This window comes from Ursus maritimus, unplaced genomic scaffold (genome assembly GCF_017311325.1).
Source record: "Ursus maritimus isolate PB19 unplaced genomic scaffold, ASM1731132v1 scaffold_22, whole genome shotgun sequence".
In the NCBI taxonomy this organism is placed as follows: domain Eukaryota; kingdom Metazoa; phylum Chordata; class Mammalia; order Carnivora; family Ursidae; genus Ursus; species Ursus maritimus.
This window is the reverse complement of record NW_024424675.1, coordinates 34,089,923-34,232,009: the sequence shown is the minus strand read 5'-3', so window position 1 is coordinate 34,232,009 and position 142,087 is coordinate 34,089,923. Positions and strand designations below refer to the sequence as shown.

General features: G+C 48.5%; 4 protein-coding genes, 1 long non-coding RNA gene and 1 pseudogene across 7 annotated transcripts in view; all 6 read left to right on the top strand.

The window, feature by feature from the left end:
- Window positions 1-24,265: 24,265 nt before the first annotated feature.
- SLC13A3 (solute carrier family 13 member 3) lies at window positions 24,266-68,781 on the top strand. Of its 3 annotated transcripts, XM_040638420.1 has the most exons (12): window positions 24,266-24,711; window positions 27,246-27,409; window positions 34,685-34,751; window positions 37,581-37,763; window positions 39,958-40,083; window positions 43,981-44,076; window positions 45,059-45,163; window positions 49,886-49,983; window positions 54,568-54,680; window positions 62,637-62,798; window positions 65,260-65,397; window positions 68,582-68,781. In XM_040638420.1, the coding sequence occupies exons 1-12, from the start codon at window positions 24,269-24,271 to the stop codon at window positions 68,756-68,758; spliced, it is 1,872 nt and encodes a 623-aa protein (XP_040494354.1). In that variant the 5' UTR covers window positions 24,266-24,268; the 3' UTR covers window positions 68,759-68,781. The 3 variants fall into 3 exon arrangements, with proteins under 3 accessions (XP_040494354.1, XP_040494356.1, XP_040494355.1); XM_040638422.1 differs by lacking the exon at window positions 34,685-34,751 and having other exon boundaries at window positions 37,581-37,761; window positions 40,039-40,083; XM_040638421.1 differs by lacking the exon at window positions 45,059-45,163.
- Window positions 68,782-75,330: 6,549 nt separating this feature from the next.
- Window positions 75,331-81,325, top strand: LOC103669699 (osteoclast stimulatory transmembrane protein). Its single transcript, XM_008698037.2, has 3 exons — window positions 75,331-75,541; window positions 78,134-79,136; window positions 80,455-81,325. The coding sequence occupies exons 1-3, from the start codon at window positions 75,498-75,500 to the stop codon at window positions 80,851-80,853; spliced, it is 1,446 nt and encodes a 481-aa protein (XP_008696259.2). The 5' UTR covers window positions 75,331-75,497; the 3' UTR covers window positions 80,854-81,325.
- Window positions 81,326-93,564: 12,239 nt separating this feature from the next.
- LOC103669850 (thyrotropin-releasing hormone receptor-like) lies at window positions 93,565-97,840 on the top strand. The gene is made up of 2 exons (XM_040638684.1): window positions 93,565-94,296; window positions 97,535-97,840. Exons 1-2 carry the CDS (start codon window positions 93,565-93,567, stop codon window positions 97,838-97,840), a joined length of 1,038 nt encoding a protein of 345 aa, XP_040494618.1.
- A 6,204-nt stretch (window positions 97,841-104,044) lies between these two features.
- Window positions 104,045-112,999, top strand: LOC121104616 (zinc finger protein 334-like). The gene is made up of 4 exons (XM_040638419.1): window positions 104,045-104,451; window positions 105,379-105,437; window positions 112,020-112,146; window positions 112,422-112,999. Exons 2-4 carry the CDS (start codon window positions 105,423-105,425, stop codon window positions 112,520-112,522), a joined length of 243 nt encoding a protein of 80 aa, XP_040494353.1. The 5' UTR covers window positions 104,045-104,451; window positions 105,379-105,422; the 3' UTR covers window positions 112,523-112,999.
- A 1,646-nt stretch (window positions 113,000-114,645) lies between these two features.
- LOC121104615 lies at window positions 114,646-115,413 on the top strand (annotated as a pseudogene).
- A 687-nt stretch (window positions 115,414-116,100) lies between these two features.
- Window positions 116,101-142,087, top strand: part of LOC121104614 — a 30,515-nt gene continuing 4,528 nt past the window's right edge. Inside the window, exon 1 of the long non-coding RNA XR_005836967.1 lies at window positions 116,101-116,154. This is a non-coding gene — a long non-coding RNA (uncharacterized LOC121104614). The remainder of the gene's footprint in view (window positions 116,155-142,087) is intronic.

Genomic DNA, 142,087 nt, shown 5'->3' with positions numbered 1-142,087 from the left:
GAAACAACAAATGCCAGAATAAGGATGAGGTCAGTTTTCAAAACCGTCCCATTCCCGGCCTGGTGCTTTGGACCAACCTCCTTTCTTCTTTGGGTCTCGCTTTCCTTGTCTGTAAAGTGGGGCCGTCATGGTGCTGGTGTCTGCGAATTGCGGTGAAGGGTTGAGCAAGGAAGTTGCCTCGCTTTGTGAAGCATCACCGATGGAAGGATGGATGGGTCTGTGAGCTCCCAGGTGGAGCCCCAGGGAAGAAAAGCCAGAACACACAGCATCTCTGTCCTCAGCAGGGGCTTCTGTAAGCTTCTCTCTGCTCAGCCCTCTTGCAAGATCTGTGAACCCAGGGGCAGATGCAAGTGTTATGGGGCCTGAAGCATATAGTATCTGAGGGGTACTTTTTAAGAAAAAGTACACAGATTTACAAATAGAAAATTCAGTTCAGGGCTTGGGAGGGGCTCTGAAGCTTAAGTTTCATTAGCTTCGCTGTGAAAGTACTTCCATGCGGACCCCAGCGTGCCCCAGTAACGTGCCTCTAGCCATCCGCTGTGGTGGTAAGCCTGATGAGTAAGGGGTTTTATTGAATGCTTAACCCTTACTCTGTGCCAAGCACCATGTGAAAAGCCTCTCCGGCATCATCCTGTGTAATGTGCACAGAACCAGGGAGACGGCGGCTACGAACATGCCTACTGACCAGGTGAGGAAATGGACGTCAGTGAGGTTAGGTGACTTGCCCAGGGTCACATAGCCAGTACAGAGCCAGAATGCAGGGACTGTACTTCGAATCATCATACTCGATACTCTTTCCTCAGTTATAATTGAGTAAGAACCTCCTGTGGTTTCCTACAGATCCCGGTGGGGACCCTTTGTGCAGCCCTGGATGTCACTGTCTCTTTAAGTGGCTGATAAGTGTGGGCCTCCTCCCAGGAGACAGATCTGGCTTCTTGGGTGATCTTAGCCTCCCTCAAAAATCTCTATCAGCATACTCGAAGCCTCACCCCATATAATATATATATTATATACAGAGACATATATTATATATAATTATTTTATTCTTGGATATTAATAATGGACATGTTTCTCAATCTGATTTACAGTGTGAATCACAGCATCTTTTATTGATCTGGGACGTACATTTAAAGCAAAGAGTGGGTGTGCTATGCAAACAAAGCTTCTAGACAATTTCTGTGGTAATCTTAACCAGTATCAACCCTATGATAACCTCCCCAAACAAAGGCCAGTGGGCTAACAAAAACTTTATGTTTGCTGTGCAAACATAGCTTCAAGGCAAGTATCCTTAGTGTCCACTCCCACCCCCAATATCAGATTCTAAGCCCCTCTCATACAGAAATTCTGGAACCACCAACGCAAGGTACATGGTACGTATGGCTTCCCCAAAACTTTGCAGGTATCAGATCAGGAAAAACAATGGAGCTGCCTGGGCATTTGCCATTTGCCCCTCATTGGGTCCTGGCTTTTCAGTTTTATGATGTCTCTAGGCCACTATTGCTCTGATGTTCTAGGGTCTGTGTGGTCGACAAGGTTGGCCCTCGTGCACCTGTCCCCTGATGACTGGTGAGCCGGTTTGCGGGGAGGTCGGGGTTAATCCAAAGAGCAGATAGAAGCAGGGGGGAGCAATTCTTACATTATGTCCTCCTGGCTTGAAACAGAACACTATCAGCAGAGATGAAAAGGAGTGGGATGTGCTTCTGGAATGCAGTGATTGCGATTTCCAGTGCCACTGGAGATTCCAGCTCTTGCTACAGAGTGCTGGAGACATAGGAAATCAGGATGCTGCTGGAGGGATCACCTCAAAGTTTTCCAAGAATGGCCATCCTGGGAGATGGAAGTTGGGGAACTGGCCTTGGGCAGCTGGTACGGATAGAGGAGACTGTTAAAGCAGCTTGCAAGTGAGCACTAGCTCTGTGTGTTTGCAGGAAAGGCTTGCCCCCTCTCCCACCTTGGACCCCCACCCACTGAAAGCAAATGTAACCAGATTGACCATGTGGCCAAGATGAGTTCTTGCAATGGGTACTCATGGGTGACTGAGTTGAAGAAGAGGAATTAGGGGGATGTTTTAGGCAGGACTGCTACAGATTGCACAGGCTGTGCACTGCACAAGGCGCCTTGAGTTGGCAACGGGAGATTGAATCAATCTGCACTCCACCTGCCCAACTGTGTATCCTGGTGCAGTGCTGGACCCACCTGAGGAAGAGTCCCCTTTCCTAATTTGCTGCTAGCTGCAGACTTGTTCTGGGGTGGTAGATCTTTTAAGGGGACCGTAGTACACCTAGAAGGTCAGAGGCCCACTTTTTTGCATTTGCCTAATTCTTGGGTGGGTGGGATTTAGGTGAGTGATAAGGAAAATGGTCATTTCATTCCCAGTTTTGAGTCTTTGGAATCAGAACTGGATTCTCATTTCACATACTCGCTCTGTGACCTTGGGCAAGGCATTTCACTTCTCTGGGCTCGTTTCTTCACCGATAACATAGCCACAAGATCACCTTCCTCCCCGGTTATTGTTGGGGCCCTGTGTAATCATATGTCGTGCCTGTGCCGTAACTTCCTACTTTTAAATTTAGTGCTAAAGATATGCTTCACCTCTCTTGTGCTGTAGCTGAGAGACGGAGACCCAGAGAAGTCAAAGGATGGGTAGAGCATGGGCCATAGCACTGAGAAGGCCTGCATTTGGGTCTTGGCTCTGAAACTCTGAGACAGGTGGCTTTGCATTTCTGAGTCTCTGTTCACTCATTCGTTTTCGGGTTTTTTTCTTTTCTTTTTTTTTTTAAGGTTTTATTTATTTATTTGAGAGAGAGGAGAAAGAGAGAGAGAAGGAGGGAGGGAGAGTTAGAGGGAGAAGCAGACTCCCCACTGAGCAGAGAGCCTGACATCGAACCCCAGGGTTCGAAGGCAGACACTTAACCAACTGAGCCCCCCAGGCACCCCTCCCTCCTGCGTGAAGTGAGGACTCACACCTCCTACAAAGAGCCTTATGAGACTTAATTAAGAGAACGTATGGACATTGTCCTGTGCAGTGCCAAATGTAGTGTGAGTTTATAACAATAACTAATAACTGTTAAATACTGTTTTCCCACTTATCCTATGCTGTCTTACATGCCTTTCAAATTTTAGTTTATTTACTCTTCACATCAGCCTTAAGAAAAGGGAATAATGATTATCCCCATTATTACAGACCAGGAGAACAAAGCACGGAGAAGTTAGGTCATGTTCCTAAAGACGCACAGCCACTAAACATTTTGTCCGTCACTTCTCTTGGTCCTGGGTTTGGGAAGACAGGGTGACCAGGGTTCTTAGAGACCCTGAATATTCCCTTAACACGGGCTTCCCAGAAAACCCCACAGATCCAGCCCTGTGGATCGAGTACCTTCCTAGTGCTTTAAGCATGTATCATCTCGTTGAACCCAAAGAGCTCGGACAGGGAACCCCCAAAATGGACTAGGGTCTGATTTAGTTTCCATCATCCGAATACCACCCACAACATTTCGCTAGATCCCCTTACCCTGCTCAGTTTTACTTACTTAATTATATTCCTCTCGTGCCCCCCCTTTTTTCTACATCATTACTGCCTGACTAGACTTCCCTCCTTTTCAAAACACTTAAATACAATGACTTCAAAAGACAATTTAATACCAAGACCACGTATGGAAACCAGGATCACGAGTGACTAACAGAAGAAAAATAGAAATAAACAGGTTTCCAGTGTTGGTTGATTCTGGCTACACACTGCCGCCCACTCGAAGCCAAGGCCTGAGACCTGCCCTTTCTGTGTCACACAGGGAGGCAAATGCTCAAGAGAGGTGTAAAGACAACTTAGTACCAAACCGAGACTTTGCTTTGGGAGGAATGAGAAGGAGGAAAGAATCCGCAAAATGTCTTCTCGCAGCTCTCTGCAATGGTCCCCTGTCTGATAAAACGGATTTATTCATAGCCCTTTCCTTGTGGGAATTTGTGAGCAAGGATAGGTTTATTTGCAAAAACAGCATCTCAGATGCACATAAATTTTGTTTCTTTTGCAGTCTATCCTTTACACATTATTTTTTTCCTGTAGGGATCGTTGAAGCTAACTGGGGGGAAAGGGGAGATGCTTGTGGTGTTTGGTGGAATGAGCTATGTGGAAATGGTCAGTCCTAAGCCTCAGCTGACTCATCGGGAGATTGGGTCTAATCCTACTGAAGTGCGTTCATATGCTTGAGGCACTTTGCCAAGTGCTGGCCTGTAGTAAGCACTCAGTAAATGTCAGCTGCTCCTATTACAGCCCCTGTTTCAGAACTTGGGGCTCATTCTAGTTCAACTTCCCCAAAGAGGGAACCAAGGCCCAGAGAAGGGAGTGAATTGACTGAGGCCTCACAGTGAGGGAGTGGCAGGGTGGGAGGTGAGCATCTTCACCCCCTGTCTTTGTCTACTGATCCCCCATTTCAGGTTCCGGCCATCATGTTTTATCTAGCAATATTTAATCTCTGAATCTAATGTCTAGAGATGGGGTGAGGGAAATCAGAGGTCATGCTCCCTTACTTCTGTTCAGATCACAGTTGGCCCTCGACAAAGAGTAAGAACAGCTAATATTTATTGATCACTTACTGGGAGCTCTGGCCCCTTTGCTCCCTCTGCTCCCATACTGACCTTGCCTCTTTCTTAAATATCTCAAAATTACTCTCACCCCAGGGCCTTTGCACTTGCCGTTCCCTCTGTCTGAACTGCTGTTTCCCCAGATATCTGCAAGGCTTGCTTTCTCACGTCATTCACCTCCGCTCAAAGATGACCCTCCTCAAAGGCCTTCCCTGACCACCCGATCTAACAGAGAAATCAAAAAATCCTTTACACTCCATTCTCTTCCCTGCCTTACATTTCGTCATGGTTTTTATCAGTTTCTGGCAGTATATTAAGTATTTAAGGAATGGGCAGGTCAGGGTAAAGCAGGCTTAGGATTGGCTGGTGCAAATAATTTCCATGGGCTCTGGGACATAGGCTGTCCCTAGCTGTCTGGTACCTGGCCCTCAGTGATTGAGGCAGGTGGATGGGTTGTGGCGTGGAGTGAGAGGGCCCAATAAAAGATAGGTGGTTGGGGTGTGGGCTCTGGATTGGTTGGTTTACATTGGAAAAACACCTGAGTTGTTTACTATCTCTAGGAATTAGCCAGCCCTGGTAGGGGCTGACCTTCCAGAGTTATCAAGGTCCCAAGGTGTCAGAGCATCAAATTCAGAAACACACGCTTGATTCAGTCTTCCATACTCTTCTTTTCTCTCATGATGATCCAGCCTCATAGGTCTTCTTTTTGGTCCTTCAAACCTACCAAGCTTCTTCCTGCCTCGGGGCCTTTGCACTTGCTGTGTTCTCTGCCTGGGATGCTCTTGCCATTGATCTTCCACAGCTGGATCCTTCTGGTCTTTCAAGTCTTAGCCCCAGTAGCATCTCTTCGGAGGAGTCCTCCCTGATTACCCCTTCTCAAGAATACTTGTCCTCCTTACCCCACCAAACACTTTCTAAACCAGCCTCCTGTTTTATTTCCTTCATGGAATTCATCCCAATCTGAAATGGTCATTATTTGTTCACTGTCTGCCTTCCCAGCTAGGCAGTGGGCAATGTAAGGGAATGGCTCATTCCCCACAGCACCCCCTTGCCAGGACAGTGACTGACATGTAGTAGGTACTCAGTAAACAAGTGAATGAATGAATTTGGATTTGAACCCAGGTAGCCCTGATTTCAGAAGACATGCGCTTTCAAAAACCCCAGCCTGCTGCCCCTTTGTGGAAGATTTGAGCTGGGGTCAGTACTTCCAGCTTTCCCTTTATCAGTTGGGAAGACTGAGGCCCAGAGAGGGCCTGAAGGGACTTTCCCAGCCTCTCCCAGTCAGACGGTCCCAGAACCCTCATCCGTGCCCCTACATGCTCTCTGGCCAGGTCTGACCCATTGCCTACACAGACCCCTTGGCCTCGGCACCGCTCCTCTGAGGCCCAGCCAACTTTCCACTTTCCTGGAGCTCCTGCCAGGTGTGTAAACAGGCCGATGTGATTCCTGGTGATGCAGCAGGGAGCGAGATCGTTTCCTGACCAGACTCAACAGGACAGTGCCCTCTGGCCCTCTGGACTGATGAGCAGGATTTTCTGACATCCCCGCCCCCCCCCCAGACCTTGAAGACACAAAGTCAGCACCTTAGCAAAGCCAGACCTGGCTGGGGCCTAGAATAAGTCACATATGTGCTCCTGAGCCACTCTCTCCAGCCGAGATACATCGGGGAAGAGACACACAAGGCCGCAGTTCAAAGCACCCCCTGGCAAGTCACTTCCCTCCCCTGAGCCTTGATTTTCTCATCTGCAAGGTGGGCATCCTGAAACCTACCTGCTGGGAAGACCGGAAAGGGTCTGACACATAGGAGGCCTCAATAGGGGAGCCTGGCTGTTGCTATTTTCTGCATAATGGGGGTACCAGGCTCTTGGCTCTGCTACTTGCCCCTGAAATTTACAGGGCGAGGGGCAACCAATGGGGATATGAGCCTGTGTTGTTGGGTGGAGGGAAGCACGGACACACAGGACAGAACAGGGATCCCCAGCTGATAAAGAGGTAGGAACAGGACTGAGGGGGCCATAGGCTCCTGCCGGCCAGCCTGGCGGCTCTCTTGCCCCCTCTTTCTCTTTTGCTCCACTCTCCTGCATGGGTCCTTACCAGCAGTCGGGGCCAAGACGGGGATTTGATTTCAACCATATTAAGCTCTCTTGCAGGAATGTGCTGGAGTCCCTGGGAGGCTGCAGGAAGTGAATTCAAGATTGTTGATGTCCTGGGCCACATGCCTTATTCATGCCCCCTTCTCTGCTCCCCAAGAGGCTCCTAATAGTCATAGCCGGCACCTCTCCCATGCTTATTAAGTGCCAGACACAGTTCAAAGCACTCAGGATAGGCTTGCTAGCTCATTGTGCTCGCCACAGCTCTGTGGGGCAGGTGCTGTTATTGTCTGCATTCACAGATAGGAACACTGCGGCACAGAATGGGTTAGTCACTCGCCCAAATGCCCAAGGCTTGGAAACAGCAGAGCTGGGATTCAGACCCTGGCACTCTAGCTCTGGGGTCTGTGCTCTTGGCCACAATGCGGGGCACAGGGTGATGGACCCATTTTATGGATGGAAAGGTCAAGGCTGAGAAGGGAAGCCACTTGCCCAGCACGTCACGGTCATTGAATGAGTAGTGGGGCTGGCATTTGACCCTTGGTCTACCTTGTCAAAGGCCCACGCTCCTTCATGGTTCAGTGGAGGCGGAGAGGGAAGGAAGTGATTGTGCAGTGTATTGTCAGGCACATCAGCAAAAGCTTCCCAGAAGAGAGATAATGTCATCGTGACCCGAGGAGGAGTTTGGAAGTCTCGGGGAGCTCTCTGAAGACAGGAACTAACATGGGTGGTCAAGCATGATGGATGGGAGCTGGAGTTTGGCTGTTTGGGCTCAAATCCTGGCTTTTTAATATGCTGTGTCATCTTAGGCCAGTTACTTAACCTCTCTGTGCCTCCGTTTTCTCATCTATAAACACACGACAATAAGTGGTGATGTTGGTTAAAGTCTTGACAGATGTTGCCTGCCTTCGTGGACCAATCACCGCCTATGTTCTGGGCTCTGGGAAAGGCTTTAAATCAGTGATTCTCAAGCATGTTGCTCCCCCAGAGACAGCTGGCAAAGTCTGGACGTTATTGGTTGATGGATGTGCGACTGGCATCTGGTGGTAGAGACCAAGGGTGCTGCTAAGTGTCCCTACCATGCCCAGGACGCCCCCACGACAGAGACCTCAGGCCCCAAACGTCGGTGGTGCGGAGCTTGACAAGCCTGCCTACCATGTGTTTGATGTTTTGATCCCCCAACCAGCATGCGAGGCAGGGACGGTCAAATCCCATTTTCTGTCAAGCAAACAGGCTGTGAGGGAAGTGTTTGCCTGTGAGCACACGGCCTGGCTGCAGGGGCCCTCATGGCGGGGAGAGCGTTTGGAAATGGAGGGCCGGCCAGACAAGACAGAATGCCCTGGCCGCCCAGCCCGGCTCTGAGAGCAGCTCCTGGCTGCGCTGGGTGGAGCTGACCCTTTGTCCCCTTGGCCCTGGGGCTGCAGCAGGCGACACCTTTCCCTTGGTTGGGAGAAACAAGAGAAGCCCTTGTTGGCTGCCACCCACAGCCCCATGCATTCATAAGCTGCTTGCACCTTTCTGTTCTGACTCTGGAGGCCTGGGGGACAGGGGAGAGGGAAAGAACTTTCCTCCTGCCCCTCTCTGCGGCCCCTTCTCTGTGAAGGGCTGGAACTTAGCAAAACCTGGTGGTGCCTGAGCAGGGCATTTGCCAGTGGAGCCCAAACCTAGAAGTGCAGGCGGTTTGCTGGGAAGTGCATCTGAGGGGCCTGGCGTCTGGGACGAGAGCATGGGGTGGCCAGGCCCGGGGAGCCTAGCAGAGGCCTGGTGCGGCACCCGGCTCACGGGCCATGTCCCACCTCTTGTTGGGGGGCTGGGGGATTGAGACCTGTTCTGAGAGCACCTTCTCACCCCTGCTAAACTGACATTAACCTGTGAGGCCTGGCTCCGTGCCCTGCTCCCGGCCTTTCTCCTCTGGGGGACCGGGACCTCCTCCAGACCTGGCTTTCAGCGTCTGGAAAAGGGGTCTCCCCGGAATCCCTGGGCTGGTGTGCCCCCGAATCACTTTCTGAAGGGGAGGGGGCAGCATTGTGAGAGTAGGAACGCAGAGACTTCCTGGACTCATCTTGCTCTCCCTCTTCCTGGCTGCATGATCTCGGGCAAGTGACTTAGCCGCTCTGTGCCTCAGTTCCTCCTCTGTAAAACGAGGACAGTGATAGGACCTCCCTCATAAGGGTGGAGTGAAGATTGGCTCATGTACCTCAAATATTTGGGGCTGTGCCTGGAACATCAGAGGTGCTAGGTAAATGGTTGCTATTAATGTTATTTTATTAGTAGTAGTAGTAATATTTGCATTACAGATGAGCCCGTGGATCCAGGGATCTGGAAGCGCTTTATGGAGGATGAGGCTTGCTCCTGAGTCCTGTTGGCCTCCTCTCCTCTCTCACTGTGTGGGCTCTTGGGACTTCTGAGCCTCTGTTTCCTCCCTTATAAAGAGGAATAAACTCTTTTCCTAGGAGCTCCTGAGAAGATTAAATGAGATAGTGCTTATCAGAGAAAGACCTCTTTTTCTTATTCTTGGCCTGTAGCCTGGAACCCCAGTGGCCTGAAAAGGAAGGGATTGTGGGCAGTGGAGGGTCATTGTCAAAAGGGGCTTGGAAACTCCCCAGGTCAGGCCTCAGCAGCAGGGGCCGGCTTCCCCCAACGTGTGCCGCAGGGGCTCCCGGGATGCCCGGAGCAGGGCCAGCCGGACCCGAGTGCGGGTGGGATGATGGGAAATCGTAGAGAATTGAACGTATTAGTGGCAGGGCAGACCCCCCAGTGCCTGAGGGAGGTTAGGCAGAGTAGTGGGCACACAGGATATGGCCTCAGCTGACCCAGGATGGAGGCCGGCACGGCCAAGAACTTGCTCCGTGAGTGGGAGCAAAGCACGTGCCAGACTCAGTGTCCTCATCTGTCTGATGGGCCTGCCTACCTCAGGGGGCCATGGTGAGGCTTAGGGAAGCCTGTTTACTTTGTTATCAGTAAAGTACCCTGCAAATAGCCAAGTACAAGTAGGGATCCTGACCACCTTGTTCATTCACCCATGTATCTTCCAACACCTAGCACACAGTAGGTGCTCAATAAATATGTCCAGAATGAATGGGAATAAAAATGGCTATTTCCCGTGTGCCAGGCACTGTCCACAAGTGATTAATACATTCAGTCAAAAAGTATTAATTGAGCACCTATCCATGCCAGCTACTATTCCAAAGGAATATGGTAGTAAAGCAAATAGTCACAGGTCTTTATACTTACAGAACTGACATTCTAGAGAGGGCGACGTTGAAAAAACAAACCTAAATAAGTAAGGTCTATGGTATGGCAGATGATGATGAGAATAAAAGTAGGGAAGGGGAGTGGGGAGTTGACAACAGAGGTAATGCAATTGTAGAGTCAGGAAGGTTTCATTGAGGAGGGAACATTTGAACAAATACCTGAAGGAGACAATATTTGAGCAAAGCTGAGCACATATAAAGGAAGAGCATGGGAATAGCAGGTGCGAAGGCACTGAGGTCAGAGCACAACACGTGTTCATCAAATGATCTTCCCGGGAGCTTAATATAACTGTTCCCGGGAGACAGACCCCTGCCCCCCCGATCATGGAGAAACTAAGTTCAAGGGCCCAGCTGGGCTTTAGAGTCCCATCCTCCCCCAGTGCTTTCAGGCCTGATTTCACTTTCAGCCAGAGAAAGGGCTCCTGTTAGTGCAGGCCCCCAAAGACATGGGAGGGACTCTAAGGAGCAGGAGGAGGTAGAGAAGTCCTGAGGGGGGCTTTAGGTGTACCCCTGCCCCATGCTGGGAACTGAAGGGCCCTCTGGACAGATGGGGAGATTGAGGCCCAGGTAGGGAAAGAAGCTGCCCAAGGTCACACAGTGGGTGGCTCGCTTTTTTCAGAACAATGTGTTCTATCCTCCTTAGGCTGAGTCAGGCCACTGGGGCCCCATGGGTCCAGCGGGGCTTCCAGCCACCCCACCTGCCTGTCTGGCTCATGAATGATTAGTGAAGCTTGAACAGCCGTGATGTGCGAGCTGCCCCAGGAACACTTTTAATGAATGGCTCCAAGAACTTGAACTTGTTAGAACATCTGCTAATGAGTCCAGGGGTCTTACCAATCCAGTCCAGAGGAAGGGTAAGAGGATGAGATGGCTGGCCTCAGAGGTCTCCAGAGGCGAGTCACCCCCTCTACTTTTTCCTCTACTCCCCCTTGAGTCGTGGGCCCAGATGGACACAGGTGGCTCTTAACTGCTTCCTCGGGTATTTTCAGGCACCGGAGAGGGTAGGGGGGAGCCCTGGTGGGAAATCAGAGACCAGACTTCTGGACTGTCTCCATTGTTTCCCTCTGGGTCACCCTAGACTAGTGCTCAGCTTAACCTTCTATGCCTCCGTCTCCTCCTCTGGAAAATGGGCACACGCAACTCACCTCTGCTTATCCTCAAGACTGACCAGACCCAGAGAGGATATGAGAGAGCTTGCAAAGTACTTTTCCGTTGAGTGTCCTTTCATTTTCTGTAATAGAACCTACCAGAGTGTATGGGGAACAAAATCACAATCCATGTAGGGAGCTCAGCCCAGCGCCCAGCACCCACCCACACGGAGTGAGTGCTCAGTATGGGCCGGCTGTTCCCATCACTGTTACCCTCATCGCTGAGACTAGTCCAGGGCCCTGGGCTCAGACCACCTGGTGGGCATCACACTTCATCCCTGTCTAGAAGTGCACACGTGGACAAAAGAGTCGTGGTACCTCTCTGGTCTGTTCTCTCATTTCTAGACGGGGGCGTGTGCCCAGCAGGTGAGTTCCTGCGTGTCCGAGGCGTGCCTGGTGGCTGGCCAGGGGACGCCCTCAGGAAATGGTCACTTTATCCTTCCCATCTACTGCTCAAACTGAGGCAGTGTGACCTGGAGCAAGTCACTCGAGCTCTCTGAGCCATGGCAGACGGGGGACAGCCGCTGTAGCAGCCTCCTGGAGCTGTGGGAAGGGTTGAAGCAGGGAATCCATGGGAAGCTACCTGGCCCGTAACTGGGCTCGATGCGTGCAGGCCTGTCGAATAGCCGTGGTATGGCTCTGAGGCAATGAGGGAGAGTTGCTGGAGAGACTGGGGGCGGGAGGGGAGGGGGGGACCTGCCCCGAGCCTACAGGGCTTTCACAGAAGGGCCGTGGCCATGTTCCCTTTGATCTCCCTCCCAGTTCTCTCAGGATGGCGTAACATGCCTCTTGATGTGCTGAGGAGGACCCCCCCGGCCCCGAAGGGACGCCTGTCAGGCCAGCGCTCACAGCTTGTCCCAGGCCTGTGGGAGTCCCAGCAGCCTCGTGTCCCCGAGCCTCGGCCGGCTTTATGGAACTCCCCCTTTTCAGGTGCAGGCCTCATGCCCAGGTGCTTCTCGGCGCCTTGGGTTCTCCCTTTCCTGGGGCCTGTGGTGTGTGTGCGCCCCACTTCCTTTGCTTTGGGGTCCATGTCTGTGTGCCCCCTGGAATCTCTGCCTTCCTCCTTACACGGCAGGCCTGAAGGACCTCACAGATCCTTGGGCTGAAACGTCTCATTTTTTCAAAGGGCAAGAAAGTAAAAGAAAGACCAAGAGGGCAGGAAAACGTCTCAAAGAAACCGAGCTTGTCAGTAGCGGTAACGTTCTGTGGCTCGCTGACTGCGCCGTGCATTGCTCCCGGCACTTCACCTTCATTAACTTACTTCATCTTTGTCACAGTAACTCCAGGGGTTGAAATTCTCATCAACGTCATCAGCCCCATTTTACAGATGAGGAGACCGAGGCATAGAGTTAAGTCACTTCCTCCAGGAAGCAGTGGAGGCAGGATTTGAACCCAGGCACTCCGGCTTGGGATGCCAACAGCGTAACTCATAGGGTCCTCTGCTTTTTGGGATCAGGCCCAGATTTCAGCCCGCGTGTCCTAGCTCCCTTCCGCAGCTGGTTCTCCTGATCCTAACCGCTCCTGCCTCTGGGGGACTGGCTGTCCTCCACATGTAGTCCCACCCTGGTGACTATGACGTCATCGCTGTCATGTCATCTGGGAGCAAACTGAGGCTCTGAGCGGGGAGGCGGTCTGCTTGAGGTCACTCATGCCAGGAGTGAGCGCCTGAGCTACGAAGCTTCCGACCCTCAGTGGCTCCAGGGGTTTTGCACGGCATGGACGCTGAGCTGGGGGTTGTGAGAGAATCCCGAGAGGTTTAAGGCATGGCTGCTGCCTTGCTGGAGTTCGGGGCTTCCCACCGTCAGCCCTGCACACCCCCGGGGAATGGGCCTTTCGTGGGCCGCTGCAGAGCACCACTGTGGGCAGCTGGCCCCGGTCCTGCTCCCTACAGGGCTGGCCAACCCGCTTTCTGCCTGGCACGGAGCCATCACCGGTGCCTGCTGAGAGCCTGGCCATGCCTCAGTGTCCTGGCAAAAATGCCTGCTGGAAATGGGGCACAGGAGGGATGGTGGTGGGGGGTATGGTTTCTGCACAGCTCCTGCCCCTGGCCTCAGAGAACGTTTGCTGAGTGACGGGGGCAAGCTTGGGGGCAATGGAAAAAAGTGGCCTTGTGTCTGCCTGGAAATCATTCCCCAGCTCAAAAATTAACCACCTGACATGGCATTTTCTTCTTTCTCCCCTCTCATCTCTGCGTATTTTGTCTGCAGACTTTAATCCCTGTAGTAACGGCCTGGCTCACCCGAGAAGCTGGGATTTCTTTGGTGGGCGGGATTATAAGGCTTCCTGTAAGAAATGCCTAGGTTGGATTGGCATGACTAGGTCAGGGTCAGGGACTGTGGTCACCAAACCCCTGGCCCCCATTCTTGCTCCCACCTGGGGCCAGGACTAGCGGAAGCCTGGAGAGGCACCCAGGGAAGCAGACTTTAAGCGGGGCTCCCTGTCAGAGTGGGACACTTGCCTCATCCCTGTCCAGCCCTGCTCCCACCTCCTCCTCCTGGTAAAGCTCAAGGCACAACAGTTTTTCAATGAAAGAAGGTAAGACGAGTCCTTCCCTCTTACTCGCTGTGTGACCTCGGGCAAGCCACTTTCCTTCTCTGGACAACCGTTGTACTAGGGCTTAGTGTAGCCCGGGCTTTCTCAACCATGACACTGTCAATGTTGACACTACTGAGAACAAATAATCCTTTGTTGTGGGGTTGTCCTGTGTATTGTAAGATGTTTAGCAGCGTCCCCGCCTCTACCCACTGGACACCAGGAGTCGCCTCCCATCATGACAACCCCAGATGTCCCCAGACAAATGTCCTCCAGGGGACAAAATCCTCCCCTGTTGAGAACCACTGGATTAAATGATCTCAGGTTCATTCTGGCTCTCATATTTTAAGATTTTTTTTTTTTTTAAGAATTAAGAACAGTGTTTTTGAGGCCTAACTTCAAGAAATTGAACTTGTATAAAACATAACAGCTCGTATTTCGTGGAGTATTCTCACGTAATTATCACTGGGACAGTGGTTATGTCACACGAGATCACTCTGCGAGGTAGGTGCTGTCATTACGTGCCTCCAGCAGATAAGGAAACTGAGGCTGAGGCCAGCTGAATACCCGGATCACACAGCCCAAGTGTGGGAGGATTGCACTTCTAATTCAGGCTTGCCTGATTCCAGCACCCACGCTACTTATGTGCGTGCGAAGACAAACAAAAGGCAAGATAGTCCTTTCTCGTGGCAAAATCCCTAGGTGGAAGGCACCTGTGGTTTAAGTTGGTGGGATCCAGACTTTTCTAGTCCATCCACCTTTCTGAAGCAGTCTGAGAACATCAACAGAGAGCAGCAAAGGGAGAGGAACATGCCATCCGAGGAAAGACGCCAGGCCACAACACCACCCCTGGGGTGTGAAGAGGGGGCTGACGCTACTGGTGGGGTTTGGACCACAGGGCAGGAGACCAGGAGTGATGCGAGCCCCTGTAGTGCCTGGGCAGGCCACAGGCTCTCCCAGAGGACTTTTCAACTCTCTGAGCCCTTCCGAATGCTGGCCGAGCTGGAGGCATGCACAGCGGGGAAGGCCGAGTCCCCGGGACACAGGCGACCATACGGAGTTCAGGCGAAGTGGGTGAGCAGGCTCGAAACTCCTTGGCACGAAGCAGGATGTTCGGGGGCAGACGGAAGAGAAAGGATGCGTAGTGACCGCTGTATGGCTGTAATGGTTCTCGGTCTCTCAGTTAGAGACGAGAAGCTCAAAGAGACGCCAAAGCTCCATGACATTCTTGGGTCTTCACACTTAGTCTCCACACTGAGCCCACTGCTGAGAGTGGAGACATATTTCAGGGCAGTGCCGGTGACACAGGGTTCTGGGAAGATCAGCGGTGCTGATGCCCAGACCCCTGCTGCCTCAGCTTCCCCTACCGTCCCTCTCCCCACGCTCTCCTTTCACAAAGAACTCACCTGAGAATGGCCCCCCTTCTGTGACGAGGTGCCCGCTTGGGACCTGCGAAAAGGCAGGATGAGAAGTAAGAAGACAGAGAACATCAAATACAAAGTAAACGAAGAATAAATACTGGAAGAGCTGTGTTATCAAGTAGGAGAAACTATTGAACAGACATTTCTCTGTGAGATATGAAGAAAAAATGTCAAGAAATCATGGCCTTCCTAAAATAAATCTCAAGATGTGAAATAAAAGGGTCAGGGAAGAGATAGTGAAAGGCAGAAGGATGTGAAAAAAAACAGTGTTCTGGAAGCAGGTGGAAGAGACAAAGCTGCTCTATTATAAAAACCGTATGAGAAACGGCAAGAGGGAGAAAGATCAAAAACATCATCGGGGGGCGGGGGGCGCCTGGGTGGCTCAGTCGTTAAGCGTGTGCCTTCGGCTCAGGGCGTGATCCCGGCGTTCTGGGATCGAGCCCCGCATCGAGCTCCTCCGCTGGGAGCCTGCTTCTTCCTCTCCCACTCCCCCTGCTGTGTTCCCTCTCTCTGGCTGTCTCTCTCTGTCAAATAAATAAATAAAATCTTTAAAAAAAAAACATAATCAGGAAAAAAATCTGTAAAATATAAAGTAAAAACATAACCAGGGGCGTACTCTACAGGAGAAGGAGATAGAGCAAGATGAGATAGGAAAGAAAGTAAGAAAGGATGAGGGGGAAATGATCGATATGGACTACAGAGGAAATGCGACTTCGGCATAATTGGTGCTGCTCAAGACGAAACAAAACAAGTAGAACAGAAAACAGTACAGCTCTTCTTGCACTTATGGCAGGATTACAGCCCGATAAATCCATTGTCGGTTGGAAATATCGTAAGCGCCAACGCGTTTACTACACCTAACCGACCGAGCGTCACGGCTCCGCCTGGCCCGCCTTAAACGGTGCTCAGAACACTTACATTATGGTGACTAACATAACATAATAAAAGGGAAAAAAGGGGGGAAAAAGAACGCTTACATTAGCCTACAGTTGGGCGGTCATCTAATGCACAGTGTCGCGGTGGAAAGCAGAGTGGTTGCATGGGGACACGATGGTTGCAGGTGGCTGGGCAGTAGCCCCTTGGGATCGCGGGGCTGCCCAGCATCCGGAGAGAGCACGAGAGGGCATCACACCGGATATCGCCGGCCCGGGAAAAAGACCAAAATTCAAACTTCAAAGCATGGTTTCTGCCGAATGGGTGTTGCTTTTGTGCATTAAGTTGAACCAACGGAAGTTGGGGACCCTCTGTATTCGAATCTTTAATAGCAGAAAACTTCTCTGAAACTAAAGTAAGACATAGGCAGATTTTCTGTCTCCCAGAAAAAAAAAACAACTTATAGAGACTCGTCAACACTGAGATATATGTATCCCATGGTGACGTTAATGGACTGGAGGGTTAAACAAAAAATCTTATGGACGTGGAAGCAAAAACTTCAGGTGAGCCAGAAGGAGGGAGAAAGCAGGCTGGCCTCAAATCTCTGCTCTGTGACCGTTCACTATCTAGTAATCCTCAGAGAAAGAAAGCGCAACCCTGGCGTTCAACAGGTAGCTGGCTTGTGTATTCGGAGGATGTCTTCTTTAAGAAAAAAACCATATTTGTGGCTGAAATTTGCAAAGGAGGGCATCTAACGAAGAGCTAGAAATGTATTCATAACCTCACTCCTGAAACAGCCCATCTGCCAAGTGCGTATTCCAGGTGCCTTGTGCGCGCTCATTCTAAGGGGTCCTCGGTGAGGTGACAGCCCAGGGTCATTCTTCTTCATCTCAGTTTGCAAGCGAAGGGACTCACGCTCGGAGGGTTCAGGGATTGGCCTTGAGACACTGTAGCAGAGCCACCATACCCAGACTTCCTGGCCCTCGAGCCACATGAGCCCCTCCTCTGTGATGACGGAAATGTTCTATCTGCTCTATCCGGAGGGGTAGATGCTGGTCTCAAGCAGCTACTGAGCACTTGAAATGTGGCTCCTGTGACCGAGAAAGTGGAATTCCAAATTTTGTTCCATTTTAAGGAATTCAAACATATGTAGGCACACGTGGCTGGAAGCTCTCTATGCGGACAGCTCAGCTCTGGAGATTTCCTTGGCATTTGTTCCTTTCCATTTCAGCATCCACTCCCCAACCCCCTCCATATCACGTTCCTCCAAAATCTGGCCTCTGTGTCAACCTTGATCATCAGGACCAGCAAGAGCTCCTGGCAGCTGTCTCCTTGGGCAGCAGCCTCCTGCAGGCTCCTGCAGCCCTGGGGATTTCAGCCGAGTGGTACCAGCTTTTAATGGCAGAGGGGAGGGCCGCGTAGCTGAGAGAGATTTCACCAGAAGCCTTGATTCTATCAACCCTGGGCCACCTCAGCAAGATTCTGTCTCCTGAGCGGAGCCTCGATACAGAACAAAGTGGCAAAGAGGCAAATTGCTGACTCTGAGATGATCTAGAAAATGATCAGACACCTGCCCCACCCTCTAAACTCAAAGGAACGGGCCCTGGGATCATGCGACTCTATGCTTCTACCCCAATCTGCCCTTGAGGGATCAAGGGAAGTCTCCATTTGCAGACATGCAGACCGCCACGCACCCAGGTGGCTGGACTGAGTTCACGAAAGGGGCGGGGGGTGGCCCAGAGGCAGACGTGGGACAGATGTGCTGTGGGCTGGGGTAAAATCGTGGCTCTGCCTGGACCCCACTCCCTGGTGCACCATTTAAATGGTCACCAGGCCTGAGTGCCGTGAGCTCTGCTCTTGTGCTCTGCATGGGCCTCAAGAGATAACTGCTCTTCCACAGACTTCAGTTTCTATACCTGTAAAATAGGAATTTTAAAATGGAGCAGAGATTTTAAATATAGCATCCCGTGATCCCTAGTAACTTGACTTAGATTCGGAATTGTGTATGTGTGAGCACTTTCCTGGAATCTTACACCAGTTAAAACCATTTAGACTACAGATCGTAACCCGGTGACCAAGAGTTTGATAGTGCTTGCGGGTGTGGGTTTTTTTTGCCTACACTTTCTTCTTAATAAGCAAATCTTTTGAAACTGTGAGATGTCACACAAAAGCAGTTTCAAGCTTTCAAAAAATCAGGAGATCTGGCGTTGTAGGGCTCATGTTCTCATGGCAACATCCAGAAACTGAGCGGTAGTTGCTGTTCTTAGAGGGGCCAATATTCCCCATTTGCCACAGTCCCCACTCCTCCCTATTGCACTCCTGACTCCGAGGCCCAGCGCCAGCTCTGATTTATCATCAAGCGTGGGCATCTCCCCCACTGCTAAAATAACGGTGCTGTCAGCAGTGCAAATCAGACTCGAGAAAACGATGTGATTTTTTTCTTCCACTGGCCCGCTTCACTCATTAAATGGTGCCCTGTGCTTGAGTTTGTGCCGCCTGATGTAGATTGTGTGTTTATTCATTCTGTAAATATCCACTGAGGCCCTGGAGACAGAGGTGAACAGATAAAGACAAGGGTCGTGTTTGTATGGAGCTTATGGTCTAGTGGGGGAAAGGAAATAACAAGGCAACAAACAAGAAATACTTCAGCAATTGAGAAGTGCTTGACAAAAACAAGGCCAGACAATGGAAATCGGACCACATCGATCCATGGTCAGATTGCGTGGTCAGGTCACTCCCTGAAGAGGCGACCTTTGAGATGAGGGCCAAACAACAAGCAGGAGCCAGCTGGACCGAGATCAGGGTCGAGAAGGCCAGGCGGAGGGGACAGCAGGTGCAAAGGCCTGGAGGGGGGAACTGGCTCGGCTGGCTTGATGTCTGAGAGCCCACCACTTAGTGTGCATGGGCGCCAGCTCACAAGGCCTTGCCTCCAAGCCTCCTGGGAGATTTTTGCTCTCTGGGAGTCAGTTCTGTCCTCAAGGCCTGGCAGGGGTGGGGCGTGAGGGGCAGTAGTACTTATTAATTCCCCACCAGATGTCTGGCATCCAGCTGGCAATTCTGGATCCATTTGCCCACAGGAAGCCCAGCTGGGGCAGGGAAGCTATTTGGGGTCACCTTGGCCCTGCTCCAATCCCTAACTAACCAGCAAGGTAATGAAACACACTCTTGACCCACTTACTGGCAAAGCCCCCAAGCCGGCCAAGGATTAACTTCCCAATTCCTGCCATTTGCCTCCGATCATCTTCCCAGCTGACATGGGCTATATCTGGAGTTGTTGCTCCGCAAAGGACTGATGTTGACATCTTGGCAAGACCACCAAGGAAGGGAGGAGAGAGAGAGTGGGAGTGAGTAGAGGGAGGAGAGAGAGTGAAACAGAGAGAGAACAGGGGAGGGGAGGAGAAGGAGAGGGAGAAAACAAGCCTGGGACTCAGAACCTTTGAAAGGCAGCCCCTTACAGCCAGAATTTATCAGTAACCCCCCTCCATCCCCCATTATATAATGTGCCATATACGACACAAAAGGACTTACAGGATGTCACCCCCAGAGCAGATGCATTTGAATGCTTTACTCGTCATTGCTCCAAACTGGGAACAATCCGAATGCCCAGGAGCAGGAGGAGGCGCGGACAAACGGTGGTGTATTCACAGGACGGAGTACTACTCAGCACTAGCAAAGAGCGAACCGCGGGCACACACAGCCACGTGCGTGAACCTCGCAGCCCTCGTACCGAACAAAAAGTACAAAAGTACATCCTGTATGATTCCATTGAAGTCCAAGGACGGGCAAAACCAATCTCTAGTGATGGAAATCACAGCAGTGTTTTAGAAGGGGCCTGAGGATTGATCTGGAAGGGGCAAAAGGGAACTTTCTGGGGTGACGGAAGTATTCTCTTTCTTGATGGGGATGTGATGTGGGTATGTACATTTGTTAAACCTCAAACTGTATACTTAACAATTGATTAACATATACTGTAACATATAACGCATACTTAACAATGCAATTGATTGTATGTAAATTATAGCTCCTACAGGTAATTTTTGAAAGGTCATGTTTATTTTTCTCTCCTGCTGTTGCTCTAAAACGTATTTGGTGGGGGGCGCTCTTCCCTCTCACTTGGAAGAAGTAGAGGATAGTGATAGTTCCTTTCATTGGATGAGTTAATACATGAAAATCTTTGGGTTGTCATTGTTCCTGTAATTCCTTTGCATAGGGATGCGAGGCAGGAGAGACAAGGAAACTGGTTTTACAGACGACTTTGCATGTCCCAGCAATGCTCAACCGTTATTATTCCTTTGAATGCCCTCATCGGGATACGCCAGTCACAGGGTTACCCTGGCCTCATGAATGAATTGGGAAATATTCCCTCTTTCTCTGTTCTCTGGAAGAGCTTGTGTAAGATATGTATTATTTATACCTTACATGTTTGGTAGAATTACCATTGAAGTTAGCAGGCCTTAGACGTTTTTTTTGTAGGAAGGTTTTTGATGATTGACTCTGTTTCTTTAATAGATCCTGAAATATTCAGCTTTTCTCTTTCTTTTCCTGATAGTTGAATGTTATGTTTTTCGAGGAGTTTTTGTGTTTCCTCTAGTTCATCAAATTTACTGGTATAAAGTTGTTCCTACAAACCCCTTATTGTCCTTTTGAAACTGTTAAGATTAGATCAGTGTATGAGGGTGGGACCCCATGATGGGATTAGAGCCTTTGGAGAAAGTGAGCTTTTCATATGTACCAAGCGAGGACCAGGTGAGGAGGATGTAATGAGAAGATGGGATCTGTAAGCCGGGAAGCCAGCTGTCACCAGAACCCAAGTCTGCTGGTACCTTGATCTTATTAGATTTTCCAGCTTCCGGGATTGGGGGAAGTAAATGTCTGCTGTTTCAACCACTAAGCCCGTGGTATTTGGTGATAGCAGCCTGAGCTAAGACCTGTATCTTCTAAACCAGGATACCTGTTGGTCTGGCAGGTGGTATATAAAAAACAAGATAGATGTGGTGTGTCTTCCTGAGCCAGCGGCAAGATTCAGCAGAAAATAATTGTATATTTTAAAAAGATAGTTGCATTATGGAGCATGATACCAAGCATGAGTTGAAAAATGTCAAGTTTGCAACAGAATAGGACCCAGATCCTTTGGGGAGGGGGCGGTTTGCGTGGATGTTCTGTCTGGAAGCTTGCAACAGTGTATTGGAGCGTGTATACTAGCTCGTAGATCTGATTGTCGAGTTTTCATAAATTTTGCTAGCCGGTTGTAAGCATAGATATTTAAAATGAAACTATATAAACTTGTGATTCAATATATTAAAACAAAGGTAATAGATACTCAAAGCTCACCACTTGCTGATTATTTTACGGTTATCTAAGATCTTGAGATTATCTGTATCTGCTTTATTTACATCAGTATGTGTGGAGGAAATGCTGTGCGGGGGTGTGCTACTGTCCATCTCCTGCCAACTCTGTTCAGTGATGTCACTTGATAGCTTGAAATCAACCACGTGGGGGTACGTACACCTGGGAGTTGGGAAACACTGCAAATCAGAGCTTAGCTTATTGTTTTGTTGCTCTTCTCGATTTTTTTTTTTTTTTTTTTTTTTTTTTTTTTGAGAGAGAGAGAAAGGGGCGAGGGCAGGACAGAGAGAGAGAGAAAATCTTAAGCAGGCTCCACGCCCAGTGCAAGCTCGACATGGGGCTCCATCTCTTGACCCTGAGATCATGACCTGAGCCAAAATCAAGAGTTGAACACTTAACCGACTGAGCCCCCCAAGAGCCCCTTGCTTGTCTAAATTTAAGAAAGTGCTGGAAAATGTTAACAGTGCAGATGAAACGTAAAATGTGTTGTGTCTATAGTGGTTACATTGTGAATAGCCCCCCCAAATGAGGATGGATTCTTCCAGTATTTGAAAACTATCATTTGATTCAGTAAAGAAGTCGCTCACATCATCGGTGAACAAGTGAATTTCTGACATACGTCCTTGTTTCCCTCTTGTCTTAATCACTAATGTAAATAAAAATATAAACTGACATTTGTAGTAAAACTAAATTCATTGGTCAATGACATGAGTGACTTCTTAGCTAAACCAAACAGTAATCAAGAATTTCTACACACGGGGCGCCTGGGTGGCACAGCGGTTGAGCGTCTGCCTTCGGCTCAGGGTGTGATCCTGGCGTTATGGGATCGAGCCCCACATCAGGCTCCTCTGCTATGAGCCTGCTTCTTCCTCTCCCGCTCCCCCTGCTTGTGTTCCCTCTCTCGCTGGCTGTCTATCTCTGTCGAATAAATAAATAAAATCTTTAAAAAAAAATTTTTTTTCTACACACAGGGGCACCTGGGTGGGTCAGTCTGTTAAGTGTCTGCCTTCGGCTCAGGTCATGATCCTGGATCCTGGGATTGAGTTCCACACCGGGCTCCCTGCTTAGAGGGGAGTCTGCTTCTCCCTCTGCTCCTCCCCCTGCTTGTGCTCTCTCTCTGACAAATAAATAAATAAAATCTTTAAAAAAAAAAAAAAGGAATTTCTACACACACACACACACACAACAGAGCTTTCCAGTTGTTAAATATTTACCAACATACCCCCGCTTGAGGGAGACTTGGTAGGCAGAGTCTGCGAGGGTCATTCAAGTTTGAGAACTAGCCACAGAGGACTCTTCTATTATTGGCACGGTCTGATTTGCTGCCTAAAGGGCAGTGACTGTGTCTCACTCATTTTCCTGGTCTCAACTCCCAGCCAGGTTGTTGAGAAAACAGGATGCGTTTTCGAGGTGTGCAAATGAGTGTGGGTATATCCCACAGTCCTCCCTGGCTCTGTAAGGCTCAGTAAATGGCGACCTCATTCTTCCCCGGGCTGAGGCCAACAACTGGAACTCCTCCCGGTTGCTCTCTTTGCTTTACACATCCTAACAGATCCTCGGCAAAGCTGTCAGGCTCTCCCTTGGAAATAGACCCCGAATTTGACCACTTCTCACTACCTCCGCCACTCCCCCAGACCCTAGTCACTGGTCACCTTTGCTTAGATTGTTGCCAAAGCCATTGGTCCCTCGGATCCTGTCCTTACCCCTCAGTTAGATGGATTAACTCGTCCTGGTGTCTGCATGTGGCTGATGCCTGACTGTGTAGCTGAGGGTATGTTCTATAAGGAGGCTGCTTGTTAGGATGGAATTCAGTTCAGTGTCCTGTGGACACTGACTAAAGTCAACCAAACCTGTGAGTAAGAAGTAAGAAGCATAAAATGGTGTCCGACAGCATCGAATTCAAGAAAGACTCTGTGTTTTCTGGAACATGCAAGGTCATTGCCTTGAGAGAACATAAGAAAGCAAGGTCAGGACAGTAAGCAATTTTATTCAGACAGTGGCCATGTGAATAATAATAATAAGACACTATTGATGATGGATCCAGTGAGACACTGATGGATCAGAAGTGAAGGCGTTGTCATTTCTGCACTCTTGTTTCTAGAACATTTCCATCACCCCCAAACATTCCCTTGCACTCCTTTGCAGCTCCCCTTCCCCAACACACACACCTCCTGCCCGAGCCCTGGCGACCGCTGGGCTGTTTGGTTCTGAATCTTCAGCATTGCGTTGTCCACTTGTCAGAGGTTCTCGTGCTCCGCTGGGAGCAGCTGGCGGGTATTCCATTAAGAGCAATGGCTCTGGAGGCAGATTGACTTGTTCTGCAATCATTGTCTTGCTAGTGTCCTCCTTGCATCTCAGCTTCCTACTCCAGAAAGTGGGGATACTCACTCCTCTGGGATTTTGTGAGGGTTACACAGTTCCCGGTACTTAGTAACCCCATACATACCGCTTATTGTGATTGCCATTTACAGAGCATGCGCTCTGGGTTGGGCATTGTGTTGAGTGTATGGGTGTGGCGGCCGCTGCTGGTGCTCTCTCCACATCTCCATGGGCACTCACCATCCTGCACGTGCCCGTAGCCTCCTGCTGAACCTGAGACGCTCTGTACCGGTGTGTTCTCTCACTGTATGCGGGGCAGGCCGGAAGTGCGGGGAGTTAATGCTCCCAGGAGCAGCCTTCAACCAGTGATGGCCAGGAGTTGGCAGGTAAAAAGCCAGCTTTCTTGTTTCCCAGGAGATCAACTCTGAAGCATGATCTACACCCTCTCCCAGGGTCCCCCATCAGGATTGAGCCTCAACTGCCCATAGGGGTAATCTTCCCATGAATACACTGTCTGTATTGGCTTCCTTCTGTTTCGCTTCCCTATTGCCCTTCCAGAACATTCTGGGATCCTCTACCAAGTAAACTAGTTTCACTCTCATGCTCATCTCAGGGTCTACTCCTAAACCAATGGAGCATTTCGTGTAATCCTCAAACAGTCTTATAAAATGGACAGATGTTGCTTCCCCGTTGTATAGTTGAGCAAAATGAGGCTCAGACAGGTGATGTTATCTGCTCAAGGTCAAAGCTTTGGGCGCTCACCCTCTCCACAGCTTCCCTGCGGAACGTGCCTCGATGGGTGCTGCCCCAGGATCTCTTCTCCCCCTCCCACCCAGGGCTCCGCTGACCCTTCTGAGCTGCATCTCCCCCCCTCCCCCCTGCAGGAAGGCCGCTGCCTGTTTGTCATCCTGCTCATGGCGGTGTACTGGTGCACAGAGGCCCTGCCCCTCTCGGTGACGGCCCTGCTGCCCATCATCCTCTTCCCCTTCTTGGGCATCCTGCCCTCCAGCAAGGTCTGCCCCCAGTACTTCCTGGACACCAACTTCCTCTTCCTCAGCGGGCTGATCATGGCCAGCGCCATCGAGGAGTGGAACCTGCACCGAAGGATCGCCCTCAAGATCCTCATGCTCGTTGGGGTCCAGCCAGCCAGGTAAGGCCAGGTAATGGGTGCAGCCCAAAGGTGGGAAGGCAGAGGGACCGCATCTCTTGGAGCCCAAACTCACTCTTCCTGATCTGACCCCCCAGGCCCACAAGCTCATCATGTCCCACCTTCCATTTACTCATTCATTCCCTGAATATGTTATGAGCCCCTTCTGTATGCCAGACACAGTGCCAGGCTCTTGGGCAGTTCTCGAAAGTGTGTAAGAATCACCTGGGGAGGGGCGCCTGGGTGGCACAGCGGTTAAGCGTCTGCCTTCGGCTCAGGGCGTGATCCCAGCGTTACGGGATCGAGCCCCACGTCAGGCTCCTCCACCATGAGCCTGCTTCTTCCTCTCCCACTCCCCCTGCTTGTGTTCCCTCTCTCGCTGGCTGTCTCTATCTCTGTCGAATAAATAAATAAAATCTTAAAAAAAAAAAAAAAAAAAAAGAATCACCTGGGGAGTCAGTTGAAATGCTTATCCCAGGCCTGGCCCCCAGTGATTCGTGTCCAGTAGTTTTAGAGAGGGCCATCTTAGCAAGGTGACTCAGACTGCTGGGGCTGAACCCCACTTTTCCCGCTCTGTGAAATGACTTAACTTCTCTCTCTTTGGCTGTAAAATTAAGATATAATAGCTTAGACCTGTAAAGTGCAATAAATCCTGGTCGTTATCTTCCTAGTTTGCTATTTAATAGCCCAGGTAGGTGAGGAGCGGGTGGCAAGATGGCCCCGGAGAGATGGAGAGGCAGGGGCCATTCCTGCAGGGCCTTGGGCTCCCTGGCTAGGATTGAACTTTCATCCTAAGAGAATTAAATGGACTTTATAATAGGGTTGCACTGTTCTTTTAATCTTTTTTTTTCCTTTGCAATCTGTTGCATCTTAAGGATCCCTTGCTAGAATAATATTTTTAAATGTATAAAGCACGTACGATTTAAAACAACAGCAAACACAAGCAAATGCAGTGACCCAAATAAATGTTTAAAAACAAATTTGTGACGTGGTACCGTATGTACTCCTTTACGGTAAATGGTAAGATCCCTCTACTGGCCTAATAACAACTGCATTTTGAGGCTGTTTTGAGTGTCAGTGGAATTCCAAGATGTTTGCATCTATTATAACAAGATCTGAAAATATCTGTGATCTTAATTGGTGACGGAGTCCCAGGCACTTCTAATACTATTGAGCTTTGTTGTGTTTGTTTATCACCAAAGGACATACTTAATTTCCATTAGAGGTTAGACAAATAAAAATGCGTTTTCCCTTCTCGTTTCCATCCTGAATTATATCCATGGCCCTGCTGGTTATGAATCTCCACTTCGAAGTGTTCAAAGTTGGGGAATGACATGACCAGATTTGCATTAAAAAAAAATTCCTCTAGGCTGCCAGGTGGAGAGCAGATTAGGGGTGACTCTGGGGACAGCCTAGTTAGGAGACTGTTCTGGGTGTCCGGACGAGCAATGGTGACAGCTTGGACTGGGGTGGTAGCAGTGGAGATGAACAGAATGGGCAGCTTTGAGAGCTCTTTGGTTGATAAAATCGATGGGGGTAGTGGTTAAGGAGAAGAAGGTTCTAGATAACTCCTAGGTTTCTAGTATCGGCTCTGTGTCAGGCACTCCGCAGGCTCTGGAGGGACTGTCAGTCCTGTGGGAGAGATTGTATCTATAGGACTGATTCCAGTGCAAAGCGGAATTCTAACCCGAGGGGCATCTGTGGTGTGGGAGCCCACAGGAGAGGTAAGGGGTAGACTTCTTCATGGAGCACGTTACATTTGACCTTGAAGACTGGGTGGGGCTGCTATTCAAACATATGATAAAGTTAGAACAATGAAAACAGCATGACACTAGTCCAGAAACAGATTTTTTTCAATGCTGGATACATATTCTAGAAGAAATCTAAATCAGTGGGAAAGGAATGGATTATTCAGTAAATGGTGAGCGTTGGAATAACTGGCTTATTCTTTTAAAAAAAATCTACTTAGATCTTCATACTAGACATCTAAATAAATTCCAGGTGGGTTAAGAATTCAATGTAAAGAAAAAAGATCATGGAATTTGGATTCCTGCTGGTGGGAGGGGGCCAAGCAATGGTAGGCAGGCAGGAGATCGGGGCCTGTTGGATGTGTTGGTGAGTCCAGGGGAGTCTGAGCAGGTGCCTGGTAGAAATGGGAGGGGAAGTGGGAGAAGAGGCTGGGAAGATGGTTTGGGGAGATATGGTGGACAGTCTTGGTGCCAAACCAAGGTGACTTTATTCTGTCATGGAAGCCATCAACGACTGGGGGGCAAGGGAGAGAAAACTTCAGTGTTGGGGTATCTTTGGACTATTTTACCTTGGGTACCTGTGGCCAGTTCACTGAAACGTGTGGAATCAGTGTCCTTAGACCTGAAATAAGGCTGGTGAGTGAATCTGGTCCCCACTTGGTCACTGCCTTGTCCTCGCTAGGCCTTAACTTCCTGTCTGAAAACGAGTGGGCTGGATTCCCCAGGGGTGGTAAAGAGGACCTCCTAGGCCCCCGTTCCGGATGTACCTCTAACTCCCTCTGTTCCCAGGCTCATCCTGGGGATGATGGTGACCACCTCCTTCCTGTCCATGTGGCTGAGCAATACGGCCTCCACTGCCATGATGCTGCCCATTGCCAGCGCCATCCTGAAAAGTCTCTTCAGCCAGAAGGAGGCTCAGAAGGACCTCAACTGGCAGAGTGATGAGAACGCAGGTGAGGCTGCAGAAGGGGACTGGGGCAGCCCCACCAATGTGGAGGAGTGGGAGCCGGACGCCCAGAGGGTGAGGGGAGGGTGAAGGGAATGCACTACTGAGCATCTCCTATGTGCCAAGTGTTTAAATAGCAATAATAACTGAAAAGTAGCTAAGTCAACCTCGATACTTTGGTTTTTAAAAGATTTGCATTCATGGAGTGCTGACTGCGTACTGAGTGATGAGTTCAACACTTAGCCTGCATTATCTCGTTTACCTCTCAAAACAGCCTTAGGAAGTAGATACGAGACTTTCACCTGATTTTAGAGCATTCGAAGAGGTGCCCAACATCACTAATACCTAGAGAAATGCAAACTGAAACCATGAGATTTACTGCAGTGAGACTGGCAAAGATAAGAAAACTAGACAGTGTCCTATGTTGGCAAGAAGGGGACCATGGGAACCCTTGTGTTTTGCCAGACAGCATGTGCACGGGGTCAGCCTTTCTTATTCTGCAAATATTTAATCAAATTAAATGTGCACATACCCTAAAAAAAAAAGAAAAGTGTACATACCCTGTAACCCGATAGTTTGGCTCCTGGATACCAGTGCCAAAGGAATTCTGACAGAGGTCCACGAGGGACAGGCGTGACAGCATCTGTTGCACATTCTCCGTGGTGTGGTGAGTTCGTAGCCACGTGAGCGCCACCACCAGTAAAGGGGAAGGTCAAGTGTGTACCCTTGAGCGCCGGGCTGCTTTTAGGAGCAAAGAATTAGAGGAACATGGTTCTAGAAATGGATCTCACAAAACATAGTTGTGATTGGGGGGAAAAAGTCCAGAATGAGATCTAGAAGACAATACCATTAGGTAAATGAAAAATTCATGCAAGTGACCATTTTGCAAGACCTTAAGCTAACAAAACCTACAGATTAAACGCATCAGCATGGTTGCTCTGCAAAGGATGGGAGTGGGAAATGGGAATCAAAGGGACGAAAGAAGGAAAGAGAGAAGGAAAGAAAGAAAGAAAGAAAGAAAGAAAGAAAGAAAGAAAGAAAGAAAGAAAGAAAGAAAAGAAAGGAAGAAAGGAAGGAAGGAAGAAAAAGAAAAAACAAAAGAGGGTCCTTGTACAAGGACAGTGAGAATATGCCACCAACTGAAGGATTTGATTCCCTTGAACCTCGGAAACTGTGTTCTAAACAAAACAAAATACAAGTAGCCTCTGCATTCTTAGATGATGAAGCAAAGGCTCAGAGAAGGGAAGTGACTTCCCAAAGTCACACAGCAGACAAATGACTGAGCCCAGCTTTGCACCCTGGCAGGCTGGCTCCAGAGCGCACTCTCTTACCCATGGAACCAGCTGCGTCCGTGGGAGCGTAGGCAAAGAAGGTCTGTCTGCAGGTGGCTTGAAACATAAGGGTTTGTTTTCCTCAAATATCAAGAAGGCAGAGAAAGGCAGTTTCAGGATTGATTCAGAGGCACAAAGCTATCAGGACTTTTCACTGGCACCTGTATGATTCCCTTAGTCTTTCCCTCATTGTGGCAGTGGCTGCCACATTCTGTGGGCTTTAAAACATCTTTCTTTTTATTTACATAAATGTATTTAATTTAATTAATTTATTTATTTACGTTTGAGAGAGAGAGAGAGCTCCTCGTGCGAGCAGGGGGTAGGGCAGAGAGAGAGGGAGAGAGAATCTCAAGCAGGCTCCATGTTCAACGCAGAGCCCACGTGGGGCTCGAACTCATGACCCTGAGGATCACCTGAGCGGAAACCAAGAGCTGGACTCTTAACCGGCTGAGCCACCGGGCGCCCCTATTTACATAAATGTATTTAAAAAGGAAGCTTTCGATTGGTTCCTATGTGGGCAGAAATCTCTACTTTATCACCAATATTGAGTCTTTGTTCTTTTAGTAACCAAAGCCCCACATGGGCACATGGCTTTGGAGAGAAAAAGTTGAATTTCCCTGCTTCCCTTACAATTAGGTGTGGTCCCTTGACTAAGCGCGGCCAATAGTCTCTGAGTGGCAATGGTGCGTGCGACTTCCGGGGCCTGCCCTTCCTGCCCTCCAGTTCTGCTGGCTGGTACGTGAACATAATGTGGGGACCAAGAGATGCCACCTGGGAAAACCACGTGTTGAGGGATAGATGGCAGATGTACCCTGGGAACTCTGGATCATTTATGCCAAATAACACAGCAAACATGATTCATGAAACCACGGGCTTTGAGTGCTAGTTATGTTTTTCTGAATATGTGTTAAAAATTGATCTATATGTTAAAAATCTCAATATCGATTCACGTATCGTCTAAGTTAATCTCGTTTACCGTGGTATGGGTCTTTGCCGATCATGCCACCAGGGTCTTGCTTATTTTATTTTCACGTCAGCCCCGAAAGCTAGAAATGATGATAAGTACTTTACAGGTGAGGTTCAGGGAGGGAAAGTGACATGACCAGAATCAGTTACATTGTTGGTAAAGGAGCAGAGCCCGGACCTACGAAAGGTCAAAGTCTTCCACGTGGGAGGGAAGAGATGTTCTACAGCAGGGGTCAGAAGACTGTTTTTGTAAGTGACCAGACAGGAAATATGTCAGGCTTTGCTGGCCACACATCGCCCTGTTCAAACTTCAGACTGCGCCCTTGCCGAGAGAAAGCGTCCATAGGCGAGATGTAAGTAAGTGGGCGTGGCTGGGTGCCAATGGAATGTTATTTATGGGTGCTGAAATGAAAACTGCATGTAATTTTTACATCATGAATATTAGGCCTCTACTGACTTTATCCGGCCATTTAAAATGTAAAAACCCTTCTCAGTCGGCAGGCCGTGGGCCAGATTTGGCCCGTAGGCCAGAGTTGGCTTCGTTTGTTTTCACACTGTTTCCCCGGAGTCTTGGGGCTTCCAGAGAACCGTGTCACCGTCCCCTTGGAGTGGTGACAAGCAGAGAAGACTCTGCACCTTCTCCTATGTCTACCGCAGCTCCCCCACTTCACCTGTTTTATCCGCTGGGCATCCCCGTAACAATCACAGATGGTTTACTGAACCCGTACTTCGTGCTGGGGCTCCTCGTAGGGCTCTTCGCAGGGCCTACCGTCTGCAGGACGTGGCGCCAGCCGTGACGTCATTTAGAAGATTGGAAACTGAGGAAGACATTTTAAAAAGAGAGAGAGAGAGGATGAACTAGCCTCCAAGGTCACGGTTTCAAAACCGCGGCTCTGGTATTTTGAATCGAGGCTGGCTGACTTCAGAGCCTGAACCCTTAACCTCTGGTATTCTGCCTCATACACAAGTTTTTTCCAAAGAGTCTAGCGGCCAAAAAAAAAAAAGTTTGAAAGCCATTTTCCTTTCATTATCAAGATAAAAAATCTGAGACCCAGGAAGGGGAAGGGACTTGCCTATGGTCGCACTCAGTGTTGGGTGCAAGGTGAAATCCAGAGTCTTCTGCCGAATGCTGCAGGATGTCAGGAGGTAGGAGGGCCTGGGAAGCTGGGGCAGACACCTACTTTCGCAGGCGGTGGGATCAGAGAGCAGGGATTGATTAATGATCAGCCTTAAGACCGAAAACAAAGTTAATGCCAGAGCAAAAGAGAGATGTTCCCTTTCACGCAGTCTCTGTGCTCTGTCCTGGTGGCAGGTTGTGAAGACACGCATGGAGGGAGTGGAAGAGTGTTAGTGGACCAAGACAGGGGTGGGGAGGCTCCTGGGGGCTCTAGGTCCATGAGGGGTACCCACAGCAACAACAATGATGACAGTGTGAGCTCTCAGTTCCTGAAGACTGACCACATGCCAGACGCGGTGCTGTATTTTTCACACGCGTCAGCTCATGTAATCATAACGGTGCTAGGAGGTAGGTGATCCCATTTTACAGATGCGGACACTGGGCCTCAGGGAGGCAAAAGGATTAGTTAGTTGCTGAGCTCTGTCTGAAACTAGAATCTGCTTGTAAGCACCATGCCAGAGCGGGACAGAGCCTGGGGCAGGGCAGGGCTCGCTGGACAAGACTCGGGGTGGGGGGTCCTCAATCTTGGAGAGCAGCCCTGATGTTTCTCTTCAGTGTCTTCACCCAGCTCGGCTCCCTGTGCTGCCTGAGGGACCGAGGGGCCACGTGGGTGGTGGCTTCTCCAGCGCCCCACGTGTGTGTGCTCATTAGATTCTCCACTACGGTGCTGTAGGGATGGCCGTGTCATCGTGCCCATTTTATAGAGGAGGAAACTGAGCTGCACAGGCGCCCTCCCCCCATTTTATGTAGGAGGACGCTGAGGTTTAGAACAGTGGCGTAACTGATCCATTCATTCGTTCACTCATGAATTCCGCACATTTATTGAACACATACTATGTGCCGAACAGTGTTCTGAGTGCACAAGACTGCACCAGTGGAGCTGGGAATCCATGGGGGAGACAGGTAATAAATAAATCCCTCTCAACTAGGACTTGAAGGAAACTTAAGCTGCACCAACGTGTAGGGTCTTATCACCCGGGTGAGCTGATCTGCATTTAGCCTTCAGACCTCTGCAGGCGGTCAGCAGGCCCAGCCGCGGTCAAGTGACCGTCGGCTCCCACGGCTCCCACGGCTCCCATGGCTCCCGCTCCCTGTGGGTACCAACAGGAAAGGAGCAGCCCAGAGTGGAGAGGGGGCGGGACTTGCTCCCCAAGCCACCTGCTGAGACAGGAAAGAGCTGCAGCTGGAGTCCGGACCCTTCCTCCGAAATGACCTCAGTCACGTGTTAGAAAGGACCTCTCACGGGGCTTGGGCTGTGGCTGAGGCATTTGTGGGGGTCTAAGGAACTTGCTCTACGTTGAACGATGTCAGAAATCAGGGGCAATTCTACTAGTAAAGAAGTAGCCATTCAGTTGGCGAGAGAGGGGGACGTTTGGCATTTTGTGGGTGGCCAGTGGCTTTGGTCTAAGACAAGATTATAAAGTGCCCTCGCATGTCTCATGTTCATCTCTGTCCGACGCTGGTGATGTGTAAGATCGTTTAGGTCCAGCAAGAGAACAACACGGCATATCTGGTCCGACCAGTTCCAGATGTCAGAGGGCCTCTTTCTTCTTCTATCTCAAGAGAAACCCACATTGACTAAATCCTTGCCAGCGTTCAGATTCCTGTTAAATTCTTTCAGTGGCGATTCTGGCAAACGTTGGCCCACCAGATCTAGCCTGGGGCCTGCTTTTTGTGCGACCTGTGAGCTAAGCATTGTTTTTGTATTTTTAAATGGTTGAATAAATCAAAAGAAGAATGTGTTGTGACATATGAAAATTCTATGAAATTCAAATTTCAGTATCCAAAAATAAAGGTTTAGCCGCACATATTCATTTCTATATTGTCTAGGCTGCTCTCATGGCAGAGTTGAGTACAACAGAGACGATAGGGCCCCCAAAGACTAAGATATTTACTATCTGGTCTTTTACGGAAGAAATTTGCCAGTCCCTGCTTTAAATGGTGTCTTAATCCCTTCAGTCTGCTGTAACAAAAATGGCATAGATTGGGCATTTATTTTTCACGGTTCCGGAGATCGGGAAGTCCAAGATCAAGGTGCCAGCAAATTTGTTGTCTGGTGAGGGACTGTTTCTTGGTTCACAGATGGCCACCATCTTGCTGTGTCCACACATGGCGGGAGGGGTAAGGGAGCTTTGTGAGGCATCTTTTATAAGGGCACAAATCCCATTCATGAGGGCTCTGCACTTCTGACCTAAATCACCTCCCCAAGTCCCTACCTCCTAGTTTGTCACATTGGGGATTAGGTTTCCGCATATGAATTGTGGGGGGATGCAAGCATTCTATCTATAGCAAATGGGTCAACTCCTTAATCCTCCTGACAACCTTAGGAGAATTATTACTTCCATTTTATGAATTAAAGAACTGAGGTACAGTGAGATTAAGGGATTTATCTAAACCAGGGTTTCTCAACGCCAGCACTACGACATTTTGGGCGGGATAATTCATGGTTGTGGGGGCCGACTTGTGCTATTATAATAGGATGTTTAACAGCGTTCCTGGCCTCTACCCACTAAATGCCAGTAACACACTCCCACCCCCACCTCCACCTCCACCTCCACCTCCACCTCCAGTTATGACAACGAACATATCTCCAGACATCACCCAATGTCCCTTGGAGGCAGACTTGGCCCAGTTGGGAACCACTGATGTAACGTTACGTAGTAAGTGACGGATCCGTGATTTGAACCCAGAACCCATGTGTTTAGCTATCAGTCACACTCTCAATGCTCAGAGATAGGTCTTTTTGCTCCTAGTAATGGTTTTAGCTGCAAGAAATTTTAATCCCTTCAGTTTTTCTTGTTTCCAAAATGTTACTGAAGGCTTCTGGGGCGACTAATCTATCAGACAAGGGATGTCTTTAAAAGGAAGCCAGACCTGTCCTGACTCTATTCTCCTCTGCTCAAACACTCCCCTGGCTCTGCTCACATCTGATTCGGTGTAGAAGCCAAAGTCCTTGCTGTAAGCCCCAAGACCTCTGCGTGACCCAGCCCACCTCCTGGCCTCCTCACCCCCGCTCCTTCCCTCACCTCCCCTCCTACTGCTCTCTCCCTTCCTCATGCCCCTCCGGCCCTACTGCTTGCTCTTCTTCTCAACACATCAGATACACTCTCACCTCAGGGCCTTTGCACTTGCTGCACCTGTTGCCTCAAGCCCTCTTCCTATAGCTCTTCCTGTGACTGGCTCCTTTTATCCTTAGGTCTCAAATCAGCTGCCATCAGCTCATGGTGTCTTCTCAGTTGGCCTGATCACAGCAACCCACCTGCTTCCCGTCCCCACTCTGTGATCACTCTCCACATATCACCCACTTTTCTTTCCTCCGTCACTACCTGAGATGTTCTGTATTCATTTATCGTCTGGCTCCCCTTCTAGAATATAACCTTTATGGGAGCAGGGAGCTTGTTCTGTATTATTCACTGTGTACCACAAGCTCATACCCAATAGCACACAGTAGGTGCTCAACAAATACTAAATGAATGAATGAATGAATGAATGAGAGAGAGAGTGGGGTCACCCAGCCTATTGCTGATCTATTCTAACTAGTCTTTCTCAAATATGCCTTTGGCAATGGCAGCCTGGGTGAGTCTAGTCCAGAGGACCTGCCACTTAATCCCTGCCCACAGGCCTGGGGCCATCTTCAAATAGGGACGGGTGGGATGGAAGGAGGGAATTTTGAGTGCCTTTTTAAAAAATTTAATTAACAGTATAGGAGGGAAACCTGAAGAAGCCCTTTTCACTGACGACATGAGAACAGGAATGCTCCCGTCCATTCGTTACATTACACTAAAGACATCATGCTCTTTCCTCCTAGTGGCTGTGCGGAGGAACGGCCTGCACCCCGTGCCCACGGAGATGCAATTTCTTGCCAGCACAGAAGAGTGAGTTCCTGGTACAATTGATGGAGGAACCAGTGCTTGATCTGAGGAGATGATGAACAAGAATTCAATGCTGCAAGCAATCCTCCCCCCAGCCCCAGATTTTTCTCCAAATGACCTAGTGCCCAAGTGTCTACCATCCATCCCTTTGGCTTGGGCTTGGACATACCCAGCCTCCTTTAAAAAAAATGCAAGCGTAGGTAGAAAGGGCAGGGGAGCATATTAAGTCCCTCTGGTAAGGGGGAGGCTCTGAGAGGAGGGTCCAGAGGAGCAGGAGCATACAAACTACATGACAGTCAAGGAGGAAAGTCATGCAGACCGGCATCCAGAGCCTCTAAAGACAAAACTTCCTAAGAGACAATCACAGTCCTTCACGCTGGTGTGACTTAGGAAGCATCTTCACATTGACAGCACGTTTAGTGGCTGGTGTCCTTTATATTTGGCAGCGTGGTTAAGATCTTGGGGTTCGGAGCCCTGCAGACCTGACTTCGAACCTGGCTCTGCCACTTACCGGCTGTGTGATTTGGACAAGTCACTTAATCTCTCTGAGCCCCTGCTAGTTTCAACCACCAACTGGGCATGAGAGTGGAACCCACCTTAGAGGGTTTTTTTGACAGCAAATGAGATTGTGTTGAGCAAGTACGGATCATACCGGCTCCTACATGCGCTTGTTACGCATGGCGTTGTTACCTTGGGTGATGAAACAGCAGGAAGTCAGGTCACCTGCCGGAGGCATTGCTGGACATCAGTCAGGTCTGTTTTATTCATTCAACAAATATTTACAGATAGCTTACGATGAGCCAGGCACTGCCAGGGACGCAGCAACGGACAAAAATCCAGCCCTTGTGGAGTTTACGTCTTGATGACAGGAAACGAACACATGAGTAAAATTCACAGCATGTCAGATGGTTGGTAAGGGCTATGCGGGAGAACAGAGCAGGAAAGAAGGCTAGGGAGGGGGCCTGTGGGGTGTGAAAAGGCCGTTTTAAAATAAGTGGTCAGGAAAAGCCTCTCCAAGAAGGTCACACGTAAGCAAACACCTATAGGAGGTGAGGGGTCAAGGGGGGATCTTTGGGAAGAGTGTTCTCAGCAGATGGGCCTGCAGGTACAAAGATCCTGAGAGTCGAAAGCAGCCAGGAAGCCAGTATGGCTGGAGTTGGGTGAGTGGATGGGAGGAATTAGGGTCAGAGAAATCGCTTATGTGGTGGTGGGGGGGGGGCAGAGCATGAGGGACCTCATAGGCCAATGGTGTAGCCTTGACTTGGAATGACATGGGATCCAGTGGAGGCTTTTAGCAGAGGAGGGATGTGACCTCATGTCTGGTTGTCTTATTTCATGGTCTCTGCTCCTTCTTGGTACTATATCTGGGGGCTTTTAGTCCAGCTTTGAGGTATGGTGACTGTGACTGGCCCAGCCACTCACTACCCCACAACTGAGGAATCTACTTGGACCATCTGCCCACACAGAGCTTGTGCTGAATCTAGTGGAAAAGACCCAGTCCTCATTCTCTAGAACTCCATGTCCCCTGAATGCAAACCCCATCCATTGGATGGAGACTCTATGTCCATTGGAATGAAAGTCCCCTCTCTAGGCCTCAGTTTCCCCATTTGAACAAAGAGGGGCTTGCATTAGATGAGCCCTCAGGCCCCTTCTGTTCTCTCATTCTCGTTGTGAGGCTCAGTCTGGTTGGGTCCCCACGTCTGGGGGAGCCCACAGTTCCTGGTAGAACTTTCACCCTGAGAGGTCAGGCCATGACATTTGTCTCCAGCTGCGTCCAGTCCTTGTCTTCCTTTTAGACCCCAAATCATATCCCAATTGCCTTCCAGATAAGGGGCCTCTTATGTAGTAATTAAGGCCAGAAGATATTTGAAGTATCTTTGATTCTCTAAAAAAAAAAAAGAAAGAAAAGAAATTAATGTGTTATACAGGGACAATTCTTAATTTCATTCACTTATAAAAATTTTATAATTGCACAATTTAAAAGAATACACTTAAACAAAAAGAAAAATGTACACAGTATCTCACTCCCAAAGATAGATTAAAACCGTTAAGTGAATACTATTCTAGACTATTTCTGGATGCCTCTCTATGTACGGAAATGCATTTTTTAAATAAAAACATTGCTAATGCGTATATGCTCTTCTGTAACCTGTCTCACTTAATGGAAGGTAGGGAACATCTTTTCACCTCCATAAATTTATGGCAATGTCATTATCTTTTAATTATATAATTAATACTTTTTAATTTTATTCTTTCCCAATACTCTTTTAACTGCACCAGGAAAACCCAGAAAATACAAAGAAAGAAAAAAAGAGGATAAAAAAGAATCCGTATTTCCACCCCCAAGAAAGGCACCAACGCAACTTTGTGTATACCATTCTAAATTTTTCTTGATACTCATATATTCGTAACATATGTGAATAGTTTAAAAATAAAAAAAATTAAGCAGTGCGGTTACCGACACTTCCCCCTTCACGTTATGGATATCTTTCATCTTAACAAACATCCATCGAGATCATCGTTTTTAATAGCCGCGTTGGTGTTCCAGCCAGAAAGAGGAGCGGTTTTATCTAGCCAACCCCTTTATGATGGAGATTTAGGTTGTTTTCCATATAAACCGCAGTCCTTGCCGCCGCGAACTCACCCGAACCAGAGGCACCTGCCCAGAGCACTGAAGCTGGAAGGCTGCCCGGCTTTAGAGGCTTCTGATGCCGGTGCTGAGATGCCCGCCAGGAAGACCACTTAGTTTTCCCAACCCACCCAGTGTGTTTCCCCATGAGGCCCAGGATTCTGAATGTGCTCTGAACGGCTTCTCTTTGGGTTTGTTTAAAGCAAAGACTGCCCTGAGGCCGAGGCTCCATTGGACCTTGTGGCAGACTGCAAGAAGGAGGAGGAGTATCGCAGAAACATCTGGAAGGGCTTCCTCATCTCCATCCCCTACTCGGCCAGCATTGGGGGCACTGCCACCCTCACAGGCACGGCCCCCAACCTCATCCTGCTTGGCCAGCTCAAAAGGTAAAAGCAGGTGTGCTCCCCCCAGCCCTGGAGTTTCCGCTCCTCCCACCCTTGTCCCTCTCCATTACACGTTGGGGAAGTCTGTACTGGATGTCTTCTCTTGGCCATGCTCTGGGGGCCCAGCAGGGTCCAAACCCAGCAAAGTGCCTGCCCTGGGGAACTTCCATTTTGGTGGGGGAGACAGGCAATAAAGGAAAAGGGGAATGGATATATTATATGTTGGTGTGATAAATTATGAAATAAAACAAAACAGCATAAGGGTGTGGAAGGGACAGGAGAGGATGCTATTTTATATAGGCTGGTCGGGGATGTGGGACCTTTCTAATAGGGTGACATCTGGGACCTAGAAGCTATGGGAGCACGGGAGGGAAGAGCATTCCAGACGGAATAGCCTGTTCAAAGGCAAGCAGCACAGAGACCAGTGAGGCGGGGGTGCGGAAGGCAGAGGGAAGCGTGGGAGGAGATAAGGTAAGTTGTTAGGACCCCAGCTTTTCCTGCCAGTGAGATGGGGAGTCAGTGGGGAGCTGGGAGCGAAGTAATGACATGATGTGACATCTACTCTAAAAACAACCCCCAACCAGCGGCTTTGGTCTGTGGCTGTGAGGCTCCAGGAGAAGCCTGGCAACCAGGTGCACAGGCCAACCATGGAGTGGGCTCTGCCAGAAGCTGAAGTCTCCCCAGCAATGAAGCTGTTCAAAGAGTGTCTGGGTGTCCACCCCTCAGGGCGGGAGAATAAAAGAGAAAGATTCTCAGATGGCATGACTTGTCAATTCCATTATCCCGAGCCTCTTAGTTTGAAGATGTAAATAATCCCAGTATTTCAAGATTCTGTTCCTAAGATTTTCAGAGTCCAGGATTCTGAGAGGTGGGGATTCTAAGCTTCCTTTGCAGTGGAAATACATCATATGTTCACTTAATCACAAGAACGCAAATGTAAGCATTTGGCAAACAGACACAACAGAAGTGCTTCCTATGCAACGTGGCCTCAGGTGCTGGCCAACTTCTCGATAGTCAACCGAAGAATCAAGGACTTCCTAGGATGAAGGGGGAAAGCTGGGCTTCCTGAGAGCAGGTTTGCTATCACTTTTCATCAAGGTGATTTTCATGAGAAATTCTAAGTACACCTGTGTTTTACGTCTTGAGCCGATTTTAAACCTTAATCCTCCACTATATTCTCAGGTTCTAAAATCTTTTGATTTTCAGAGTTGATGGTAGAAGCCAGGGGTCCTCAGCCAGGGTGCAGAGAAGAGTCAGCCAGGAGGGTGAGAAAAATATGCCTGGGTCTCCGTGGCAGAGACTTTGATTCAGGAGGTGTGGATGGGGGCCAGGCATCAGTATTTCCCCCAATTGACTTAAGCCCCCTGCACACCTTTGGTGTCTTTTCACCTTTGAGCAAGGCCTCGCTGTGCCTTCTGGGTTTTGCTTAGGGACTGAAAAACCAGAAGCCAAGATGGTCCCGCTTGAGACGTGGGGACAATCTGGGTTTGGCCCCTTTAGTGTCCTCAGATAGAAAGAAGTGACAGCAAAGGGCCAGTCAGCCGGGAGGACGAAGCTGGAGCACATCCCTGGGCTGGACAGGGAAGATGTGGGCTCTGGGGCCTTCTGGGGCAGGTACCGATTGGGGGATAGGGAGGAACGGGGCAGGGCGGGGGCAGGTGCTGTCAGAGGGTTTTCAGGCTGCCTGTCCACTGTGAGGCAAGCAGGGCTTTCTTCCAACTTGAAAAAAAATTAAGGAAAAAATACTGGCGATAGAAGTAAAAATATCAAATGTGAAGGATTTTGAGTAAATTACATGCAAATCACATGCAAATCACACACAATATTTAAATTGCATAAGCTTGGACATTCTGGTCTAGAAGGAGGGGATGTAAAATGAATGCCAAGTAATACGGGGTTCTGATTCTCTAGCCAGGAGTGTGGGGGAAGTGGGGAAAAGGCTGCCCTGAGTGTCCCCATTGGCCTTTGCTCCCTGAATACATTTTATTACTTTACGCTGATTACGTAGGTACATTATAGAACATTCAGAAAATGTAGGGAAAAAACTTGAAATATGTTCAATCCACTGTTAATACTCAGCATACTCTAGTTTCTACACGTAAACCTCGGTGTTCTAGCCAGGGAATAGCTGCCTGTACGTATACTATGCATCAGCGGGGCTGACCCCGGCGGGCTCTCATCCCCCCCCCTTCTCCAGTTTCTTCCCACAGTGCGATGTGGTGAATTTCGGCTCCTGGTTCATTTTCGCCTTCCCTCTCATGGTGCTGTTCCTGCTGGTGGGCTGGCTGTGGATCTCCTTCCTGTACGGGGGAATGACCCTGAGGTACCCCTCACGCTTACTTCGAGCTTTGGGCCCGACGGGGGTTCTGGCTTCCTTCTCATTGGGTAGAGGGTGGTCTTCTCAAGTCGAGTTTCCTCCTACGGAAACCGAGGGTCATCCCTATAATTTCATGTTCCCTTCTCATGCGGTGACTAGAGTAGACCCCACGTCCCAGGGATGTGAAGGTTATGGGTGGTGTGACCTGCCTGCGACGCCCAGACCCTCAGTTAACGTCACCCATCATGGGTAATGACGGATAGCACTGTCCTTTGAGTAAGATAAACACTCCTACCAGAGGAGAGGGAAGTGCGCTCTCCCCCATTTTATGGGGCGCTGGTACAGGAGATAACTTGGGGTGGCATGAGGACAAGGTATTAAATAACATCGACTCATAGAGTGAGAAGAAGAATCCTTTATCAACTCACATAGAATGGAGCAAGTCTCAGCTGGGTGGTGGAGAAACTGTAAAACCTTTCCAGCATTCCCAAATCAGCTTTTTCAGCAAAGAGCAAGCGTCCGTTCCGGACACCTACGCCAGCAACGGTGTCCAGCCAGAGCATAATAATTGCTTTGCTTTCAAGTATTTATTTTTATGATTACTTTTTTTATGGCAAGTGACTTTTGTTTTCCATTTATGGGAGTGATATAAAGCTTTCTATTTATATACATTTCTTTAGTTGAAATAATGAATCTATTTAGAGGAAGATATTAAGCAAATACGAACCAGGTGGTATGTGGATATGGGAACATTGTGAAGGTAGGTTACAAATGCCTGGAGTTGGGGACATCCTAACATAGGAGTGACAGCTCAGGGCTGGGGGTGGCAGGCATGTCGTAGAGTCATTCTCCGACTCCATCCCCTCACCTCTCTGGGCCTTAATTTGCTCATCTGTAAAATGGAACCAGTGAAAGTTACTCTGGATCAAAGAGATGTGAAAATGTTTGAGAATAGAAAGGCTTTGATCGTGGTGTTCCTTGACTCACATGCTTCCCAGAACTCCTCAGAACAGAAACTCGGTTCAAAGCTCGCGTTAGTCCAGAGAAGCAAGCCCTAACCTTGAACTCAGACGGACCAGAATTCAAATCACGCTTCCATGTGACCTTGAGCAATTTGGTAACCTCCCTGAGGATTAATGTCTTCCCTTGTAGATTGGGGCTAAAAATTACCTACAGCTAAAGTAAAGGCTGAACAAGTCAGGGTGTGTGAACTGCCCAGGACCGAGCCGGAAATAGAGCCTGTTTTTCTGGTCTACCTGTTTCAATCTAATAGGGTTCTGCAGAGCTCAGCCATGAGGGGATGGAGGAAATGCAGGTAGAGGGAAGTTCAGTGACAGATGTGTTTCTGGGCAACAGAGAAGTTTCAGGCCAATGCCACGACACCATCTCCACTCAGCAAATATCCGCTGAGCGCCCACTCCGTGCCGACCACTGTCCCAGGTGTTGGCTGTCCTCCCTGCCCTTGGGGAGCTTCCACTCAAGGTGGGGAGGACAGACAGGGAGCAGCCAAGTGCGGCAGGAACGCCAGCCGTAAGTGCTGTGAAGGAAAAGACAGTGAGATACGTATGCTGTGCCCTGGAGGGCTCCCACCTGACTGGGAGGTCAGGAGAGCTTCCTTGGGGAAGGGACTTTTGAACTGGGATATGAAGAATGAATAGACTCAACTCAATAAAGGGGAGGGAAGAAATGGACACGGTGAAGAGCATTCCAAGCAGCTAGAACAGTAAGTGCAAATGTCCTGAGGCTGGAGGTACCAAAGGATGTTCTGGAACTGAAAGGTTAAAGTGACCGAGTTCAGGGGATGAGGGAGATTTGTGGGAAATGAGGCCAGGGAATGAGGCAGGAGTTTTCATCTGGGAATGATTTTGCCCTACCTCTGATCCCCTCACCAGGGGACATTTAGCAATATCTGTAGACATTTTGGTTGTCACAACTGAGGCATTACGCCTGGCATCACAGAGGCCGGAGTGCTTCTAAACATTCTGCAATTCACAAGTTAGCCTCCTGCAGCGAGGAACGATCCCACCCCACAGCCGAGAAAGATCCTGCCCCAATATGGTAATAGTTCCAAGGGTAAGAAACACTGGGCTAGATCATTGAGGGTCTTGTGGGAGTTTGATCTTCATACAAAAGAGCCATTGTGAGGATTTTTTAGAAATATATTCATTTGTTGTTGTTGTTTTAATCTGGATAAGCAACACGTAACACGTGGTTCAAAAATCAAAACGATGCAAAGAGGTATGCGGTGAGAATTCTTCTTCCCAGCCATGCCCTCGTTTACCCATCCCCCAGTACTTCCCCCCAAACAGGTAGCTGCTTTTATTGGTTTCCTGGGTCATCTTCCAGAGTTTCCTTAAACACATACAGGCAGATACGGTGTCTTTTCTGGTGGCTAGTCTCCCGGACAGATATGATTTTGTATGTTAGCATGTGTTTTTGTAATGTCCATAGGTGAGATTTTGGAGGCAGAGAATAAATACCTTTTCCTTTTAATAGATATTATCAAGTCATTCTCCATAGGACTTGTACGAATTTGTTCTCCCATTTATAATGTATGAGAGTGTCTGCTTGCCTGCAGCCGTGGATTTTTGCCAATCTGATAAGAGAGAAAGAATCTCCATTCAGTTTATTAAGAGTCATTTTGAGCAACTTTTCCTATTGAGAGGCAACGTGAAAAGCTTTCCTAGCTTCATAAGAGCCACTGGTATTTTCTTTCCTGTGGCTCGTTAAATTGTGTTTATGTCCTTTGTACATTTTTCAAATGGATTATTGATCTTGGCCTTACTGTTTCTAGGACTCTTTATATTGAAAGATTAGTGCTTATTCTCAATCCTTCTCATGTGGCTCCTGAATTTTCAACTACAGTTAGAAAGATTTTCCCATTACAGGAGTTGTAAAAGAAAGAAAGAAAGAAAGAAAGAAAGAAAGAAAGAGAGGAAGGAAGGAAGGAAGGAAGGAAGGAAGGAAGAAAGAAAAGGAAAGAATCTCATGTTTTTATCAAGGTTCTTTTTTTTTTTTTTCTTTGTCTGTTTCTTTTTACAATGAGATCTTTAACCTGTTTGGAGTTTGTCCTTAGGATGCAATGTGAGGTTTAGATCCCCAACTTCAATTTTTGTTCCAAGTGGCCCCCCAGCTGTCCAGTGCTATTTATGGACACACAAAAGTTTTAAAATTTGACAAAGTCTGATTTATCTCTTTGGTTGCTTGAACTTTTGGTGTTATATCTAAGAAATAGTTGCCTAATCCAAACCCAGAAAAATTTACCCCTGTGTTTTCTTCTAAGAATTTTATACATGTGGCCCTTATAATTTAGGTCTGATCCATGTTGAATTAAATTTTTTATATGGTTTGAGGTAGGGGTCCACATTCATTCTTTTGCATGAAGCTATCCAGTTGTCCTAGCATCATATGATAAAAGACGATTTTTCCCCCATTGAGTGGTCTTAGTACCCTTGCCAAAACCCAACTGAGCACAGAAGTATGGGTTTATTTCTAGACTCCCCATTCCGTCACATTGATCTGCACGTCTAACACGACTGACCGAATAGCTCATCTTTTCTACACCAATCTGAGATAGCAACTTGATCATAGACTAAATCCGCAGTCTGTATCTGGACTTCCTATTCTGTTGCATTAGTTTATTCAGGTGCCTGTTTGACCCCCTAAAGAATTGTAAGACTGGGAGTCCTATGATTAGACTCACATTTTTAAAAGACCACCGAGGCTATAGGTGGGGAGAGCAGATTTCTGAAAGGGAGGACACAAGCAGGGAGGCCTCTCCGCAGCAGACTGTTGTGGCCTCCAGATCAGAGATAATGAGGCTTCGCCAGGGGGTGTTGGGGCAGTGGAGGAGTTAGTCATACTTGCAGTGGCCACTCCTCACCTCCCTACTTTCTGTTTCAGGGGCTGGAGGAAGAAGAAATCTGAGATCAAAACTGATGCAGAAGACAGGGCTCGCGCTGTGATTCGGGAGGAATTCCAGAACCTGGGGCCCATCAAGTGCGTGGTATGGGGGTTCCTGCGGGGTGGGGGGAGACAGCCCTGCATAGCCTTTCAGGAGACCTACCTCCTGGCCTGACCTCCGGACCCCAGGGAGCTGAGTTTGGGGGAATTTCAGGACGATGGCCTAGAAGCCTGGGGATGGAGAGTATAGGGTTGGCTTACACAGTCAGCCTCTTCCCCTGGTGATGGGGCAAACGCCCCGAGAACCAGGGAGCCCCTCAGGGTATAAGTTGGGGGGGGGACCTCCTGCCCTTCCAGCTAATGCACTCTTTCCCTCTGGGCACATGGGATGGCCAGCACTACCTCGGGCTGCTTCCGGGGACTTTTTCAATGCATGGTTCCCATTCAGTGAAAATACCTAGGAGTCAGGAGGTCTGCACCCAAGAGCTGGCTCTGCCACTAATACCTATGCAGCCTTGGCCAAAGCACTAACCCTTTCTGGGCTCTGCTCCGCAGTCTGTGGAATGGGCACATTGGGGAGATATTTACTGCAACGTTTGGGGATTCCGTGTGTCTGCCCCTCTCCCTGTCTGTCTGCCCCTCTGTACAGCCATGTCCCTCTGCATGTATGACTGTTCCCCTCTCTCCTGCCTACTTCTGTTTCTGTCTGCCTGTTTCCTTTTTTTTTTTTTTTTCCTGCTTTTCTGACTTCGCCTCTGCTTTGCTTTTTCTTTCTCTCTGGTGATTCTCCTTAGGACCTTGGGAAATTCCGGGTGGGCATGATATCAATAACTTGGGGGGAAGGTGGTGCCTGATGCTCTGGAGGGAGCCTAGGGGAGTGTGGGAGCCCCTGGACAGGAATCCCTTACACCCCGGGATACCCTTCCCCTCACTCTGGAGAGTGGATTACTTCTCGCAGCTTCTCAGAGGCAGAGCCCCAGGCCAGGTCACAGCCAGCAGGCACCTGCCCCAGGCCTTCTCACGCTGCGGTCTGCCCAAACCCCACCATCAGCAGGGCGCCTGCCTCTCTGTGCCACAGGTTTGCTGAACAGGCCGTGTTCACCCTTTTCTGCATGTTCGCCATCCTCCTCTTCTCCCGGGATCCGAAGTTCATCCCTGGCTGGGCCAGCCTCTTCACCCCTGGGTGAGACTTGGGGGACCTGGGGGTGGAGCCCAGCGGGGAAGATTCTGGGAGGGGGTGTCTGGAGCTGAAGAGGCAGTGCAGCTGGAGGGGCTGGGCTAGGTGTATACCCTCGGTCCCGCGTGACTGTAAACAGCTCCTTCCTTTACCCGCAAAACAGTTTAGGTTCAGATGATAAAACATCTTGGGTTCTCATGTGTTAGGAGCTTTGCCTGTGGAATCAGGCAAAACTAGGTTCAAATGCCAGCTCTGCCCCTTGTAAACAGTGGTGCAACTCTGAGCACATCATTCATTCATTCGTTCATTCATTCACTCATTAGTTTGTTGGTTGAATCGATCAACACTTATTGAGCGCCTATTATGTGCTCCACATTGTGCCAGGTGCTGGGGACACAGGCAAAAGCAAGTGTTCGACAACAAAACCCTGCAGATTGTGATGAGGGCAAAGAGCGAGCAAGAGGGCTATGTTAGAAAAGAACGGGGGGGGGGGGGCATTGACTTTGGGTAGTTCTGGGAGGAAGCAAAGTTCAGAAGAGTAGCGATAAGCACTGGAGACCTGCTGGGAAGGTCTCCTGAGAGCCGGAGGCAGCAACTTAATTTAGCACATTTGGAGAACTGAGAGAAGCCCAGGGTGACTGAGGCTCGGCAGGAAGGCAGGAAAGCATGGCTGAATGGGCAGGCGAGCCAGATCCTGGAGAGTCTTATCGGACACATAAAACATTTGCATCTTTTCTGTGGGTGAGGCTCTGTGCCTCTGTTTTCTCATCTATAAAATGGTGTTGTCATAGTACAATTCTCATTGGATTGTTCCAAGGATCGATGAGTTAGTTCATGTCCAGTGATTAGAAGAGCTCATGGAAAGAACTCAGTAATGTGTGAGTTCCCCTTACTAGGGGATGGAGAGGGGGAAACAGGCAGGAGTTCTAACACCATCTAGGTGACCCCCTGTCATCTAGGACAGGGCTGGCAAACTAAGGCTCCTGGGCCAAATCTGGCCCTCCTCTTGTTTTTGAATGGCTTTTACCTTTTTAAATGGCTAAAAATCAAAAGATAAATAATATCTGTGACACATGAAAACCACATGAAATTCAAATGTCCGTGTCTACCAATAAGGTTTCATTGGAACTCAGCCACATTTATGTTCATTTATGGATCGTCCGCACAGCTTCCACACTGCAAGGTCAAAGCTGAGTCGGGACAGAGACCATACGGCCTGCAAAGTCAAGTGTTTACTGTGTGGCCCTTTACAGAAGACGCTCACTGAGCCCTGGTGTAGGGGAAAGGCCTTGCTGGCGTGTGTCAAAGTGGTAGCATTGGACGGGCAGCGTCAGGGTCTGTTTGAAAGTTAGAAATGACAGCACCTGCTACCTGGTGGAATTTGGGGGCATGAGGGAAGGAGCAGCTGCACGGACGGTGGTTAGCTGGAGAAGAACATTCTTTAGGAGGCTGTGGGTAGCTTGTCAACAAGTCGATTTTAGACTTGGGTTAGACTTGTCAAGTCAAATATGTCTTTCAAATACTGCAAGGGAGAGCGTAGGAGACTCGAGGACCCCGTACATTCGGGAGCTGGGTAGAAGAGAGACACGGCAAAAGCAGGCATTGAGGTAGATGGAAAACTGAGAGCAATAAATGAGCAAAGGCCAAGTTTGGGGAGCATTTTAAGAGAGAGCGAGTGGGTGACTGTGTCAGATTCTGGCGTGTCAGAACATGATTAGATAGGAGATATGTCCTCTGGCTTCGGTGAGATCTGATGATTTCCATCAGCTCCATCTGGCAGAAATATAATGTGAGACACATATATAATTTCCAAGCTTTAGGGGCCACATTTAAAAAGTCAAAAGAATGAAATTAATTTTTAATAATATATTTCATTTAACCCAGTGTATTATTTCAACATGTCATCCATATAAAAAATTACTGAGATATTTTACTTTTGTTCATACTCACTCTTTAAAGTCCGGTGAGCATTTTACAAGGCAGCACATCTAAGTTTGGTCTTGCCAGAATTCAAGTGTCCACTAGCCACGTGTGGCCGGTGGCTGCCATATTGGATAGAGCAGCTCTGCACCCTGGGAGTGTAGTGACGCTCAGAGCCTCAAACGCCCCCCGCCCCCGGCAAAATGGGTGATATAAGGTTCTGATCTCATGCAGATTATTATGAGGAAGAAGCCATGTCATTCCATGGAACCAAGAGGACTGGCTCTTACTACCATTGTCTTATTTTTCCAAAATGTAGATGCTTTGTTATTTTTTTTCAGATGAAAAGTGGGTGTTGTAAACATTCCAACAATACAAAGAAAGTGAAAATCACTTAGAAACCCAGTCTCCAATTCTGATACACATCTTTCCTGACTTAAAAACACCTATCCGGGAACTGTTCTATGTCTTAATCCCATTGGTGGTTACAGGACTGTATACATTAGCCAACCATTTAAATGGGTGCATTTTATTGCATGTTAATTATATTTCGATAAAACTAGCTGTAAAAATACATGCAAACTAGCTAAAGAGAAACCTATCTAAACAGAAGGTTTTTTAAACAGAAACGTGATCACAGAGACATATTATTTATGATCTGCTTTTTTCTTTTTTGTTTAATTATAAAAGTTATGCATACTCATAAAAAATTTAAATAATGCTGAAATGAAAGAGGAAAAGTTAGTTACTCTTCATCAAGGGTAAATGAAGGGATTATCATAATTAAAAGTTTGGTGTCTAACGGATTTGATATACACATGCACACATAATAATACATACACACGGACATATATCTGTGTGTGTATATGTTACAAAAATTAGAAAGTACAATAATATATTCATGGGCAACTTACTATTTCTGACCCACTTCATTTTTTTTTAAACTCTCCATAGTATTTCTACAGAATGATAACATCTTAATCTATTTAATCAATTCCTTTTGGATTGTGTCTCATACTGCAAATAAAAACTTTTCTTTTGATTTACAAAATATCTTGGTTGTACTTCTATGTCAATGCATAAAGATTGATATTATCTTTTATCTTTAAAAAAACAGATGCAGGGTATTTCATTATAGATATACTATTATATATATATTATTATACACAAGTTATTTACACATGTCCATACTAAAAATCTTCCACTTTTTCCCTGTTATCCATATTGAACATCCCTATACATAATCTGTGTACAAGAGCCCGGTTTTCCCGAGGATAACTTCCTAGAAGTACAATAACTGGGCCAAGGGGTATTCACATGTAAAGGATTGAAACGTTGCCAGCCGCCTCCTGAAGGTTAAACCAGTTTCTCTTCACCCCACCAGTATGTTTTCCAATGTCCCCATTAGGTATTATCAACACCCTTTCAGGTTTTGCCTGTTAGCAGGCGAATGATACTCCATTAGCGTGGGGTTTCTATTTCTCTAATACGGTGATATTGACAATCTTTTCCGGTTTCTCGGCCATTCGAATACTCTTCTTCCCAAATGTGTGGGCCGAAAGGGCTTTTGTTGACATTTGGCTCTGTGCTTCATTGAGCCGGGAGCCAGACAGATCTGGGTTCAATGCCCGTCTCCTGCATGGACCACGGCCTGGCCTGGAGCAAGTTGCTTCTGCTCGCTGAGTCTCAGATCCCTCATCTGAGATGGAAGCTGCCTGCCCCAGAGGGCTGTTTCTGAGACTTCTATGAGCTTAATGTCGCCACAAGACATGCAGTGGATCCTTGAAAGGCGGTAGTTAGATTTTGAGGGGCTGTGAGGCTGCCTCCATCTGCGTTCTGCTGGTGCGAATGGGCTGCATCTCCAAGTAGTAAGCCGCCCGTCCCAGGAGGAAGGCAAGCAGAAGTGGAAGAAATGCATACAAGCTCTCAGAGAAGCCCTGGTTCTGGTGCTCCATGGGAGCTCCACAGAGCCCATATTTGGTGGTGCTCAGCCTCTTCCCACTTTGGTCAAGTCTGTCCCCCTGGAGGATAAGCATTTGTGGGTTTTTTGGGGGGGTTTGTTTGTTTGTTTGTTTGAATTTTTTATTATGTTATGTTAGTCACCATGCAGTACATCCTTAATTTTTGATGCAATGTTCCATGAGTCATTGTTTGCGTATAACACCCAGTGCTCCATGCAATACGTGCCCTCCCTACTACCCATCACCGGCCAATCCCCCACCCCCCTCCCCTCTGAAACCCTCAGTTTGTTTCCCAGAGTCCATAGTCTCTCGTGGTTCATTCCCCCTTCTGTTTACCCCCCTTCATTCTTCCCTTCCTTCTCCTACTGATCTCCCTCCTATTTCTTATGTTCCACAAATGAGTGAAATTATATGATAATTGTCTTTCTCTGCTTGACTTATTTCACTTAGCATAATCTCCTCCAGTCCCATCCATGCTGCTGCAAATGCTGGGTAATCATTCTTTCTGATGGCTGAGTAATAGTCCATTGTATATATGGACCACATCTTCTTTATCCATTCGTCTGTTGAAGGGCATCTCGGCTCCTTCCACAGTTCAGCTATCGTGGACAATGCTGCTATGATTTGTCTCCGGTGGCCTCCAAGCACCCCAGGGAGCCGAGGGCAGGGCGAGAGGGCTTCAGCATCCACGCTGAGTGCAGGCAGGACAGTACCCAGTGGCCTGCAACAACGCCCCCTTCACAGCAAGTGCCTAATTCCCTCCCCCAAATCCTCATTTGCAAATCCAGCAAACCCTAGGCCTGCTGCGATGCCTAGGGTCACATGCTTTGGGGCCTTGTCATTGTAGGTTTCTTTCCGATGCTGTCACCGGAGTGGCCATTGTCACCATCTTGTTCTTCTTCCCATCCCAAAGGCCCTCTTTCAAGTGGTGGTTTGACTTTAAAGGTAAGGTGTCAAGGCCGGGGTCTCAGCGGGCTCCGTGAGGACTGTGACTTGGAGCACTGGTGGCCTCGAGGCAGCGCCCACACCTGGGACCTGAGCCCCACTGTACTAACCATGTGGTCCCACTTCTTCCCTTTTCTCTGTCTGAGGCTTTACCTGGTCTGGGCACTTGGGGCTGCCAGAGGTGACGGTCCAGGGCAGGAGTGACAACTCCAGTCCGCCAAATCCAGCCGGCTATCTGCTTCGTACAGCCCAGGAGCGACGAATAGCTTTTACTTTTTTTAATGGTTGAAGAGAATCAGAAGAAAAATATCTCATGACACAGGAACATGACATGAAATTCAGACTGCAGAGTCCATAAATAAAGTTTATTTCTTCAATAAGAAATCTGTGGACATTTAGTTAGTTAGTTACATAAGTACTTACACAGTAGCCTCGATTTTGCCTCTTGGCTCACAAAACCCAAAATATTTACTTGCTGACCCTTCTACAGAAAACCTGTGTGGCCTCTGGGTCCGAGGCAGGAGTTGCGACTCTGCGTCTGGTGCCTAAGGGGCCAGACGTGCAAATCTCAAGCTAGGTTTAACGGGATAGGAAGTGGTGGGGACCGAGGCACAACAGCCTAGCGGCGTTCTAGGTCCGGTCAAAAGGACCCCCAAGCCCTCCAAAGCAAAAGCTCGGGAGGCTGGCCCTCCGATGGCCAGCTTGTGCCCCCGCGGGGTTCCCAGCAGGTGTCTGCCAGAGCAAGGCACTGCCACCTACCACCTGGGACAGAGACTGCTTGCTCCCTCGAGGGCGGTGGGATGAGCCCTGGCCCAGGAGTCAGAAATGGGGTCGTCATCTAGAGTCACAGGCCGGTTAGCTCCGGTTTGGAGGAAGGGGTCTGAGCGTGGGGCACAAGGAAAGGATCAGCAAGGAGACGATATCACAGGGCCCCGGAAACAGTGCAGCTGAGCGAACCCTAGATCCAAGGAGCCTCAGACTGGGGGCAAAGACTGCAATCCCGGCAGGATGTGTCTCCGCTCCTCCGTCTGCCTTGCAGCTGGCCTTCATCATGCACTGGCCCCTCCAGACGTTCCCCTGCTGCTGAGCTTTGGCTTCTTTATCGCTTCTGCTGCGGTGCAGTTCCTGCTTTTTTTAGAATACGGGTTCCCTTACCATGTCTTCTCCACATCCTCACGGCACGCACTCCCACGGTGGCTGCCTCCTGCCTTCTCACTTCCGGCTGGCTCACAACCCGCCCCTCCCCATAGCACATGCATCCCTTTCTCTTTACCCTTTCATCTTTCGCTGCACGTCTGTGCACCTGCTATGTCTCTCTTCCCGTGGGTACTGCCGAGAGTGAGAATCTGCTTGGTCTGGCCTGATATTTGTGCAGCTCTCCCACCAGGCCACCTCGAAGCCTCGTAGATTCCCGGCCAGCCTGGGGATCAGCTGCCCTTGATCAGGTCCTGTCTGTGGTTCCATCACCTGTGGGCGGGCTCGAAAAGCTCAGAGCTTCCTCTCGGCCGGGGCTGTGGGGAGGGCCTGTGATGTCCATGTCTGGTATCCCAGCCGTGTGTCCCTTAGACACTCGTCACCCCTGGCTTTAGTAGTTTTATAGAACAGAGATTGCAAACTCAAATGCCCACAGGGAGGGAACAGTGTTTGGGTGCAGGAGGACTGGGTGCAGGAAAAAGTGTTTCATGACACACCGCCCTCCCCACCCTGCTTTCCTTTTGCTTTGTTGAAACAGAGAACAATGTCTATAGGAGGAAAACAGCAGCCGAGGATGCTCGTGAGTGGCAAGACCCCCCGCGTCAGGGCACCCCATCACGTCGTGGGGTCTGTGGGAAACTGGCAAAGCCAATTACCTCTAAATAAAAGGGCAGCTGTGACTCAGTTTCCACCAACTGTCACCATGCAGGAAAGCAGGACTGGTCTTGCCAGATTTGCTGATTTTTCAAGAGAAGCAAAAAATTGTATGCAATCTCCCTGATTTTAAACGTTTGCCACTAATCTGAACTGAAAAACACCGTGTGAGCCAAGGACAGTAGCGTGAGATCACGTCTGGGAGCCGGGTCTGGTCTGCCCGCGGGGTACAGCGTGCCGCTTCAGTGGAGCGTTCTTTGGGCTGGAGTTTCGGGTGTTGCCTGGTGGATGGGGAGAGGGGGGCCTCCCCGAGCACCGCCTGTCCTTTGGCCACCAGTAGGCCCACGCAGACTTGGCTGAAATGGTGCTTTCTAGCACTCAGCACTCAGGACCGACGCGGAGCCTGAGCGAGTGGCCAGTTTCCATGGACAGAAAGTGACTTGATCAAAGTCACACAGCTAGCTAAACAGAGACAGGGGATAGAACCCGGATGTCCAGGCCAACCTTGATTTCCTTATTACACCTGCTGCCTTCCATTCTTCCCTGGTGGGAGTCATACTAGCATTTCTGTCCCTTTATGTCACTCAGCGAGTATCGACACAGTGCGTCCTATGTGCAGGGCACTGTGCCTGTGGACGATGATGCGGGTGATAATGACGCCGTCCATTTCCTCTCTGTCCACCAAGCTCTTCCTCCAGATATCGTGTGGCTCACTCCCATGACTATACTCACACTCTGTCCAAATATCACCTCCCCAGAGAAGCCTTCCCTGACTACGCTATCCAGAAGAGCATCCCTCCCTTGTCACTCTCCACCCTTCTACCCTATTTTCTTTCCTTCCCAACACATGAAATTTCCTGACATTATACTTTTATTGGTTTCTCACCTGCCTCCTTTACTGGAAATGTAAGTTCTCCAAGGGGAGGGATTTTCTCTGTTTTGGCCACTTCTGAATCCCCAGTGCCTAGAAGAGGGCTTGACACGTGGTAGGTCCTCAATATATATTTGTGAAATGACCAACCAAGGACTTGCTCTGGGCCACACCCAGCGCCGAGCCCTTTGCCCCCATGGGCCCATGTCCTCTCCCCAGCGGGTCTCTGAGGATGTACCGTTGCTCCCTTTCGCAGATGAGCACACTGAGGCTCAGAGAAGTAGAGTCAGTAACTCAAGTCACACAGCCGAAGTGCAGAGCTAGGGTTCAAGTCTCGTTCAACCTCAGGCTCTGCTCTCAGCCGCTGCTCCAGCCAGCTCGCCGGCATGAAGTGGGGCTGGACGTGTGACACTCCCACCGTCAGAGGCTGTGCTTTTAAGAAACAGCGGCAAGGGCACCGCCGGATGGGAACGTAATGAAGACAATCTGAGCGAAGGTGGAGTGCCTGTCGTGGGGCAGGAGGCCCCATTAGCACTTACCGTGTCCCGCGTTTAATCGGTGTGACGTGAGGCCCACGGTCAAGGCCTTCTCCTATGTGGGGCAAGTCCCCTTTCTTTTTCAGACCTTGCCTGCCTCTTTCATGAAATCATACTTTGTCGCCTCAAGGCAGAGGGCCGAGCCACCCACCTGTCTCCAGCTCTCATTCTGGATAACTGGAAAAAGCTGAGAAGGAGAAACAAAATGTCAGTGGTTGTGTGACCCGGAATTGTTCTGGGAAGTAGGGCACTGCCATGCGTGAGCCGGCGCTGGCCTCCCCGCCTCCCGGTGGCCGCCTACGGGGACGGTTCCATTTCAAGAGCGGTCCCCCTGCCCCAGGCATCGGCCCCGCTTCGCACGCATCAGACGGGCGAACTAGCGTTTCTGGAGTCCGCACCAGGTGCCAGGCAGTGAGATGGGGATTCGGCTGTGAGCAGAACAGGACCGTCCCTCTCCACCAGCAGCTCCCTCGTTGCCTCGTCTGTGTTCATGAGGCCCCTCCAAGGACTGATTCTGTACCAGGGGTCACGTTCAAGGGCATGCGGTGAGCCAACACCCGGGAGGGTCTGTCTCCAGGCCTCTGCTCCCAACACAGGGGGTGGCAAACTTCAGCCCGCGAGCCAGAGGCACCCCTCCCTGGTCAGTAGGGTTCCCTGGGAGCACCACCATGCCCGCTCACGCGTGTCCTTTCTGTGGCCGCTCACACCCTACGGTGGCAGCCTGGTTCCACGGGGGCTTGCGGAGCCTGGAGTATCCACCCCCGAACCCTTCACAGAAGTTTGCTGAGCCCCGTTCTAACCTGCACGCAGACACTGCTGCTTTTGAGGAACTAGAAATCCTCCCATAATTCCGAGACCCAAAGAAACTCTCAGTTTCTCTTCCTAAATTTCCTTCCACTTTTTCCCTCTCGGTGCACATTCCGTTACAAAGAGAGCCTTTTGTCTTGTAAATGAGGACGAAAGCAGCACTGCCCCAGAAGGGGTTTCAGGCCATTGAAAGGACATCCTGGACGGGGGTGGGGTGCCCAGTTCCAGGAGGTTCTCATGCTCTGGAAGCCGGGACAATTATTTTCGTTGCGAATAGAGCAGATGCCCCTCGCGATGCTCCTGGGGTTTTTCCCTGAAGCTCCCAGATCGGATGCTGGAGGCAGATTGTGGCTTCCAGGAGAATATCCTCCCCCCCCCCCGCCCCAAGTGTCCCCACAAAGATGGGCTGAAGGGGCTGGTGACCCTTCCTCAGGCTGAGCGTCCTGAGTGTGCATCGGGTCCCCCTCTGCCCCAGGGGGATCCGTGCCCCCTCGCGAGGCTAAGTGTCTTCTCTCCACCCAGCTTCCAACGCAGAGACAGAGCCCTTGCTGACATGGAAGAAGGTCCAGGACACGGTACCTTGGAACATCATCCTTCTCCTGGGAGGCGGCTTCGCCATGGCCAAAGGCTGTGAGGTAAGAGCTGCCAGGGGGCTGCGGGCCTGGGGAGGGGAATGCGGGGGGGAACGCGCCGGCGGCCCAGGCACCGCAGCCACCACCAGATTCCCCAGTTGCCAGATTGGGGTCATCAGGGCTCCATACTCAGAGCCTGGTGCTGTGGAGAAAAGGAGGCGTCAGGTCCGATCCAGACTCTCAAGGAGCTCATGAGGAACATGCTACTGCCAACGACTCCTGCCATCATGGCTTGAGGGGTCCCGTGAGCACAGAGGAGTAACCCCACGTCGTATTCCCCCTGGGCCAGGCACCGTGCCACGTGCTTTACCCACGTTAACTCACTCAAACTTCCCAACAAGCCTATGAGTAGATGAAGAAACTGAGGCACAGAGAAGCAAAGTGATTTGCCTAAGGTCACACAGCTACGTACTCAGGACTAGAATCCAGGTAGTTTGATGCCACGGCCTATGCTCTTGACCATGGTGATATAAATGTTAGAGATTATTAATATCAGTTAGTGTTATTATGAATATTGTTCTAGAGGGCTCTGTGACCTCAGAGGCAGGGCTGGGACTAGGGCGAGGGGCGCAGAGCACAGAATTTCGGGAGGCTCTGGCTCTCAGCGCTCTGCAGGTGTTGACACTCTGCAGTGTCGGCCGGCCCTGCTCAGAGCAGGTGCGGCCTCGGTGTTACCCCTTCAAACGCTCACGCTGACCCGAAGGGCTGGGTACTATTTGTGTCCCCATTTTACAGATAGGAAAACTGAGGCATGGAGAAGTTAGTTAAGCCACTCTCTGAAGGTCGTACAATAGCACTCTGCTCAGAAGCTGGGGTTCCAACTCCAGTCGGTCTGCTTTCAGAGGCCAGCCTCCTCACGACTCATTTTCAGGAACTTCCCAAGTGCAGGCGTTGTGTGAAGTGCTTTGCAAACAGGGACTCGGTTCATCTCATCAATACCACGGCGGTAGATGCGTTTGCTGTCCGCACATCAAAGATGAGGGAACGGAGGTAACTCGAGGCTAAAAACTTGCCTACATTTGTGCAGCAGGAGATTGTTGGAGCCGGGACTTGAACCCCCAGCTCATGATGCTGGGCCCCACCTCACCCCTAAATCTCTCCTTGTAAGCCAAGGCATTTAAAACCACCACCAATGAAGGGTTAATCTGAAATTAAGGTGAGGGAAACCTGAAATTGCTTCTCAGATTGCTTTCTTTCTTTAATTCAGTTCGAATTTTCAGGTTCCAACAATGAAACGATGTAAGACATCCGTAAAGTGTACACTAGTAAGAAGCCCCGGCTTGAGAATCCCAGTATCTGGATTCAAATCCCAGCTCTACCGCTCCCCGCTGGGGCACTTTGGGCAAGTTTCTAAACCTCTCTGGGCGCCAGTTTTCTCATCTATGAATAGGATCAAAGTTCCTCCTTCGGGGTTGTTGGAAGTAATTAGAGAACGTGCTAGCTGGTGGAACACACAGCAATGGGGAGCACGAGGAACTCCGGGTGCTCTCTCCAAATCCTCATGCCACGGCTGTTGTGGGTTCCGCTGCCAGGGAGCGGACTCTGACATGCAGGGGAGTGAGCGGGGTGTTACGCTGTGCCCCTCAAGTTCCCCGCTGTGGAGGCCAGGGAGAGAAGCACAACTGCCGGGATCGTGGCGCTGAACTGGCCCTTCAGAGACGTCCCGACTGGTCTGAGATGGCCAGGCCACACCCCGGCATGCCAGCATCAGTCTGCCCATGTGAGCCGTCCCAGGAGTGAGTGTGACCTCGGGCAAGATGATTCTCAGGTCTGAGACAGCCTCCCGGGCGCTGACAGTGAAGGCCCGTTGTGCTCACACTCCCTGACTCCCTGCGCGGGGACAAGCAGGCCTTCGGAGTCCGGAGTGCTAAGCCATCACGCCAGGGCACCCACCAGGCCTTCACTGAAGGGGATCTGGGTGGCACATTCAGGTTCTCGACCCAACGACTCCTTTTTATGACATATATATTTATTTTACTCATTTTTCCCACAACAAATAACACACACAAATACAACAGTATAGACTTCAAAAGGAGCAAAAGGATGGGTGAGCAGCACTACTGTTTTTGTGTCCATTTTAGGAATCTTGAGGACCAGAGAGGTTAATGGACTGATCCTAGGTAACACAGCTCATAGGTAGCAGAGCTGGGATTTGAACTCCTGTCTGACTTTTCCCACTACTGCCTCCTACTGGGGCTGTATCAGGGAAGGCTTCCCAAAGGGAGTGACATGTTATCCAGGTCCTGAAGAGGCTCTGCGACGCTATGGTAAAAGGCACGGGCTGTGGAACCCGACTGTCTGGGTTGGAGTTGTGGGTCTTGTCGCTCTTCGTTGCGTGGTTCAGTTTCCTTACCTGTAAAACGGGAACAACAACGGTGCCATGTCACAGACTTGTTACAATTATGAAATGAGCCGATGCAAGTGGAGACCTTAGAACACAGCCAACGTGGTTGGTTATTATAACTGAATGCGGGGGGCGGGGCATCAGAATCTGGGATAACATGGAGGTTCCCACGTGAGCAACTCGGTGGAAAGGGTGCCATTTATCCAGATGGTACGAATCTTGCCTGACCCTGAGGCAGGGGGTCGGGGAGATGGCCCTGTACCCCGGAGGCTTCTCTGAGTTCAGGATGTGGTGGGAAAAGTCTCGGCTCAGTGGGGGCTGGGCTGCAGGACCACTAAGCACACTGGGAGGCCGGTCTGGCTCCTGGCCCAGCCCTGGGCCGCCGCTGGAGTTTCTGTTCAACGAGGGCTTTGTCTGGCAGCTGCCCCCTTCCCCCAACCCCTGCTGGTACCGTCCTCTCCCCAGGCCCGCGCAGCCTGCCCCAGGAGGAACCAGAGCGCTCATGGCACTTCCTGCTTCTTGGCCCCTGCCCAGGGCCCTCACCAGGCCACCGCCAGGCCTCCTGGGGCTTACAGGTCCTCGGATGGGGTCCAGGGTGAGCCTGGATGTGTGCACTCCCTAGTGCAGTTCGGAAGGGCTGGAAGCAGATCCCAGGGCTTGCTCTGAGCTCGGCGACTCACTTAAACCCGCTTAGTGTCCTCAGTGCATTTTCTCCTGCTAGAAAACTGCCCATGACTCCCCATATATGTAGACTCTAGTCTGAAGGCTTCCGTGGCCTACACACAGGGCCCAGCATGGCCTGGCCCCTGCCTGCCTCCCTGGCGTCAGCTCCTACCTCTCTCCCCTCGTTGGCTCCCCTCCAATCCCACTGGCCCCTTAATGTCAGCCATACTAGACTCATTTGCACCCCTGGACCTTTGCATCTGCTTTCTTTCTGCCTAATGCTCTTCCCCGAGATCTCGAGTCCTGGCCCTTCAGGTCAGCTCCAAGGTCACCAACTCAGGGCCCCTCCCTGGCACCATATCTAAAGTAGCCTTCCCTGCAGTCACTCTCCCTATAATCACCCCACTCTTTCCCTCCTGTTTCCTTCCCTGAAATTTCCTGCTCATTTGCTTGCTTGTTGGTGTCTCTCTTACTGGAATGTAAGCTCCATGCGGGCAGGGGTCATATCAGCCTTATTCACTACTGTTCCGACATCGAGATGAGTCCTGGTACATAACATGCTCAGTAAACATTTGTTGGGCATGACCCATGAGACGGGCTGTTTTAAGGGTTGATGACGTGAGGCATGGAAAGTGCCCAGCACAGGGACGATGCATACCCAGTGCTAACACCAAGACCACCTTCAACCTCACTACTGTTACTGTGAATACAGTTTTACTATCTCATGGATTGAGAAATTGGTCTTCAGGCACCTTCGTGTATATCTCATTTAATCTCCACCAAAATAAACTTATCTAAAAATATATTGGGGTTATAGGAGTCTGAGAGTAAGTCACAAGGGAGCAAACCTGGAGGCAAGTGGAAACGTGTATATTTTCCCCATCCCTCATTTCCAGCTAGAGAATCACCTCGATGAGGATGGTGGTGGAGGTGGCGATGATGATGGTGATGGTGATGATGGTGATGATGGTGATGATGATGGTGATGATGATGGCGATGATGATGATGATGATGGTGATGATGATGGTGATGATGGTGATGATGATGGTGATGATGGTGATGATGATGGTGATGATGGTGATGATGATGGTGATGATGGTGATGATGATGGTGGTGATGGTGATGATGGTGATGATGGTGGTGATGATGGTGGTGGTGATGGTGGTGATGGCAATGATGATGATGGTGATGTTGGTGTTGGTGACGGTGATGATGGTGACAGTGGTGATGGCAATGGTGATGATGATGATGGTGATGATGATGATGATGGTGGTGATGATGGTGGTGATGGTGGTGATGGCCATGATGATGGTGATGATGATGGTGATGTTGGTGTTGATGGTGATGATGATGGTGGTGATGGCAATGGTGATGATGATGATGGTGATGATGATGATGATGGTGATGATGATGGTGATGATGGTGATGGTGATGATGGTGATGATGATGGTGATGATGGTGATGATGGTGATGATGATGGTGATGATGGTGATGATGATGGTGATGATGGTGGTGGTGATGGTGATGATGATGATGGTATGATGATGATGGTGATGATGGTGGTGATGGCAATGATGATGATGATGGTGATGTTGGTGTTGATGGTGACGGTGATGATGGTGACAGTGGTGATGGCAATGGTGATGAGGATGATGGTGATGATGATGGTGATGATGGTGGAGATGGTGATGATGGTGGTGATGATGATGATAGTGATGGTGATGATGATGGTGATGCTGATGATGATTGGCATTATCATTGGTTGGAGAGGTACCCTAACGAAGTAAGAGCTAGATTATAGGTTCAAAATTCCAACCCTAGGGCAAGTCATTTCACTTATTCAGGCAAATCACCACCTCTTTGTGCCTCAGTTTCTTCAGCCATAAAATGGAGATAATTATACAACTTACCTCATGGAGTCATTACGGGGATTAAATAAGTTAATATTAGCCAAGTGTTTAGAAGAGTGCCCAGCACAGAGTAAACTCCACATTAAGTGGCTGTCAGATAAATAGTAATGAATCCTGTTCGGTGCTTACTATGTAGAGGGACTGTTTTGCAAGCATTTGTTTAATCCTTACCACAACTCCTTGAAGAAATCGAGGAACAGAGATGTTCATCAATTGCCCGAAGTCACACAGCTTGTAAGCAGTATGGTGGTCTGAATGTTCACGCATGCGCTTTTTTTTTTTTTTTTTTTTTTTTGCTTTCCTTGAACCAAATTCACCGGCTCTCTCTCCCTAGGAATTATTCTGCAGAGTTGTATACACACAGCCGAGCCTGCTGGGTTTTATGAGGCTCTTAAAGATTGTCAAGCCTCTCCCCTCCCATCCTGCAATGTGGCCTTGGGCACCTCTTGACACCTTTGGGGGCTGTAAGGAAACAGTTTGACAACCACCGCGCTGGGCAATTTCTGAATTGCCTCTGGCATCTTGTGACTTGAAGCTACTAATGACAGTTGGCACGTGGGGGGGCTCACCAGGCGCTGGGGCATTTTCCAACTGCTTTGTAGATTTGCTCCTTTTCTCCCAATGGTAGCCTTCTGGGATAGGCGCTGTTGTATCCAGGTTTCCAGATGAGAAAACTGAGGCACAGAGAAGTTAAGTTACTTGCCCAGGGTGACACAGCTAGGAAGGATTATGGTGGGGAACAAGCTTAGTTTGACTCTGGGACCCTTTCTCCTCATCCTCTGGCCACATGGCATCCGACCTTGCCCATTGCTGGTTCCAGAGTCCCTGGAACACTGTGGGGCTGTGTGTTTCCAAGGAAACGGAGCTTCCAATACCTAAGGGAATGGGAAAGGGCAGGTGAAGCCTTTTGGAGTCCCCCAGGAGATCCCCAGAGAGCAGGGGCTTCACTATCCTGAAGCCACCAGACCTCCCTCTGGTTGCAGAAGCTGAGCCAAGGACCTGAGTGTGCTGGGATGTTGGTTGGAAGCCCGCCACCCAGAGGCCCGGCCACAGGGGAGCTCTTGGCTTCTCATTCATCCAAGTCATTAATATTCCCTCTCTCCAGCCTCTCTCCCTTAAATCGCACACAACTGCCATCAGTCTCTTAGCCAGAGCTGTGGCCTCTGGGAAAAACCAGTGGCCCCGTTTTCCCCTTGAAGGGTTCTCTCGCTGGGGAAGGGCTGGGGCCTTGACTCTGCCATGTGCCATCATTTCTAGGCTATCAGACAAACAGTGTGGATGTAAAAGAAGCATCTAAATTTTAAAAAGACTCTCCTGGGGAAAAATATCTTGAAGCATTTATTATTCGCTCCTTGAAGCTAACTTTTATGTCAAATTCTGGGCACAGGCATAGTATTTTATTTATGGAAAAACAGTATGCTGTGTTCTAGAATCCATTAAGAAATTTTAAGTTCTAGATAAGCAGTAAGTTCTCTATCAGACATAAAAGAAATGTATGAAGTTTCTTTGAAAAACCCAAGTGTATTGGTATCAAAGGATACTGGGTTGTTAAAAGGACTATGGTAAGCACACATTTGATTAAGTATTTAAATACTCCTATGTAGAGTAACTGCTGGAGAAGTCAGTAGAGAGAGCATGGAGCTAATTCTGCTACCCGGATGGCGGGGTGGAGTCTGGAGCCAGGGAGGGGATGATCTAACCTGTCCTTTCTCTGTCCTGGAGGGCTGCTGTCGGCTCTGGGCATCGCCCTTATTAATGACAGACTGGTGCGTCCAGAGGATGGTGCCCAAGTGATAGGGAGCTTGCAGGACCATTTTTGCTTATAGAAGTACATAGCACTGGGCGCCTGGGTGGCTCAGTTAGTTAAGTGTCTGCCTTTGGCTCAGGTCATGATCCTGTGGTCCTGGGATCAAGCCCCCGAGTCAGCTCCACGCTCAGCAGGGAATCTGCTTCTCCCTCTGCCTCTCCCCCTCCTCCTGCCCATGCTTGCTCTTTCTCTCTCTCTCAAATAAATAATTAAATAAATCTTAAAAGAAAAGAAGAAGTACGTGGCCCTGAGTGTGAAATACATCTCAGGTTATTACTTTTGGGGAGCCCAGGCAAGTCACAAAAACTTTGCCAGGCTCAGTTTCCTCCTCCGTAACACAGAGACAAATGTCTGCCTTCCAGAAAGGCTGGGAGGGGTTGAGGAGGTAATGTGTGCAGGTGCCAGGCAACCTGTAAAGCCTCAGGGCTGATGATTCTTTTTTTTTTTTTTTTAAGATTTTATTTATTTATTCGACAGAGATAGAGACAGCCAGCGAGAGAGGGAACACAAGCAGGGGGAGTGGGAGAGGAAGAAGCAGGCTCATAGCAGAGGAGCCTGATGTGGGGCTCGATCCCAGAACGCCGGGATCACGCCCTGAGCCGAAGGCAGACGCTAAACCGCTGTGCCACCCAGGCGCCCCAGGGCTGATGATTCTTATGATGAAATGAGTGATAATACAATGTTGTGTTATTGTAATAATTATCCTTATCATTACTCACAAATGTCTTTATTATTGAGTCATTTGGCTAGTGCTGTATCTAACATATCTGATACAGTCTTTATGGATGATATATAGTATATCTTGTATATATTATTATATAATAATGATCAGATTACTAATGAATACTTTGTATACATAATTGTGTTAATATTTTTGTCATTCATCACCATCCACAGAGGGTCCAGTTTTCCTCTCTCACTCAAGTTGGAACTTAGAGGTGCTAGAGCCAAATGCATTATTTGGGGATCCAGGGGTTTGGGTCCTGGGCCTACAGAGCTGGAGTAGAGAGCCGTTCAAGAAGCAGAGACGCTGATGCCAGTGGGCTGGAATGTGTGGCCTTGGACCTGTCACTTACCCTCCCTGAGCCTCAGTCTCCCCGTCGGTGAAGGAGCGTGGTGGTCACAGTCCTCATCACGGTGGTTCATACTAACCTCTTCCTAGACCCAGCCCTGGGGGACGGCAGCCAGAGCTGGGCGGGGGTGTGAACAGAGGCTCCCCTCCCCCCCCACCGCAGGAGTCGGGGCTGTCCGCGTGGATCGGTGGGCAGCTGCACCCCCTGGAGAGCGTGCCCCCCGCGCTGGCTGTGCTGCTCATCACTGTCGTCATCGCCTTCTTCACCGAGTTTGCCAGCAACACGGCCACGATCATCATCTTCCTGCCGGTGCTGGCGGAGCTGGTGAGAGTCCTGGGGCCGGAGGGGCGGGCCGGGGGCGGGGCCGGGGGCGGGGCTTCAGAAATCTCTCCGCTGCCGGGAGGAGCTCCATCCGGCTACAGGTGCCTTTGTTCTCTTCCAAAATGCCTGAAACTGTCAGACCCTGATTTTTTTTTTTATACCGATATCTTTTTTTTCTTCTTTAAGAAATACGCAGAGTAAATACTTTCAAAAGGTACCAAATTTTCTTCCTTTGGAGACTTTTCTGGGAAAATGTAAATTTTCAAATGTGGATTAAGACGAAGTAGGAAGTCTGAGTAGACGAATAACCACAGAAGAAATCGTTGTGGTAGGCGAAGTGCTAAGCTCCCTCTGAAGAAGGGTTTCTCAGCACTGTTGGCATTTGAGGCCAAAGAATTATCTGTTGTGTGGGGGGCTGTCCCGTACGTTGTACAGTGTTCAGCAACATCCCTGGCCTCTATCCCCTAGGTCCCAGTAGCACCGCCCTAAATCGTGACACTCAAAAATGTCTCCAGACATTGCCAAATGTCCACAGGGCGGGGGGGGGGGACAAAATCCCCCCCTGTGGAGAACCACCACCCTAAAAGCCACCAGCCAGTCCTCGGAGGGTCGGCAAACCTTCAAAGACCAGCTAGCTCCCACCTTATTCACGCTATTTCAGAGCACAGAAAGTTGGAGAAAGCCATTCAATCCAGGAATAAGGTGAGCAAAACCCAGACACTAAAACCAAAGAAGGACAGCAAAGGGAGGGGGGGAGTCACAACTCAATCTCACATGTAAACAAAGATGCAAACAGCAACATAAATCTAAGATCATGAGAAAAGAACAATATATCATGATCAAATAGAATTTGTATTCGGAATTTCAAACCCAATTAACACTAGAAGCGATCAGCAGCGTTCTGTATTTAAATAGATTAAAGAAGACCAAGCCATGTGGTTATCTCAATAGAATCCAGAACTGATCCCATTAAATCAGTGAGGCAACTACACGCTTTGTCAACAGTAATATACCAGGCACACTGACCTGAGCCACTTTGGTTTTGGTTTTAGTTGGCTTAGTTTTGCATGAATTTGTAATGGCGATCACACGGTGTTAGCACACAGAGATGTACTTTATCCTTTTTCAGTGACTAGAGGATATTCTGTTACCAGCAGATAGCGGTGGGTCTATTTAAGATCTCCACTGAGAGACAGTAAATCGTTTCCAGCCTTTGCCGTGATCCAGCCATGCCTCCTGGACCTTTCCTTGTCTGTGCACCCCTGCTTCCCGCTAGCTACACGCCTCGATGAGACCCCGGATTGAGGGGCATGTGCCCCTTATAATTCTGTTAGATCTAGGCAAAGCGGGCACGCCATTTTACACCCCCATCAGTAGTGGGGGGCGGGGGTCCCCCAGCTTTGCCAAGTGTGATTTGATTGAATCACACCCTTCCCCAGATCTGAGGGAGCAGATGATTGAGAGAGATGGGGGCGCTGTGAGGTGAAGGGGAGGAGAAGCGTGGACCCAGCCAGGTCTGTTGGGGCAACCTTTGCTGGAGAAGACACTAGTGGATGACACAGTGGTCTAAATGGTGCTTGTTGTCAAAACCAAAACGTGTTACATGTCGGGGGTAAGTTTAGCTCTCTTTGAGAAAATGGATATGCTTTGGGTTATCAAAATTCCTAGAGGGGCCAAAAAATGTCCTATCTTAAATACAATAGCAGAGAGGAGACCAACAGGAATTGTAGATGAGTACATCATTTGAGAAAGGTGACCAACCAGCCCACTGAATGAGGCCAACACAGAGACGCATTTGATTCACACAGTCTTAGAAACTGGGAAATGCTTCTCAATAGATATGATCTCAAACTCTCTGTGTCTCTGAAATCTGGTGAGGCCCCAGCTAAAGGTGCCCAGGGACTGGCTGTGGGGACAGTTTGGCTGAGGGAAGGACCAGGCAGGGAACTGGGTGTGTCTGAGCCGTGATTCTCAGCATCAGCCTCAGCTGGGAACTTGTGAGGAATGCAGGCTCCTGGGGCCACCCCAGACCTGCTGAATCAGAAACTCTGGATGAAGTAGGGCCAGCAAGCTGTGTTTTAGCAAGTCCTGCAGGTATGATGATGCACTCTCAGGCTGGGGACGGTGTGTTCTAGAAAAATCTCCCCGGCCCAAGCTTGCGGCCCCCGAATGTCACTAACCTTGGGAATGTCTTTTCCATGTGTCCCTTGGTTTGGGTTCTCTTCTTGTCTGTCTCTGCGTTCGCCTGTGGATCTGCGTTTCGGGCTGTATGTCTCTCTGTGTATCTCCACACCTGTCTCCCCGTCTGCTGCGATTGTTCTCGGCCACTCTGCCAATCTCTGTCTCTACGCCTCTGTCATCGCGTCTCTTTCTGTCTCTGTCTGCTGTTGTGGCTTTCAACCATCTCCATCTGTTGTGGTGGCTTCCGTTTCCCTGTCGTGGTGTCCCCCTGCACCCGGACCAGGCCATCCGCCTGAGAGTGCACCCCCTGTATCTGATGATCCCCGGCACGGTCGGCTGCTCCTATGCCTTCATGCTCCCCGTCTCGACGCCCCCCAACTCCATTGCCTTCGCCTCTGGACACTTGCTGGTCAAAGACATGGTGAGTCGGGGCTCGTCCTAGCAGAGGCCTGAGAGGGGGGTGGCCAGCAGGTGCTGGGCAAGACGTCTGGACGGGACCCCCCACTCCTGCTCCTCCACTCCCCCCAGTCTCCGAGTAAGTCATTTGCAGGGGCAGCAGGAATATCCAGGTTCCTTTAGCAAACACTCTGGGGTGATTCTTATGCTTAGACAATTTCAGGAAACATTGCCTTAGTGAAGACTTTCCAGAGTCTGCTACAGGGACAAGGGACTTCCTTCTCTCTCTGGGTGCTGCTCTCTTTTCTTACTCGTTCAGCCAACTGCTCCGTGCCTGGAATCTGTAGGAGAGCCGAGCAGCGGGCTGCACCCTGGGGGTGAGGCTGAAGCCAGGGTGGTGGAGATTCACCAGTGTGTTCCCTCTCCCCACGCTCCCCTGCCTCCCTCCTCCTGCCTCCCGCTGCCACTTCCCCTCCACTGGCTGCCTGGGGGCACTCAGGGAAGGCAAATCCTAAACCGTGTAACCGAAGAGGGTGATGTGCTTAAACCAATTCCTGGTCGGGTCTCTCCAGGCACAGAGCCTCTGGCAGGATAACCAGGCTAAACCCGGAGGGGAAGGGAGGGAGGTGGTGGGCAAGAGTGACAGAAGGAGGTCACAGAGCAAACAGAGAGAGAAGGAGGAGGCTGGTGTGCCTGGAGCGGAGTTGGAAGGATGAGGCCAGAGGCTGGGGGGGGGGGGGGGGGGGGTTGCAGAGCAGCAGGGCACAGACTTGGGATATTATGTGGCTCACAGTGGGAGGACTTTAAAGGGATTTGAGCAGATAGGCTGGGTCTGAGAACCCAGGGGAAGGTCCCACAGGACCAGCCAAGAGGGTCCCTGGCTTCACGGAGGACAGAAATCACATGTGGGCCAGAGGCAGTGAAAACTGAGTTTATTGAATAAAAATTGAGTGACAGACAGAGGATAGTGGACGGAGTGTCTGGGAGACTCAGAGAGGAGAGAATGAGTCTCATCGTTGCTTGGGGTTAGGGGTTTACCTTGGAAAAGGGTCTAGGGAACGTCCGTGTGCCTTTAGGAATCCACGGTAGGTCCCATCAAAGGGGAGTCAGGTGAACCGTCAGCGCTTTTCCATAAATCACTGGAGGGGGCGTATGGATGCCAGCTTCAGCCGCGGTTTGTTGGAAGCTGTTGTCCTGGAACGTACCTGGGATCTGGCTCTTCTTTAATGTGATCAGGTGTTTGGGGGCTTGGACAGAACTCAGAGAATGATTCACTTTCTTGCTTCCCCCTCGAAGTGGGAACTTGCTTCTTCGGCTTATTCAGAGGTCAAGTATAGAACAGGAGTAAACGGGGCCTGGCAGGAAAACAGCCAGGACGGAGCCCTTCTAAAATAGAGTCCCTGCAGCGTCCCTACTTCATAGTGACGGGGTTTGACTCCTGCCTTTCCCAGATCACTTTGGCTGCGGGGGTGGAGGGGATCGCTGGGGGCTGGGGCTGAGTGTGGACCGGGGAGGCCGGCTCGGGGAAGGCAGCAAGAGGGCAGAGACGCAGACATGACGTTGGCCCGTTCTGAGAACAAGGAGACAGTGAGAGAAATGGAGAGACATTGTGGGGATGGGAAGAGGCCGAGGGGCACAAGGGGGCCCAAGGGGGCCCAAGGGGGCACAGAGGGGCAGACGTGTCAGAGCCAGTCTGGTGCGTGCCCATCTGCGGGCTCTGCTCCTGAGAGTGACGGTGTAGGTAGTTGACGTGACAACGAACGTGGGACAAAGCAGGCATTTTAAAAAATATTTTATTTGTCAGAGAGAGAGAGAGAGAGAACAAGCAGGGGGAGCGGCAGGCAGAGGGAGAGGGAGAAGCAGGCTTCCCGCTGAGCAAGGAGCCCGATGTAGGACTTGATCCCAGGACCCTGGGATCATGACCTGAGCCGAAGGCAGGCACTCAACCGACTGAGGCACCCAGGCGCCCCCCTAAAGCAGCTATTTTGAGCCAGGCTCCCAGAAGCCCGGCCCTCCTCCCAGCCACCCCAAAGCTTTGGCCAGTCGCCTTCTGAACCTCCAGAGTGGCCAGGGCTTGACCCCTCCCCACCCCGAGCAGAGGGGCAGGCCAGCATCACGCAGTTGGCCCTTGTCATTGGTTGTACTCCCTTCACGACTGGTGTCCTTTCCGTGAGCCATCCGTGGCAATATTGACGTAACAATTTTCCTAAATCCGCGACATTTTTTAAAACACTTAAACAAGAGTATTTAAAGGGAAGAGTTTCTGACCCATCTGGCCATGGAAAACTGGTATTGTATGCCATCGAAGGTAAGTCTAAAAAAACAGACACAGACAAAAAAAAAAAAAAGCAAAAGAATTACATTCACCCTGAAAACAATCGCCTGGAGAAGGTTCTGAGCCCCCACTTTCTCAAGAGGGCCATTGGCAAGGAAGGGAGAGTGTTAAGGGCACGACAGCACCAAACGGAGACTTTCTCAGGCGGAATAGACTCAAAAGGGGGTTGAGAAGAGAGCGCCTCTCTCCCTGCACAGTTCACAGCTGAGCAGTGCTGAGGTCAACAACCAGAAAACCTGGAGGAGAAACAGATTTTCAGCCCAAAGTTGGACTGAATGCACAAGGGGTTAGCCCGGCGGAGTGGGGGGGGGGGGGGAGAGAAGCAAACAGGCAGACTTGTTTTAGCTACTTAAAAAAGGTTGAAATTTCCATAAGACAAATTCTTCAAAACAAAGCAGTACGGCCTTAAGTAGGCATGGAGTGTGGATAGGTGTGAGTGTGTGTGTCTGTGTGAGTGTGTACGTGTGTTATTGATCAAACCAGATTATTTTCAAGCTGTGTGATGTGGGTAAGCCAACCTCTCTGAGCCTTGTTTTCCTCTTCCGTAAAGAGGAAGTAACAAAAATCACCCTTGGAGGGTGTCATGGGGATGGGTTGAATGACACATCCCTAGCACACCTGCACGGTACAGCGCCGGGCCCCTGGAAACCACTCGGCAGATGCGGACATTGGCAACTCTCTGAGGGGCAGCCTAGGCTAGCATAAAGATGGAAGGGTCTTGGGCATCTACCAGCCTGGACTCGTGTCCTGGCACCGTCACTGCCGGCTGGGAGATCGTGAGTGAGTGAGTGAGTTCCTGACTCTGAGCGTGGGTTTTCCCATCTGTACGATGGACACTGAGCTGATCCCTCCCTTTACCTGGGCTCCATTTCAGGTGCGGACAGGCCTCCTGATGAACTTGTTGGGTGTCCTGCTGCTCAGCCTGGCCATGAATACTTGGGCACAGACCATCTTCCAGCTGGGCACCTTCCCGGACTGGGCCGACATCCACTCAGCCAACATCACAGCACTGCCATCTGCCTTGGCCAACGACACATTTCGGACCCTTTGAGCCCCCCTCCGGGACCCTCTCTGGGCTGGGCCCTCCCAGAAGGCTTCTGCCATCACCTGCTGCTAGGACTCTACAGGATGATGGAGCAGTTCTTTTCTGTGATCCAGTATGCAGAAAGCAAGGGTGACCTCCAGTGGTCCACTTGGGCCCACAGGCTCATTATCTAGGACACCCTCTCCTTCTCTTTCGTGGAGGTCAGGGCCCAGATATCTCCCAGATCTGCTGCCAGAGAAACAAGCTCCTTTAGCTCTGAGCTGTTCTATGGCTAGGGTGCAAGGGAGCCCTATTTCAGCAGCAGGAAGCACGTCTGGAACGGCATTTGTCTTACACAGCTGGAATGGGAGGGGCCATTGATTCCCACGGACACCGCTAATGTCCCCCAGGGCCTACTTTAGGTTACACTCTGGAGAGACCGTCTTGCCTTTAGATGTCGCCTTCCTCAGAGAGGCTTCTGGGGCTGCACTGTCCCAGCTGTTCACAGCCACAGCATGTCCTGCCCAGTCTGTGCCCGTTGTTTGAATCTGACCCCTGCCGGTACACCGCAGCCGCCACAGCCGGGGATGCTTTCGGTCCCTGGAGACAGCGGAGGGACAGGTGTCCTCCTGAGGTCGAGGAGGCTGTGCGGATCCTCCTCGCTGCACTTCCGGGTGCCTGAGCACACCAGGGGAGTTCTAGAAACCCTGACATCTCTACCCACGCTTTTTAGGATGTTCCTCTTTAATCTGATTCAGTTTGACTGTCATTCTGGGGTCAGGCCGAGCCCTGGCCCTACTGTCCTTCCAACGAGGACTCTCCGATGTGTAGCCAGCGGGGGACTTTGTGGCTGCCAGCTACTGCTTATTGCGACAGCTGGTCCTCCCCTCCCTGCCCATACCCCGAGGGGTAAGCATGTTTCATTAGCAAAGGCCACATTTTTCAGGAATGAAAAAAAAAAAAAAAAGTCAGAAGATACATTGGGGGCTCATAAAAGGCCAGGGTAAAATTTCTCAGGCAGGCAAAACATCGTAACCTCTTCTACAGAGGGGGTCAACCGAGACTTCCCCTGAGCCAGTGGCTGGTGGGGGCTGTCCTAGATCTGACCCCTCCTTGTTTCCAGCAGAAGCATCTAGGCATCCCCAGTGAACAGCACAGTGTTAGGCCCAGCGGGCGCTCAGGAAGTGGAATGAGTGGCCCACATTAGCCTGGCACTGGACAAGGTGCCCATGGGGGGTCCGGAAGCCTCGTGTCTCCCCTTCCTACACATCTGAGGGATGATGTCCCCCGAGCAGTGTGGGCTGGGACGGCAGCACCCAGAGACTGAACTTGTCCTCCGTACGGCATGAGTGAGTCACGGCTGTTTCCCTGGGAGCAGCAGGGAGGAGAGAGGAAAGGCCCCCACGTTGGGGGATGGTCTCCACCTCTTCCCGCATGAGAACTTCAGTATCCAGTCACGTCTACAGCCCGTGGGATTTGGGAGCTGCACTCCTGGAGAGCAGGGGACCAGAGAAGTCCATTCACGGAGAAACCCATGGGACCTGTAACCAGATGAATCGTGATTTCAAATACTTCTGATTGAAAATGCTATAAAATAAAGAGCATTAATCAACACTGGGCCTACAGATGATTTGCTTTCTGGGCATAAGAGAGCTTGAAAGCCCCAAGTTCCTGAGTTGGGGGTTCTGCGGAACAGACCTCCCTGACTTCACTTCCTTACTGCTCTCCCCTCTCCACTCCAGCCACGTGCTTAAACTGCCCTGCCTCAGGGCCTTTGCACATGCTGTTCCCTTTGCCAAGAACACTTTGCTTCCAATGATGTGCTTGTTTCCTCACTTTATTCAGGTCTCTGCTCAAATGTCACCTCCCCAGAGACTCTTCCCTGACCATCTGGTGTAAAATCTTGCTCTTATTATGCTCCGTCTCCTTACTCTGCTCTATTTTTCTTCTTAGGATTCAGTCAGGCCACTGTATTATGTATTTTCTTGTTTATTAACTTTCTCTCCCTCTAAAATACCAACTTATCAGAATACGAACTTTATTTTGTTGAGTGCCATAACTCTGGTACCTAGAATGGTTTCTGACACATAACAGGTGCTCAGTAAATATTTGATTAATGAATCTATACCAGAATTTATAAGAAAGCAGCCTTGCCCTCTGATCCGCGGTCTGTCCTATTCATTTCTTTGCTCACTCCTTCTTCCATTTATTCATTCAACAATATTTATTTAAAACCTGATTATGTGCTCATTCACTGTCCCCATCCACATGGAACTTACATGCTAGCAGAGGAAACAGGCAGTGGGCAGGTAAACAAATAAATGACTCTGGGTCATGATATGGGCAAGGGAGAAGATGAAACTGGACAACGTGATGAACTGACTCAGAAGCTGTTTCAGCCAGGGTGATCAGGGAGGACTTCCCTGAGGAGGTGCCATTAGACTGAGACTGGAAGGAGTCAGTCATGCGCTCATGGCAGCATGGGAGGAAGGTGGGTGGCAGGGGTGGTTACAGGATCATTGGAAATACACACGAGACTCCTGTCTGGAATACAAGAGGAACATCCAGAAATCAGAAAGAACAAACACACAGCAGAACACCTGGTTTAGTTACTGTGCCCATATAACACACCACCCTAAACTCAGGCCCTAGAACACAGCAACTTACTGGCTTATGTTTCTGCATTTTTTTTTTTTTTAAGAGAGAGAGAGAAAGACTTTGAGCAGGAGAGAGGCTGCAGGGGGAGAGTGAGGAGGGGAAGAGAGAATCTTATGCAGGGGCCACACCCAGTGCAGAGCCGGCTGCAGTGCTTGATCTCACGACCCCGAGATCATGACCTGAACTGAAATCAAGAGTCAGATGCTTTGCCTACTGAGCCACCCAGGTGCGCCGTGTTTCTGCATTTAGACAGAGCTCTGCAGGGCTGGCTTTGTCTCTGTTCTACATGGTGTGGCCGAGGTCACTCAGCGGGGAGTTTAGCTGGAGCTTCAATGTCTGCAATGACTGTGGAGCCTTCAGAGAGTCTAGTCCAGACCTCTGAACCTGACAGTGGACCTGACCAGCAGGAGCTTTGCTATTCGGACCTTCAACTGATTGGATGAGGCCCACCACATCAGGAGGCAGCAATCTGATTCACTCAAACTCCATTAATCTAAATGTAAATCTCATCCAAAAACACCCTCACAGAAACATCCAGAATAATGTTTGACCAAATAGCTGGAGGCTGCGGCCCAGCCATGTTGACACAGAAAGCGAACCATCACACCCACAGAAGCCAGAATGCAGGAAAGTCCTTGGAGGCTGCCCGTCCAGGTCTAACCCCAGGGCTTGGGGCAAGGAGGAGAAGAGTGGAGACTGGGTCTGGAGGGGCAAGCTGAGAAAACATGGCAGGGAAGGTTTAGACCAAGTTGGAGCTTGTCATCTAGTGGTCCCCAGGTCTGCTTCCAGTCCACAGTCAGGCTTTTGGGGCCACCTTTCATGAGTTTTAAACTATTAATTGATTGCTAACATTTTAGACATAAATTCAGAAAATTTTACATTAAAACCTAGATTTGTGCTTCTCTTAGAAAAGAAAAGACCAGGAGGTCTGGCAACATGGGACCCTATCACCACCTGGCAACAATTGTTTGGAGTTGAGTACTGGTGGAGGGAAAATTCGAACTGATAGGCGAACTCTCTTGTTTGCCACAGCCCCTACCCCTCCTTAATGCCTTACACTGATTCTCTTCATTTTAAAAACACCAGGTTTTTAAAACTGAGTACAAAAAATGAAGATAATATATCCCCTTAATAAATTTTATATTGATTACATTTTGAGAGGATAATGTTTAGGATATATTAGGTTGAATAAAACTTTTATTGAAAGTCGAATAAAAATTTTATTAAAATAAATTTCACTTTTTATGTGGCTCCTAGAGAATTTTTACATACATACATGGCTCGTATTCTGTTTCTGTTGGATAGCATTATATCTTGGTAAGATTTTAGCCACCTCTCCGTATTCTCAGGCTGAGTGGATGTGTGGCAACAGTATGCCAACGGGCTATAAAATTCAATGACTCCAATATTCTATGGACCTCCGATGCGGATTCTAGATCTGAAGGCTTACCACTTCCTCTTCCTATACTGTCTTATGGTTCTGATTCCTCCACCCAGAAATTCCCCTCAAAAAGCTGATTCTATTTTGGATGATTCAGAAGACCCTTCCGGACGTTGTGGGACTTGGAGCCAAGCCAGCTTTATGTAGGCAGAAGTAAAAAAGCCAAAAATATCTTCTGCCACTTCCCACCCTATGCCACCAAACTCCCAAATCTTACACATTCACCAGAGGCCTTCAGGAAATGACCACCATAGTCCTTAACCAATCGGCTCCCTGGGGCCAGTACAGAAACTAGGCAAATGTGGGTCCTGCCAGGCCCACTCCTGTCTGACCGGCACAATGCCCTAAAGTTCCCTATGGCATGGGGACCCTGGCGCGCGATCTGGCCCAGTGGGCATCGTAGAAGCCTGTATGATCAGGTCTGAGCAGAGCTGGGACTCACCTAGATAGAGCTGTCGGCCCAGGTGGGAGAAAGTGGGGCAGGAACATGTTATCTACTGACTGGGTGCTCTACATACATTATTCTATTAAATCCTCAAACAATCCTAGGAAGTAGGTGTTAGTATTCTCATGAGAGCAGAGTCCACACAAGTTCAGAGAAGGACGGTGTCTTGTCCAAGGTCACACAGCACAGTGAGCGGCACAGCTGGCGTTCACGTACGGATCTACTTACTACCCCCAGCCCCCCGGGCCCCCGCAGTTCAGAGGGACAGCTAGACGGCCCCCTGCACCTGGTCGGCGGCCCCCGAGCCGGCTCGGGCCCACAGCCTTGGTAAGACGGGCCTGCACAAAGGCCTTTTTTAAATGCTGGCTTTAAAAACTTGGAGACTTTTATATAAAAAAGGGAATGACCGGCATCTTTGGAAAAACTGGAAAATCTGGTGATGTTGGACCTCTTTTCAAGGGACTTCAACCCTCCACCGGAGCGGAGTAGGAGCCCTCCTTTTCGAGACGGTCTGCACGCGGCCGTCCACGCTGTCTCCATCCCACGTGCTTTAAGCCTTGCCTTAACGGGCGGCCTCTGCAGGCGCCCGGGGTTTCCTGCTCCCGTCTGCTCTGGGTGCTCGGTTCTCTGCAGACGTGGTGCCTGGCCTGGCTTCCTGGGGGGGCTTGTGATCTGGGAAGCGTGTCAGGCCCTCTGAGGGCCACAGGTGTCTCATTGGATTGTGTGACCATGATAATGTCACTTCCGCTGTCTGGGCCACAGAACACCCTCCTTCAGGCCTGAGCAAGTGACCCAGGCAACATGTCTTTATAAGGGAAAAGGAGGGGGAGTCTGGAACACCACCTAGGTGTGCCCTTTCTCCCTGGGCCATCCATCCTGCAGGGTAGAGGGCTGGGGGCACAGCGGAGGGCTCCCGGAGGAGGCAGAGCACAGAGATGCTGGGGGCGAAGCATCTCCTTCCAGAGAGGGATTGGCTTTCCAATCAGCCCAGCGGTGTAGCTGCCGGGTGATGACTGCAGCAGAGTGCGCACGCAGGGACCTCACACTTATTAAGTGCCTACTGTTTGCAGTGCCAGATGCATCTGAAGGTAACACGAGTCTTGGGAACCCTTCCCTCCACACCCGTAGAGCCCAGTGGCTGACCAGTAGACTCTGGAACAGGACCATCGGCTATAAATCACGGCTCTTCCTCTTACTAGCTGAGTGGCTTGGTGAAGGGACTTAATTCTCTGGGTCTCACTTTTCTGAACTGAAGAATGAAAATAACAGTACCTACCACAAACGGTGTTTGGAAATAAGCATTCAGGGAACTCGAAAAGAACTATTGAGAAGCGTGTCTGATACTTAGCCAGTGCTCCGTAAATGTTAACTGTTATTATCATGCCACTCTTTTTTTTTTAAAGATTTTATTTATTTATTTATTTGACAGAGAGAGAGACAGCCAGCAAGAGAGGGAACACAAGCAGGAGGAGTGGGGGAGGAAGAAGCAGGCTCCCAGCTGAAGAGCCTGACGTGGGGCTCGATCCCAGAACGCTGGGATCACGCCCTGAGCCAAAGGCAGATGCTTAACGACTGCGCCACCCAGGCGCCCCTATCATTCCGCTCTTTTAAAAGGAGGAAACTGGTGGGGTCACCTGCTCAAGGTCACACGGGCAGGGAGGGACAGAGCTAGAGACAGAAAGCCAGCTGGAGAGGGGACCTGAGCCACTCCGCTTCAAAGAGAGTCTCAGCAGAGGTCCAATTGTCTCTTGTGGGTTCCCACCGCTCAGAGTGGGGGATCAGGTCCCTCTTGGGGCACACAACTGTGGAGGGGGAGCAAGGGGAAGCCAAGCCGAGTTCTAGTCCTGGCACTACCACTAATGAGCGGGATGGCTTCTCTGGGCCTCAAAACTGAGTGAAATTTCCTCAGTGAAATGGGGGCAGTTCTACCTTCCTGCTTTCAGGATCACAGATAACTGCTTGGAGAATGTTCTTGCCTCCCACACCTTCCACCCACCCCTGCCTGTGGGAAGAGGATGAGGCAGCTTGCCCAACCCCCTGGGAGGTGGGCCCGGGCCTGAGCGGAACAAAGCCACTAGGAGGGCTTAATTAAGGACCAAAAAGCAGAAGCAACAGGGTTTTCCCCAAGTTCTGGAGAATACAGTTACCCCCACTTCCTCTCCACCTGCCATCACTGCCTGAGCCTGCCTGCCCCGATCCAGATCCGCGGCTATTCAGGGAGCATGAGGGCCCTGTGGGAGACAGCTGCACACCTCGCCAGGACCGGGTAGGTCTGCAGACCCTGGACACTGGGACTACAGGCAAGAAAACGGTCAGTGGTCTGGCACGATGGGTATGAGCTTAGCCTCAAGCTCTGCCGTTCCCCAGCTGCGTGACCTTGGGTAAACTCCACTTCTGTGAGCCTCAGTTTTCCCATCTGTGAATAAGACTAGTAATAATGTCTACAAGATAGTTGTAAGAATTGAGGGGTGCCTGGGTGGCTCAGTCGGTGAAGCATCTGCCTTGGGCTCAGGTCATGATCCCGGGGTCCTGGGATCGAGTTCCGCATGAGGCTGCTTGCTCACCGGGGAGCCTGCTTCTCCCTCTGCCTCTGCCTGCCACTCCTGCTTGTGCACGTGTGTTCTCTCTCTCTAACAAACAAAATCTTAAAAAAAAAAAAAAGAATTGAACGAGAAAATGCACACACAGGGCTTGCCACCCTGGCAACAGATGGCAGCTGATTTCCACATCATTCCCGACACTCCCCCACGCCTTGGCTTCCCGGCATGACTTACAGCTGGCTTCCCTTCCCCTATCGCTTGTATTATTCACTATTCTTTTAAGGGCTACCATGTCCTGAATACTTATTATACAAAAGGAGGAGGTTTAGTCCTCAACGAAAATGGCCTCAGGGGCCAGAAAGGCCGTAATTCATCATCTCTGACCACGAGTGGGCCCTTGGTGCTGCCCAACTTGGAGAGCATTGCCCTGGTTCATTGGCTCTCACAACCTCCGGCACAACTCTTTCCACCCTCTCCTTCCTCTTCCAGCTTCCACTGCCTCCTCCAACACACTCTCCGTCAACGCTGACCTCGCTTTCCTGCCACCCCGAGCAAACAGAAGTAATCCTACGACAGCCTACAAATATTTAGGGAGCTACGTGCCAGACACTGTTCCAGGCAATTGGGCCACATGAGTGAGCACAAGAGACCAAGTCCCTCCCCTGGTGGCATTGATGCTTGCGTGACAGAGAACAGGTGACCTGCTCCTTACTCTGTCCCAGACACAGAGTGACCCTACGAGGTGCTAATTCTATCCCCCCATGTTACAGACATGAGTTACATGTCATAGAAATGAGAAAACTGAGGCACTGAGAGATTAAGAATCTTGACCAAGGTCACACAGATGGTGAGTGCTGAAGCGGGCATTTGAACCCAGGCCGTCTGGAGGCTGTGCCCTTAACCACTGCTCTGTTGTGCGTCAGAGGAACTGAGACGTAGACGCCCACATTTTGCCCATCACCTGCCCCTCCTTTTGTGCTGTCCATCTTACCAGCTGCCACCACTAAGAAGATCACTCCAGGGGGCCTCCCCTTCGTCCACGCCCCCCTCTTGATGGGCTCTCCCATCTGCAAACCTGTTGGAGTCTCTCCCAGCTTGGTCCCACCCCCACCAGTGGCCTTGGCACCCTGTCTGCGCCCCTTTACTACAAACATGACTCTGCACACTCATATCTCATGTTCGACTCCTTTCGGGCTTTCCCGGGTCCCCTCTAGTTAGGTTTTGGCCCACGGTGCCACCACGCTACCCTTGGGCAGTCACCGGGGACCTCCATGTAGGCAAATCCAACGGTCCTTGCTCAGTCCGCAGCCTCGTGGACCCATCAGCAGCACTTGACGTGGTCTCTCCCCCCTTGTTGGAACACTGTACTGGCTCGGCTTTCCCAGCCGCCTTCTTGCCTCCCACCCTGAGACGAGGGCTCAGTCCTCGAGTCTCTCCTCCCCACCAGCACACTGTCCCGAGGAGTCTCCTCCTGCCCCACGGCTTTCAATGTCATCTATACCTCCGTGATTTTACGTGTCATTAATTTCCCACCTTGGACGACACCTGGGTGTTTTCAGTGGTTCGGACACCAAACCTCAAGGTCATCCTTGACCTCCCTCTTCCTCTCACTCTCACGGCCAATCAGACTGCCTATCGTGTTGGCCCCTCCAGCAGACTGTGTCCAGAACCCAGCCTCTTCTCACGGATTCCTCTGCCATCACTCTCGAATGCAGGCTGCGGGAGGGCCTGGATTCTTGTCGGATTCCTTCATTCCTGTCTCTCCACTGGTGAGCCTATCATAGTTGCTTAATGCATGTAAGGACAACAGAGTAGAAAAGCTCCTGAGTGGTCAGTGGGTCCACTCCCCACGCCTCCAAATCATAGAGGAGACCCTGAGGTCTATAGAGAAGGGATGTCCAGAGTCACACAGGAAGCCAGCCAAGACTGTGCATTTAGGGCAAACAGTGTCTCTCTCTCTCTCTCCCCAATTCTCTCTCATCTGTGCTTCTCTCTCCACGACTCTTGCCCTCCCCGGGGCGAGGCACCCCTGCAAACCTGGAATTATGGATGCAGGCAGCCCAGACATCCATGCTCACATCCCCGGGAACTGGGCTGTTCCCTGAAGAGCCCAGTAAGGGTCATCCTAGGGCAGCCTCTGATTCGTTCCGCTTGGGTCCTGTGGGTTTGGGGTGAGTCACGGGGAAGAGTGCCCACCCGTGTGGCTAAAGGGGTGCAGCCTGTTTGCAATTGAAGGGTTTTGTGGCTCAGGGGCATTGGGCTGACATCCAACCCCTCATCCTCCTGAAAGAGCCCCCCCCCTTTTTCCTTACGTGCAGGTGGACGTTCTGGGGATTGGGGCTGGGCAAAGCCCTCGGCCCCCTGCGGGCCACCTGGCTTGCCTTCTCTCAGCCTGTCCCAACCAGCTGTGGCCAGCTGCTGACCCAGCTCCTCCTGTGTGGTTCCCTGGCTGTCGCCGCCGCAGGTCTGACATACCACTGGCTGGTGTCCTCGCTGCTCTACCCTCTGGGACCCTCTGCCACAGCGGCCACTGTCTGGGGCCTCCTGGTCTTCCTGGTGCTGGGCCTGGTGCCCCCTGCCCGCTGCCTGTTTGCTCTGAGCGTCCCTACCCTGGGCACGGAGCAGGGCCGCCGCCTGCTCCTCTCCTGGAGTACTGCCACCCTGGGCGTCGCCGTGGTGCCCAATGTCTTGGCCAACATGGGTGCCGCGGGTCAGGTGCTGAGATGTGTCACAGAGGGCTCCCTGGAGAGTCTGCTCAACACCACTCACCAGCTGCACACGGCGTCCAGGGCTCTGGGCCCTGCTGGTCACGCAGGGAGCCAGGGCTTGACGCTGCAGGCCCAGGGCAATGGCTCTGCGTTCCAGCTGCACATGCTCAACGTCACCCAGCAGGTGCTGGAGGACTTCTCTGGCCTGGAGTCCCTGGCCCGGGCGGCCGTGCTAGGGACCCAGCAGGTGGTGGCAGGGCTCTTTATGCTGGGCCTCCTGGTGGACTCGGCCTGGTACCTCCATCGCTACCTGACCGACCTGCGGTTTGACAATATCTACGCGACCCGGCAGCTGGCGTGGCAGCTGGCGGAAGCCCGGGCCACGCACCTGGTGGCCTCCCCACCAGCCTGGCTGCTCTGGGCCACCCGGCCGAGGCTGTCCCAGGGGGAGCTGCTGAGTTGCCTCCTGAGACTGGGGCTGCTCGCCTTGTTCCTGATGGCCACAGCTGTGACGGTGGCCACAGACCACGTGGCCTTTCTGCTGGCTCAGGCGGCCGTGGACTGGGCTCAGAAGCTGCCTGCCGTGCCCATCACGCTCACGGTCAAGTATGATGTAAGTGCGGTGAGGGGACTAGAGTCATTTCCTTGTAGGAAGGGGCGGGGGTGTTAACCACTTGATTTGCGATTGAATTCTGTTTGCCTTCAAGTCCCAGTCCTTGGAGAAACTAGGGGGGCCCAGACTCATTGGATTCCCAGCACAGCCCGGTGTAGTGGGTTCTATTCTCACCCCTATGGCAGGTGAGGCTCCAGATACCCAACGACTTGAAAATAACTTGACCCCCCAGGTCACTCTTTTCCTAAGTGGCAAGATGTCCTAGCCTCATTTTCCTCCCTTGTACAAACTGGATCCTTGCTCCTCGCCCTGCCGGGTTATTGTGAGTCTTAACGTGTGGTTCTCTGTAAAAGGACCCAGGGAGCTCCATGCCCCACAGGAGAGGTCCAATCAGTAGCGGCTATCGTGAACAGCTCACAGCTGTGTGTATCAGACTGGAGGAGGGCTTACGAATGAGCTAGATCAGGAGTTTGCCAACTGTGCCCCGGGGCCACACCCTGCGGGCTTCCTGGTTTGGTAAACTACGTTGTATTAGAACAGAGCCATGTCATTTGTTGAGGTATTGGTCCGTGGCTGCTCAAATGAAGTTGATGGCTGCATCAGGGACGGTATGATCTGTGAAGTGAAACGTATTCCTCAACTTAAAAGCTCGTTTATTTATTCTGATTTTAAAAGAGAATAAAATACCTCCGTGAGCCCCCTGCACTGAACCCGGAAGAGAAGTAGGCCCTGGGCAGAACCAGGACCCAACTAAGAAGTCTGGCTCCAAAGTTTAAATGGTTCACCTCTGACCTCCATGTGTCCCTACACCTGTTCCTGTGTACCCCAAGGGAATTGGAGAGGCTAATTCTTAGGAGCAGGATGTTGGGACCCGCCTTGGCTGGGACAGACACCCCCCACCCCCACCCCCCACCCCCACGGCTGGCCACATCATTGTGTGACCTTAGGCTTTGCATCTTTTCAATGAGGCTCATTCTGGGCTCAACCTCAGAGGATCATGCGTGTCTGATGAAAAAGACATCTAAAGGCTTCACTAAGGGCTTAGCAAAGAGTAAATGCCCGTAGCACCCATTTGTGTTCTCTAAAGCATTCTCTGCCAAACATAATAATAAAAATAGCATTTGTACAGTGCTTTTTATTGTCAAAAAGCATGCTCAGACTCCTGATGTCATTTGATACCCCTCAGTGCCCAGGAGGCAGGAGGCTGGGTTACTTCTGTGCCCATCTTGCAGAGGAGGGCAAGCGGCCGTGAGTGGTGGGGAACAGGGACTGGCTGGAATGTCTGTCTGTTGACTTAGCCTTTGTCTCCTCTTTGAAGGCTACATACACAGTCCTGGGCTTTGTCCCCTTCCTCTTCAACCAGCCGCCTCCGGAGAGCCCCTTCCTCTCGGCTCACAACACCTTCCAGTGGGAGCTCCGCTTCATCTCCCCGGGCTGCCCGCTGCTGCCCGCCCGGCACCCCCACACCGCCGCCCCCCTGGCTGCCGGGGCCCTGCAACTGGCAGCTTGCGCCACCGTCCTGCTGGAGACCTACGCCCAGCGCCTGCGACACACCATCGCTGCTTCCTTCTTCTCCACCCAGGAGGCAAGGAGGGTCCACCACCTTCACGCCCGGCTTCAACACAGATACGACAGGCACGGAGGCCAGAGGCTTCCCATGGGGCCTCCTTCCTGCTCTCAAGACCCAGGTCTGCCAGCATCCACCCAGCATAGGTAGACAGGCCTACAGCACGCTGGCCACTGGAAAGAACAGAGAGCTGTAGGGCAGAGGGGAAAGAGCTTGGGAGCCGCACAGACCTTGGTCTTCCTGCTGCCTTACTGTGTGACCTTGGATAGATTGCTTCACTTCTCTGAGCCTCAGTTTCTACGCCTTGCACAGTAACAACACATGCGACCTACTTTCCACGTGGGGATGTGGGAAGGAAGGAATGCAATCTTGAGCATAAAAGGCTTCAGGAAGCAGTAAAGACCTCGGCACAGTGAAGACAAGAAAATGCAGAGACAACTCGAGGTTTCTCCAGGCCAGTTGGGGGTCAGCCCGGGCTCTCATCTGCATCCACTGCTTTCCCTGATAAATGGAAACGTCACGTGGTGAATGTATCTAAATGCTCCTGAAACTTATTTATATGTCCCCTGAATCCTCTTAGATTTAGCCATCTAAAATTTTTTGATTTTATAAACGAAGTATTTATTAAATCCCAAATTAGATTATGTTACTCTTTTGTTTCAAATTCCTCTGGGGATTTCCCATGCCGGTTGGCAGGGTTTAGCAAATAAAAATCCATGACACCCGGTTCCATGTAAATTTCATTTCAGATAAATAACAAATATGGGTTTAGTCTAAGTACGTCCTTGAGACATTCTTATACTAAACATACTTATTCTAAACCTGTATTTGTTGCTTATCTGAAATTCAAATGGAACTGAGTAATCCATGTTTTATCTGGCAATTGCATCCCCAATCAAAGTTCTAGTAAAACCCCAGCTGTCTGCCCTGTGGGTTTGGTGTTCCCTGTTGTTCCCTGAAGATCATTCTCTGCCCTTCTTTTTCCCAGGAATTCATACCTCTGTGAATTGTATCATCCTGTCTCCCCTGGCCTCTGACTTCTAGCTGGGCTCAGCCAGTGGGAGGCATTGGCCGGTGATCCAAAGTAGGAGAGGAGAGAGATGTCAGGGTATTTGTTCCTGCAGCCCTCTGGGCTACTTGGCAGAGGCCACATTCCATTACAGGCAGCCACAGCTCCTGTCTGGCTGGGTGGTCCCTCAAGGTGGCTGTAGATGCCCCTGGGTTCTGGAACAGTATAGCTTCTGCAGGTGCTAGTCTCTGAGAGCTTTACCATCCTTCCCTTTACCAAGTCCCCACCTCGGTACCTTCATTAAACTCTTCCATTTCCCCTTTAGGACTACCATCGCTTTCCTGCCAGGACCCTGACTGATGATGTGCCCTGGGTCTCAAAGCCCCGCTCAAGCCAACCTCTCCCTGCCTTGCTATGCCCGGGCTTAGGGCACGATGCATGGGCTTAAACTCCCCAGACACACCAGGCTGGTTTGCACCTCGGGGCAATGCTCTTGCTGTCCCCACATCCTGGAACACACTTCCTTCAAGTCTTGGCATGGAAAGCTTCGTTGCATCCTTCTGGAATTAGCCCAAATGTCACCTCCTCAGAGAAGCCTTCCCTGACCACTCTACCTTGTATTGTCCCATCCCAGCCAGTTTCACTCCATCGCAGGAGCGGACAAGTTATAATCTGTGAGCCAAATCTAGCCTGCTGCTTGGTTTTGTGAGCAGAATTTTATTGGAACATTGCCACACCCATTAGTCTAAGTATTGTCTCTGGCCGTGTCTGCTCTGACGGCAGATTTGAGTAGTTGAGGCAGGGACTGCATGGCCCACAAAAATCTGAAATATTTCCTGTCTGGCTCTTTAACTAAAATGTTTGCTGACCCCTGATCTCTCATATCAAGTTGCTATCTCGCCTCCGTAAGTGCTCTTACCCGTATCCTTTAGTAGCTTACGTATACATTTATAGATTAAGCTGCCTCTTTGTGTGTTACTTGCTGTGTGCTTCATGCAGACAAGAACGTAAACTCCATACTCTGTGTCTGGTCCTCCACACTATTTCCAGTACCTGAAGCAGTGCCTGGTACAAAGTAAACACTCAGTAAAAATCCAATCGATGACCGGGTCTCTGGAGGTAGGACCGCACGCTCTCTGTTCTTGGCTCCTCCCTGAAGATTTGGGGCTTGCAGAAGGGAATGGTTGGGTACTGGAAGCAGCCTGCTTTGGGCCAGATTTGTGGCCAAAGGGAAAACCACAAAGCAGGAAGAGATATATTCCCAGGCAAGTGTTTCAACTTAAGCAGCCAGTGCCTGTGAATCACCAGCTGCGGGGAGGTGAACCACAGTCCTGCCACCTCTCTGCCCGCTCCCCAGAGGTGTTTGCACGCATCCCCGAGAGCCATCACTGGCCTCACCCGACACCCAGTCCCACCCCCAGCTCCCTTTCCCACAGAGCTGCCTTGTGGCTTGTTTAGGCAATGACTCACCCACGCCTTTGCACAAGTAACACGTGAATGGTTGTCCTTAAGAAAATTAGAGCAGAGAAGATAATAATAGCTAGTGTTTGTTGGGTGCTGATGTGCGGGGAGTGTGCTGGGAGTGGGGCAGAGATGCCCACAATTGGCTCTCGGGAGCTGGTGTGGGCTGGCTCTAGCAAGCCATTAGATATGGCCAAAGCTCTGTGAAAGCATCACCTTATTTAAACCTCACAAAAGGGGGTACCTGGGTGCGGCAGTTGGTTAAGCATCCGACTCTTGGTTTTGGCTTAGGTCATGATCTCAGGGTGGTGGGATCAAGTCCCGCATCGGGCTCCATGCTCTGTGCTCCACGGGGAGTCTGCATGAGATTTTCTCTCTCTCTCTCTCTCTGCCCCTCCCCCCGCTTGCCCTCTCTCCCTCTCTAAATAAGTAAATAAAGAAATCTTTAAAGAAAAATAAACCTCACAAAAGTATACGAGATAGATGGTATTCTTCTCCCTTTAGGTGTGAAGAAATGGAGGTTCAGAGAGGTTAAGTGTTTTGCCAGAAGTCACACAGCTAATAAGCTGCAGAGCCAGAACTGAAATCCAGGTGGTCTGGCTTCCAGAGCCTATGATCTCTCTTTTTTTCTTTTTCTTTTTTTTTTTTAGAGATTTTATTTATTTATTTGACACAGAGAGAGACACAGCTAGCAAGAGAAGGAACACAAGCAGGGGGAGTGGGAGAGGAAGAAGCAGGCTCCCAGCAGAGTGGGGAGCCCGATGCGGGGCTTGATCCCAGGACCCCAGGATCACGCCCCGGGCCGAAGGCAGACGCTTAACGACTGAGCCACCCAGGCGCCCCCAGAGCCTATGATCTTAACAAGTAAGAGTAATGTCTCCTTTGACCACCACACACATATCTGTCTCCTACCCTGCAGACACAACCACTATCATCAGTTGGGTGGGTACCATTCGGATATTTGTCTACACATGTAAGTATATGTAACTAGAACATGGAATTGTGTAAGGTTGTGTGTTGTTCTGGGTGGCACAATGTGGCATGTGTCGTTCTGCAGTCTGTCTCTTCATTCAGCAACATGTCTCGGCCCGACCTCATTCTTTCTAATGCTTGGATGGCCCTGATACGTCACGAGGTGTTTAGCACTCCCCCTTGGCAGATGCTGAGGTGGTCTCCAAGTTTTGTTATCGTGAACAGCGCTGCCGTGTTGTCCTTGGCCGTGCCTCCCGGTGTACATCAGAGAGCTTCCTTGACTAGATGCAGAACTTCCCGAATTCCGTGGGAACTTACTTATTAACTTATTTATGAGGTGGTAGCTTTCAGGTGCATGCTAGCTGGTAGGACACACAGACATCCAAGATGGCCCCCAATGACTCCCAATGAATCATGGCATTCACACCCTTGTGTGATTCCCCCCCTTGAACGTGTTTCCAGCTAACCGAATACGGTCAAAGTGGTGGGGTGTCATTTCTGTGATCAGGCCCCCTGAGACGGCAGCTCCCATCTTGCTAGCGGGCTCACTCTCTTGCCTTCTCGGCTTGCATGCTTTGATGAGGCAAGCTGCCATGTTGGAGAGGCCCACGTGGAAGGATCTGAGGGTGACCTCTGGCGACAGCCAGCTGGAAACTGAGGCCATCGGTCCAACAGGCCCCACTTCCGACAGCAGCCTTCTAAGTGAGAAGATCCTTGGATCCTCTGGTGAGGCTCCAGCCACGGCCCATACCTTGATTGTAGCCCGTCAGAAACTCTGGAGCAGAGGGCCCAGAGGCTCCACATCCAGACTCCTGACCCACAAAAACTGGGAGATAAGAAATGTGTGTTGTTTTGGGGCGCCTGGGTGGCTCAGTCATGAAGGGTCTGCCTTTGGCTCAGGGCGTGATCCCGGAGTCCTGGGATCGAGCCCCACATCGGGCTCTCTGCTCTGCTGGGAGCCTGCTTCCTCTCGCACTCCCCCTGCTTGTGTTCCCTCTCTAGCTGGCTGTCTCTATCTCTGTCGAATAAAAAAGAAAGAAAGAAAGAAAGAAAGAAAGAAAGAAAGAAAGAAAGAAAGAAAGAAAGAAAGAAATGTGTGCTGTTTTAAGCCACTTCATGTGTGGTAATGTGCTAGGCAGCGATGCTGCTGGGATGAAGCCCAGGCTGAGGTGGGGGTTTTGGTGTCGTGATGTATTTGGGAGGCGATCCCCGGAAGCCCCAGCAGGGACGTGGGGAAGCTAGAGAAGAAAGGGGACGAAGCCGAGTCAGGTGCAGGTAAGCAGATACCGCTGCCGCGGAACTTCTGGAAGATGGCGAAGAACACGCCTCCGAGTCCCCCCCACCGCCACCCCAAGGAAGTCTGGGTATTTCTCCTCCACTGTCAGCTGTCACTGGCCGAGGGCTGCTCCTTGCCTTGGCGCCTCCAGCCTGCCTCCTGCTTGGGCTGCGGGGTGATGGTTTCAGGTGCAGTCACAGGTGCTCACAGAGGGACACCGGCAACCTGTACGGGAACTCCCGGCGCCGAGGGGATGCAAGCGGGGGGCAGCATCTTCTCCACCAGACAGACTAGAAAGAACAGACACCTGGGCGTCAGAAAGATGGACGTTTCCATTCTGACGCCACCCCTTAGTGGCCGTGTGACATCAAACAGATCACTAAGTCTCCCTGCCCCTCATTTTTCTTTTCCGTTCAAGGGGAATAACAGAACTTTCCTCACTCCGTGTGAGAGACGCCTGGAAGAAGCATCTAGCTCCATTTTTACACGTCCTCAGTTCTCACCGACATTTCATTCGTGTACTCGACCAATATTTATTGAGCACGTACCACACAACAAGCCCTGTGCGGGGCTCTGATGGTACAGCGGGAGAGACACAGGAGCTCCTCATGGAGCTTACATTCTAGAAACAAGTTAATAAATAAACAAGATCATTTCCTGTAGAGATGGGGTGGCCAGGGGAGACCTCTCTGAGGAGATGTCATTTGAATTGAGACCTGAAGGATGAGGAGGAGGTAGGTGTGCAAAGAGAAAGGGAAAGAACATTCCAGGCCAGAGAAATTGCGAGTGCAAAGGCACCGAGGTAGGGACAAATTTGACATTTTTGGAGGACAGAAAAGAGGAGGGAGAGGTTGTTAGTTTCTCTGGGGTCCCAGCTGTTTTCTGGAACCCATCACCAGATTACCTGTTGGGTGCCAGGTCTAAAAGGACAGAAAAAAGTGAAGACTAATCCCAGCCCTGCTGACAATCCCACACTTAGTCTCAGGATCCTTTTACTCTTTGGTCTAGAGGCAAAAGAATCATTATTATGCCCATTTTACAGATGAGAAACCTGAGGTTCAGAGAGGATTATGGGATTTTCCCAGAGTCATAAATATTAATGTTGACCTTTCTCCTACCCAAGGAAGATTCCAGGTCTTCAAAGAAGAGAGATGAGGAAGAGGGAGTGCTAATTTCCCTTGACCCAGGCAGTGGAGAGCCCTGGGGTCTTGGGATTGCCAAAGGCCTTGGAAACTTGGCAGTATCAGACACCCTCTGCTGGCGTCTGGGTTGAGCACCAACAGAGAACGGTTCCAGGTATGGAGAAGGACACGTCCCCTGCTGCTCCCTCTTGCTGCCCACCTGGAAATGCCAATGTGACCCTGGAAAAGAGTTCAAGTGCTGAGTTCCTATCCCCACTCCAGCGCTTGCTGGCTCCGTTATGAAGGGGAAGGAAAAAAAATCAAAATATCTCTCAATTGGGAGACAGAGTCCCTGAGTTCTAATCTCTTCTATTACACTCACCTTGTTGTAGGGTGGGGGTTCTGGGTTATCTACTGCTGTGGAGCAAACCACCCCCAAACGTAGGGACCTGAAACAAAGATTTATTACTATCTCGCACCGTTCTGTGGGTTGACTGGGCTTGGGGGTGGGGTTCTCCAGTGCAGTCTCTTCTATTAGTACTGCTGGAGGGGGACAGCGGCTGGGGTCCTTTGAAGGCTCGACTGGACTGGCCATCCACGATGGCCTCTCCACTCAGTGTCTGGGGCCACAGTCCTCCTTACGTGGCCTGGACAGCATGGCCTGAATGTCTTACCAGCAACTTGGGGCTCGGAGAGGCGGGAAGCAGGAGTTGCCAGGCCAGTTAGGGGTTACCCGGGGAACTGATCAGCATCACTTCTGCCAAAAGACTCACACAGCCCACCCAGACTCAAGGGAGTGGAGAAATGGACCCCACATCTTGACCAGGAGTGGCAAGGTCATGTTGCAAAAGAGCACGGGGGCCACCTCCCTGGAGCACCCTTGGGAAACACAGTCTGCTGCCATGGAGCACGAGGAGCCAGGTGAAGCTCTCGGCTTTCAAAGAGCAGGAGCCGTTCTGATTGCCGTGGGGAAGGACCTGGTGGAGGAGGCTGTCTCTCGCTTGCATTCTCCGGATGCTACTCCAGGAAGGGGAAGGAGAAATGGCAACAATCTCTATAGCATGGCCGTGTTCTTTTGAGTCAGCCAGAGCTTGCAAATCTCAGCTCTCTCACTGAGGACTGGGGGGCTTGGCGCACCCCATCACCTCTCAGGGACTCTGTTTCTTCACTCTCCATCTAAAGGAAGCTGGGGGTTAGAAGCCGTCTGTGAAGCTGCAAGCCCACAGACCCATGCCGGGTCCTGGGGGGGGGGGCTTCCTCCCGCTGTGATGAGCAGGAGAGGGAAAGGGTTTCCTCCTGGTGACAGCATGGCCACCATCTGGCTGCAGAGGGCTCCTGTGCATACCTGCGATGACTCCTGGGGGTGGGAGCAGCCACAGGAGTGGGCATCCAGCACCAGGGTCCAGGCAGCTAGGGCCAAAGTCACCCCACCTGTTTCCTCTGGAGCTTCCTCTGCAGTGTTGAGAGCAGACCACCTGCGAGCCCTTCCCCAAGAGCGGCATGGCTGGGTGCTCCCCATCTCCTCCACCCAAGGTCGGGAGGCAGATGAGCACAAAATTTCAGGAGGCACTGCCTCGGGGTCATGCGTGTGTAGGCTCTCTCTGTCTCTTTCCCTCTCTCCCTCTCCCTCCTTCTAGGACTGGTTATATAGCATATAACCTTCCCAGAAGCCACCCCCCGCCCCCCGCCCCCAACAGCCATTCATGACTCACTCACTGGAACTATTCACTTGCTTATTCCAACCTCATCACGGGTAAAGGGCTTGGGATTACGAAGGCTGGGCGAGATGTTTTTCAAATGGTGGGTCACCACTGTGGATCAGGAAACAAATTAGCACATTGTAACCAGTATTTAAAAAAGGGGGGCGCCTGGGTGGCACAGCGGTTAAGCGTCTGCCTTCGGCTCAGGGCGTGATCCCAGCATTGTGGGATCGATCCCCACATCAGGCTTCTCCACTATGAGCCTGCTTCTTCCTGTCCCACTCCCCCTGCTTGTGTTACTTCTCTCGCTGGCTATCTCTATCTCTGTCGAGTAAATAAATAAATAAATAAAAATCTTTAAAAAAAAAAAAGTAATAGAATAGAAAAAAACACCATATGTTGCTCATAGTAAGCATAAGCATAATTTTGTAGACCTTGTTTCAGCCGTGTGTGTGTGTGTGTCCTAGGGTGCTATCTGAAATGTACTTTTGGTGGGTAGTGTGCAAAAAAGAAAACTGGTAGCTTAAGTTCATTTTTTGGGACGGAATCAATGACGAGCCAACAGGACGACCAGCCCAGCAGCCCTGCTGACGTGGCACTTTCTTGGGGAGGCATTCCCTGAATCCTGCACCCCGCCCTCACCGCAGACCACACAGGGCTCTCCCACACCCAGTGCTGGAACACCTCCAAAACTCTGACGGCAAGTCTGATGATCTATGCGTTTGCTGCCTGTGCCTTCCAAAGGACAGGGTCCGGCGGAGAGTTTAACTGCACGGATGTGGTGCCGACGCCTACTTTATCCCTTGTCCATGGGACACCAAGTAGATCACTTCATCTCTCTTGGTCACTCCACCTCAGTTTATTCATCTGTAAAATGGGAGCCGTCATGCCCACTCTGCCTAATTCACAGAGCTGGCTATTCATCCCAACGACCCGGATCAGTCCCTAACCCAACATCAGCGAACGGGTGTTAACTTTGTTGACTGGGTTTCGCTTCCCGCTTTGATAGTCTGTGCTTCCTGACCACTGCTGATGGTCTGACTCGCATGGGTCCCGCCGTCATCTATTGCCATGTAACAACCACCCTGAACTCAGTGACAAAAAACAGCCACCCACGTTATAAGGCTCATGGATTGTGTTAGGAAGTGGACTGGGACAGTGGGGATGGATGTCTTTGCTCCGTGATGCCTTGGTCCTCAGCTGGAAGTGACTCGAATGGCTGGGGGCTGGAATCCGGGGCTGCTTCCCTGATGTGTCTGATGTCTGAGCTGGGATATCATGTCTGGACTGTTGACCAAAGTACCTAAACGTGGCTGCTTTTGTGGCTCGAACGGCTTGTAGCATCTGGGTACAGAGAAGGAGCATCCCCAAGGCAAGCATCCAAGAATGAGTGTTTCAGGAGAATCAGGTGGAAACTGGTGGCCTTTTAGGGCCTAGTGTCAAAGTCACATAGCATTGCTTCTGTCATGCCCTATTTGTTGAAGAAGTCACAAGTCCACCTAGATCCAAGGGACAGGAACACAGATCCCCTCCCATGGAAGCAATGACAAACAATCAGGACCGTTATTAAGAACCTTCACCGCGTGGCTAGGCCCACAGCAATATGTGTTGAAGGAACGAATGCATGAGGCGTAAACAAACGAACGTGTGAGTGAACAAGTCTGTGGCTCTTGCTCACTGCCGTATGCCCGGCATCCAGCATGCAGCAGGTGCTCTGGGAGTGTTTGTTGAGCGACTGAGTGAGTGGAGCCTCTCCTACCCCCACCAGCCAGCATCACCCTCACTCCCGGCCTAGGAATCACATGCCCATGACTGGGGGCCTCTGGGCCGGGCACCGAGCTGAAGGAAATCGTGTACGAAGTCCGAAGTACAAAGGCTCCAAGGCAGGAAGGTGCTCCCCGCGTGCATTAGCTTCCCGGGGCCGCTGTCACAAAGCGTCACAAACCAGGGGGCTTAAAACAACAGTTTATTCTCTCACAGTTTCTGGAGGCTGGGAGTCTGCAGCCTGGGTAGCAGCAAGGCCGTGCTCTTCTGAAGGCTCAAGGAAAGAACCTCCCCTTGCCTCTCCCCAGCTTTGCCCTCAGCTCGTAGCCGCACGCTCTAATCTCAGCCTCTGTCTTCGCGTGGCTTCCTCCACGTTGGATGTCTCCTCTGCGTCTGCATCTCCCTCTCTTTCTCTTATGAAGACCTCAGACACTGGCTTTAGGACCATTATAATCCAGGATGACCTCATTTTCACTAGTGACACCTGCAAAGACCCTATTTCCAAAGAAGGTTACTTTCTGGGGTTCTGGGTCAATGTGAAAACTTTGGGGGGACACTATCCAACCAACACACCGTGTTAGCCAGATAGAGGGCTGGAGGCGCTGGTTGAGGCATCATGACTGAGAGGGGGAGGCGGGCAGGGGCCGCATCACGCAGAGCGTTCTAGGGCTTGTGGAAAGAGTTTGGATTCATTTTAAGTACAAAACAAAGCCACCGAAGGGTGTCAGCCGGAGAGTGGCTGACATTTTTAAGAGATCACTTGATACTGTATGGAGAACGGGCCACAGAGTGAGGGGCAAGAATGTAGCAGAGAACCTAGGAAGCAACAATTTCCCATGAACCTCCTATCACGAGGCTCATGATGGAGGAAAGCGCTGGTCCAGGGCAGAGTGGTGAAAGGTGCACTGATTCGAGGTACATTTTGAAGGCGGAATTGAGGGACTTCCTTAAGTATTGGATGTCAACAGTGAGGGAGAAAGACATAATTTCTGAATAGTTGGTTTTAACAACCGGTGGCAGTTTTAGCAGCCAGCGGCATTGCTACGATGACTTTACTAAGATGAGGAAGACTAGAAATGTGGTAAGGCATGGGAAAATCAAGAATGCCACTTGAAATGTACTACGTTCATTGCCAAGTACTGCCCTTTGCTGCTGGCAAGTGAACAGCTCAATTAGGCAGGAGAGAGAGCTGAGCTGGCAGGCTTAGAGGCAGAGAAGCTCAAGGAGCCACTTGCCTTTAATATGGCTAAAAGGATTGCTCTGGACCACACTCAGGGAGGAGGAGGATAGACTGGGGAGGAGGAATCCTGGGCTTAACTGGCATTTGGTACCTTGGAAAGAGCTGAGTACAGGATGGCTGGGGTTGGGGTGGGGACAAGGAGAGTTTTGGGGTTCTGCTTCCTGCTTGGCCCCTGACTGTCTGCATGACAATGGAAATCATGCCCCTCTGGACCTCGATTTCCACATCTGTAAAATGGGACTAATAGTACCTGCCTAGCCAGGGCTGGGGGAAATAAAGATAATGAATATAGCATGGTGTTTGGCTCTGAGTAGGAGGCTTTGCTATTGTTCTTACTGAAGATCCCAGAGAAGAGTATAGGGCAGAGAGGTAGTAGGTGTGTGTGGGGGGGTGTAAGAATGGGGACTCCTTGGCTACACTACTGGGCTAAAATGCTGGTAGCCCCCCACCTTACTAACCTATGTATCCTTGAACAAGTCATTTAACTGCTCTAGGCCTCAGTTTCTTTGTCCGTAAAGCAGGGAATCTAGGAATGACTTCCCCATAGGATGTCGCGAGTGTAGACTGAATTAATATGTAAAGGACACAGAGCATCACCAGTAGTAGATGCTTCATAAACACTGCCATCGTTCCTTGTAAAAACTGACAATCGGGAATGTCCTGGACCCTGACTGGTGCCCCCAAGTTCCTGCCCTGCCAAGTTCCCCATCATTCATTACTTGTCCATTTATCAGATCTGTAGACTGAGAGTTTGGGGTCATCCATAAGGACGGGGGTGGGGAGGGATATATGTTAACATAACTGTCATCACTAATACATTCAGCCCTTGCCACGGTCAAGCACAGCTAAGCCCTTTGCACGGATTTTTCCTTTGTCCCTCAAGTAAGCCTTCCAAGACACTGCGAGATGAGTTCTATCATTATTACCCCATCTCCCAGATGAAAAATAATTTTTATAGAGCATAATTGATGGATCAGAAGCAGCAAACAAGTCCACAGCATCTGCTCTGTGCAGGTACAGAGCTGGGCTCCCTAGAAAGCAGCCTTTATGTTTTTTATGAAGATCAGTGGGTCCCACCTTCTAGTGAAGAAACAAGTTCTTTCCTTCATTCAACTACCACGATGGGCCTTCTCTGTGGCGGACATGGAGCTATAAAGATTCCTCACTGGTTTGTGCCTTGTGAACGGCAGTCTTAGCATGGGAGAGGTCCTTCTGGGGGCGGAGCACACCCGCCAAGGATTTCCAATTTCCAGATCTTCTGCAGGAGAAGGAAAAGAAGACTGGGAAAGGTTAGCAGGAGAAAGTGAAAAGTAACAAAGAGATGCAAGTTTAGGAGACAGGACCAACCCAAGTCTAGATGGGCAAATACCTTCCCTTTCCCCGCAGCTCTGGCCCTCCGCTCGCCATTTGTCAATAGCAGGGCTGAGGTTTCTGCCAGGGAAAACAAGAAAGGATTTCTGGATCGAGTACAGAAGCCCGCTGGTGGCCGACTCCTCCCCCATTGCCCCGCGGAGCCGCCCCTGTAGACGGGAATAAGAGGCATGCCAGCGGGGCGCCCCATACCACTGCTCCTTTAGCATCCCTTCCCCACCGCACCCTGCATCCTCCTCACCTGACCCCAAATGCCCAGGGTGCGATGCGGGAGCCGGTGGGAAAGAACGGGTGCTGGACCGGGTCAACCCGAATCAGCCGAGCGGTATCAGTGGAGAAAACACGCTAACTCCGGCAGAGGAGCCCTCCCGGGGTGGTCGCGGGAAGCAGAGCAAAGAGAAAGGCCAGAGAGGCGGAAACCCCACACCACGCACCTTGCCTCCTGGACCAGACACCCCAGATCAGAGTCCTGAGCCCCGCAAACCTGGAGAGCGGAGGTAAGACCTGAGAGGGCTTCAGCAGTCGGTCTGCAGCCGGCGGCATCTGGGCGTCCCGTGCACTCCTGGAGCGCCACGCTGCAGTCTGCATCGCGCCCCTGCAGTAATCCTCACCCCGGGAAAGACGCGCCAACTTAGACTTAAAAGGCGTCTTGGAAACAGCAGCACGCACCTATCTCCCGGTTCCTGCTCCTGGTTCCTCCGAGTCCCCAGCGTCCTGCGCGGCGACAGTGAGACTCGGCACGGAGCTGGAGAAACCTGTTCAGCAGGAGGCAGCTGCTGGACCCCCAACTTCCCGCACGGAGAGCGTCTCCAGATCCCCGGAAGGCACCTTTACAGCGGGGGTAATTCCCCCAACTCGCCACTGTCTTCGGGGTGCCGTGCGGACCCGAGGGCATGGAGAACCACACCGAGCACCCCGAGCGCGCGAACGCGTCGGGCCTGGGCACCATGCCCCGGCCTCCGCTGGCTGTACAAGCGGTGACCTTGACCCTGGTGCCCCTCGTGTGCGCTGTGGGTGTGGCAGGCAACGCCATGGTGGTCCTGGTGGTGCTCCGGGGCCGCCACATGGTCACACCCACCAACTGTTACTTGGTGAGCCTGGCCGCCGCGGACCTGCTGGTGCTCCTGGCGGCAGGAGTGCCCACCGTAGCGGAGGCGGCGTCCGCCCGGGTTTGGGTCTTCGGCCACGCAGGCTGCCTGGGCATCACCTACCTGCAGTACGTGGGCATCAACGCGTCCACAGGCTCCATCACCGCGTTCACGGTGGAGCGCTACCTCGCTATCTGCCACCCGCTGCGCGCCCAAACTCTGTGCACCGTGGCGCGGGCCAAGCGCATCGCGGCATCCGTGTGGCTGGGCACCAGCGCCTACTGCGTGCTCTGGCTCTTCCTGGCGGACACACGCGAGACCGCGTACGCCGACGGCGTGCAGGTGCAGTGCGGCTACCGCGTGTCGCGCTCTCTCTACCTGCCCATCTACTTTCTGGACTTCGCGCTCTTCTATGCGCTGCCCCTAGGCCTCGCCACCGCGTTCTACGTGCTCATAGCGCGCGTCCTCTTTGTGGGGCCGCTGCCTCCTGGCGACCGAGGGCGCTCGGGCTCTGCGCACCAGGGCCGCCCCGCCGGCCACCAGCGCTTCTCCTCCAGGGGCAAGAGAGGCGCCCTCAACTCCCGGAAGCAGGTGGGGTTCTTGGTCTTCCTTGCAAGCGCTGTGCTGAGCCAGCAGATGGACGGATGGAAGCTTGGGCCCTTTAGAGTCAAACTCCCCAACTGTCAATCCCTGTCGTGCCACTTACGAGGCTTGATTCTGGAGCTATCACTTCTGCCTTTCAGAGCCTCAGTTTCCTCTTCTGTCCTATGGGGCAATGACAGCTCCCGCCACACTGCAGTATCCTGAAAAATGGGATTAACCATGTGAAGCCTTTAGCCCGTGTGAGGCCATGTCACCAACTAAATGTTCAGTTAAGATTGGTGATGATGGAACTTTCACAACCAGTGGCCACACCTATGGTGGTATTGTCCTAATGATGGGGAGACTGAGACTCAGAGAGGGGAAGTGACTTTCCCAAGTCCTTACCACAGCTGACATTAAAGCTGTCTGCATGGACTCCGGGAGCCAGCCAGCCTAAGAGGGGGGCGGGTTGTGGGAGGTCGGGAGAGAGCCATCACTTAGGGAGCACTTACTGTGTGCCTGATTCTTTGATCCTTCCTGATATTACCCTGTTTGGGACGTTGCACACCTATTTTTATGGATAAAGAAACAGGCTCAGAGGGGACAAGGGAGTGAGAAGGTGACACATGGAGGGAACTGGGGAGAGAACCCAAGTGTCCGGACTCCTTATATCCTCTACCCACACTCCAGCATTGTGGCCTCCCAAGGGTATTCAAGGAATGCAGGTGGGAGGAGAGCTCCTAAAGCCCAACTGGTCCTTATCCTCAGCCTTCCACCCACACCCTCAGCTGGCGGGGGCGGGGGGAGGACACCTCGCCCCTGCTGAGTCACTCCTGAGCCAGGCAAGGACCATCTGTGCCATCTCCCTGCCTCCCGGGATGGGTGCACTCTTGGGGGGCTCTTCCAGCCACCTCAAACAGCCTCTGCTTGCAGGCATGTTAGCTCCAGGTGGGTTTTAGAGGAAAGGGGGTAGGACCCAAGCTGAGCAGGTGTGGAAAGTTAACTCTGGCTGTAGGCCCAACACCACCTTAGGCTCCAGACCAATGCCCCTCTTAGCCTCCCACCAATTATTTACTTCTCTGTTTACCACTTTCCTGTTCAGCCTAAAAGGGCTGGGTTCCAGCTCCCACCTGGCCTAGGCTTTATGTGAAACTTCTGCGGGTGAAAATAGTCTTCCAGACCTGGGTCTTTCTAGCCCCCAGCTTTGTTAACGTCTTGCTGTGTGGCCTTGGGTAAGTCACTTCACCTCTCTGAGCCTTGATTTTCAACTCTGAGCCTTGCTGTAAAGTCATTATAATTACAGTGCTCATCTACCCCCGTGGATGGTAGTGGGTATTATGAATTTGGCACATAGTAAGGGTTCAATTAAGGTACCTATTATTACTGTTTGCTGGAGCATCGGTGGCTCTTTTGACAGTGGGCAGTCTAAGGACTGAGCATTCTTGGATGCCCAAGAGAGCCCTTGCAGAACGCCACGTACGACAGCAACAGGGGAGAGGCAGTGAACGAAAGCAGACTGTCTAGGAGAGCAAGATGGAGAGTACTATTGCTAATAATACTAGTCAATAATTATTGGGGATTTGCTATGTGCCAGGCACTGGTCTAAGGGCTTCACACAAGTTAGCACAACAACTCCATGACGTACATAGTACGGTTACCATCTCAGTTTGACAGCTGAGGAAACTGATTCACAGGGGAGCTGCCCCAGGTTACAGAACCGGCAAGTGCCAGAATCAAGGTTTGAACCCAGGCAAACTGGCTCCAAAGCCCACATACTTTCTAGTATTTATCACCCAGATGAACCTAAAGTGGGATAGAATTAAATTGGAATTTGGTAAAATCAGGAGTCAAGACTGACTCGGGAATTCCTGAGATTTCTGGTTCCTGGAGAATATTACAGCCCTGAAGTTCATTGATTCAATCAGGGCCAGGCCTCTTTGGAGAGGTCCCTTAGAGCGACTAAACTCCTGGACTCTGAGGAGCGATCTTATGCAGGAACATTCCAGGCTAGCTTCTTCCTTGATGAGAAAGCTGTCTGTCCCGTATTCCTCAGCGCTATTTCTGTGTATCCAGTGCGATGCCAAGACTCTTGGAGCCATTTAAGCTCTAGTAAGTGCACTTGTGCCGCCCAAGGTTTGGTCTCTTGAAGGAGTCACCGAGGACCCCAGGGGTCTGGGCGGGCCTGGGTGTGGGGCTGTCCTCCTCCACGATATTAAGAATGTCCCTGTCTCCCACTGACTGATGCCCCCTTGTGGCCTTTTCATTCTGGGATTTTAAAGCGAAGCATCTTTTTTTTTTTAATGTTTTTTTATTATATTATGTTAGTCACCATACAGTACATCCCTGGTTTCCAATGTAAAGTTCGATGATTCATTAGTTGCGTATAACACCCAGTGCACCATGCAACACGTGCCCTCCTTACTACCCATCACCAGTCTATCCCATTCCCCCACCCCCCTCCCCTCTGAGGCCCTCACTTTGTTTCTCAGAGTCCATAGTCTCTCATGCTTCAATCCCCCTTCTGATTACCGTTCGCCTTTTTTTTAAATGTTTTTTTATTATATTATGTTAGTTGAGCGAAGCATCTTTTGAAACACCTTCCAGCGTGCACCCCTCTAGACTTTCCTCAGTCTCCACTGTCCAGGAAGTACTGGCAGAGGATGAAGTGGGGGGGGGTTGCTGGAAGGTGAGGGGTTGGCGCATGACTGGCCATCGAGGGCAAAGGCAGGAAGGAGAGTCTGGAGGGACAGTGGGGAGTGGGGTGCAGCGGAAGCACCACAAGCGAGCGAGCTCTTGGGCCGGGATGTTGGGGAGAAGAGGTTGGGCTGGGGAGAGCGGGACGTCCAAGCTAAATGGCTGGTTAGCGGTAGAAGCAGGATCGTAACCCTGCCGCGCCTGGCTCTGAGCTCCGTGCACTTGGAACAGTAGTGGCAGAGGCTGTGTCCGCAGCAGCAATCCCAGGGCATTTAGGGCCTGCGTGGCACTCTTCCGTATTCACTCCGGCAATCCTCAAGCTCCCCTGTGATGAAGGCAGTGGATTTGTGAATTTGCTGCCAGTAAAAATGGTGGCTTTGGAGGTGAATTGGGGGGCGATGTGGGGTGCCCCCGTGAAAACGACTGGAGCAGGGCCTGGAAGGCTGCACAGCAGTGTTCTAGCTGGGGATGGGCTGAAGGGGGGAATGCGTGAGGGCACCGTTTGGCAAAGGCCCCGATGCTCTTTCGGCTTCCCCCTCTTGCAAGCCCACAGAGAGGCCGGGAACTCGGGCTTCTCCCTCCCTCCCCCTCCTCCCNNNACTGCTGCCTGGTGGTGGTGAATTCCTTCCTGAGCCCGCCCTACCTCAACCTTGGCTTTCTTCTCTTCTGCCGCCTTTGCATCTACCTGAACAGTGCCGTCAACCCCGTCATCTACGCCCTTATGTGCCAGCGCTTCCGGGAGGCCTTCCGTGGACTAGTTCAGTGCCATCGGGCCCGGCCCCAGCTCCCGCCCCAGGAGGCCACCCCCGTGTACTACGATGTCATCAAAGACTGTTCCCAGATCAGACTGGGCTCTTAGAAGCAACCAGGGAGCATGATGTCCAGACAGGGAGGGGATCCTGGCACCTGAGGGCAAGGCCCACGACTTTATGGCTACCGAGGAGGGAGAGGTGGAGGAGGGAGCAGTGCCCGGGGCTGTTGAGTAGAGGTGCGTGGGTTGTGCACTGCACAACCTTAGGGGGTCACCATTCACATCACAGCCTGGATTTGTATATAATGTAAAATAATTTCCCAGTTTCATAAATACACAAATCTAAGAGGGAGGCACCTTTTTATAATTTACACAAAAGCACTCTATGGCCTAATGGCAACCCGGGTGGATAACATTTGCAGAGATCGAGCAGGTTGGAGCTATCACCAGGGGTCTCTTGGGAACCTGTGTGCAATCTTCCTGAAAATTCAAGGAGCCATTTTTTTCCCCCCACATAATCACCCATTGCTGCCTCCCTCCTGATGTTGATGGTGACACATGACTTTGCTGAGACCTTGCTACATACAGGGCAGCCTGCAGGACATTGCAGATACTACAGAGATGATGCCAACAGGACCCCTGCTCTCAGGAGCTCCCAGTCCAACAGGAGAGGGAGTGAGGACGCATCCAGCCTGGCACTGGAATCCTGCCTGATGTGCCTGGGGAGGCAGCCAGGTGGGTGCTGGGTGCACCTGCTTTGTCTAAACTGGGCCTGAGCCCTCTGGATCTGTGGCCTGGGTCCAGGCTTCTAGGACCACCCAACCTCCTAGTGCAAGGAAGGAGGACCGTAAAAAGACTACTGGAACCAGCCTGACCTTCAGGCAGGGTCTTCATGGTTTCATGGAAGGGAATCTGGAACATTCCCTCCCCCGAAAAATCTTGTATTTTTTTCTCTACTGGTGCCACCAACGCAGTGTTGGTGCTTATTTGAAGTCGATAAGCATTGTCTTTCCCAGATATGCACATTTCCTTGGGAGAAGGAGTTAACCTGAAACTGCAGTGTGGATGGGAAGTTCTTAAAAGCTTTTCCTCTAAAAAGAAGGATTTGAGGTGCCTGGCTGGTTCAGTTGGTTAAGCACCTGCCTTCGGCTAGGTCATGAACCCAGGGTCCTGGGATGGAGTTCCTGGGATCGAACCCTGCATCGGGCTCCCTGCTCAGTGGGGAGCCTGCTTCTCCCTCTCCCTCTCCCCCTGCTTGTGCTCTCGCTCTCAAATAAATAAATAAAATCTTAAAAAAAAAAAGAAGGCTTTAAGGTATCAAAGGATCTAGAACAAAGAAGATAACATTGACAGGCAGGGAGACAGGGCAGAGATGGAAACTAGGGTGGGGTGGACAGGGGGTTTTCTAGGTAGCCCCAACTGGTCTAGGACCTTGGCAAAGCATTGTTAGGGCAAGGTGGTATCTTTGGGGTCTCCCAAATATATATATTTATAAATTATTAATGATAAATCTTTCTATTTAGTGTAGGTTTTGTTTTCATATCTGTGAAACAGGACCTAAAGTCAGACTTAAGCTGCAGCATCGTTCCGGTGATCATCAGGAAGCCTAGAAAGTTCTTGCACTTCACAAGCCTAAAATAAATGCTATCTACTTAAAAATATCTTCCACACAGTGTTCCACTGTTTTCCCTCACAGCACCCCTTACAATTTGGAATTCTATAGCTATTTGAAATGCTATAGCTAGTTGTGGCTATAAATATTGTGGCCTTCCTCGCCAGATTCTGAATACGCAGGGACCATGTCTGGCTTTTTCACTATTGTTTTCCAGAGCCTAGAACAGGGCCTCGCACATAACAGGTATCCAGAAATAATTGTTGGGTGGATAAATGATGGATAGCGAACAAAGACTAGCTTTAATTTTTGACATTCAAGATGCTTCACTGAGATTTGGCTTCCAGTTTGAGGAAGGCTTGAGGTGCGGATTGCGACTTATTGGGGTTCTTTGTTGACCACACAAAGTATCTCCAAATAGCTACATTAAAAAGGAATTTGTTGAAGTTGGTAAGAACCAGAAGCAGGATAACTCCAGAGATCTACATAACAGGAGTTAATGGGCAATTGCTTCAAGGCTTCCATATCAGAAAGACTCAGCTCCACCTAGGCCAGGAGTGGGACAGGCAACTTACAGGACCGTCATTCAGTGGCTGCCATCGACAGTTGTATAGGTTTGGCACTGCTCAATTTCAGCAGGTACTACTCAGCAATCTAAATGGATGAATCCTCTAGAGTTGTGCAGTGTGCTTATGCAAGTGTATGTGGTAGACCTTAATAGAAGTATGGTAGTTCCCCTGAGGAAAATTGAAGTGATGTTATCAGGGGAAGGTAGTATGGATGTGAGGAGGACCAAGAAAACCAACAGCTGTCCACCACAGATGAGATGACCGGGTTAACAAGCAGCCAGGAGCCTCTGTCGGAGCCCTAAGTTCATCCTGGTAGTCAATGACAGCTGGACCGTGCTAATACTGTCACCTGGTGGCCAGAGAGGACCCTACATGATCCAATATCTGCTTTGCCGGCCTCCTTTTGGACATATTTCCTTCCTCTCGCCCAGCTTCCTTCCCTCCATACCACTTTCTCTCCTTCCCCCTTCCCTACCCTCCCAATCTCTCAGCTTTCCTCCTGATCCCTTGGCTCCCCTGCTCTTCTTCTCTCCTCCTCTCCCTAAACTGTCCTGACTACATCATCATCTCTGGGGACCAGTCCCTGAGCTCTGTGCTGGCCAGACTGAGCCCCAGAGTTGGGAACCCGAGAAGCTCTAGAACTCAGACTCTATACCCTCTCTCAGCACTTTCTCTGTTTTCCTCCTCCTTTTTTTTTTTTTTAAGATTTTATTTATTTATTTGACAGAGAGACAGCTAGCGAGAGAGGGAACACAAGCTGGGGAAGTGGGAGAGGAAGAAGCAGGCTCATAGCAGAGGAGCCCGATGTGGGGCTCGATCCCATAACGCCGGGATCACACCCTGAGCCGAAGGCAGACGCTTAACCGCTGTGCCACCCAGGCGCCCCTCCTCCTCCTTCTTGCAATATTTTCCCCTCTCTTTTTTAAACCATTCATTCAACAAATCTTTGATAGCTGGAGCACCCCCTATATGCCAGAATCAGCCTGAGATGCACTGACTCAGCCAGAGATTCAGTACATGGATTTCTACTCTTCCAAGACCCACTCGTGTCGTATTGCCCAAACACCTCTGAAGAGAGATGCCCATATACATATCAAAGTAAATATGAGGTCGTATTGCATTTCATTCTACTGGAGCTATCAGGAAAATTGTTGGATGGTCATTACATCCTCTTAAAAGATGTTGACATTTTTAACCTCCAGTATCTGTCAATATGACCTTCTTGGAAACAGGGTCTTTACAGATGATCAAGTTAAGATGAGGTCATTTGGGTGAACCTTAATCTAATACGACTGTGTCCCTGCAGAAAAAGGGAGTGGGAGAATTTCGACACAGAGACAGACAAGTGAAGGGGGGAGGTCATATGAAGGCACAGGACGAACATTCCCTGTGAGCCAAGGAACCCCTGAGGCTACACACAGCTAGGAGAGAAGCATGGAACGGATCCCCCTCACGGCGCCCAGAAAAAAACCAACCCTGCTGACACCTCAATTTCAGACTTCTAGTTTCCGGAATGGCAAGACAATAAATTTCTGTTGTTTAAGCTACCCCATGGTGGTACATTTTTACTCGGGCTTAACACACTAATACAGATGGCAAGATGGCAGAAAGAATGATTTGAGGACAGACAGAAGGTTGAGACATTAAGGAAATTTTAAAAACAAAAACACTTAACATCAAAAATAAAAATTCCTTGTCAACCTGCACCTGTAAGTGGTGAACATTTAATATTTTCAATTCCAGCACTTATCTCAGTGAAGCTCTATTTGCACGCATGTGTGTTCTCTCCCTCTCTCTACACAGACACACACATTTGACATTCAAATTAATAGGCCAAGAATGCCCTTATATTTCCCTTTCACTTTGTCTATCTTTCATACACAAAATGGAAAAATCATCCATTTTACTTAGTCATAAAAAATTATATATATGCACAAGGGAAGGTCCCTCTTTCTCCTAAATAATCTCACATCCCATTGATTACCATTGTTAATTTTGGAGCCTATCTTTCTAAATTTTATCTAAATTAATACCTACTTAAATGTGCATATCTTTATCTAAACAGGTATATGTAAAAGATAAAATAATGCTTTATATAGGTGTTTGCCTATTGTTTTAAGAGTATATCATACTTTTTTTTATTACTGCACTCCTCACCGATACATTTCTTTCAGCATGAATTCTTGGATAGATAATGTTTGAATTCCACATGCTTTCACACACTCAACATAAGAGAAGGCTTTCCTGTATTGGTTACATTCTTCTGATTGCTCCCCTACGAGATCTCAGATATAAAGAAGGCTTTCTCACATTTAGAATGTTCGCAGTGTTATTCCCCAGTGTGTTTTCTGATGCTCAGAGGGGGAAAGAATACGATAAAAGGCTCTCGTGCTCAGAAGGGAAGTTTAGGAGGAAGATAAAGATTTTGGGATCGTTCACATGTGGGTGGACATTCATGGTCTGCAATCTTCGCTTCTCAGCTATAGTCTTCGATGAAGTTAATAGGCAACTTTTCTTCTTGTATTAATGGTTCATAGCAATCCATCAAGCCCGGTAATCAAAGCAGACGCTCCTCGAAGAATTCCTCGGCAGGCGGCGGGGGCCGCGGCGCCTTATGGGGAATGTAGTTCAAAAAGGCACCAACCGCCCCTTGGGGAACCCTGGGAAGGGCGGCCCGGAGGCTGCCTCTGCGCATGTGCTGCGCTCTACCTGGGCGCCCTTTCTGGTTCTCCAGGTTCTTCCCGGGGCGTGTCTTGCAGTCGCAAGTTCCTCGGGTTCCGTGCTCGCCTGTACTTAGTGCAAAGTGGGAGCTCAGCGGGTGCAACCGCGAGTTAGAGGAAGTACTGGCAGCGGCTCCGGGCCCTCGGGGGGTCGGAAGGAAGGCCGGGGCGGAGCTGGCCCGGGTCCGCGGAGGGTGGACGCGCGCTCTCCCCGCATCCCTCGGGCGGGAGTGTCCGAAGCGGGTTTGCTGTGGTCCCGGAGAAGGACGGCGAGAGCCAGGCTGGCCTCCTGACCCGCAAGCCTCAGGGCGGGCGCTCTCTGCAGACTTTCTTTGCCTGAAGAAGGTGCTTTGGGAGGATAAAAGGTTTGTGCATCCCAATGACTGAAGTCTCATTTCAGAAGTTTGGCTGATGCACGTGGATCTGCAGCCTGCCGGGCTGGGCTGAAAAGGGCCAGAGGGCAGCAGGGAAGGGAACAGATATTCATTATGAGAAACAAATACTATCATTATTATGTTAGTTATTTTACACTAAGTATCTGGCAGGAGAAAGATGCAAGCTGCAGTTGAAGGGAAGGGCCAGGGTGCAGAATGGACGGGTCGAGAAAGAGTTCAGTGAGGGACTTGAGGGTCGGGGCGGAGATGTCGGCATCATTGCATTAGGTTTTAAAACCGTGATGTTTGGGTTCAGAACAGGTCCTGTCACAAAGCAGCACTGCATCGCCGGGTATGTTATTTAGACTAATCCTGTTTCCTCACCTGTAAAATGAGCATAGTAATCATATTAGCCTCACAAGAGTTGTTCCGAGGTTAAATGATCCGAGGGTCAAGCCGGAAATATAGTATGTTCTGGATAAGTATTCCCTGCTATCATTTTACAAAGATTTTTAGGCATTTCACTCAATCCTCTCAACCAGGCTATGGGGTCAGCATTACTTCCTCTGAGCTAAAGTGAATGGGTTGAGTTTTCAAACTAGGTCTATTTTACTCCTGGTCTCATGGTCTTTGATGAGTGTTCCCCTCTGCCATCACCCCTTGGGTTTTCTCTGGCACAGTGACTTGTCCTGTGTGTGCCCTAGGAAGCAATTGTGCCATATATTTTGATAGACCATTTGACTTCTTTTCCTTAGGTCATAAGGCATAACTGAGGTTTCTAGGCTCTTCCTGCTCCTGAAGTTTTCTCTCACTTTTCATCAACCCTGATGAGATTCTAGAAAAAGTCCAGCTCACCAGGCTCTTGAGCCTTGGGACTCCACGTGTAGGTTCCAGCTAATGGAAATGTGGCTCCCAAGGCCCAGGTTGAAACAAAACCATTCCTGTGAAGTAAAAAGCAGCAGTGCCCAGGAACAGAAATCCCACCTGGAAGAACATATTCCTGAACTGAAAACTCTCCCTAGAATTTCAGCGTGGAAGTAGAAGAATCCTTAAAAAGAACATATTCAAGGTACTGGCCAGAATTTTCCTCTCCAATGTGAGCAAAGTCTGGGTGATAACACCATAGTCAGAGACCATGGATATTGTAGCTCAGCAAAACTTTAGTTCAACTTTCTAACGAATGATGTGAGCTGCAACCGAAGGGAAAGGGCAGGGTGCAAATGGGACAGGAAAAGACACTTCCCTGAAGGATTTGTGGGGGTGTAGGTTGGAGGGAAGGGGTATCAGCCATAGCTAAGGAAATGATTTCTTACCACTTTCCAAGCACATTTGTGTCATTCCCTGTAATCTCCACTCTTTCTGTTTATGCTGAGCTGCTCAAACCGAGTCCACCACCAAACCTGGGATTCATCAAATGTCCCCCTTGTGGAATTCTGCAGTGGAGGTAAAGAGAAGGTTTTTACAACTATGTCACTTTGCCTTATTTTAAAATTAGGACTCAGGGGGGCACCTGGGTGGCTCAGTCGTTAAGCATCTGCCTTCGGCTCAGGGCGTGATCCCAGGGTCCTGGGATCGAGCCCCACATCAGGCTCCTCTGCTGGGAGCCCGCTTCTTCCTCTCCCACTCCCCCTGCCTGTGTTCCCGCTCTTGCTGGTCGTCTCTCTCTCTCTTTGTCAAATAAACAAATAAAATCTTTAAAAAATAAATAAATAAAAATAAAATAAAATAAAATTAGGACTCAGGAGGTAAGTATCTTCTCCAGTTATGCAGTTTGCTAGTGATAGCTAAGAACTGAATTCACGTCTCGGTTTCCAGGTCAGGGTTCTGTCCTCTACCACCTTTAAGTTAAAACAAATTTCTTAGCAGATAGCCTCTAGTGAAACTGCATCCGAGGGAGGCCAGACAAAAAGGCGAACATCTTAAAGCACTTGTACTCTTTCTGAACTTCTCCTGCATTCTCTGCTCTCGAGTGGCTAAAAAATATTAGTAGGAAAATAGGTAAATGACATAATTTCAACATTTCCCGTGCCAATAAGTCTTGTAATCCTCGTATTATTTTTAATGCTGGAATCATGTATATGATTCCAAACTTTGTATATACTGAATTTTATTGATCCAATCTGTTACTGTGCTAAGGTTAGTTTTGATTTTTTCCAAGGCCTAAGTTGACAGTAATCCCATAAAAAAAAAAAATTGTTTATATTCACTCAGTAAGAAAAGTTCTCGTGATCATTTCAGAATTATAAATGGACAAGTGGATATTCCCTCACCAGATTGGTCAAAGGACCATTTTTTGGATAGGTAATCCTAAGAGCTGCTGAGTTAGCCAACTAAACCTCTCATGATTCTATTCCTTTTCTTCCTTACCCAGCCTTGGTATCCCCACTCCTGACCGTTTCTTAAGAGCATCCGAAAATGAACAAATCCCAGGTAAGTTGTTTAGGGATTTACTGCCCACATTTTACCGTGGATTTCAAAGACATTTATAACGATTTGTACATTCAAATTAAATAGTAGAAATATGTAAAATAAAGCATCAGAGAAAAGAGTAGTAGATCGCTGCTGGAAAAGTTGGCATAAATATACAGAAATCATATGTCCCTGTAGACTTATCTAGAAAGGCTCAGACAATATGAGAAAGGTCTTACATTGACTATTTGAATGGTTTTCCTGTCGTTTATATCTAAACATTTTCCTAGATGATCTTTGAATAAATGGCACAGGGGCCAGTCTTGCCAAGAATATCTGTGAAAGAAATGAGTGAGTTTCTTGTGACTTTCATACCCAGGCAAAGCGCAGTTATTGGACGGGACTGTCCTCTGAGTAGACACCATTCAGATGATTCTCTACAATGCAGGGATAAAAATGAGAATAAATGGTTCACCTGTTCCTCAAATCGTGTCCTATAACTATTTCTTCCAGCTCTGCTTTCAAAACAGGTTGTAGCGGGAACAATTCAGTGTTCTAAAACTTCCTCACTTGCCGGTCTCATTTCATTTCAACTCACTTCACGCGGTCTTGGATCTGCCCCACCATTCCCATGGACGTGTTCTGATAAAAGTTAGCAGTAGCCTAAATATATTCGAACCCAGTGGGTATTTTCCAGTCCACGCTTTACTAAACTCCGTGTTGCGCTTGCCAGTATGACCATCCCCTCCCTGACATGCACCTCTGATGATCTGATATCACCCACGTGGTTCTCTTCTTGGCTCTCTTTATATCTTTTATAGAACCTTCTTCCCTACGTTATTAGCCCAGTATTCTTCCTGGTTTTTTTCATCCCCTTTGTGGTTTTGACATGCAGCTCTTTATGCTCTCAAGTCTTTCTCCACCCCCAAGAACCCCCGCTTGAGACTTGCCGAGCATGTCTGTAAGCACGGCCAGAAGGCCACTGGAGTCCTCATGTTCAAAATGGAAACAACATTTCCAGTCTTTTCAATTTGCTTCTTCCTCTTCATTCCCTATCAGTGCCACTATTATCTGGCTGGTTAGCTCAAGCTCTCCTTTTCCTCACTTCCTGTATCCAGTTATCGAGCCTTGTGAATGTTGTCTTTTTTTTTTTTAAGATCCTATTCGTTTATTAGAGAGAGAGAATGAGCACGAGCAGTGAGGAGGGGTAGAGGGAGAAGCAGGCTCCCCACTCAGTGGGGAGCCCGATGTGGGACTCGATCCCAGGACCCCAGGATTATGACCTGAGCCGGAGGCAGACACTTAACTGACTGAGCCACCCAGGCTCCCCTGCCGTAGTTTTTCTCTCCTGGATTATCATAATAACTCTGTCAGTTTGCCTGCCTCCTTCCCCTCCCTACCTGAAGACTGTTCATGCTGCGTGATCCCCCTAAAATGCCAATTTAGTCAAGTCTCTGAATACAGAAATTGCTGGAGTGGCCCCATACCACTCCCAGGCTCTTTCGGCCTCCTTGGTATGACCGATAAGGCTATCCATGTCATGACCAGTTTTTTCTTTTTTTTTTTAATAAGGTTTTCTTTTTAAGATTTTATTTATTTATTTGACAGAGAGAGCACACAAGTAGGGGGAGTGGCAGGCAGAGAGAGACTCGATCCCAGGACCCCAGGATCATGACCTGAGCCGAAGGCGGATGTTTAACTGACTGAGCCACCCAGCCGCCCCATGACCAGTTTTTTTTCTTCTTTTTAATTCCTACTGCTACGAACCTTTCATTCAACAGCTAGATACTGATCAAGCCAGTGTATGCCGAACATGACGTGCGATGCTCTTGAGACAGCTTGAATGAAAGGGATGCCGTCCCTGTCCTCGGGGAGCTCAGAAGCCAGTGAAGGAGGCAGACGTTACACGGACAACACAAAGCACAGTGAGGGGTTCTCACCTCCGTCAGACCCAGGATCCATTCTATAGTGTCTGTCATAGACGCAGACCTCATGTTCACCCATCTCCTTTATCTCTCTGTCACTATTCCACCCATGCTGGGCTGCCCCTGCTGTAGACCCAGATAAAACAACACACGAAGTGTGGTATCTGGCTTCCTGGGGGATGGCAGCCCAGAAATGTGGGCACGTTAACTCACCTCAGAGTGACCCTTGACTGAAGGGAAGTGGGAAATGAGAAGGAAGTGGACAGATACGTTCTCTCTCCTTTCCCTCCTCCACATACTATCCGCGTGGTCCTTGTGGAGAGGTCCCACGCGTTGGCTGAATGCTGCTGCTCGGAGACCTGCTGCCTGCCTGGGGTTTGTAGGGAAGCAGTGAGCAGGGTGGCGCTGCCTGTCAGCCCTCACTGCTTACATCCTTCCTTTCCACCCTCACTGCTCTGGCTGGAGCCCCCCCAGATAAGAGACAGAGCCTTCGCCTTGTTTCCTGGAGACCCTAGCTAAAACCTAGCTAAAGCCCATCTTCCCCTCCTCTTATTTTGGAAATCCTAGGTAATAGAACCTATTTACATAATTTTTAAAAGTCAGTAAAATTCCCTGATATAAAGGAGTAAAAGCAAATTAATTGAATTAATTAGTTTAAAAAGGAATTAGTATGTATTTTAATATGGAACGCTCAGATACAACTAGACTAAGTCGGAAGAGTAGTCTGATGTTTATACCTGTAGGTAGAATCACTGTGAATGTGACATGTTTCATGATTCAAGTCCCGTGTGCAGGATTGCCATTAGTGATATTTTTCAAAAGAAGTGGAAATCCCTGAAGTTCCAATCTGAACTAAATATGGTATTCCCTCCAGGTACCCAGTATTGCGTTCCAGGAAAAATTGGAGTATGTAAAAAAGTATAAAAATACTGTGTGTTCAAATGTAAAATGGAGTAAGGTGATATGCTCAGATCCTTTTTTTTTTTTTTAGATTTTATTTATTTGTTTAGAGAGAGAGGAGGGGAGGGGCAGAGGGAAAGAGAGAATCGAGCAGACTCTGTGCTGAGCGTGGAGCCCAGCATGGAGCTCAATCCCATGACTCTGAGATCATGACCTGAGCCTAAATCAAGAGTTGGACGCCCAACCGGCTGAGCCACCCAGGGCCCCTATGCTCAGATCATTATAAACCAATTTTCCATCTATATAATGCTTTAGGATATGAGAGAGTTGGACAAAACTTGGAGCATTTCTTTCCTGTATGACGCTGTCCAGCACACTGCAGGAGGCCTAGCACCCTTTGTTCCCTCTTCCCTCCCCCCTGTCCCCCCGCTTGTCCGCCAAATACCAACATCCTCCCAGAGAACTTTGCGGGCCACAGACGTCTCCACGGGTGTGCAAAACGCCCCTGGTGGAAGGTATCACCCATGCCAGAAACCACTGCAGGGCGATGATCGTTTGCATCCCTGAGCATGCCCCCAGTTTCACACTCCTGTGTTAACTAACCGTGTTTCTACTGTTGGGCGGGCTCCCTGACTCTCTACCCTTTTAATTCGCACAATGATCTTCCACATCGTAGAACCCATTCCTGCCCCTGTGCGTTCGTCCGCCGGGCCGTGTGTTCACAGAGCACTGCGGGGCGTCTCCCTCCCTACCTGACGTGTAGGGTCTGGGCGTTTGCTGGGTGCCTTCCTCACAGGTAACACTGCCAGCCTCTGCAGGAGTGGGCACACGCTGTACTCTGTCTGTCCAGTGGTTGTCACCCCGTGTGGCTGAGAGCAGACAGAGTCTGTGATTTTTTTGTGGGTGGTCTTTTTTGTATGAACCTGGGAACTATCCTCTGCTCTGAATGCATGATTATCCGCCTTCCAGAGGTGCTTACAAAGGTGACCGGAGTCACCGGGAAGATTGGGTTTCTTTTCCTTTTGTTAATACACACTGTTCCATTTCTCCCAGAGTGAGCGCAGTCACTGCTCCTGCTGTGGACATTAAGCTGCCGAGTGCAGCTGGTCTGCCTTAGTGAGTGAAGGACTCCCGAGGGAAGGCTGCCCGTTTGTCTGCCTCTCTCTCTCACTGGCCTTTTGCTTCTAATTATTCTGCCAGTTGTTCCTTCTAGTCATTAAGACCCTATATGTCCAAAGTTATACCTATAATTATAAGATCCTGCTTATCGTCGAAGTTTGTAACCTCTTTGGAGGAAGTAATTCCTGGAGGAAATAATGTGGATAATGTGACTACTTCCAGTTTACGTGTAGGAAGCAGGTACATGTTGATAGGAGGAAAGGGGTGATTAAATTAGGTGATGGGGGCACCTGGTGGCTCAGTCGGTTAAGTGTCTGACTCTTGATCTCAGCTCAGGTCTTGGTCTCAGGAGCGAAAGTTCAAGCCCCACATTGGGCTCTGTGCTGGGCATGGAGACTACTTTAAAAAAAAAAAAAAACTGATACGTGTGTCCATATGAAGATGGGTATCAGGCCAGAGAAGGAAAGCCTGAAGTAAAGCGGCTAGCGATCGTAAGGCATAAATAGCATATGAGTATCTACAGAGGGAGAGAAAAGACCCTCTGTTTCTTGCTGCTTTATTTGGAAATAGTTTTAGACTTACAAAAGAATTAGAAAAATCACACACAAAGTATACATACCCTTCACTTCGCGTCCCCTGATCTTTGAAAAACACAGCACATCCATCAAAAATCAGGGAATTGACATTAATACAGTGCTACTCTCCATCTTAGCTGAAATTTCGCCAGTTGTCCCAGGATGTGCTTTGCAGCTGAGGGGTCCAACCTAGGATCCCCCATTGCGTTTGGTTGTCACGTCTCCTTAGCCTCCTGCAATCTCAGACAGTCTTTCTCTGTCTCTCCTGACCTTGACACTTAACTGCCAGTTGCTTTGTTGGGTTCACTCTCTAGCCTTTTCTTTTTCTTATTTATAACCTCTCCGTCCGACCGAGAGAAACCTGGCTGTCACAATCTACATTATATTTACTTACTTGCTCGTTCAAGTATATACATGAGGTTGTTAAAGAAACCCTGATCCACACCCCATGTGAATCACAAATTTCCCAACTTGAGTGTCACTGTGTACAATTCATTAGCCTTACGCATTGTATCAAAACCCTCTTCTCCAAAGTTACTTTCTTTCTCACCCCCTTCAGTGTAGTTACTTCATTTTATTATAGTTAGGTTCATTTATTACTGTTTATATTCTCTATGGGGTCTCCCTTCCATATCCTGGTTGATTCTGTTTATCCTGGAGGTGTGTGATATTACCATAGTTCTAGGAATCAGAACTGTATGGAAAGATATACTTAGAGAAGTGTCGCCTCCCCATCATCCTTCTCCCCACTCCTGCTCCTCTGTTCTTCCCATCTGTTCCCACCTACCTCTGGAAGGTAAGCCGTTCACTGGTTTCCGGTTTATCTTTCTGTATATCTTTCTTACACACCAGTGGCTACATGTACAGTTGACCTTTGAACAACATGGGTTTGAACTCTGTGGATCCACTTATATGAAGACTTTTTTGTTAAAGGCGGTACTGTAAATGTATTTTCCCTTCCTTATGTTTCTTAATAACATATTCTTTTCTCTAGCTTAGTTTACTTTATTCAAGGATACAGTATAAAATACCTATAACATACGAAGTGTGTGTTAATCAGCTGTTTATGTTATCGGTAAAGCTCAGGATCAACAGGGGGCTATGAGTAGTTAAGTTTGGGGGGGGAGTCAAAAGTTACACATGGATTTTCGATTGTGCAGGGGATGAGTGCCGCTAATTCCCATGTTGTTCGAGGGCCAACTGTACATTTTCTTATATCTCCTTCTTTCTTTCATTAAAGGTAGCATACTATAGGTATTCTTCTGCACTTTGCTGTCTTCACTTAGCCATATAGCCCAAAAATCACTCCATATTGGTTCACAGAGATCTCCTGTGTTATTTATGCCTATGGTTGTGGCTTTTGCTTACCACTCTGTCTTCTCTGTTTTCTGAGCTCGGAACCAAATATCAGCTGCCAGCTGGACCTCTCTACTTGTATGCTCCACAGACCCAAGTATAATCTCCTCAGTAGCAATGCACTAGCTTTCTGTGGTCAATTCTTTTTTGGTTTTCTCTTCCTAATCTCAGCATACAGTACTACCAGCTGATCGTGCAAAATAATCTGGACGTTACATCTCCCACAACCAGTTAGTGGCCAACTCCCCTTGTTCTTCATGATGTAGGGTCTAGTCCCTCCTTCCCACCCCCACTAGAACTACCTGTGGTCATGACTCACAGTGAGTCCTAGCTTTCTTCCCCTTTCATTTGACCTTTAAGCCATTTGCCATTTTTCTGGGGTTGGGGACAGCGAACACTGTTCCATAGGGCCACATGGTCTCTGTCACATCCACTCAGCACAGTCGTTGTGGTGTGAAGGCATGTTGGTAATGTGTCAACCAATGGACGTGGCCAAATTTGGCTCCCAGTGAGCTGGATTTGGCCCACAGACTGTAGTTTGCTGACCCCTGTGCTCTAGAGCATTGCTTCTAAACTGTAAATTTGATCACCAAACTCCAGTTCTTGCTAACAAATATCTCTTTATGGATTCCCATTATTCACAACAGCGTTCTCCAAAGTGAAGGGTAGGGAGCACCCCAAGGATCCTATGGGCTTCTGTTCACCTTGGATTGAACATATTCTTTCAGAGATGGGTTTCATTCAAGGACCTGACTGTGGACTTCACCCAGGAGGAGTGGCAGCAACTGCGTCCTGCTCGGAGGCTCCTGTACAGGGATGTGATTCTGGAAAACTGCAGGCAGCTGGTCTCCATGGGTGAGTGCAGCTTCCATGTTTAACTCTCAAAAGCATGCATTTGCTCTGTGTCAGAGAAACATGTTGGATTTAATTACGTAGCCTTCAGCATCAGGGAAAGAGGATTTAGGCAGTCAAAGTGTGTGCATGTACCCACTGCTCCTCCCACCCTTCCTCCAAGTGTTCTGGCTTTATTGACAAATCACCGGGCATCCTCATCACGTAGCTTCTAAAGCTTCAGAGTCCCTGAAATCCAAAGAGCTTGGTCCGAGTTCTGTGTTATTTCCCATTAACAGGGTATCATGTTAGCAAACCAGACGTGATCTGCAAACTGGGGCAAGGAGAAGAGCCATGGTCAGTGGAGGAATTCTCACATCAGAACTACCCAGGTGAGTAAGTGATCTCAGAGTAGGTGGAAACCAGTGGAAAGGAGAGTTCCAAGGCCATTAGCGATCGTGGTTGGTAATGTTTCTCAGGAATCTCTTTTTATAGGCCCCAGACCTTGGGAGGTAATTGAGGATTAGATCATTGTCATGTTGCAGGTATATAAAACATCTTCCCCGAATAAATGTACTCTTCTCTTTAATTGAAAAATTTATAAGGATTTTCGCCACTACATTACCTATCCCCAGAGCCCAGTCCCTCCTTCACTGTACCTTACACATTATTTCTGTGGCATTCGCTATTGCCTACCCCTCCAGCCCCCACCGACCACTGTTACAGACTTGTTGTATATTCAGACATTCATAGATCCATCTTGAGAGAAATAAATCTTGGGGCACCTGGATGGCTCAGTCAGTGAAGTATCCAACTCATGATCTCAGGGTCGTGAGATCGAGCTCCACATTGGGTTCTACCCCCAACGCAGTCTGCTTAAGATTCTCTCTCTCTGGGCGCCTGGGTGGCTCAGTCGTTAAGCATCTGCCTTCAGCTCAGGGCGTGATCCCAGGGTCCTGAAATCGAGCCCCACACTGGGCTCCCTGCTCCACTGGGAGCCCGCTTCTTCCTGTCCCACTGCCCCTGCTTGTGTTCCCTCTCTCTCTGGCTATCTCTCTCTCTGTCAAATAAATAAATAAAATATTTAAAAAAAAAGATTCTCTCTCTCCCTCTGCCCCTCCCCCCTCTAAAAAAGAAAAAGAAAAAGAAATCCTGCTTGATTTACATGATCTGACTAGTTACCTTCCATTTTTCTCTCCATCCTTCAACGGAGAAAGCGTGGTTTCACTTTCCATTCTCAGCCCCACGAGGGTAGGGACTATGGTGAGGCAAACAGAGTGTTTCGGGCACAAATTCAAGAAGACACTCACTCTCGGGGTCATGCAGGTGATTTAGAGGTCATGCTTGCCTCACCGTTGTCCCCACCCTGCTCGACACACGTTCTCCTTTTTATTTGTGCAAATTCCAGAGTTCCCATGTCACTGCCAAAATTTCAGATTCACCCCTGCTTTTTGTTTCTTTGTCCTACTGACTGTCTCTCTGAGGTCTGTGTCTCCAGGTCTCACTGTCTCTAAGTGCTTCCTTGGCTCCTGTCTGTCTTACTCAGGCCTCTGTCAGCCATATTCACAGTTCACTTTGTGCTCACTGTTTCCTGTGACTGTCTTACTTTGTTCTGTGTTAAAGGTAGTTTCCTCTTCCCTTCATCCTATGAAACAGGCTGCGGGCGTTGAGTGGGAGCTTGGTTTTGTTTTGGTTTCTGGTTTTGTTTTCTGCTAAATCAACCACAGAGGGGATTTTGCCCTTGCAATGTCCTTAATTCTGGGAGGCTGGGCCTGCAGTTGAATCCCCCACAGCAAGGGAGGTGTGACTCTCATTTCATAGCAAGTGTGGAAAGGCTCACAAGTTACTGTTAATTGTGCTCCTTCCTAGAAGTCGGTGATGTCTTAGAGAAAGACAAGGAAATCCAAAGCTGCATTTGAGGCAAAGCTTATGCCTCAACAATAAAACACTAATTACAGAAAGAAATAATGTATTTGGGAAAACATTGAATCTGGACATGAATATTGTTCCCTCAAGAAAAATACCCTACAAATATGATCCCTGTGGAGCCCATTTGTAAACTAATTCAGAAGTAATTGCTGCGATGAAAGCTATTTTTTTTAAAGTGTTTGTTTTTAAGATTTTATTTATTTATTTATTTGAGAGAGAGAGAGAGCGAGCAAGCATGAGCCAGGGGAGGGGCAGAGGCAGAGGGAGAGGCAGACTCCCTGCTAAGCAAAGAGCCTGATGTGGGGCTCGATCCCAGGACCCCGAGATCATGACTGAAGCGGAAGGCAGACGCTTCACCAACTGAGCCACCCAGGCGCCCCTGGAAAGCTATTTTAGAAAGATTCCTGATGAATACTGTGGATATGGGAAACCGCCACTCTATTCTAAGTGTGAGAAAAGTCATACTGGAATTAAAAAAAAAAAAAAACCCACATATGATCCAGTTAGGAAAGCCAGAAGTCAGAATGAAGACCTTATTCTGCACCAAAACATTCCAGACTTCGAAACAACCTTTTGACTCATAAATGTGGGAAAACCTTCTTCAGAAGAGCCACTCATGACAAAGAAGAGGGCATGTGCTGAAAGGGAACCGAATGAATGCAGTGAATGTAGCAAAACCTTTTCTAAGAAGCCCACCCATGTTGTACGTCAGAGAACTCACACAGGGGAGAAACCCTGTGCATGCAGTCAATGTGGAAAAGTTCTAGGTACTAAACAGGGCCTCACTGCACATCAGATAACCCGCAGAGGAGAGAAACATGGTGTGTTTAATAAATGTGCTGGAACGTTCGTTGTGAAGTCAGACCGCGAGGAACACGAGAGAACACACACAGAGGAGAATCTCTTTGAGTGTGATGAACATGGGTGTGCCATCAGCAAAAACTCCCCCCTCGTTGAGCATCAGAAAGCTATGTGGAAGAGACCTGCGCATGTGTGGCATGTGGGAGAACCTGCTGCCAGAAGTTCTCCTTCATGGAATATCCGTGAACTCACACTGGGGAGAAACTCTATGGACGTAACCAATGTGGGAAATTCTCCTGCCACAAGTCAGCCTTCAGAGTGCATCAGAGAATTCACACCGGAGAGAAACCCTATGAATGGAGTGGATGTGGCAAAACCCACCGTCGGCTGTGGACTGTCACTGGACATCAGAAAATACACACAGGGGAGAAACCCTATGAAGGTAATAAATGCAAGAGAACTTTTTGCCACAAGTCAAACTTCCTTTTACATCAGAAAACTCATAAGGGGGGCGCCTGGGTGGCACAGCGGTTAAGCGTCTGCCTTCAGCTCAGGGCGTGATCCCGGCATTCTGGGATCGAGCCCCGCATCAGGCTCCTCCGCTGTGAGCCTGCTTCTTCCTCTCCCGCTCCCCCTGCTGTGTTCCCTCTCTCGCTGGCTGTCTCTATCTCTGTCAAATAAATAAATAAAATCTTAAAAAAAAAAAAAAAAGAAAACTCATAAGGGGTAAATGCCGGAGAAGCAATGACCAACAAAGCAACAGGTCACATAATTCACAGAATGCTAAAGCCCTATAAAAATGCACAGAGGCGTGAAATCTTATAAATGCAATTAATGCGAGACGTTTTTCTGCCACATATCAGCTCTTACTACAACATCAGAGAACTCACTCAGGAGAGAAGTAGAGTGTGTTTCATCCATGTGGTGAAACGTTCAGTGTGAGCTATGAAAACGTAACACAGTTCAGACTTTATGCCAAGTGAGCCTCCCTTTTAAAATAACGAAACATTATTTAAGTGAAATTAGTCAAGTCTTCTCCACACTGTTACTTGTCAGTATATGTGATGAGGTGAGAGGATCTAACCTCATTTCATTCCAAATCAGTACCAGTTGTTCCTACGATAATTAATTTACTATCTCTCAATTTAGGGTGTTTTCAGGGCTCAGAGTAGACAGGTTGGTTTTGTCTTCCCAGATTCCATAGCCTTTTAGTGACAGACTCTGATTCCTTTAACTACAGAGGCATCAACTGAGAGGACTCACGGTGGTACTCCACCCCCCGGACCCCTGGGACTGCCACAGGTAAGCATTTGATAAAGCCCAGCTCACGAAAGCCCTCGTGGGAGCTTTGTGGTGGGAGACAGACACGGACAGCTAATATGGGATGCTGAAGCTTCCTGCAGCCAAGTCAAGAAAAGAGCCATTGAGGTAGGAAAAAAATGCAGAGATAAGCCGATTTGAGTAGTAAAGAGAATGCTGATGGTGTTTGAATCCAGAAAGGGTTGGTCTCCCTGGTGTTGGTGTTGTCTGGTATCCACTCACCCCTGTGCTATCAGTGGTTTGAATATGTCAACAGACAGGTTTCTGTTTCTTTCTTCTTTCTAATAAATGGGTTCATAGAAGTGTTCTTTAGAATTCGCCGACCAAATTCTGAGGGGAAAAAAAGGCCTCTGTAAGGCCAATTAGAATGACGTTGGCTGCATATATGCAGTTAGGCAGGATTGCCGTTAAGTTAGTACGAGGTGTTTTTCCTTCAAATCCTCATTTCCTTGAGTGGGATTTTTCCCTAAGCTCATTCCTGGCCTCTCTGCCACATTGCACGTCTGTCCCAGGGAAGACCAAGCGTGTTTATTCATGTGGTGAAATTGGCATACGTGTACATCCGCAGGGGCGTGTTCATGTATCACATATACATACGTGTGTGTGAATGTACGTGTGTGTGTGTGTTGCTCTTTTTCTTGAAACTTTTTTCTTGAAACATATTCATAGTTACTTCCAAGCCTTGGTTGCTATTGAGAATGGATTTTATCATCTTTCACTTTAAACCTGTATTCTTGGGGCGCCTGGGTGGCTCAGTTGGTTGAGTGTCTGATGCTTGATCTCAGCTTGGGTCTTAATCTCAGGGTTGTGAGTTCGGGCCCCTCATGGGGCCCCATGCCAAGCAAAACATAAAAAACTATATTCTTTACTGATGGAATTCTTTTTTAATTGTACCAAAGTTGCCGTATTTTTCCCTCAGTTTTAGTACTTTCTTGCTTTGTGTTTCAGAACGTTCCGCGTGCTGCGTGTTAGGTCCGCGTGTTAGCTGTCTGTACAGTTACACCTTCTGGCTGCCCGCTTGCTGTGGGTTCTGTGGCAACACGGGCTTCTGCCCATTACTGTACTGTTTTCCTTTTTTGTTTATGTGTACCATTATACAGAGGGAAAAGCTATGTGTTGGGAAGAATGTTTTTCACATCCGAGAGAAATGGTAAATGCAAGAAATTCACTGAACCCCAAGCAGGGTAGAAACAAAACCCCAAGGCACGTCAAAATCAAATTTCAAGACACATAAAAATCAAAGCCAAATTTAATAAAGAGGAAATCTTTAAAGTAGCCAAAGGAGGGAAAAAAAGACATTCCATAGAGGGTGTATTTGTTTTCTGCGGCTGCCATGACAAGTACCACAAACTGAGTGGTTTGGAACAACGGAAATCCACTGTATCACAGTTTTGAAGGCTAGAAGTCAGGATGAGGGACCGGCAGGGCCGTGCTCCCTTCTGAAGGTTCTCGGGAAGGATGTCTCCCAGGCCTTTCTCCTGCCTTCTGGTAGTTCCGTGGCTCATGGGAGCATCACCCAGTCTTCACGTGGCATTCTCCCTGCATGCATGTCTGTGTCCAAATTTCCCCTTTATGTAAAGATACTAGTCGTATCGGACCAGGGCGCACTCTACTCCAGTATGACATCATCCTAACTGATTAAGCTGCAAAAATCCTTTTTTCAAATAAGGTCACATTCTGAGGTGCTGGGGGTTAGTGCTTCAACCCATAACGCAGGGTAATGTATTAGTTACCTATTGCTGTGTAACGAATTGCCCCAAAACATAGCAACTTAAAGACAGCAACCACATTGATTATCTCCCAGAGCTTCTGTAGTTTAGGAATCTGGAAGCAATGGAGGTGGTGCCGGCTCAGGGTCTTTCTTGAGTTAGCCATCGAGATGTTGATCAGAGTTGCAGTCATTTCCAGACTTGACTGGGGCCGAAGGGTCGCCTGCCACCATGGCTCCCTTGCATGGCTCTTAGCAGGAGGCCTCCGTTCTTCGTCGCTTGACCTCTTCATAGATCCTCTATAGTGGCCTCACCACATGACAACTGGCAGTCCCCAGAGTGAGGGACCCAAGAGAGAGCAAGGCAGAAGCCCCAGTTTCCTTTTAGCCTGGCTGTGGAAGTGATAAGTGTCACAGTCCCCGTGTCGTATTGGTCACGCAGACCCACCTTGATATCAGGTGGGAGGGGCCCCACAGGGGCAGGATACCAGGAGGTGGGGACTGCTGGGGCCATCTCAGAGGCGGCTACCACAGGTAACCACAGCACAAATGGAGCGGTTTCAAGAACGATGGGAGGAGGGGCGCCTGGGTGGCACAGCGGTTAAGCGGCTGCCTTCGGCTCAGGGTGTGATCCCGGCGTTGTGGGATCGAGCCCCACATCAGGCTCCTCCGCTATGAGTCTGCTTCTTCCTGTCCCACTCCCCCTGCTTGTGTTCCCTCTCTCGCTGGCTGTCTCTATCTCTGTCAAATAAATAAATAAAATCTTTAAAAAAAAAAAAAAAAAGAACGATGGGAGGAGACACGGGGGGAGCCATGAATACAAACAACTTTTTAAGAAGTTGCACTAAAGGTCAAAGAAATGGCCTGGTAGCTCGCGGGAGTGTACTGGGGAAAGTAGAGCGGCTGTAGGCCTGTCTGCTGACCCGTGGCAGCAGGGAGAGCCAGCAGATCGGCGAGAACACATGTGAGCTACACGACATCAGAAACTAAGGATGTACTGTAGGGTGACTAACATAACATAATACAAAATTACTATTAAAAAAAAGAAGCCTTTCTGAGCATAAAAACAAAATGACAGCTGCTATGATGTGAATGTGTCCCCCCCCCCAAATTTATATGCTGAATCCTCACCCCCAAAGGTGATGGTATTAGGAAGTAGGGCCTTTGGGAGATAATGTGGGATCCGTGTTCCTACGAAAGAGACCCCCCGGGATCCAGCCTTGTGTTGGGTTCCCTGGTCAGTGGGGAGTCTGCTTCTCCCTCTCTCTCTGCCCCTCCCCCCCAATTGTGCTCATTCTCTCTCTCTTCTCTCAAATAAATAAAATCTTTAAAAAATGTTTTTTAATTAAAAAAAAAAAAAAGATATTCCCCCACACACAAAGACCCTTCTCCCCTTCCACCATTGAGGACAGAGTAGGAAGGCCCCAGCTGTGAATGAGGAAGAGAGCCCTCACCACAAGGACCTTCCTCTTGGACTTCTCAGCCTCAGAACTTAGAGAAATAAATTTCTGTGGCTTGTAAGCTACCCAGTCTGTGACATTTTGTCACAGCAGCCCAAATGGACTGTGTTAAGTACTTCTCCACCTCCACCCTCTCAAATTTCACCCAAGACCTCTCTGGAAACGTACAGGGAAGGGAATTCTGGGGAATATAGCTCATCCAAACCAGCTGACACATTACAAAGTCATCACACTCCCCTGTCCTCTTCAAGGTAGGGATGGTGGATGCTTCCCCCTATTGCTGGACCTCATTGCCCCACCATTCCTTGTCAGTTTCCCCCAGCCCTGCCCACACTTGTAAAGAGTCTCTTCATCCCATTTTCTTTCATTCCTTTTGAATGCACTGCTTCCTAACAGGATTGATTCCATATTTGGTGCCAGAAGTGGCCCCAGGAAACAGATTCTCAGAATGGAAATAATAGGATCCTGGAGTGGTAGAGGCCAGGTGTCAGCACTTAGCCCTTGGAGACACAGTGGACAGTGGTCATAACGTGCCGTACGGCAGAGTGGTCATTAGAGGGTTTTGGCCTGCTGGTGATAGCTAGTTGATCAAGGAGACCTGAGAATGGGCAGCCTTCTAAGGTATAACTTGACATAGAAGTGAAAAATGCCTGGGTCTCCTGAACAGAAACCTGATGAGTGATTGTAGTGGAGATCCACAGCACCTTCCTCAGTTCCTAGACCCAAGTTGATGCCTGGGCCCAAAGTAGCTTCAGGAAGGACTTTGAATAAAGGCCCTCTACTGTACCCATAGGAGCACAGTGTGAGTCTTCCTCTGGCCTTCCCAGAGGGAGCTGTGGTCCCTTACCAGCATGACTGTGCCCTGGAGAAAGGGAAATACTCAGACCTCCAAGGGTAATTAGATGTTGACGCCCATATAATGCTCATTCTTTGAGTTCCCGAACACCGCCGTGTCAGAGTAGGGACTTCTATAATGGTCAGGAGATAGATGGAGTTTGGGCCTTAGCCTACCTCGTGAAGGATTTATTTCCACCAGTTGAACCACAGGCCCATCCTGCGGTTATTTCCTCAGAACGTATAGTAGAGACAGATTTCGGGGCCGGCAGATTTCCTGTCTTTGAGGGAGTTATGTTGATACTCCTGTAGCCCATGATAACATAGTCTAGTTTGGTAGTTTTTAAATTGTTTTAGACCCACCCCCCCCCCCAGCAATCCCCAAATCATCTAAGAGCTCACCACTGATTTCATGCAAATATCTAACATTGCTTATATGGTATACACAGATTACAGTATGCTGTGTATTTACTCCAACTTTGCATTCTATGGAAGTTGAATGGTCCTCACAGAGATAGTTTAATCTTTAATAAAGTTAAAACATTCATCCAACAGCAATTATTTTGCGTTTACTCTCGTGAGGACATCATTGATTGGCCTTTGACCTCATCTGGGTTATATCTGCAAAGATTTTTTTTTTTTTAAAGATTTTATTTATTTATTCGACAGAGAGAGAGACAGCCAGCGAGAGAGGGAACACAAGCAGGGGAGTGCGAGAGGAAGAAGCAGGCTCATAGCGGAGGAGCCTGACGTGGGGCTCGATCCCAGAACTCCGGGATCACGCCCTGAGCTGAAGGCAGACGCCCAACCGCTGTGCCACCCAGGCGCCTCTATCTGCAAAGGTTTTATTCGTAAATAAGGTTACATTTGCAGGTACCGGGGTGTGAGAGAATAGAAAAGATATATATTGATTTCTTCTCCCAGGTCCTGGCACAAAGCTCCTAAATCCCTTAGAGTTTCGAAGCTGACAGTGGTGTCTTTTCTTTTAATGAGGGGACTCTTGGTGGGCTCCTGGTTGGGAGATAGTCACCAGAAAGACTAAGCCATGGTTAGAAACTTGGGATTTTCAGCCCATCCCCCCTTCTCCAGAGAGGGGAGAGGGGCTGACAATGGAGTTAATGATCCATCATGCCTACACAATGAAGCCTCCTTAAAAATCCCAATCGCGTGGGCTTTGGAGACCTTCCAGGTTGGTGAACACATGGGGGTGCTGGGAGAGTGGTGCCCCCAGAAAGGACATGGAAGCCCCATGCCCCTTCTCACATACCTGGTCCTACACCTCTCTTCCAGTAGGATGTTTATCTGTACACTTCGTTTGTTTTATAATAAACTGGTAAGCAGCAAGTAAACTTTTCCTGGGTTTTGTGATCTGCTCTACCAAATGAATCAAACTCTAGAAGGGGGCCATGGACCTCTGATTTATAGCTGATGGGTCAGCACAGGTGACAACCTGGACTTGTGATTGGCTTGGGGGGGGGGTGCAGTCTTGTGGGACTGAGCCCTTAACCCATAGGATCTGACAGTATCTCCAAGTAAACGGCATCGGAATTGAGTTAAATGATAGGACACCCAGCTCGCGTCACAGAATTGCTTGGTGTGGAACCCCCCACCCCCACAGCTGGTGTCAGAAGTGTCGTGAGTGTGGTAGTCGTGTGAGAGTAATGGAGAAGCCCCCTGCACATGGGGGTTAAGACTTAAACCCAAGTCAACCCACAAACATAGATGATATCCTCAAATGTGTGATAATGAAAACAATGTAAATAAGGATTTAATGACTAGAAACAAAAACATTAGTTGTATATACACTATGTTAGCATTCAGATGACATTTTAAGCTTAAATATAAGCATTTATAACTTCTCTCTCCCTTGTTTATCATACCAACAACTCCAGTTACTTAAACAATGTAAATATCTCATGTGGTTTTGATATTAAAATCCAATTGAAAATAAACAGAAAACAAAAATGTGTGGTGGAACGCTATAATGACTTGAATAGGCTAACTTTTGCATAGCCTTTTATTGTATATATAGGCTAGCCTTTTATTTTTTCTTTTTCATATAATTGGAGAATTATGGCTTATAATTAGTGGTAGCCCCCAGGAAACATGGCAACAGATCCAAAGAATATATGTTAAGGATTTTTTATTAAGATCTAGGTTTCTATTGAGTCTAGTGATGGCAAATTTGGAGTACTAGACTTTTCAGAACAAGTTGTTCTAGTCTGTTCTATTAAGCTTGTTTCTTTTCTTCTAATACAAACTTTAGAACTAGCAATTTGACCCTGATAGGAGCCATGTTGGAAATCTTAATAGATTGGAAACACGTGAAATAGTTCCTGCTTAATTTTAACGCTAACCTAGAATTTTAAGAACCAAATTAGGAGTAAGGAGTTCAGTGCACATATTTTTTTCTCTTTATCCTAATAACCACTTCTATTTCCATAGTTGTATTGATAACGTTTCTTCTGTACTCATTTTAAAACTTAATTCAGTTGCATTTTCAGCTTATATATAATTTAACCTATAAAACTATAAGGGGTCTTATTTGCAAAAGGTAAGATATATATATATATATATCTCACTTTCTTAGAGATAAACACATACTAAGACAAGGAGGGGCCACATCTGGGGATCACAACAGCTTAGCTCTGTGGCAGCCACTGTGATATCTGGGAACAGAGAGAGAGGTGAGAAGGACCCCCCAAAGAAGAAACAGAATGTTGTCTTCCCATCACTTTGTATGGATGGGGGCCAGTCCTTAAACAGACTGGATAGACCACGCCTGTCCCACTTGGCTGAACATGGCAAAGTTGCCACCAGGGGTGATGGGAACAGATTCAGGGAAGTGTAATTAGATTTCTGACCCAAGGCCTGAATGGATTCAACATTACACACCAGTGTTAGCATACACTAGAAGACTTAGCATTTATTCATTAAAGCATGCAGGAAATCAACTTATTTCAAGTAACACTACAAGTAATAGATTCTCCGTGTCCTGTATCTAAGTAGAATTGGTGCAATTTGTCCGCCTCCTTTTGGTTCTCTAGATACATCTGAGGATGGTGCTAACTATTCAGGGAAGCTGTCCAGAGTTCTGTCCATTTAGACTAACAGCAGAAGTCATCACCGCCCCCCGCCCCTGCCACCGCACAACCAGTGACCTTTAGATTTCTCATGCCTACCCTCTTAACTCTTTATCCTTTAGCTTCTTTAATCATGATTAGCTTTTCGTTTTTCACTGTCCCCTGGCAAAGTTTCTTCTTTTCTGGTAGTTCTAATTCCAAAGAGAAGGCTTTTGTTTTCCTTCTTATGCTTAGATTCGCATTGTATCATCTCCCTACAAAAGTTTACATTTTTAGAGAGCTGTCTTCATTGAAAATATGCTTTTTATTCACCCAGCGAAAATAGAATATGAACAGACAACAAAATAAATGTTCTTTTCACTCCATCTCGTAGCCTAGTTCTCATGATAGGAACAGCCTTATGCAATTTCAAGTTCCGGTTGAACACATTAAGCCATTTTTGCTCAAAGTATCAAGTCAATGCAATATATAAAGTACATTTCTCATCACATCTCCCTGTTTCTTCACCGTATACGTATTTCTATTTCTCAAATATTTTACACAGAATTGGGCTTTGACCAAAAACCTTTCCACATTGATCTCTTTTGTTAGAATTGGAAATTGAACCCAAGGTAAGTGCTTCCTAAATGCCTTTCTGCATCTTCCGTATTTTTAGGGTTTCTTTTTATCGTGAGTTTTCTGATGTCGAGTAAGTTTTGAGTTTAAGCTAAAAGCTTTTCCACATTGATTACATACAAAAGGCTTCTCCCCAGTATGGATTTTCATGTGTTTATTAAGATTTGAATTATTGTTAAAAACCTTCTGACATTCATTACATTTATAGAGTTTCTCTTTGGTATGAATGTTTTTATGTCGATGTAAGTCTGAGCAATAGCGAAAGGTCTTTTGGCATTCATCACACGTAAAAGGCTTCTCTTCAGAATGAATTTTCTCATGTTTAGTAAGGTTCGAGTGATATTTAAAGGTTTTTTTACAAACATTACACTCGTATGGCCTCTCTCCAGTATGGGTTCTTCGGTGTTCAGTTAGATCTGAGAAACGGACAAAGGTCTTTTTACAGCTGCTGCACATGTAATGTTTCTCTCCGGTATGGATGTGCTGGTGACGTTGAAGGTCTATGTGCTGGGTAAAGGTCTTTTTACATTCATTACATGAGAAGGGCCTCTCTCCAGTATGAATTTTCTGATGTTTTTTTAGATTTGAGATGCTTTTGTAGGACTTTTCACAAATGTCACATTTGTAGGGTCTCTCTCCAGTATGAACTCTTTGATGTAGGATAAATGTCGAGTATGGACTGAAGTCCTTTTTGCAGTAATTACATGTGTAATATTTCTTTCTAACATGAATTTTTTGGTGTTGCATTTTTTCTGAGAAACTGTCAAAGGCCCTTCCACAAGACTTACAGGTAAAGAGTTTCATTTGAGTGGGAGGTTTTTCATGGAGAATCAGGTTCGGTCTCTTGCCGACGTGAAATCTCTGGTGTGTGTTAAAGGAGGAGAGAAACCTGAAGGCCTTCTGACACACGCCACATCTGTATGGCTTCGGTCCACTGTGCACATTCTGGTGTTGGATAAACTTCGACGTGCTGTTAAAGGTTTTGCCGCATTGGTTACACTCCAAGGATTTAGCTAGAATATAAATTCTTTGGACTGTTGTAAAGGATGAGCAATGCCTAAAGGCTCTTGTTTTTTGACCCTGGCCAGGGGCTTTCTCTAGCTTGTGAATTCTCTGATGTCCAGTAAGATGGGAGATACAGTTGAAAGCCATGCTGCAGTCCTCACATTCATAACGCTGGACGAAAGTACAATGTTTTTTATATTTAGCACGGTGAGAGATTTGTCTGATGATATTCTCGGATTCATTAAAGGCCTGATAAGCCACCAATGCTGGCTGACATGCTAGGAGGAACATAGGAGGAAAATAAAATTAAATCCAGGCATTACAGCAAACATCGAGATGATTAGTAAGTGGGGTACAGGGGAGAGAACGACTTAGTGACGGGGGACTCCGGAGAGGTAGGACGGGAAGTGGGGGTGGAGGAAGGAGAGACGTGTTCTCCAAGTACAAGGATTTAAGTGATCAACCTGTGGCCCGTGAAGAATTTCTGTAATTGAAATACTTATGTTTGTGACTTAAAAAAAAAGAAGTAGTTAAAATTTTAATTACTAAAACAGAAAAGGTTAAAGAATCTAAAAAGAATCACATGAAATTCTAAGCAGGGACCAAAGGTTGATTTTTCAGTAAGGTCCTGTAAAATAGCTCTGTATAGGTCTAGCAAGTTGTGAAAGTGATTATACATTAAGTGTTTTCCTTTGAACAATAAAATCGGGGGTCTTTATATGAGTAAATATAAATCTGGCTTATCAATTTTACTGATTGATATATATATATATATATATACTTACTGATATATATATATTTATTGATATATATATATTTATTTATTTACTGATATCAGTAAAACCGATATATATATTTTATCTATTGTATATCTTACTGTGTGACAGGGTCGTTATTGATTGGGCCAGTGTTCTACTTGGATATTTGAGTTGTATTTCGGTTATTGCTAAGAACACCAAGAATAGGGGCGCCTGGGTGGCACAGCGGTTAAGCGTCTGCCTTCGGCTCAGGGCGTGATCCCAGCGTTATGGGATCGAGCCCCACATCAGGCTCCTCCGCTATGAGCCTGCTTCTTCCTCTCCCACTCCCCCTGCTTGTGTTCCCTCTCTCGCTGGCTGTCTCTATCTCTGTCAAATAAATAAATAAAATCTTTAAAAAAAAAAAAAAAAGAACACCAAGAATAGCTTATGTATACGTCTTGATAATTTTTTGAAATGTATTCTAGGCATAGATTCTTCAAAATGAGAGAGAGTGCCTATTTGTTTATATATACTCACACCACACTCAAGTTTTATACTGCAGGAGCCCATCACTGTATTTATAACTGCCCCCACTCTGTCAAACTTACCTTTCTGTCAAACTGTGGGGTTATAAGTTCTGAACTTTTTTTATAATAAAAAAATCTAAATTAAGATTGGTTAATTGCTAGGAAAAAATTTTGAGCATTTCTCTAGAACACGGGAAGTATTATATAGGTTAATAAATTCAAAATGTTATACCATTGATAAGACAGAACTAGCATGAGTTTCGGTTATCCTCCTCATTCTAGATCTTGAGAGGCTATTGAAGTGATTGAAGATGTAGGAATACAGAAGAATAGTTTAAAATAGACAAGTAATATTTTCTAAAAGGTAAATGTCATTATAACGTAAGACAGAATCAAGTGGTAATTAAAAAGAACAAAGTAGAAATAATCGGTTTGAAGATAAAATGTTTAAATAAACTTAACAGTTCGCATTTATAGCAAAATTATGGTGTCAAAAATTACCCAACCAAAGACACAGCAATAACGTGGAGATCCTGGTTGGAGAACTCAGGGGAAAAGGGGCTGAAGAAATGTAATATGTAGAACTCAAAAATTGGAATAGGAGGATTAAAAGAGAAGTATCACCATCCACTAATAAAAGTCCTGGGGGAAGGGGGGGAGTTCAGAGGATTTACCAAACTTCAGATGGCTTTAGTGCATGGACAGATGGAATCTCTGGGAGAAAGGGGAAAGAAAGACCAGAAACAGAAATATTGAAAGGAGTCATGACCCAAAACTTGCTGAACACAATGAAAACTAGAAACCCACAGATCCGAGAAGCCCCACGAACCCAAGGCCCATGGTAATCAAACCACTCAAAATCAGCAACAAGGAGACAACTTTTGTAAGAAAAGATTAAAAGAGGCATTGTGCGCATTGAACAAAGCTAAGGACAACAGACTTCCCAGTGGGAACAAAAAAAAAAAAAAAAAAAAAAAAAAGGATATATGCAAAAATTTTAATATCCTGAAAGGAAAAAACAAACAAACCCTATCAACCAGAATCCTTATGCCCAGCAAAAACCTTTCAAAAATGAAGACAAGAAAAAAAAAATTCTAGAAATACAAAAGCTGAAAGAATTCATTTCCAGCAGAACAACACTACACGTTAACTTAAAAGTTTAAATTTTAAAAAATGTAAGGAAAAGGTTACCAGGTGGAAGTTTGGATCCGCACAAAGGAACGAAGAACATCAGAAATTTTAACTACGTGGGAAATATGTAAGGTTTTTAAAATTATTACTTAAGTCTCTCTAAAAAAGTATTGGTTGATTAACACAAACAACAGTGTATTGTGGGGCTTAGAACAGATGAAAAAGTAAAATGGGTCACAACAGCATAAAGGCTGGGTGGAGATAACTGGAAATAGAACCATTGTCTTAAAGTTGGATACCACAAACTCAAACCCTAACGTAACCACTAACATAAAAGAAAAACAAAGAAGATAAAGTAGAATTCTAAAAAAATACTCAATTCAAAAGAGAGCAATAAAGGGAACAAAGGGGAATAAAGAACAGAAGTGACAAATCAATAACCAGATATGTTCAAACCTAACCATATCAATAATCACATTAAACGGGGCACCTGCGTGGCTCAGTCAGTTAAGTGTCTGCCTTCGGTTCAGGTCATGATCCCAGGGTCCTGGGATCAAGTCCCGTATTGGGCTCCCTGCTCAGCTGGGGAGTCTGCTTCTCCCTCTCCTGTTTCCGCTCCCCCTGCTTGTGCTGTCTACCTCCCAAATAAATAAAATATTTTTTAAAATTAAAAAAAATCACATTAAATGTAAATGGCAATTGAGGTGCCTGGGTGGCTCAGTTGGTCAAGCACTTTGATTTCAGCTGAGGTCATGATCTCAGGATCGTAAGATCAAGGCCCATGTTGGGCTCTGATCTCAGCAGGGAGTCCGCTTGGGATTCTCTCTACCTCTCCTCCTCCCCCCTCCCTGCCTCGTATGTGTGCACACGCTCTCGCTCTCTAATAAACAAACAAATCTTAAAAACAAAGAAACAAAAAAACTATAAATGGCAATGAACCAGATTTTTCAATCTGGGCATTACTGACAATTTATACCAGATAATTCTTGTTGTACAGGCTGTCTTGAGCACATAGGGTATTTAATAGCATTTCTGGCCTCTACCCCCTAAATGCCAGTAGCACACTCCCATCCCCAGTTTGACCACCAAAAATGTCACCAGACTTTGCCAAGTATAATGAGGGGACCAAATCTTCCCCTCCCCCCCGTTGAAAGTTACTGGTATAAACACCCCAATTAAAAAGGTAGAGATTATATATTCTCTAAAGAAGCTCACTTTAAATATTTAAAGGCACAAATAGGTTAAAAGGAAAAGGATGGAAAATACGTACACCATGCTACCAGTCGAAAGAAAGCTTGAGTGGCTGGCTATGCTAAGAGCAGACAAAACCAATCTCAGAGCAATAAAAATGTCCAGGAATAAAAATATTTCATAGTGATTAAGTAGTCAGTGAAGAGCAAAGCAACCTTAAATGTTTATGTACTTACAGAGCTTCAAAATACAGGACATGAAAAGAATATCAAGGAGAAGTAGACAAACTCACAATTATAGTTAGAGATTTTAATGCCCTGTCTCAATAATTGACTAAAGAAGCAGGCAGAATACCAGCAAATATATGATCAGTTTGAGCAACGCCGTCAATCAACTGAATCCACTTGCTGTTTATGGACCACTCCATTCAACAGAATACACTTTCTCAAGTGCTCAGGAAACATTGCCCAAGTTGGACCTCATTCTGGCCGTAAAAACAAGTCTCAACAAACTTAAAAAGACTCAAGCTATGCAAAGGACATTCTCACTACAATAGAATTAAATTAGAACTTGGAAAAAATCCCTGCAACATTCCCCAGTACTTTCACACTAAATAATACACTTCTAACGGTTCAAACAAATGAAAAGAGAAAGAAGTATTTGAACTGAAGGAAAACGAAGGCACAACATAGCAGAATTTGTGAGATGCCACGAAAGCAGTATTTGGGTAACATTCATAGGACTAAGTGCCTATATTAGAAGGAGGTCTCAAATCCAGGACTTCAGCTTTCACCTTAAGAAAATTTTAAAAGGAGCAAATTAAACCCACGCAGAAGGAAATAATGAAAATCAAAGAAGAAATCAATGAAATAGAAAACAAGAAACCAATACAGACAAAAACAGTAAAATAAAAAGAAGGAGCACCTGGCTGGTTCAGTCGGAGCAGCGTGTGACTCTTGATCTTGGGGTTGTGAGTTTGAGCCCTAGGTGTAGAGATGACTCAATATTTTTTAAGAAAAGAAAATTGATCAACCTAGCCAGACTGATCAGAAAAAAGAGACACAAGTTACCAACGTCAGGAATAAAAGAGGCGGTCTGATTGCAGAGTCTACAGCCATTAGAAGGGTCGGAAGGGAGTAGCGTGAACACGTATATAGATAACGGATGTTTTAGCAAAGATGCAAAGGCAATGCAGTTTCTCACCCTAGGCAAAGAAGGAATCACTAACACTACAAGAAAGGCATCCTCCAAGTAGAAATACAAATTATGCAGGATTTTGAATAGATGGTAAAAGTAGAAGGCAAACCCTACTTAAATATGCTGTAAGAGGGGCGCCTGGGTGGCACAGCGGTTAAGCGTCTGCCTTCGGCTCAGGGCGTGATCCCGGCGTTGTGGGATCGAGCCCCACATCAGGCTCCTCCCTGGGAGCCTGCTTCTTCCTCTCCCACTCCCCCTGCTTGTGTTCCCTCTCTCACTGGCTGTCTCTCTCTCTGTCGAATAAATAAATTAAAAAAAAAAATCTTAAAAAAAAAATGCTGTAAGAAAGTAGACTTCATTTCAGTGTTTCTCTGAGTATTATGTGCATAAAAATCTTGGAGCCAAAGACAAGGACATCCAATCGTAGCAGGGGACCTGGCTATTCAGGGACCATAATGTAGCCATCATGATGTAAGTGCTGTTTATGGTTTTCCTCTTTGAAGGGAGTAGGGCTATTGTTACAGAGTAGGATGCAAATGTTATCAGGGACAATAATGTAAAAATAAGTTTGATGACTAGCAGTGTTTCAAGGGTGAGGCGGGGAGAAGATAAATGGAGAGGAAGGGATGTCCTTATCTTCTAAAATGGCGAGAGGAGAGATGCTCTCTGTTGTTGAGGGGAAAAGTTGTTTTGTTACTTGAAGAGTGGCCATAAAGCTGCTAAAAAAAAGTAATACAGTGTTGTTGAAGAGGGAGATGGGTGGAGAGAATTGCATGAAGTCAACAGAAGGGTCTAGAAGTGGACAGTCCAGGGGAGAAAGCTCACAAAGAATTGTTAGACACCTGATGTATGTGGTGTAACAGAGGCTTTTTAGCTTTTCCAGAGATTTGAGGGATTGAGGACCTGTAGATAAGAATGAAAAAAGCTGGGGCGCCTGGGTGGCACAGCGGTTAAGCGTCTGCCTTCAGCTCAGGGCGTGATCCCGGCGTTGTGGGATCGAGCCCCACATCAGGCTCCTCCTCTATGAGCCTGCTTCTTCCTCTCCCACTCCCCCTGCTTGTGTTCCCTCTCTCGCTGGCTGTCTCTATCTCTGTCGAATAAATAAATAAAATCTCTAAAAAAAAAAAAAAAGAATGAAAAAACTGAAGGAGTTATGAGCCCCAGGAAAAATTAGAAGTTGTTCGAGACTGCTTGCCTCAACTGTGAAGGATACTAGTCATATAAAGTCAGTCACGGTTGTATGAACACTGGATACCAATATAACAGGAAATGATCATATGGCATGTTGTGGGGATAGGAGAGGAACATATGTAAAATGGGCGGAGTCAATCAAGATCTCAAGTAAATAAGGAAAAAAAAGTAAAAACAGGTTATGCAAAAACAAACAACAAACAAAGAGCTCACTCTCAGCTGTTTTTCTCTTTTAAGATTTTTTTAAAGTAATCTCTATACCCAATGTGGGGCTCAAACTCATGACCCCAAGATCAAGAGTCTCGTGCTCCACTGATTACTCTGGGAAGAGTAAATCCGGGGTATGTAGAGGAAAGGAAGAAGAGAATCAGCCTCAGAATATTGTTTGATTTTTTGAGCTGTGCGTATGTGTTTCTTTGATCATATAATTTCAATAAAATCCACATTTAGAAAGTTAAAAAAAATACTATTTACAATAGCATCAAAAAGGTTAAAAACTCAGGGATAAATCTGATAAAATACGGTTGGAAAGAATTGTAGAGACTTGCCCATTGTCAGGGAAAAAGATTCCTAAGTTAAATATGGTAAACACATACTATAATGTGTTTTTTTTAAGATTTATTTATTTGACAGAGATAGAGACAGCCAGCGAGAGAGGGAACACAAGCAGGGGGAGTGGGAGAGGAAGAAGCAGGCTCCTAGCAGAGGCGCCTGATGTGGGACTCGATTCCAGAACGCTGGGATCACGCCCTGAGCCGAAGGCAGACACTTAACGACTGAGCCACCCAGGCGCCCCGGTAAACACATACTATAAAACACTATATTGCATTACAAAAGACAGACATGTATGTGTGTATGTATTTGTAACTTGTAAAGACCTCAGAGATAGAGATAAATGGAAAGATAAGAGATTTTTCACAGCATGCCATTTAAATTAAAATGCATTTTTATTTGAAACTTTGTATTCTATAACTGCTATATGCATATTTAGCATAGGAAATACAGCAGACTGGCTATGGGTAGGAAGAAGAAAGATCACGGGCTACAGAGAAAGGAAATGGAAAATAGTGGGGGATTCTCGAATACAGCTACAGTCATCATTGGCTGTAAAGTGAACAATGTGATTGAATTCTCTACCTGATTGCCAGCCGTAAACAGTCTAAATTGTTTTACTTAAATAGGCACGTGCGTGCGTGCATGTGTGTGTGTGAGTGTGTAAGTGGTAAAAACAAAACAGAAAGCAAACAGATTGATTTTCTAGAACAAGGCAGTGGAGAGAGTAAGGAAATAATACTGGAGTAAATCTCAAGGGGCTACAACTTGACAGAAACATGCGCAGAAGTACGCAAAGCATGAAAAGGGGAGGAAGAAAGACAAATACATCAATGGAATCAGAGTTCGGAGAGGACCGCTACGGATAGATGAAGTCGTTTGGGGTGGGAGAGGAGTTCGGGCCAGGTCATTACATTTTTTAAGAATAAGAAGGCCCAGTGTTACTCGGAACTCTTGGGAACACGCTTATAAAAGCTTTGAATTTCTTCCTGGGTTCCAGGCCCTCTTCCCAAAATGCCAACAAAAACGTACATGCATTTGGGGATTTTATTCCACTCTTGGGATCTAATCATGTCCCAAGCCAAATGCTCATCGTCTGTCCCAGCTTTTAACTTGCTGTCCCCTGACTCAGGAACCTGTGAGTGAGCTGCGTTCTGTATCGTGTCCTGAAACCGAAGCCCTGAAATCCCCAGAAGACCTTGAACTCGGGCAGTTTCTACTTTCTGTACTGAAGGGGGTGTCGTCACTCTCCAGCAGAAGGTGAATTCAGTCGTTTTTCTGGTTTGCTACATCTGATTAACCTATTGTCTTAATCTAGAGAGGGGGAAAAAAATCCTTCTCCTGAACTCTTTCTTGGGGAAAAAAGGGCTTTTCATGACACTTTCCTCAGCTAAGCCGTTCATTCATTCCAATCACTGATAAGTTACTTGACCAGTTTATCTCTGCATCCTTCTGTCTCTTCATGTGGTAACTTAAGCTTCGTGATTTTACCAGAATACCATTTAGTGTCCTAAGACTGGAGGTATAAAAAAGGAGTCCAGGGAGAGGGATGAACGTGGCGGAGAGGGGGAGAGAACGTGAGTTCTTTGGAAGCCCGTGGAAGCGTTCCTCTCTTGTCACCTCAGGGGTCCAGGTTACTTGGACCAGTTGGGGTGTGAGCTGTAATGGCTTCCACCTGCTTGGTGCTGGTCAGTTACCTGGGCACGGAGCACTGGTCACCTCTTTCTCCACCATCCAGAGGTCCTCCCCTTCCCTCAAAGCCGATATCACTTCTGCCTTATAAGTCCAATGCCCTAAGAAAAATAAAGGACTTTGATCATGCTGTGATTATTGCAGAATTTAGACCCACACTTTTGGTGATATGGAATCTCATTACCACCTTAAAAATCTCTCAGCAACATCCAAAGTACTATTTGTATTCTTTTTTGAAAAAGGACCATCTGCATTTTTGGCCGTTCCCCAGCTGTTTCTTAGGCACACAACAGCCTGAGAAGCATGGCTTTTAAGGAAAGTTCGGTGGTTTGGAAGATGGTGGAGAATAGGAAGCTTGAGTCATCACAAGGTCAAAGTGTCCTTTCCTAGCATCACACGGCTCCAGTCCTTTGCTGAGGAATGTCAAGTTGAAATTCAGTCAAGCATTCTCAGGGGCTTTGCAGATATGCAGACAGAAGGAAAAAATTCTACCACGGGCAGTTTTAAACTAACAAGGAGAGATCTCCTTACCCAAAGACACTAGGTAATCACAGCTCTCCAGCATCACATCCTTGTACAGTTGTTTCTCTTCCGAGCTCAGATAAGCCCACTGGTCCGGAGAAAAGATCACAGCCACATCTCTCAATTTCACAGATTCCTGAAATAAAGATGTATACCTCATATATGCTTCCATGTGGCTCTTGGTAGGTATCTTTCAAGTTGGGCATAAGAGGGTAAACAGACAATACATAAAGATATATAAGAACGTGTGGCCAAAAGCTATAATGGAAAGTGGAAAGTAAGAAATCTGCTTTGTCCGTATAGAGTTCGGGGAGGCAAAATTACCTACCCTCGTGAAAAAAAGAACAGCTAAGAAATACGTTCGGTGTGTGTACTTGGCAGAGTCAGCGGGGTGAGGCTGCCATCCATGGGATTTGGACTGAAGGCTCTACGTCAGAATCCTGCCCAGGTGAACAGTGAGGATACCCCTCATCCTAACTGTTGGGCTGGAACATCGGTCTTTGCCTGCCTTCAGGCTTAAACTGAGTCTTGATTCTCAAGCCTGTCGAATTTCAGACTGGAACTTACACCATTGACTTTCCTGGTTCTCAGGCTTTCTTACGTGGGCTAGAGCTTACGCCATCGCCCTCAGCTGTCCTGCGTCTCCAGCTTGCAGACTACAGATCTGGGGACTTCTCAGGCTTCATAATCACATGAGTTATATAATAAGTCATAGAGATCTCCTGTCAGAGAACCCTGACTAATATAATCACTTGTTCAATGCCATGCAGTTTGGATTGATAAAGATTGCAATTATATGAGCTGAGGCATCGGGGGATACCTGCAAAAATGAAGTCAATTTGAGCTGTACTTTAAAGGAGAGAACACTTTTGGTTCTAGCCATGATGGAGTAGTTGCTGTAAGTTGCCCTCTTACTGTCAAAGAACTAAAAAGCTAGATGAATATACAAGCCACTATTTTTACACACTGGAAAGCAACATGCCCAAGGCTGTGACCCTTGACAGAAGAAAAGCATGTTCTCCTGGCATTCTCCTTCATGGCATTTCTAGAGCCACAGTGCAGGGACATAGAACCCAAGCAGTGGTCTTGCTGGATGGGGGAGAGGATATCAGAGTTTGGAGCTTCCTTCCAACACAGCTGGGGTTGGGAGGGCAGGGTGCTAGAGTAGGAGCCCTAAGCACCTGTAGGAGAATTTCCCTTGGGTCCTTGGCCGACATTGGAAGTGTGCCTGCACAGGGCCAGACTTGGGAGAACAGCTCTTGGGATAAGGAATTGGACAGAAGCTTCAGAGGTCACTAAGAAATCCTACTTTCTTTGGTAGGAATGTAGGATTCCAGACTATTCTAGTGCCCAGGGAGAACAGGGTGAATGAGCATTTATTTGAGGTCACACACCTGAGTTCTATACCCAGTAAAGATAGCCTTAAAAAAACAAAGGCAGTTATCACTTTGGATTTGAAAAGTTGAATGACCAGTAACCACAAGACAAATGAAAACTTCTCTCCCAGAAGAAATCAGTCTGATAATTTTTTATATCCATCTGTTATGGATTCCTAACAGTTCCCCAAAAAAGTTGCATTGAAGTCCCAGTACCTCAGAATGTGATCTTATTTGAAGATAAGGTTTTTACAGAAGTAATCAAGTTAAAATGAGATGAGGGTGGGCCTTAATCCAATACGAGAGGGGAAAATTGGGCCCGAGACAGACGTGCATGCACAGAAGGGAAATTTGGACCCAGAGACAGAACAATGAGGAGACCCAGGGAGCCACAAGGTGAAGATAAAGGCAGAGACTGGGGGGATGTGTCTACAAGCCAAGGAACGCCCGAGATTCCAGAAAACCACCAGAATCTAAGGTCGAGGTCTGGAACAGATTCTCCCTATAGTCTCAATTAGCAAAATGTTTTTAGGCCCTGTAAATTCCTATTTTAGGAAGGAAATGAGAAGTAAGCAATTCACCTGTGATATCACCTTTAGAAACGAAAGGGCCATTTTTCTCCTCCTTCTCCTCCTCCTCCTCTTCTCAGGAGAAAGCAGACTCCCGAGAAGTCACACCTTCAAACTGAGGGCAGAAGTATGTGAAACCAGGCACCCCAGCCTCCATCCCCACCCCAAATCACTACCACCTCAACTACACAGAGGAAACCAGGAATACAACACCAGCCTCCCACTCTGACCTGCAGGTTCCTCTCCTCTCCTGGGCCCTACAAGGAGCCCACATGTGATGCTGCGGCAGCTGGGATCTGGGGGTGTATAGGGCCTGTGCCTATGTTCCAGAGTGTGTGGTTCTGCTTCCCAGATCGACCCTGAGCAAAACCCCCTCCACATCCCAGCGGAACAGAGCACGAACTCACCCTCTCAGAGAGGTCAGCCCCAACACGGCCAGCAAGTCCGGCACGCACCTGAGCCTCTTTATGTAGAGCCCAGGTCATTACGCCCAGAATCTTCTCATTTCCCAATCAAGGCCAGTAACTGCCTGCAGAGCTCTCAGCAGTTTTGGTCCTGAGTATAGTTGGGTCAAGAAGGAGTAGGAAATGCAAGAGTGTCTGTCAAGGTTTAGGCTGAAAATTCCCAAGTGCTCTTTATTCATGCCTCTTGTGTACCCCAGTCATGATGTCATGTAACGCACACCACAGGAGGGCTTGTGCCGCACTTCCCACTGGAGTCTTTGAGATGGGGGATCTCACCTGGTGCCCCTCACCAGGGGCAGCTGCAAGCAGGAGGAGAAGCAGGTGCCTTCGGTGGGTGATGGTGTAAAAAGATCCTGGAAGGTCCAGGTGGAGCTGATATAATCAAAAGGGCCCTTGTAGGAAGGAGGCAGGGGCATCAGGTGATGAGAGGGGGTCAAGAGCTAAGGAAGGGTGAGGAAACGGGTTCTCCCTCGAGCCTCCAGGATGCAGTCTTGCCAGTACCTTGAGTTTCGCCCCGTAAGACCCATCTCAGACCTCCGGCCTTCACAACTGTAAGGTCATTGATATGCTGGGGGATCCTGAACCTGTCAGGTGCCAAGTACTTCCAAACTCATGATCTCATTTGCTGACACAGTCGTCCTCTACGGACATTATTCTGCTATTTTGGAGATGCGGAAAGGGAGGATTCTGAGAAAAAGGCAGTTTGCCCCAGGCCTCCTAGCAGTGAGGGGTCCCCCTGGGCTTCAGCCTCCCAGCTGAAACACCAGGCTCTTTGGCACGACCCTCCAGGGCATAATCGTGAGCACGGTTCAGATGCCTAACTTTGCATCTCGCCCCAGGTGTACTAGACAGACTCATCAACCCCAATCCCCCTACACTCATATTTCTCACACTCTGAGAAGTATGAGGTTTTTTTTTTAATAGTATTCTCTCTTTCTAGGCTTTGTTCATAGAGCAAGGACCGTACTTTCCCTGCCAATAAAGAGGCATTCTTTTTTTTTTTTTTAAGATTTTATTTATTTATTTGACAGAGTGAGAGCACAAGCAGGGGAAACAGCAGAGGAAGAGGGAGAAGCAGGCTGAGCTCGACGCGGGGCTCGATCCCAGGACCCTGGGATCATGACCTGAGCCGAAGGCAGACGCCTAACCATCTGAGCCACCCAGGTGCCCCAATGAAGAGGCATTCTTTTAAGAGTCGCCCACCACCCACCCACTGTAGTAGCATGAATTATTTTATTTCAGCATCTTGAAATCCCACCGGTGTTGGTATGATCACTCTCATTTTAATTATTATAAAATTCAAACATCATTTTTCTAAGATCACATGGCCAGACAGCCGTGGTCCTGATGGGCTATATCCCAAAGTTGTTTGAACCCAGGGCAGGAGGGCTTGCCACAAAATGCTCCTTTATAAATACAGAAAGGCAGAAATTGTGACAAGCTCCTTAATATTAATAAATTTAAGGGCTTGGGTAGGTACTTAACCGTGGTGTGCCTCTGTTTTCTGCTCTTTAAAATGAAGGCATTGGGCTCTTTCACGTTTTCTTTCTTTATCATAAGTGGGATGCAAACCTGTCTGTGGCTCTGCAGGTGTAACCTGAGACTTCAGGGAAAAAAGACTTGCTTTTGGGTCTGACTTTTTTTTTTTAAATAATCGACATTTTTATCGAGATAATTATAGATTCACCTGCCATTGCAAGAAATAATAGAGATTCCATATGCCATTTACCCAGTTTTCCCAATGGCAACATCTTGCAAAACGATAGTATGGTATCAAAAGCAGGATATTAACATTGATAAAATTCTCCATTCTTCCTCAGATTTCCCCAGTGTGCTTCCTGTGTGTGTGTGTGTGTGTGTGTGTGTGTGTGTGTTGTATACGACGTTATCATACGTGCAGGGTTGTGTATCCACCACAGTCATGTCACAGACATTTCCCCCACCATGTGTTGCCCTTTTTATACCCACACCCACTTCCGTCCCACCCCCTTCCCAAACCTGGGAACCATTCATCCCCATTGCTAAAATTTTGTCATTTCAAAAGTGTTATATAAATGGAATCATTGAATGTATGGCCTTTGGGATTGGCTTTTATCAGTCCGCTTAATTCCCTGCAGATTCGTCCAACGTGTTATGTGTATCCGTAATTTGCTTCTTTTCAGTGCCAAGTAGTATTCCGTGACATGGATGTGCCATAGTTTAATGGTTCACCTGTTGAAGGGCATCTGAGTTTGGGACTATTACAAGTAACGCTACCATGAAAATTAGGATATAGGTTCTTGTGTGAATGTAAGTTTTTATTTTTCTAAGGTAAATGCCCAGGAGTGAAATTGCTGGGTTGTGTGAGAATTGCATATGGGAAGCTGCCTAAACTGTTCTCCAGAGTAGTCCTACCATTTTACATGCCCACCAGCAATGTGCGAATGATCCAGTTTCACCACATCCTTGCCAGCATTGGGGGGTGGAGCTATTTTTTCTTTTGGCCATTCTGACAGGTATGCAGTGATGTCTCATTACGGCTTTCTTATGCATTTCCTTAATGGCTAATGATGGTGGACATCTTTTCATGTGCTCAAACGTCTCTAGCCAGTAAGGCTGCTTCCACCTTTTGCCAATGAACCTATGGGAAGGTTGGGTATTGAAGGTTCAGTCTGTTTACAAGTCAGCACCCGATTTTATTTTCCATGATATGCTCTATGTCTCCTCTGTGCCTGCGCAAGGCCTCCCATTTATCCAGGAAAGGGTATTTTTTAAAAATATTTTATTTATTTATTTGAGAGAGAGACAGAGCATGAGTGGGGGAGGGGCAAAGGGAGAGGGACAAGCAGAATCCCCACTGAGCATGGAGCCAGAATCTGGCAGATCCCAGGACCCTGAGATCATGACCTGAGCTACCCAGGCGGCCCTAGGAATTTTCTTTAATAGTTTTAATCCCAGAAACAGAGTTCACATCATTTATTTATGGTTACTTGGATGGGATGTACAGTTTTCCACACAATCTTTTTATCATTTACCATATTGCCTCTATTCCTAAAATTTTTTTGTGATCTAATTTATTATCTTCAGTGAATAACCTCAATAAAGTATTTTTCTGATTACAGTATTCTTCTTCGCTTCCTACTCTCAGTATAGGGAATATGATAAAGACAAAGCCTGGGCTTAGTTCAAATCCTAGGCTGAATCTTCTCTTTTTTATGGTGGATATTTCAAAGAACCATGGTCAAAGGAAGATAGAAACTACATCTGTAATCATATAGGTGCTGTTTCCTTGCTGAGTACGTTCTTATTCCCTACATGCATTTTATATTCTAGGATTTTTCAGTATGAATTCTGATGAACAAGAGTTGAGGATTCAGTATGGAAAGCTATGTAGCTATAGATAGACTCTCTCTGGATAAATTCTCTGGTGTTTAGCAAAGACGTGGCACCTAGAGACCTTTGCAGTATTACCCTGATTTTAGAAATTCTGTTTCCTATGAGTTTTCTGACATTGAACAAGGTATGACCTTCTTTTAAATGCTTTTTCACACTGAATACAAAGGGTTTCCCTTCTAAGTGAGTCCTTTTATGATTGCTGAAATTAGATGCAATTCTGAAGGTCTTGTCACGCTGGCTACACCCCTCTGGCTTTTCTCCAGTATGAGTTCTTTCATGCTGGGTAGGATCATAGTTAGTGCTAAAATCATGTCCACATACTTGACAATGAAAAAGTTTCTCTCCAGTGTGAATTTTTTTTAAAGATTTTATTTATTTATTTATTTATTTATTTATTTATTTATTCGACAGAGATAGAGACAGCCAGCGAGAGAGGGAACACAAGCAGGGGGAGTGGGAGAGGAAGAAGCAGGCTCCTAGCGGAGGAGCCTGATGTGTGGCTCGATCCCATAACGCCGGGATCACGCCCTGAGCCGAAGGGAGACGCTTAACCGCTGTGCCACCCAGGCGCCCCTCCAGTGTGAATTTTTTAATGCCATCTCAGAACTTCTTGACTAAAGATCTTTCCGCATAGACTGTGTTTGAAGGCTTTCTCTCCAGTATGAGTTCTCTGATGTCTGTTAGATTGTGAGTTAAACTTAAAGCATTTTTCACATTTATCACATTTGTATAATGTTGGTTCAGTAGGACTTTCCCAGTGTTCAATAAGCTTTGACACTTTGTCCAAGGTATCTATACATTTATTGCATTCGAAGTGTTGTCCTGGGGTATGAATTCTCTTATGTCATTTCAAGGTCGCCTGTCGGCTAAAGGCCCTTCTGTATTCATCACACGGAAAGGGTTTGTCTCCAGTGTGGACTCTCTGATGTTCAGTAAGGAGGGAGTAAAATGGAAAGCCCTGTTACACACATCCCATTTGTGTAGTTTGGGTCCTGTAAGCTTTTTCTGATGTTGTATCTACTTTGAAGCTCTGGTAAAAAGTATTTCCACAGTCACGACCTTCAAAGAGTCGCTCAAATGCATGGATGTTTTGGTGAATAGAAAACGCTGAACAATACCTAAAAGGCCTTCACATATGCACCCTATTTTTGTGGTTTCTCTACCATATGAATTTTCTTATGTCGTGTGAAGGATGAGAGTCCACAGTTCTCACGTTCATGGTTCTGCATTCCAGTGGAAAGTCTTTGCCGTGCGGTCAAGTGTGAGCTCTGTCTGAAGGCACTCTGCATTTATTAAGTTCAGGAGAAAAATCCAGAGTTGGTTGGCAGGCTGATGGGGAGACAATAAGAGAAGAAAAGATTAGACTCTCACATCACACTATAAATCACAACGAGGTGTGTGTGTGTGTGTGTGTGTGTGTGTGTGTGTGTGTGTGTAAGATACAAGGATACGGTGATTGCAGGTTCGGAAGTAGCAGTGTTGTGGGTGATTAAGAGTGAGTGGTGCAACTATGCATTTTGAAGGTCTCATGTAAAAACAGCACCAATATTTAATAAAAAGGCACAGACATTATTCTCTAAACTCAGGTTTTTTTTCTGTAAGAATTACCCATTAAAAATTTTATACTCCAAAAACTTATTTATTTATTTATTTATTTATTTATTTATGAGAGAGAGAGAGAGTCAGGGAGGGGCAAAGGGAGAGGAAAAGAATCCTCAGGCAGATTCCCCACTGAGTACAGAACAGGACCCTGAGATCATGACCTGAGCTGAAATAAAGAGTCAGATGCCTAACTGACTGGGCCACCCAGGTGCCCCTACAGTCAAAAAAAGTTTACATTTAATAGAGAAAGTGTTCATTGGGATTTTACTCTCAAGTTTTTTGTTTAGCCACAGATTTTAATGATTTGATACATGATTAAATATATGGTACATTGATTTTAATGTTACTTTAACACTAACAGTTACAGTGCCATACTAGACTTACCCATTGCTTTACTACCTGGAATTCGCATTGTTTCCGCATATATATTTGTTAATATAAAGAGTGATCCACTGACTTGTATATAGATCTTTGTGGACTTCATCACCAGCATACTGTATTTAAAGTTCCAGAATTAGACTTGTTCAAAGGGGAATCTTAATTGTATACTTGCCACATATTAAAGCACAAAAGTCAAGTTCTGGTCCGTTTGCACTCTAAACTCTAATACATGTATATATCATTGCTATCCTGATTTTTCCAACCTCAGCATCTACCAATTTTTTATATTTTTGCCAATCAAACACAAAGGTTGGGTTTTTTTTTTTTTAAGATTCTATTTGTCAGAGAAAGAGAGAGAGCACAAGCAGGGGGAGCATCAGGTGGAGGGAGAAGCAGGCTCCCTGCTGAACAAGGAGCCCAATGCGGGAATTGATCCCAGAACCCTGGGATCATAACCTGAGCTGAAGGCAGACACCTAACCAACTGAGCCACCCAGGTGTCCAGATACAACGTTTTATCACTGATTTTTTTATTTGGATTTATTCAATTGCTAGAAAAACATTTGGGTTTTGCTCCATGAAATAAAACAAAATAAGTTACAAAAATATGAGGTATTAAATATGAGACTCTCTACCACCTACAAAAAGTGTAATTAGCATAGCACCCTGTTACTTGCCTGCATCCGAATGGTGGGTAATAC

Excerpts from the sequence above, each read along its gene's own strand:
- SLC13A3 (XM_040638420.1), top strand. The coding sequence starts at position 24,269 with ATGAGGCTCAGACAGGTGATGTTATCTGCTCAAGGTCAAAGCTTTGGG. Across the intron at positions 27,410-34,684 it reads GCAGAGTGATGAGAACGCAG|TGGCTGTGCGGAGGAACGGC; the intron begins GTGAGGCTGCAG and ends CTTTCCTCCTAG. Across the intron at positions 54,681-62,636 it reads CCATGGCCAAAGGCTGTGAG|GAGTCGGGGCTGTCCGCGTG; the intron begins GTAAGAGCTGCC and ends CCCCCACCGCAG.
- LOC103669699 (XM_008698037.2), top strand. The coding sequence starts at position 75,498 with ATGAGGGCCCTGTGGGAGACAGCTGCACACCTCGCCAGGACCGG. Across the intron at positions 75,542-78,133 it reads GCACACCTCGCCAGGACCGG|GTGGACGTTCTGGGGATTGG; the intron begins GTAGGTCTGCAG and ends CCTTACGTGCAG. Across the intron at positions 79,137-80,454 it reads CGCTCACGGTCAAGTATGAT|GCTACATACACAGTCCTGGG; the intron begins GTAAGTGCGGTG and ends TCCTCTTTGAAG.
- LOC121104616 (XM_040638419.1), top strand. Across the intron at positions 112,147-112,421 it reads CAGGCAGCTGGTCTCCATGG|GGTATCATGTTAGCAAACCA; the intron begins GTGAGTGCAGCT and ends TCCCATTAACAG.